The following is a 120,527-nucleotide window of genomic DNA, read 5'->3' on the forward strand; positions in this document are numbered from 1 at the left end:
GAGGCAATTTTTTTTTTAATTAAAAATAATTAAAAATATATATTTTTTTTGATTTTTTTTTTTTTTTTTACAGAGAGGAAGGGAGAGGGATAGAGAGCTAGAAACATGGATGAGAGAGAATCATTGATCGGCTGCCTCCTGCACACCCCCCACTGGGGATGTGCCCCCAACCAAGGTCCATGCGATCGAACCCGGGACCCTTCAGTCCGCAGGCCGACGCTCTATCCACTGAGCCACACCGGTTTTGGCCAGAGGCAGTTTTTTTTTTTTTTAATTTTTTTTATTGGCATTATTGGGGTGACAGTGGTTAATAAAACTAGACAGGTTTCAGGGGAGCCCTCCTGGAACACATCGTCTGTGTGTTGGGTGGTGTGCTCGCCGCCCCACGCCAGATGCATGCTATTTTTGTGTGAATCCTCACCTGAGGATATTTCTCTACTGATTTCTAGAGGGAGTAGAAAGGAGGGGGAGAGAGAGAGAGAGAGAGAGAGAGAGAGAGGGAGAGAAAGAGAGAGAGGAGAGCCTCATTGCTGAGTGCATTACATGGAGTGGCCAGATGATGATGATCTCTGAACACATAATAATCTGGGGACTCAGTGTGTGTGTGTGTGTGTGTGTGTGTGTGTGTGTGTGTGTATATATATATATATATATATATATATGTATATATATATATATTAGAGGCCCGGTGCATGAATTCGTGCATGGGTGGGGTCCGGCCAGCCTGGCCAGGGGGAGGGGCAGAGGCAGTCGGCCAGCCTGCCTGCTGGTCGAACTCCTGGTCGAGGGGACCATTTGCACGTTAGCCTTTTATTCTATAGGACGGACACAGAGTGGCCAGATGAGTGTGCGTCCAGGGATCGTCCTCCTCTGGCCGCTCGGTGTGTGTTATCTCAGACTGGCGCCTCTCTGACCCCACCAGGCCGTGTCCTGTGCTCTCCGGGGCTTGCGTGGGGCCGGCCCCACGCCTGACCCATCTATTTCCTGGATCTCCCGGGGCGCCGCGTCCCCTGCCCAATCCGGTCCTGGGATACGATATCCACAGCCACATGCGTGTCAGCCCTCCCCCCTCCTCAGAGCTGCCTGTGGATCTATCCCGCCGTCTGACAGCCCGAGTTGCCAGTCAGGGCCCACACACACTTTTATAGCCATTCCCCCCAAAACGCGCTGGCTTCACTGAGACCGGCCCCTGGGTGGGTGGGGGAGAGGGCGGTCTTGAGCCCAGTGCCCGGGCCAGGGCCCAGCAGGCCAGCGCCAGTGAGCTCAGGCGCCAAGCGGAGCTGTTCCCAGTTCTTATCAGGAGCTGCTGGTACCTCTCTCCCCAGTAAACAGCCCCGGGGAGGGGAGGGGAGGGGAGGGAGGAAGAGCCTGCGTGTTTGCTTCCCTGGCCAGGCCGCCTACCCTGTAGCTGAGCCCCCCCCAGTCCAGCGCAGGGCGAACACACACCCCCAGATGCTCGCTGGGGGCCCAGATGTGTCCGCAGGGCGCCCATGGGAGGGAGGGGGCGGGGGCGGGGGTCGTCCTGCTGTGGGGCCTCTTCTGTCTCCTCCTGTCCTCCCCCTTTTCCTTGGTGAGACACTCGACCCCGGACAGTTTGGGGTTAGAGCCGGAGTACCTGTCCCAGAGGGAGGGGAGGCTCTCAGCTCAGAGCGGGGGTCCCTTTTCTTTATTTCTTTAAATAATTTTTTTTTAAAAAACTTGATTTCACAGAGGAAGGGAGAGGAAGAAAGAGAGAGAAGCATCTGCGCTGAGAGAGAGAATCATGGACCGGCGGCCTCCTGCATGCCCCCCACTGGGGATGGAGCCTGCAACCCGGGCCTGTGCCCTGACCGGGACTCGAACCCTGACCTCCTGGCTCCCAGGTGGACGTGTAACCACTTCAGGGCCACAGGGAGGCCACGGGGTGTGTGTGTGTGGGGGGGCAGGACTCCAGCAGGCGCAGGGAGAGCAGAAAGGCAGGGCTCCGTCCAAGCAAGCGCCTGGCACCGCGGGCCCAGCGGGGCCAGATCAGACCTCCCTGCACTCCACCCGCCCGGCTGGCTCCCTGACGACGGATTTATTGATCCAAAACCAGGGCGAGAGCTCGGCCAGCGGACCGCCCTCCTTATCAATCCATCCAGCCGGCCGCCGGGGGCGCGGGGCCGGTCCAGATGGGCCCCCCGAGGCATTGGGGGCCGTTCTTCTTATTTATTACGGATCCACCATCTCTCAGCTCCCAGAAAGCCCGGGGGAGCACCCCGGACTCCAGCGCCCGGGAGGAGTGCGGGTGGACGGACGCCCAGCAGGAAGGACTCGGAGCCCGCCCCGGCGGTGCCCGGCCCGGGCACACGGCGTGCAGAATCCATCAGATTAGAGGGTTCGGGCCAGGCCACACCTGTTTCTCCCACGTCAACAAGTCCTCTCTGCACGGCGTTTTTTCTCTTCTAGATTCTTCTTCCAAGGAAGAAAAGGGAGGAGCAACAGCATCACCTGGGGCCCATAAGATGTGAGATGGGGCCGACGCCGGTGTGGCTCAGTGGATAGAGCGTCGGCCTGTGGACTGAAAAGGTCCCGGGTTCGATTCCGGTCAAGGGCATGCACCTGGGTTGTGGGCCCATCCCCGGTAGGGGGTGTGCAGGAGGCAGTTGGTCAATGTTCCTTTCTCATCGATGTTTCTAGCTCTCTGTCCCTCTCCCTTCTGTCTCCTTGCTGCAAAGGGGGCAGCATCCCAGGGACCCTCAGGACACACAGACAGACAGACAGACAAAGAATCGCGCAAACCCTGAGCCTACACACACCCCGAGGACGAGCAGGTGGCAGGTGAGGGCCAGCGGGGCAGGGCCCTATTCACACCGCCCTCTATGGATAGCGGCTCCCCATGTGGGGCGTGCAGGAGGTGGCTGGTCCATGATTCATTCCCTCTCTCTCTCTCTCTCTCTCTCTCTCTCTCTCTCTCTCTCTCTTTTAAACCCGGGGCTCTCTCTCTCTTTTTAAAAAAATATATTTTATTGAATTTTTTACCGAGAGGAAGAGAGAGGGATAGAGAGTTAGGAACATCGATGAGAGAGAATCATCGATCAGCTGCCTCCTGCACACCCCCTGGCTGAGCTGAGTCTCTGGCCCTGCCTCCCTCCTCCGTCCTTTTTGGGTGACTCACCCACCTCGCTGAGCCTCCTTGCCGCTCTGCCAGTAACGCAGCAGAGAGCAGGGGTCAGGGGTCAGGGCTGCGGCCAGCCTCCTCCTCCCCAGCCTCCTCCCCCAGCCCCAGGCGCAGCTGGGAGCTTTCCAGTCAGACCAGAAAAGGGGGTCAGACTCTCTGCGCCCTGTGGGGACAGCCAGCGGGTCCCCCGTCCCTGTTGGCCCTCAGCCCTTGTCCTGAGGGCAGGCCGTGCCGGCCCCAGGCCTGCAGCACAGCCCCGCATGGGGGCCGAGAGCAGTGGACGGGGCGGGAGGGGGGGGTGATGGAGGGAGGGGGCGAGGGGCTGGCCAGTAGGGACTTGCCCGGGAAGGTTGAGTGAGGACCTAACTAACCCTCTTATTCAGGGAAGAAGATCTGGGGTGGGGAGAACAGACCAGAGGTATGTTCATTTTTATATATAGAAAAATATGGTTTAAAAAAATACATATTTTATTGATTTTTTTTTTTTTTTTTTACAGAGAGGAAGGGAGAGGGAGAGAGAGTTAGAAACACCGATGAGAATCATCGACCAGCTGCCTCTTGCACATCCCCTACCGGGGATGTGCCTGCAACCAAGGTACATGCCCTTGACCGGAATCGAACCTGGGACCCTTCAGTCCGCAGGCTGACGTTCTATCCATCGAGCCACACTGATTTTGGCTAAAAAAATATATTCTTATTGATGTCAGAGAGGAAGGGAGAGGGAGAGAGAGAGAGAGAGAGAGAGAGAAACATCTATGATGGGAGGGAATCAAGCATCGGCTGCCTCCTGCAGGCCCCACCCTGGGGATGGAGCCCACAACCCGGGCCTGTGCCCTTGACCGGGAATTGAACCCTGACCTCCTGGTTCCTAGGTCGACGCTCACCCCTGAGCCACACCGGCCGGGCATCCTTTAAAGTTTAAACTCTTGAATGAAAGCAGCCGGGTTTCTCCCTGCTCCGGGCTGTAGAACACGGAGCCCCCCGGACACACGAAACCACACGGACTGCGTGTGACCGCAGAGAGTAACCCGACGCCCCCCCCTCCCCCCGGCCGGATTGGGGGGCGGGAGGGGAGGCCTCAGGAAAGGGTCCCTGGGAACCGCTCACAGGGGCCAGCGGTGTGAGTCACCACCAGCCTCTGAGGTCATCCTGGCTCCGAGTCAAAGCAAACAGAGGCCCGATTCACAGAGCAGGTCCGCAGGGAAGGGGGGAGGGGGGAGGGAAAAACAGCAGAAGCTGAGCCGGCCCGGCCCTGTCCCCCCACCCCCTCAACCCCCGCCTCTGGCCGCCGTCCAGGCCAGCGCCGGTGGCGGGAGGCCCTTAGAGGCCTGGGTGAGATGCAGCCTCAGGCTCAGTGGTTCGCAGAAGGCGCGGGGACATCCTGTGCAGGCCCAGCCCGGGGGCCCCCACGCCCCCCTCCGGAGCGGGACCTGCTTTCCCCGGGGCATCTGTCTCTCTCTCCCAGGTCTGAGGTCCCTCCTCTCTGCTTATCCCTGGAGCTCAGCTCACAGCACACTCAGAGCCCAAAGCAGCCCGGCTGGTATGGCTCAGTAAAAAAATGAAATAAAATAAAAAATCGATAAAATATATATATTTTTAGAAAAGCACTTCAGCTGAAACCGGTGTGGCCCAGTGGGTAGAGCATCGGCCTGCAGACTGAAAGGTTCCGGGTTCGATTCCGGTCAAGGGCATGTGCCTTGGTTGCGGGCACATCCCCAGTGAGGGGTGTGCAGGAGGCAGCTGATGGATGTCTCTCTCTCACTGATGTTTCTAGCTCTGTGTCCCTCTCAATTCCTCTCTGTGTAAAATCAATTAAAAAAAAACACACAACAATTTGTCCCATGTCCCGTGGCATTTTAAAAATCGGGTCTTTTTTAAAAAAAAAAAAAAATGCAGAGGCACACGGGACAAATTATTAAAAATCGTGACTGTCCCGCCAGAAGCGGGACGTCTGGCCACCTCAGTGTAGGATCGTGGGGGCTGGAAGGGAAAAGCACAGAACATAACCAGGCTTAGGAGCGTCCTGTTTAGGGAGAGGAGAAAAAATATATAAATGACCTAAAACGTGTAGAATGTTGGCCTCCTTGCGCAGGGATCTTTGAAGTCCAGCCATAAAGTGAGCATCGTGCACAGAGCCCGCTGCAATGCAGCGACCACGTTTGCTGACGGAAGCCATCCTTTCCCGTCAAGTTCAACAACATCGGCACAGCCAGCACCTGTGTGCCGTGGAGTTCAACACAGACCCGAGTCTGCGGGGACGGTCAGAGATCCTGGAGGCTCCCCCTTCTAGCTCTCCTCCCAGGCAGGAAAGCACAGGAGCCCGGCTGGCGAGCTCAGGGGCCTAGCGTCGACCTGGGCAGCAGGAGGTCAGGGTACAGGCCCGGGTTACAGGCTCCATCCCAGTGTGGGGGACGTGCAGGAGGCAGCGGATCCATGGGTCTCTCTCATCATGGATGTTTCTGACTCTCTCTCTCTCTCCCTCTCCCTTCCTCTCTGACATCAATAAAAATATACTAAGCCCTGGCTGGTGTGGCTCAGTGGATAGAGCGTCGGCCTGCGGACTGAGGGGTCCCAGGTTCGATTCCGGTCAAGGGCATGGGCCTGGGTGGCGGGCACATCCCCAGTGGGGGACGTACAGGAGGCAGCTGGTCGATGTTCCTCTCTCATCGGTGTTTCTAGCTCTCTATCCCTCTCCCTTCCTCTCTGTGAAAAATCAATAATATATATATATTTTTTTAAAAAAAGAAAGAAAACACAACAATAACGGAACAGGCCATCCAGCCCCGGGCTCTGGGGACCTCTGTACTCAGCTCCAGGATGATCCCGGCCCAGCAGCACAGTGTGTGGTCCTCGGTGTTGGGAGGACCGGCTGAGAATGGTTCTCAGGTTCTCCTGCCAGCCGGGGCTGGGGGAGGGGAGGGGAGAGGGGGCGGTGCGGGGAATGTTTTCCTCCCAAGAACAGCCCCATCCCGCGTTCCCAGCGCCCGGAGCCGGGCGGGGCATTTTGCTCCCCCCCTCCCCCCCCAAATCACACATTATTTTTATTGGTAGGGCTGTGGGCTTGGCGATGTCTCCTCCAGCCTCTGCCAAGACTCTGAGCCTCCTCCCTAAAACCGGAGAGGGAGGGAGGGAGGAGGCAGGCGGGAGGGCCCTGGCCTGCCGCTGACCTGGGCCGTGGTTCCTGCGGATTGAGGAGGAGGAGGGGGAGGAGGAGGAGGAGGTCAAAGCCACTCAGAGCTCTCTGGCTGCCACGGAGGAGCCACGGGGGAGCCACGGGGGAGCCACGGGGGAGCCACGGGACAGACCAGGACGGTCCCGGAGTCACACTTTCTCGGGCAGCGTCCGGCCACCGGGGCCCCGAACCCGGAGCCGGCCTGGAGGATGCTGTGTGGATATGGGGGCCAAGCGGGCCACGGGGCAAGCGAGATGAGCGGAGACAGGGAGGGAAAGGATAGAATGGAAAAAAGGCCAGTCCACCAAGAAGACTCGTGATTTAAAAAAATATATATCTATTTTGCCGAAACCGGTGCGGCTCAGCGGATAGAGCCTCAGCCCGCAGACTGAAGGGTCCCAGGTTCGATTCCAGTGAAGGGCATGGATCTTGGTTTTGGGCACATCCCCAGTGGGGGGGTGTGCAGGAGGCGGCTGGTCGGTGTTTCTCTCTCATCGATGTTTCTAACCCTCTCTCTCTCCCTTCCTTTCTGTAAAAAATCAATAAAATATAAATATATATCATATTTTATTGATTTTTTTTTACAGGGGTTCAAGCCCACAACCCAGGCAGGTGCCCTGACCAGGAATTGAACCCAGGACCCTTCCGTCTGCAGGCGGATGCTCTATCCAGTGAGCCCAGCTGGCTCGGGGCTCCACAGAAAGAGATTTTGCACTGTGTGCTTTATTGCAAGTTTATTATATCTGTTCCTGTGCGCTGTTACTGTGTATTTGAGTTTTCTGTGTTGCAGCTTATTTCTGGTTGATGTCTTCTTGAATTCTGAAAAAAGGTGTATTAAAATGCATTCAGTAATGAAAAAAAAACCCCGAAAGAAAGAGATTTATTTTAAGGCAGTCGGCTTGCTCGATTGCGAGGCCTGATACTGAAGCAGCTGAGATGTGAACCGTGGCCGAAAGGATGTGACATCCCCGCAGAGGGTCATAAACATCCCGCTATCAGGCGGGGACTCCGCCTCTAAGTGCCCCCTCCCCCCCAGAGGGGGCTGCGGGGACAGAGGTCACTCCCCTCGCAGGGACGGGCCTGGGCTTTGTGACCCAGGCCTATCTGGGCCTGCGATCAGATGTTTACGGCTCCAGCGGTGAGCGGTGACACTGGCCAGCCGCCGCCTCCTGCCGGAAGCGCTCAGATCAATCGCATGGGGCCTTGCTCAAGTCTTTTGTTTAAAGACCAGAGAGAATGAGGAAGGGATGACCTGCCTCCAGAGGGTTCCCAGAAGCCGGGAGCAAAGGGCCTGCAGAGCCGTCCCGGCCGAGGACGGAGGGAAGGCTCCCCCCCGCCCCCCCCCCCCCCCCGTTAGGTCTGCTCCAGGGTGGACGTTGGGATCTGAACCGCCCATCTCTGCCGTGTCCCTGGGCCAGCACCTTTAAAGGAATGGGAAACCTGAGGTGGGGAACCTCGACAAGCGTAACAGCAATTGCAAAAGGTTTACTAGCTGGTGGCTCAGTGGTTAGGGCACCGGCCCATGGACGGAGGGGTCCCGCCTTTGATTCTGGTCCGGGGCACGTGCCCAGGTTGTGGGCTTGATCACCAATCCGGGCCGCCTACGGGAGGGAGGCAATCAATGGATGTGTCTCTCACATCGATGTTTCTCTCTCTCTCTTCCTCTCTCTCTCTCTCTCTCTCTCTCTCTCTCTCTCTCTCTCTCTCTCTCTCTCTCTCAATGGGACAGCCCTAACTGGCCTGGCTCAGTGGATAGAGCGTCGGTCTGCGGACTGAAAGGTCCCGGGTTCCATTCCAGTCAAGGGCATGTATCTTGGTTGCAGGCACATCCCCAGTAGGGTGTGTGCAGGAGGCAGCTGATGCATGTTTCTCTCTCATCAATGTTTCTAACTCCCTCCCTCTCTTTTTTTTTAAATTTATTGATTTCAGAGAGGAAGGGAGAGAGAGAGAGAGAGAGAGAAACATCAGTGATGAGAGAGAATCGTGGATCAGCTGCCTCCTGCATCCACCTCCTTACTGGGGGTCGAGCCCAAAAACCGGGGGCGTGTGCCCTGACCGGGAATCGAACCGTGACCTCCTGGTTCCTAGGAGGTCGGGCAGGCAGTGCAGCTGCCTCAGAGCTTTGGCTCTGTCCCCAACCTCTGGCCGGAAGCACTTTGAAGGCCTCCCGAGGAAACTCAGTGTCCACAGCTCTTCCCGCCTCAGTCCCTCCCGCCATGCCACCGACAGCTGCCCTACAGCCATCCACGGAACAGACGTGTGGGCCGACCTTGAGGCACCCCCCTCCCCCCCTTAGCGGGGACAGGAATGGGAGGAGACGCAATTCTCTCCTCTCCCCCATCCCCACCCCTGGTCTCCGGGCCAGGACCGAGCGAGCCAGCTCCCCTCTCAGGGACGAGACCTTCAGAGGCGGCCCGAAACTGGGAGCGTTTGTGAGTTCTCATCCGCCGTGACTCACCTGGGCGGCCGGTCAGAAGTCCGAGCGCCCAACGCTCTGGGTCACCCCCGTCCGCAGGGCCACGGGGAGCGGCTCACAGCTCCCCCCGCCGGGCCCCGGGGCCCCGGAGAGCTGGCCTTAGAGCGTGAAGGAGCCCGTCTGACGGCGTCATTGTCCGCAGGAGGCGAGGGACACGTCGGCGACACAAGGGGCCTTTGTCCGCGGCGACTGGGCTTGAAGGTGGCGGGTGTTTGGGCTTCGTTCCCCAGGGGGAGCCACGGCCTCCGATCGTAGCCTAGACCCACCTGGCTGCCGACAGGGCCATTTCCCAATGAAGGCGGCACCGGTGAGCCCACCACCGAGGGCAGGGCCTGGCCGCTCGAGGGGGACACGGGGCACAGGATGGGGGTCTGGCATGGGCCACCCCGTCTTCCCGCCCCAGCCCCCTCTTCCCAGGGCACCCTGAGCGGAACTCCAGACCCCAGCAGTGACCTTGATGGGAAAGCCCCCCACCCCTCCGGGTGCAGCCAGGACACGCGTGTGCGGCCCGGACCGAGCCCCGCGCTCGGCAGCGAGGCCGTCTGCAGACACGGACCTGGCGCGCAGCCCGGCCGCTGATTCATCGAAGGCACAAGTGCGGCCGAGCCCTCCGAGGGCGGTTTCCTGGAGAGTCCAGGGGAGTGAGGGCTGGAGAGGGCTTCACGGACTCCCGACGGGGGAGCGGGAAGACAGAGCTCCCGCCTGTGGCCTCGGACAGACAGACAGACAGCCACGCGGTGCCTGGGGGCGGGGGGGTGGTGGTGGTGAGGGCAGGGGGAGCGGGGGCTCATGTCTCTCAAGAACAGAGGACAGTGTTTGGATTTGGATAAATGCATGTGAGAGTTGCAACTGACAAGTTCCATCTCTCTCTCTCTCTCTCTCTCTCTCTCTCTCTCTCATTTATTTATTTATTTTAAAAAATATTTTTATTGATTTTTTACAGAGAGGAAGGGAGAGGGATAGAGAGCTAGAAACACCAGTGAGAGAGAAACATCCATCAGCTGCCTCCTGCACACCCCCAGCTGGGGATGTGCCCGCCACCAAGGCACATGCCCTTGACTGGAATGGAACCCGGGACCTTTTAGTCCGCAGGCTGATGCGCTATCCACTGAGCCAACCGTTTCAGCAATCTCTCTCTTATTTTTTAAATATGGTTTTATTGATGTCAGAGAGGGAGAGGGAGAAGGAGAGAGAGAGAGAAACATCCATGCCGAGAGAGATCCACGGATCGGCTTCCTCCTGCACGCCCCCTACTGGGGATCGAGCCCGCAAGCCGGGCCTGTGCCCTGACCCGGAATCAAACCGTGACCTCCTGGTTCAGTGGTGGGCAAACTCATCAGCCCGCAGAGCCAAATATCAACAGCACGGCGACGGACACGTCTTTGGAGAGAGCCACATTTTTTAAAAACGTAAACGTCTCCTCACGCCACGTCTTCCACACAGACTCGCCCAGGCCGTGGTGTTTTGTGGAAGAGCCACGCTCCAGGGGCCCGAGAGCCGCGGTTTGCCGACCACGGTCCTGGTTCCTCGGTCAATGCTCCACCGCTGAGCGCTGAGCCAGCAGGCCGGGCTTCCCACAGCCCCCCAATGAGCATCTCCTCGCTGGGTGATTCAGAAAATACCCAAAGGAGCCGTCGCTAACGGTCGTGTCCACGCCCGGCTTCTTGCCCGGTGACTCACCCTCTTCCCGCCCCGATCCAGGGCAGCCACACGCTCGGCGGTAACTTTCCAACGTCTGACGTGTTCCCTGGGCAGCATCTGGGCCCCACGTGGGCCTCCGGGGACCAAGGTCCCGGTTGGTTCCTAAGCGCCCAGGGAGTCCGGGCGGGCGTCGCTGTCAGTTGATGATATCAGGGTCCTGTTTGCCCGGTGGCGTGTTTGCGGCCGGAGGCTGTGGTTAATTGTTACGAAGTTAATTGTTATTGCCCGCAATCCCAGATAACACTGTCTCCCATGGACAGACAAATGGGCCTGGGAGGTTTGGGGGGGGGGGGGAGAACAGAACACGTCTGAGAGGGAACACGCTTATCGCTATGGGACTTTCTGTGAGCAAGTTCTTGAAGGGCAGGGACTCCGTGCGTTGCCGAAACCGGTGTGGCTCAGTGGATAGAGCGTCGGCCTATGGACTGAAGGGTCCCAGGTTCGATTCCGGTCAAGGGCATGGACCTTGGTGGCGGGCACATCCCCAGTGGGGGGTGTGCAAGAGGCAGCTGGTCGATGATTCTCTCTCATCGATGTTTCTAACTCTCTATCCCTCTCTCTTCCTCTCTCTGGAAAATCAATAAAATATTAAAAAAGGACTCCATGCGTTGAGTTTCCTACAGAGGTTGCATAATACAACCAATTATGTCTCATGGGGAGCCGCCCTCACTCTGCTCAGCTTCACTACTTTCTCTATTTTGTACTATTTGAATCTCCCCCCTTTCTTTTCTTTTTTAAAAAATATACCTTACTGATTTTTTACAGAGAGGAAGGGAGAGGGATAGAGGGATAGAGAGCTAGAAACATCGATGAGAGAGAAACATCCATCAGCTGTCTCCTGCACACCCCCCATCTGGTGATGTGCCCGCAACCAAGGTACATGCCCTTGACCGGAATAAAACCTGGGACCCTTTAGTCCACAGGCTGACGCTCTATCCACTGAGTCAAACATCTGTTTTGGTTCTCCCTCCTCCTCCTCCTCCTTCTCCTCCTCCTCCTCCTCCTTCTTCTTCTCTCTTCTTCTATTTTTTTTGTTAATTCTCACTTGAGAATTAACAAAATTTGTTAATTTTCCCACTGATTTTTTGGCGAAGTGGAAGGGAGAGGAAGAGGCAGAGAGAAACCTGGATGTGAGAGAGACACATCGATGGGTTGCCTCCCGCATGCACCCTGAGCAGAGCCCGGGAACCTACAACCGAGGCACATGCCCTTGACTGGAACCGAACCCGGGGACCCCTCAGGCCGAGGGCCGGCACTCTGTCCACTGGGCCACACTGGCCAGGGCTCCGAAATGGGTTTTGATGACTGAAAACGCCACCCACCGAACCGCTCTGGCGGGAGAAAGTGGGAGACTGTCTGTCTCCCTGGAGACACTCACACGGACCCAGGACGCGCCTGCCACGTGGGCGCTCCATGTGTCTCCTTGTGTGTCTGTCCCACGGGGCCCAGGGAAGCCTGGGCTGGGCGTGGGTGAGCATTATTCAGGTTTATGACCTGGCTGTTGACTTTGCTTAAAGGGACAACACTTCAGGCCCTGAGATCAAAGCTGGGCAGAGGTGGGGTGAATCTGAAACTGGGACTCCGAAGAACTGTTGGCCCAGACAGATTCACTTGCCTCTGGGCAAAACCATTATGATGGCTGGTCTCATTTTCCGTTCTTATAAGGGCATTTCTAGTATCACGTGATCTCATGCATGGAGGGGAAATGACGAACAACGTAAACCGATGAATAAAAACAGACCCAGAGACAGGGAAGCATCGATCAGACCGTCAGACCTCAGAGGGAAGGCAGGGGAGGGTGGGGGGGAGGGGAAGAGATCAACCAAAGGACTTGTGTGCACGCCTATGGGCCTAACCAGTGGTCACGGGCACCAGGGGGGTGGGGGCACACGTGGGGAGGGGTTTGGGATGGGAATTGGGGGGCGGGAATGAGGACACATATGTGATACCTTCATCAATAAAGAAATTTAAAAAAAGAAAGAAAAAAGAAGTGGGGTGATCTTGAGATGACAGAGACAAGGCGCCATGGAGGTGGAAGGAATGAGAAGGCCGAAGCGAAGAGACTTGTCCTCTCCACAGGGAGCGGCCAGTGGCAAAGGCGGGATAGGAGCCCGGGAGCCTGGAGTTCATTCCTCCCCACACGGCCCCGCCCAGGGCCGTACCCAGAGCCATGGTGCTCACCCGAGTCACACACATGGGCATGTTCCCAGGTGCATGTGCGAGAGAGAGGCAAGTCTCCGTGGTGACAGCAGGGCAGAATGATAGGCCCGAGGTCAAGATCAAAGTCTCCTCTGGGGGCATCGCCACCCACGAAGGCGCCTGTAGGGCGGGAGTCCTGTTCCGGAAGCCAGTTCTATGGTATTGGGGAATGGGTCCAGCCCTAACCGGTGTGGCTCAGTGGATAGAGCGTCGGCCTGCGGACTGAAGGGTCCCAGGTTCGATTCCGGTCAGGGGCATGTACCTTGGTTGTGGGCACATCCCCAGTAGGGGCTGTGCAGAAGGCAGCTGATGGATGTTTCTCTCTCCTCGATGTTTCTAGCTCTCTGTCCCTCTCCCTTCCTCTCTGTAAAAATTCAATAAAAACATATATATATTTAAAAAAGAAATGGTTCTGGCTGAAACCGGTTTGGCTCAGTGGATAGAGCGTCGGTCTGCGGACTGAAAGGTCCCAGGTTCCATTCCGGTCAAGGGCATGGGCCTTGGTTGCGGGCACATCCCCGGTAGGGGGTGTGTAAGAGGCAGCTGATCGATGTTTCTCTCTCATTGACGTTTCTAGCTCTCTATCTCTCTCCCTTCCTTTCTGTAAAAAAATCAATAAAATATAAAACAAACAAACAAACAAAAAAACCCTTCTCTCTGCCGACTTCTCCCACGCCACTGGCTTTGGTGACCCTGCTCCGGCCCCACAGGCCCGACTTCCCGCCCCAGGCCGGCGTCTGAAAGCATCTCAGAAGCCTGGGCGCCGTCCAGCAAGACGACCCTCCTCCCGATGGGTGAAGCCCCGAGAGCTGCCGCCTGGGAGAACGTGTGGTTGGCCCCGCCTGGAAGCGAGGGCCAGCTGAGCCCGGGGCTGTGGCCCCCGCACCCACCCTGCTCCTGGGGGTCGCCCCCACCCCCCCCCCAAGCAGCACAGCCCTTGGCTGGCAATTCCCTGCAAGACTGCGGATGGAAGAGGTGGGTTGCACAGATTTTAAAACAGGTTTGGGAGGAAAGAGGTTCATGCTTTGGTTTCAGGTGTCCCAGGAATGTGTTCGATCCTAGGGTACACGCCAAAGGAAATCTGGTTACCCCAAAGCGTGTTAACAGGAAGAGGCAGCTACACTTTCCTCGGATCCCCTTTGGTGCCCACGCTTTCTCCCATTCCCCGTTTCCAAGTCTGAATCAGTAGCAAATACAGCCATGCATACAAACATACACACTCACATGCATACATACGTGCGTGTGTGTGTGTGTGTGCCATGTACATTTTGGCTGACTCAAGGAATAAGAGGACATCTCGTGTCCCACAAACACGTGTTCACCCCCCCTGCAGATGGGACAGCGTATGGAAGTCTAAGAACAATCCACACAGCCTGGGCTGTGTTGAGCATCATCAGCCCACGGACTAAGAGGTCCCGGGTTCGATTCCCGGTCAGGGCACAGGCTCAGGGTGTGGGCTCCATCATCCTGTCAGGCGTGCAGGAGGCAGCCGACCCGTGATTCTCTCTCATCGTGGATTTTCTCTCTCTCTCTCTCTCTCTCTCTCCCCCTTCCTCTCTGAAATCAATAAAACATATATAGTTTTAAAAAGGCATTCTTTGCTGAGGGCTATGCAGAAGCAGGCCCGGTCTATAGTTCAGCTACAACTACATTTCAGATGGATAATAATGGAAAACCCACTGACCCACATGCCCTGGCTGGTATGCACGGTGCTGTCGTTAGTGGGACGGCTACACTGGGTGTTTCAGGCATCGGACTCTCATTCCCGCCCCACCCCCCTGATTTTTGCTCCTTAAAAAAAAAAGCATAAAAGTTGCCAAAACCGGTTTGGCTCAGTGGATAGAGCGTCGGTCTGCGGACTGAAAGGTCCCGGGTTCGATTCCGGTCAAGGGCATGTACCTTGCTTGCGGGCACATCCCCAGTAGGGGGTGTGCAAGAGGCAGCTGATGAATATTCCTCTCTCATTGACGTTTCTAGCTCTCTATCCCTCTCCCTTCCTCTCTGTAAAAAAATCAATAAAATATATTTAAAAAAAAAATAAAGCATAAAAGCGACGGAGTCATCCTCGCCAGAGCCAGCCTGTGCCTACCACACACACGGTGCCCGGAGTAGCCCTCGATCGGGGTGGGGTGGGGGGTGGGGGGGATCGCCGAACCCCCACACCCCCAAACACTTCCCTCTGCACACTACAAGGCAGCAACGGCTCACTCTCGACCCCCCAGGTCCAAGGTGTCCTTTTAATGTCAGAGAGAAACCATCTACATTTCCAAAGGCATCCGCGGCTGCTTCAGTGACTCCCCCAAGGCCAGGCAGATGGGAGTCTCCCCCTTAAGCTCAGACGCGGGAGAGGAATGAACGGAATGGACGTCAGAGGCGGGAGGGGGACACAGAGGGAGGCGGGCCCCTTTGGGGGCGTGCACCGCGGCTCCCCCTGCGGGCGGGGCGCAGGCCCTGGAGTCCCTGCTCCTCGCATCGCCTCCCTCCGAGGTCCTCCCACCCAAGGCGCCCGCCGGGCGGGCCGGCGTCATACGAAGCAGCAGTACTTCTTCCACCAGGACTTGGACAGGGTCCGCATTTTGTCCGGAGTCCTGCTTTTGGGCTTCTTGGGGGGCGGCTGCGGCGGCTGCTGCTGCTGCTGCTGCTGCTGGGCGTCCGAGTGCTGGATGGCGGCCACGATGGCCGCGTCGAAGACCTCCTTGAGGTTCTTCTGGGTGAGGGCCGAGCACTCGATGTAGGCGGCCGCCTTGACCTGCTCGGCGCACAGCCGGGCCGCCTCCTCGGGCACCGGCTTCTCCTTGGCCTTGTCCAGCTCGATGAGCACCTTGACGTCCTCCCGCAGGTCCGACTGCGTGCCCACCAGCAGGACGGGCGCCCGGGGGCAGTGGCGCCGGACCTCAGGCACCCACTTCTCCGTCACGTTCTGGAAGGAGGTCGGGCTGACCACGCTGAAGCACAGCAGGAAGGCGTCCGCGTGGGTGTAGCACAGGGGCCGCAGCCGGTCAAACTCGTCCTGCAACGAAGCCAGCGGTTATTTTTTTGTTTTTAAAATATATTTTATTGATTTTTTTTTACAGAGAGGAAGGGAGAGGGAGAGAGAGAGAGCTAGAAACATCGATGAGAGAGAATCGTCGATCAGCTGCTTCCTGCACACCCCCTACGGGGGATGTGCCCGCAACCAAGGCCCCATGCCCTTGACGGGAATCGAACCCGGGACCTTTAAGTCCGCAGACCGATGTTTCTAACTCTCCGTCTCTCTCCCTTCCTCTACTGGACAAAAATCAATAAAATATATTTCAAAAAATAATAATAAAAAAAATAAAACAAAAAAATGAAGTCAGCCGGCGAACGTGACCGGGAGGGACGGGGGCATCTCAGAGCGCCCCGGCCCCCGGCCAGTCCCCTGCGAGCCAGAGCCAGAAAGCACGACTCGGTTTCTCCGTGCCAGCCCCGAGCTGAAAGCATCGACGCGGACACCCGACCGGGCGTGGACCCGTGCCCGGCTCTGAGGTTCCAGGGATGAAACGGTCCCTCTGTTCTCGGGCGCCCGAAGGAGACGGTGAGACCGAGAGCCGGCGCGAGGTCAGCCCCCCGGGGCGCCCGCTCCGGCTTCTCGGAAGGTCCTCGCCCCGCGCCGTGCCCTGGCGTCGGGGGTTGCGTTACCGGTGAAAGGAGAGGCGAGCTCGGGGCCCGGGGCCTGCGACAGGGGGCGTCGGGGGGGGGTCTGGCTCCCGGACTTCTGGAGTTTCCCAGGCTGCGGGAAGCCGAGCAGAAACGAAACCCTTCCGCCCATCGCCGGGCCTGAAACCCTAGATACTTGCCGAGATGGCAACGCACGTGTGTGTGTGTGTGTGTGTGTGTGTGTGTGTTTGTGTGTGTGTGTGTGTGTGTTTGGGGGCAGGAGGAAGGCCAAGGGGGGTGCACCCTCGAGGCCCGGGGGTCCCTCTGCCTTGGGCTCTGTGCGGGGGTGGTGGGGGGGGTGGTGATGGGAGGATCTGGTTCAGGGGCCGGGCCGGGCAGCAGCTGGGCAGTAGGTCTGTCCGGCTGCCATCGGATCATTTATTTAATTTTTTGGTAAAAAGGTTTCTCCACGCGCCTCCTGTGTCCGAAGGCGGGAGGCTTTTAGTTCCTCCTGGCAGAGCTACAATGGACCAGTCTTCTTGCAGCCCCCCCCCAACGGCCCCCCCACCCCGATTTCTCAGATGCCAAAGGCACGTCCCCCCAAATCCTCGGTGTCGGATCCGTTTTCACTGGAAGAAGAACACGAATCCGCCATTGGAACCTCCTTCTGACATCTTTTTTTTTTTTTTTTAAATAGAATTCCTGCCATTTTTAAAAATATATATTTTATTGATTCTTTACAGAGAGGAAGTGAGAGGGAGAGGGAGGCAGAAACATCGATGAGAGAGAGACATCGATCAGCTGCCTCCTGCACACCCCCCACTGGGGATGTGCCCGCAAGCAAGGTACATGCCCTTGACCGGAATCGAACCCGGGGCCCTTCAGTCTGCAGGCCGACGCTCTATCCACTGAGCCACACGGGTTAGGCTCTGAGCTCCGGTAGGAAACCTGCTGTGGGGCCCCAGGGTCTGGCTGCCTGTGCTCACACAGGAGCCGGCTGAGTCACTCACTGCACATCCACCAGGCAATCCTGGGAGCTGCCTGGAGGAGGGGCGTTCCATTGGCTGAGTCAACACCGAGTGATTATGACAGGAGTCAAAACAAGTCCTCTAAGAGGCAGTCAGACCATCAGCTCCGCAGCAGGTGGGGCAAAAAGGGCGATCACTTTGGGCAGCTTTGCCAACCGTCAAAACCGGTACTCACTGCCCTGACTGGGTGGCTCAATGGATAGAGCGTCAGCCTGCAGACTGGAGGGTCCCGGGTTAGATTCCGGTCAAGGGCATGTACCTTGGTTGCGGGCACATCCCCAGTAGGGGGTGTGCAGGAGGCAGCTGATCTGATGTTTCTAACTCTCTATCCCTCTCCCTTCCTCTCTGTAAAAAAATCAATAAAATATATTAAAAAAAAAAAAACACCCCAAAACCAATACTAACTGATACTCAGGAAACAGGAAACAATGGACTCCATCTTCCCAGCTGTGGGTATTTCCCAGTTTTTGCAAACCATCCGATAAGCAGCCTCATTCAGGACATAACCAGGGACACTCCGCTAACTAGCACATCCGGTAAGAAATATAATAATCTCAACGAAAACACTGCTGGGTGACCAGACGAATCCATCCCCAATCCCCCCAACTCTTCGCAACGTAGCACCCAACCCCTTTATTCCATAAACGTAAATGTCTTGCGTGAAAATATTTCTCAAGTGATCCACGTGTTTCTCCGACTTTTATTTTTCTTTTAAAATATGTATTTTTTTTTTTTAAATAATGATGTCAGAGAGGACGTGAGAGGGAGAGAGAAACAGAAACATTAACGGTGAGAGAGAGCCGTGGACCGGCTGCCTCCCGCACGCCCCACCCTGGGGATCGAACCCGCCACCCGGGCCTGTGCCCTGACCGGGAATCGAACCACCGTGACCTCCTGGTTCCTAGGTCGACCACTGGGCCATGCTGGCCTGGCACAACTTCTTAAAGAGAACAGAGCCCGCCGGCATGGCTCAGTGGTTGAGCATTGACCTAGGAACCAGGAGGTCATGGTGGTTTGATTCCCGGTCAGGGCACAGGCCCGGGTTGCGGGCTCCACCCTCAGTGTGGGGCGCGCGGGAGGCAGCCGATCCATGACTCTCTCTCATCACGGACGCTTCTCTCTCTTTCTCAATCCTCCCTGCCTCTCTGACGTCAATAAACATACATTTAAAAGGAAATAAAGAGAACAGAAACTTGGGTGGCCCGAGAGCCGTGCCATGTGGGTGCTGAGTGATGATGAGCCTCTGAGCTCTGGGCCACGTCCTCTCCCCCGTGTCCTCCCTCTCCCTCCTCCTCCGGCCGCCTCCCCCGAGGGCCTGGCCCTCACGGCGGGAATAAATGTTCACGATTCGGAAGACGGTGTTCCGGGCCAGCTCCCACCTCCCACCTCCCACCTCCCACCTCCGCGTCTCTGCCTCCAAGGACAGCAGTGGGCCTGAGGAGTCGATCCCCAGCTTAGAAAGGGACACAGCGACATGGACGGACATACACCCCACCTTCTCATCATGCTCTCAACATCTCTAACTCATTGATGATAAGATACCACCAGCTCACTTGGAGGAATGATCACAAAGGATCCCCCCCCCCCCCCGCCATAAAAAACCAGAAAGTAAACAAGATCAGAAATGCCTGCGACGTAAGAAGTGTCCTGACCCGCTGTCCCCCGTCCTGCCCACCCACAGCTGGCCACACCCCGTTTTATGGGGGCAGAGTTTCCCGGAGAGGAGTGTGCGGGTGCGGAGTTACCCAATGCTGCGGGGAGGGGGCTGGGAGGCGGGGAGGGAGCTGTTTCCGGCCCCGGCACGGAGCCAGGATGTGATACTCACCTGTCCCGCTGTGTCGCAGAGCTGGAGTCTCACAGGCTGCCCGTCCACGGACACCACGGCTGGAAGACAAGACCAGAGCGATGAGCAGGGGCCGGAGAATCGCCGTGTTGGCCTGCCCCACCATCCTCCCTCGGACCCCAAGGCTCCTGTCCTGGCCTCCCCCCACCCCCCCAAATCCATGAAAGACTCGCCTAAAACAAGCAGGCCCCCGAAAGGCATCTTCTATATATATAAAAGGCTAATGTGCCACGCGTCCCCACGGGAGTTCGACCGGGAGAATGGCAGATCGATCGGTCGCTATGATGAGCGCTGACCACCAGAGGGCAGCAAGGAATGTGGTGGGGTACCAGTGCATGGGTGGTGAGAGGAGGAGGAGGCGGGGAGGCGGGGAGGAGGTGAGGCAGGGAACCTGATGGACCCTGATTGCCAGCCACTCCTAGGGACCGTACCCATGCACAAATTTTGTGCACCGGACCTCTAGTTAAAAAAAAAAAAATAAAAGAAATAAAAAATATATATATTGTATATATATATAGATAGATAGATAGATAGATATAGATATAGATATAGATTTCAGAGAGAAAGAGAGAGATGGAAACATCCACGCTGAGAGAGAGTCATTGACTGACTGCCTCCTGCACGCCCCCCTCCTGGGGATGGAAGGAGCCCTCAATCCCGGTATGCACCCTGACCGGGAATCGAACCCTGACCTCCTCCTGGTTCATAGCTTGAGGCTCAACCGCTGAGCCACGCCTGCCGGGCCACACGGCATTTCTGTAAACCACCCTCCAGGGGTGACAGTTCCACCGACGGTCTCCGGTGAGGCAGCCCTGGGCCCCTCCTTCCCCCCAGCCAGCTGGCACCCCAGAAAGGCCTGCCTGTACTTTCCTGCTGCCCCCCAAGGTCTGTTTTCCGGCCGCACTGGTCTCCAAAGATCTAGAAGCACCGTGGGAGGGTGAGGGGACACCGGCCCCGCAGCCTCACAAAGAACTACTTTCCCCTGGGAACTGGCCCGGAACGCCCGGGTTTATCACGAAACTGTCGCTTGTTCTGGGAACGAGAGGGGACGCTGGCTGCCCGCGCCGTCCTGCTTATCAGAGAGGGCACTGCCGGCCTGGCCTCTCCCGGCCGGCTCCAGGGGAGGGCTCCAAAGAGAAAAGGGAGAGCCGGGGCCGGGATGGATCAGTGGATAGAGCATCGGCCTGCAGACTGAGGGGTCCCAGGTTCGATTCCGGTCAAGGGCATGTGCCTTGGTTGCGGGCACATCCCCGGAGGCAGCTGATCCATATTCCTCTCTCACGGATGTTTCTAACTCTACCCATCTCCCTTCCTCTCTGTAAAAACTCAATAAAATATACTTTTTCAAAAAGAGAGATGGAGAAGCATTTAAAAACAAACCACACTGGTTCCTGAGGATTTTCACTTTCCCCTAAATTGCAGAAAGACCTGAAAAACCAAAGTAAAGGGCCCTTTATCTTCCCTCTGCCAAACCAAGCAACCCCAGGAGCTCCCGCAGCTCCCCGAGAAGGGAAGGCGCCGACCCTAAGACACACAGCCCGTGGGGGGCGGCCGGGGCGGGGAGAGAGGGAGGGGGGCCTCAAAGAGAAAGAAATCCCGTTTATCCTCCGGCTTAACCCAACCTAAGCCTCTGCCAGGCCCGCAGGGGCTCCAGCCACCAAATCCACGCCCTCCCCGTCCCCTCGGCGGCCCTTTGAAGCGGAGAAGCCCCGGAGGTCAGGGCGGGTGGCGCCGAGGCCACAGGTAACGGCACCTGCGCGCCCCCTTCCCGGGACCTGCCGCCACGCAGACCGACCGACCGACCGATCGGGCAACCTGCGCTCGACCTGCTGGCTCCCCGGCGGGCTCCCCGTGTCTCTGTCACCCCCAGGCTCGCGCCCCCGGCCCCCCATTCCCACCCCCGCCGCGGGCTCGCTTTTGGGCCTCCCCTCCTCTCCCCCCAGCTCGCGGGTCCCCAAAAGGCTTGGGGGACTGTGCCCCGCACCCCGAACTGGGTCCGAGCCCTGGATCGCCCTCCCCCGGGGCGTCCCCGCGATCCCCGCCCCGACCTCCCTCCTCCGGGCGCAGCAGGGCCGGCCAGCACCGCGCCCCTCGCCCCGCGCCCCCCACTCCCACCCCCGCCGCGGGCTCCCAAAAGGGCTTCCCCATCCTCTCTCCCCGCCAGCTCGCGAGTCCCCAAAAGGCTCGGGGACGATGTGCCCCGCACCCCGCGCTGGGTCCGAGCCTTGGATACCCCCCCCCCGGGGTCCCCGCGATCCCCGCCCCCCGCGTCCGCCCCGCGCCCCCCGCGCCCCGATCTCCCTCCCCGCGTCCCGCGCCCCCCGCACCCTCCCCGCGCCCCGCGGCCCCCGCCCCGATCTCCCTCCCCGCGCCCCCCGCGCCCCGCGATCCCCGCCCCGATCTCCCTCCCCGCGCCCCGCGCCCCGCGCCCCCCGCGCCCCGCCCCGCCCCCCGCCCCGCTCACCGGAGAAGTTGTCGAAGGCGGTGGGCACGTACTCGGTGGGGTAGCCGTTGGTGGTGTAGCTCACCACCAGGCTGGTCTTGCCCACCGCGCCGTCGCCCACCAGCACGCACTTGATGGCGCGGCCCCGCGCGCCCCCCGCGCCCCGCGCCCCGCGCGCCCCGCGCTCCCGGCGGGGCGGCACCGGCGGCGCCTCGCAGCGGCCGGGGAGCGCGGGGCCGCCCTGCTGCGGGGGCATCGGGCCGGCGGGCGGCGGGGGCCTGGTCCCCGGCCCGGAGCCTCTGGGGGGACCGGCCCCGTTCCCGGAGCCGCTCGGACAAAGGAGCCCGGGCCGCTCTGCGCTCCGCCGGCGCCTCCGCTCTGCCCGCGCGGACGGGACTGCGGCCGCCGCGGAGCGCGGCCCGTCTCCGCCCGGCGCCGGCGACGCCACGCGCGGGGGGCGGGAGGGGGCGGGCTGGAGGGAGGAGGAGGAGGAGGAGGAGGGAGGGGGCGGGTCCCGCGGCCGCAGGTCCCGGCGCCGGGCCCACAGCGCCCCCTGCCGGCGCCCCGGGGCGCCGCACCCGCTCCGGAGGCGGTGCCAGCCCGGCGGGCAAGCTCCAGCTCCCGCGCCCCCTGCACCCCACCTCCCAGCTCATGGGACCCGGGGCTGGGCCCCCCGGGGCGGGGGCGAGGAAATGAAGGGTGTGTGGGAGCACGTGGTCCAAAGGAGACGGAATTAACAGGCAACTTAAAAAAAATATATATATATATGTATTTATTGATTTCACAGAGGAAGGGAGGGGGACAAAGAAACACCAGTGATGAGAGAGCATCATGGATGGGCTGCCTCTGCACGCCCCACGCGGGATCGAACCCGCAACCCGTGCCTGTGCCCTGACCCCTGGGTCATAGGTCGCTACTCCTGGGTCACACGGCTGGGTGGCAACTTTAAACAAAAAATTGTATGGCTGAAACCGGTGTGGCTCAGTGGATAGAGCGTCGGCCTGCGGGCTGAAGGGTCCGGGGTTCGATTCCCGTCAAGGGCATGTACCTTGGTGGCGGGCACATCCCCAGTGTGGGGTGTGCAAGAGGCGGCTGATCGATGATTCTCTCTCATCGATATTTCTGACTATCCCTCTCCCTTCCTCTCTGTAAAAAAATCAATAAAACATTTTTAAAAATTGTATGGTTATTTTCTTCTAAAATAATTTACTTTTTTTTTTTTTCATTTCGGAGCAAAAGGATGAAGGTCATTGTTTAATGCTCGTTTGACTTTCTCTTTCGCACCCGGTGACACGGCACCTTTCTTTATGGCCCCAATTCCTTCCACTCCCTTCACTGGAATTTGGGGACAATATTATCTGGAAGAAAAAAAATCCATTCTTTTCTTTGATAACTTCTTGTCTACCTCCTCTTAACAGGCAGCCAGCGGTCTGTTCAGAAAGCAGGAGGGCAGGGGCCATCTGTCACCACAAAGATAAATCAAAACAGAAAACAGGGAAGCGTCTCTCTCCCTCTCCCTTCCTTTCTGAAATCAATAAAGAAATATATTAAAAAAAAAAAAAAAAGCGCAGGGCCTTAACCATTTTGGCTCAGTGGATAGAGCGTCGGCCTGCGAACTGAAGGCTCCTGGGTTCGATTCTGGCCCAGGGCACATGCCCAGGTTGTGGGCTCGATTCCCAGTAGGGGGCGGGCAGGGGGCAGCCGATCCATGATGCTCTCTCATCATGGATGTTTCAATCTCTCTCTCTCTCCCTCTCCCTTCCTCTCTGAAATCAATAAAGAAATATATATATATATATATATATATATATATATATATATATATATATGTTTTGTTTGTTTTTTAATAAAAAGCGCAGGAAGTGGAGTTGACATGCGTTCCTGCGCTGGTGACACGAGCCCACAGCCATCACACAAGCTAGTTCACTGCCATGGGAAATTCATTCCTATTCTTCTCCTGGAAAACATTACAAAATCACAAAACTGAAGAAGCCGTCAGCCAGGGCTAACATAATTTTTCTTGATTTCAGAGAGAGGAAGGGAGAGGGAGAAAGAGAGAGAGAGAGGAATATCCATGAGGAGAGAGAATCATGGATCAGTGGCTTCCTGCACGCCCCCCATTGGGGATGGAGCCCGCAACCCGGGCATGGGCACTGACCGGGAATCGAACCGTGACCTCCTGGTTCACAGGTTGATGCTCAACCACTGAGCCACACCGGCCGGGCAGGCGGTTTTCTGTCCTCTCCCAAACATTCTAACCTGAACTTTGAGCCTCTGTGTCACTGCCTGTCTGCCCCTCCCTGCTCTCCCCAAGCTCCCTGAGGCCTGGACCCAGGTTGCCTGAGACTTGTCCCAACTCTGGCCTTCGCCCTGTTGTTAGGGCAGGTCCTTTCTTTAATGCACTCGTGGAGGCTGGCACCGGCATCCCCTTTGCTGGAAAGCTGGCCCCCGGGACCCCACCTCCTGGGAGTCACACCCCGTGTGAGCCCCTCCCACCCTGAGTCATAGCACCCATGAGCTATTGGTGCAGAACCAATGGCACCTGACTCCCAGCTCTCCCTCCCTTATGAGGCCGGTTTCCATGGGAACAATGACACACACCTGGGGAGAGACCCACGTGGCAGAGACCGGAGGCCAGGTCTTCGGGAGACGGCAGCCGGACATCATGTGACCACGGTCTCCTACTTGCACCTCCCCACTCACCTGCTTCCTCCGTCCTGCCCGTGTCACCTGGGAGGTCACAGGTGTTGTGTGAAGCCACGATGTCCTGGGTTGATTTGTCTAGAAGCACTGTATCGTCATTTACTTTCACAGAGATGCAGGCCTGGAGGGAGACACATGGCTTAGGCCAGAGGTCGGCAAACTCAGGAATCCACAGAGCCCACTGTCCACAGCACAGCGACGGCCATGTCTCTGGAGAGCCACGTTGTTTAAACTTCAACTTCTTCCGACGCCACGTCTTCCACACAGACTCACCCAGGCCGTGGTGTGTTGTGGAAGAGCCACCCTCCAGGGGCCAAAGAGCCGCGTGTGGCTCTGGAGCCACAGTTTGCCCACCACTGGCTTAGGCTTCCCAGCTATGAGACCTTATCCGTGTCACCTAACTCTTCTGAGGCTCAGCTTGCTTGTTTGCAAAAGCAGGATTATAGCAAAGTACCCACCTCTCCAGGTTTTCGTGGAGATTAAACAAATGAGTACGTCGTTCATGAAATCTTGGCAAATTGGATGCATTTGCCCTCTGAACCGCGTTCCAGCAGGTGGTTTTGCTCTTTGGGGCAATGCTGCCCTCTGCTGGACAATGATGCATTTTAAAAAAATTGACGATGGATGTGGCTCCCCAAGCTCTCATCTTATCAAGCAAAAAGCTAATCACTGCCAGCAAGTTCGTCTCCTCTGACTGCATTTCTCCGGCTGCTGCAGCCAGAAGTGGTCCAGGTCTCTCCACCTGCGAACGCCTTTTCTCGCCTGGCAAACACATGAGCTGCGTGGCCACTTACTTTGGTCGCAGCCCTATTTCCAAGTTTTCTTTTCAGGAAGCAGAGGGGCTGTGTGGAGTTTTTCCTGTTCACCTGCTCGACTTTCCCCGAGCGCGGCTTTTGGGGGAGCTGAGAGGTGTGCAATGAACGCCTCGTCTGGCCATGCACCCGTTATAACGGGATTTGCTAATAAAGCTTTATTCATAAACCTTGGGGTTTGAATTTCATGTGATTTTCACATGTTACCAAATAGTATTCTTTAATATATATATAATATTGATTTTTTTACAGAGAGGAAGGGAGAGGGATAGAGTTAGAAACATCGATGAGAGAGAAACATCGATCAGCTGCCTCCTGCACGCCCCCTACTGGGGATCGAGCCCACAACCCAGGCATGTGCCTTGACTGGAATCGAGCCTGGGAGCCTTCAGTCCATAGACCGATGCTCTATCCACTGAGCCAAACCAGCCAGGGCTGCCCCGTCCTGCACTTCTGATTTTGGTCATTTGCGTGTCCTCCAGCTTGGCCACAAGGGGGAGCCCACCGCATTCCAAACACATTTCTTGAATCAGACTTAAAAAATAGATATATACGTACTTTTTGAAAATTGATTTCAGCCCTGGCTGGTTTGGCTCAGGGGATAGAGCATCGGCCTGCGGACTGAAGGATCCCAGGTTCGATGCCAGTCAAGGGCACATGCCCGGGTTGTGGGCTCCATCCCCAGTGACAGGAGGCAGCCAATCAATGATTCCCTCTCATCATTGAGGTTTCTATCTCTCTCTCTTCTTCCTTCCTCTCTGAAATCAATAAAAACACATTTTAAAAATTGATTTCAGGAAGGAAGGGAGAGGGAGAGAGATAGAAACATCCATGATAAGAGAGACTCATGGTTCAGCTGCCTCCTGCATGCCCTCCCCCCAACCCCCGCATTTGGGGATCCGGTCTGCAGCTGGGGCCTGTGTCCTGACCGGGAATGGAACCGTGACCTCCTGGTTCCTAGGTCGACGCTCCCCACTGAGCCACGCCGGCCGGGCCCGAGGGGGGCTACTGAGACAGAAACGCCTCCCCCGGTGGCCGCCAGAGCGCCATACGCATTGCTTCGGAGCGAGAGGCCAAGGGCACTTGTTCTGGGGCCTCTGAGCGCCTGCTGGGCGGCTCCCTCTGCTGGCGCCGGTGCTGGCTCCTGGCCGGGAAGGCTGGGCACCTCCGGCCCTGGAAACACTAGGCCCCGAGAGACTGGTCTCCCACCCCCTCCAGGGGGCACCGGAAGGCTGCGTAGCGCTGTTTGATGGATGTTTGATGTCCACGTCAGACACATCAGGGAGCCCAGCCGGCGTGGCTCCGTGGTTGATCGTCCACCTAGGAACCAGGAGGTCACGATTCTATTCCTGGTCAAGGGCACAGGCCCAGATTGTGGGCTCCATCCCCAGTGTGGGGTGTGCAGGAGGCAGCTGGTCCATGATTCTCCCTCATCATGGATGCTTTTCTCTCTCCTCTCTCTCTCTCCTCTCTCTCTCTCTCTCTCTCTCTCTCTCTCTCTCTCTCTCTCTCTCTTCCTCTCTGACATCAATAAAAAATATATATATATTTTTTATTTTTTTTATTTTCCCCCCACTTTTGAACAAGCTTTATTGGAGGGGCACTAACTTGGGAGAAGGCTGCTTTGTTATGTTAAAAGCGAAGGCAACTCAGGATTGCTTTTATGAAAATGTGAAACTTCGGTGTTTTCCACATCAGAAAGCTGGTGGTGTTTCTGAAACCTTTAAAAACCAAAAGCTAGGTAACAGCCTTTCCATAAAAATATATTTTAAAAAAGAGAAAGAAACGCCAGTCAAGAAGAATCCTGAGAAAACGTACATGCACACAGGCTCACGAACACATCCCTGTCTGTGTCTCTCTGGACTGCGTTGTCCTCCTGAGGTTCCTGCGGTCCTTCTTCTCCAGGATGCCTCCTGGGAGGAGCCAGGAGAGGCCGGCCACAGCTCCATCCCGGTGCCCTGTGCTCACACTTGGGAGCTTTGAAAAGTCCCGATTCCCTGGCCTCGCTGCCCAGCAAGCACCGGCCAGCCCAGAATCACGGACCGGCTGCCTCCTGCACGCCCCACCTTGGGGATGGAGCCCGCCACCCGGGCCTGTGCCCTGACCGGGAATCGAACCGTGACCTCCTGGTTCATAGGTTAACACTCAACTCCGGAGTCACCCCAGCAGGGCACTCCATTCTTGTCTGCGCCCTTTTCCGGGCAGCCCGCCCCCCCGCTCCCTTCGCGGAGACCAGACTCAGTTGGCATCTGGGTGCATTTCTGACCCTCAGGCCTCCTACTCGCGGCTGGCGCTCCGCTCTGCCCGGCCCATCTCCTGAGTGCCCGCTTTGTTCCCCGCACCCACTCCGAGCTCCAGCCCTCGTGTTTTCCTGCCGTCCTGCTCGGAGCTGCCTCCCACGGACATTCACCACCTCCCGGCCACGCCTGAGGCCGTGGCCCAGAAGGACCTGCCACGGGGGCCTCGTGGGACCCTCTCGGTGGCGCCTGACCCACGGGTAGCCACTCGCTCTTCCTCTGGGGAAGAGTTCGCTGGGAGCCTTCGTTTTGGTCCTGATGCTTCAAGACAATCATCCGAGAAACGGCAGCATTGCATATGACATGAACAGGCGCCACATTGTTTTTTTTTAAATACGTATTTTATTGATTTTTTTACAGAGAGGAAGGGAGAGGGATAGAGAGTTAGAAACAACGAAGGGAGAGAAACTGGGGATGTGCCCGCAACCAAGGCACATGCCCTTGACCGGAATCAAACCTGGGACCCTTGAGGGCCTAGGCCAACGCTCTATCCACTGAGCAACACCGGTTAGGGATCACATTGATTTTTTAAAATATGTTTTTATTGATTTTTTTTAGAGAGAGAGAGAGAGGAAGGGGGAGGGAGATAGAGAAACACCGACGAGAGAGTGAGAGAGAGAGAGAAAGAGAGAGAGAGAGAGAGACATTGATCAGCTGCCACCTGCATGTCCCCTATTTGGGGGTTGCGGGTTCCATCCCCCAAGTAGAGGGAGTGCCCTGACTGGGAGTCGAACTATTGACCCCGTGGGTCAGGGACAATGCTCAATGCAATGAGCCACACGGGCCCGGGCGTAACATCGATGAGAATTCAACGGGAAGCATATTGACAACATACACCCAGGGTCGCCGGGAGCTGGGTGATGCGGATCCGTATTAAGAGCATCGTCTGCAAGATGCAGGGACAAGCTCACGCTGGTCAGGAGGGACACGTCTGCATGCCGTTGGCGGTGTCTCTGCTGACTGCCACGGAGCTGTGTGAACTCTGACCTGGGATGCGGGTGCCAAACGGTCACCTATTGTCTCGCCTTCAAAGGGGCGTGAAAAAAATCAGCAAGCTTCTTTCTCTGCTGCCCCCTTGCCCTCCCTCCCTCCCTCCCCCTCTCCCTCCCTCCTTCCTTGCCTGCCTTTCTCCTTCTCTGCTTTTGTCTCTGGAACTTGCAGACGATCTCCCAGGAGAAAAATACAAGGAGACAAACAGCTCGCCCTCACAGACGTCCTGTTAGGATTCCTAGCGTCCCTAACTCAGAGCAGCCCGGATTGGAGAGGATTGGAGAGGAGGAGAGAGGGCAGGCTTGAAAAGAGGGGCCACACAAAGGCGTCTCCGGGGCTCCTGGGATTGCTCCGAGGCTGGGCGTCCCCCAGCCATGTCGTAAAAGTGGAGTTCTCTATAAAAGCTCTCCCCAATGGGCCGCCAGAGGCCCGAGGGCCACCCACCCTTCTGCGCTGTATTTGGAAGGAAACAGTGAGAGAAAGGCTCAAGGCTAGTCGTTAACTATTGCTACTTCTGCTTCAACATCAAAGACTTACAGGACCGTTACTGGATAATGTGACTTTGATGCCATGTTAATTTACTGAGTTTAAAAATACCAGCTATGGATGCTTACAAATGCTTTTTACACACAGGTAACGAACTGTCCCGAGCCATTAAAACACGGGCGCGATTTGCAACGAGGGAAAACTGGGCGTGAATATGGAAGCCGGGATGCTCACAAACTCGGTCACAGCGAAGGGCTGCAAACTTTAAACAGGAGAGCAGGGATGGCTGTGTGTCTGGGGGCGGGGGCTGCCTGGGAAAGGGGGGGACTTAGCACCCCACGTCTGATGTCACGTGTCCCTGCCAAGCCTCTCCCTTCCCCCTTTTCACAGGCGCCAACAATAGGGGCGCGTTTAATATGGATGAGCCTGACCTCCTGGGACTCAGAGTCTGGGACCCTTTAAGACACAGACCCCGTCTTATTGAAATGGTAAGCACACCGCGTTTGGGAGCTTAGCATATTCATCAGCCCGCATCGCTGGGTATTTTCTGCTTCCCCTCAGCTTGCCATCATGTCCAAAATAAGAAAGAAAAAAAAAAAAAAAAGGAAAAGAAAGTTAAAATGAACGTTTGAAATGATGGCTAACTGTCCTCCCATGGAGATGCAAGGTCTGCAGGAATATGCCCGTGACCCCTCCTCACCATCAAGTCTTGAAGAAGCTCAATCATGACACAACAGAGCAACCCAGGAACTAAGAGGTCGCCGGTTCGATTCCCGGTCAGGGCACAGGTCCAGGTTGCGGGCTCCATCTCCAGCGCCCGGCGTGCAGGAGGCAGCCCATCGGTGATGATGCTGTCCCATCGGCTCTCTCTCTCTCATTCTCTCTCTCTCATTCTCTCTCCCCCAACCAAACAAATCTTAGCAGAAGAGAGCCATCCATTCCTGCCACAAACACTGCACGGATGCAAGAGCCCTCTCCCCGGGGCAGGCGGTGGGGACGGGTCCAAGGGATGCGCCTTAGCATCTCCACCCTGAACCTCAGCGTCCGCTTCTCCGGGTGCAAACTCCCCCCCCCCCCCTTCTCCCCAGGGCGGGCCCCGGGGTCCGAGATCCCGGAGATCTGTGCGCCTCTGCCCGCCGCCCAGCTCCTCCGGGCGGGGATGGAGATGCCCGCGGCCGCCCGGGGGCGGGGATGGAGGGACCGGCGGGGGATGGAGGCACCGGCGGGGGATGGAGGCACCGGCGGGCGGGGGGCCGGAGGGGCGGGGACCGGGCCGGGCGCACCCGCGATTGGCTGGCCGGCGCCGCACGGGGCACGTCCGCGCTCGCGGCTCCGGGCTGCGGGCGCCGCGCATTGTGCGGAGCGGCGGGCGGCGGGGGGCGGCGGCGGCCTCTCCTCTCTGATCGGCGCTCCCTGCGGCCCGGGAGCCTCCCGTCCCGCCTCCCCGGTCCTCCCTCCCCCTCCCCCGCCGGGCCGGTCCCCCCCGATCCCCCCGCCGGGCCGGCGCCCGGGCGGCCGCGATGGCCTGAGCGCCCGGGGCGCGCCATGGGGAACCAGGACGCGAAGCTGCGGCGCGGCGCGGGGGACGAGGATGGCGGCGCGGAGCCGGCGGCGGCGGCGGGGCCCCGGGGCGCGGACGCCGCCCGGAAGGGGGGCGGCGGCGGCGGCGGCGGCGGGAGCAAGAAGGCCTCGAACCGGCACCGGGGCGGCGGCGAGCCGGGCAGGAGGAAGGGCAAGGCGGACTCGCGGGGCTCCGTGTTCTCCAACCTCCGGATCCGCAGGACCGCGGCCAAGGCCAAGGGCGCGGGCGGCCCCCGCGAGGACGAGGCGGGCGCGCAGGCCCCGCCGCCGGGCGCCGGGCTGGACAGCGCCCCGGGCCGCGCGGCGCGGACGCCGGAGCGCAGCCTCTCGGCCGAGGACACCGGGCTGTCGGACGCCGAGGGCGCGGACCCGTTCTTGGTGACCCGGGCCCGGGGCGCCGGAGCCGGGCGCCGGGAGGATGGGGCCGCGGCGGCCGCGGAGGATGGGGACGCGGCGGCGGCCGCCGGGGCGCAGGACGGACAAAGGACCAGCTCGGGCTCGGACACGGACCTCTACAGCTTCCACTCGGCCGCGGCGGAGCAGGAGGACCTGCTCTCCGACATCCAGCAGGCCCTCCGCCTGCAGCAGCCGCAGCTCCAGCTCCCGGGCGCGCCGGGCTCCGAGGGCCTCCCTCCCGCCGCCGCCGCCTCCATCTCCCCGGAGGAGCCCGGCGCCTTCCTGGGCCTGGACCGCTTCCTGCGGGGCCCGGGCGGGGGCGCTGGCGGGGGCCCCGGCGGCCCGGAGGCGCCCCTGGACCTGTCCCCGGCGCCCCTGGGGCCCCCGGGACCCCTCCAGCCTCCACCGGGGGCTCCGGCCTCGGCCTCTCCGGCGCCCCCCACCGCCTTCCCGGTCCCCGAGGCCGCGAGGGACACGGATGAGGACGCCGAGGAAGAGGAGGAGGAGGAGGAGGTGGAGGAGGTGGAGGAGGAGGAGGAGGATGCTTTCGAGGATGCTTCCAGGGGCTCCCCGGGCGAGGAGGGGGGCCCGGCGGCGGCGGGAGAGGCCCCGCGGGGACCCGGCAGCGCGCAGCTCCGGGAGGAGGAGGCGGCGGAGGAGGAGGGGGTCCCAGGACCCGGCCCCCCATCCCGCAGCTCCCCGCCCGGCAGCCCCGCGCCCCGCAAGCCCTTCCCGCCCGTCGCGCCGTCCCCCTACGTCCGCACCACCACGCGGCAGCTCAGCTCGCCCGGCCCCTCGCCGTCCGGGTCCCCCGCCCAGAGCCCCCGCATTCAGAGGCGGCGGGAGGCCCCCCGGAGCCGCGGGGCCCGGGCCGCCCCGGCCAGGACGCACGGAGACTGGACGGAGGAGCCGGACGGCCCCGCGCACCCGCCGGAGCGCGCGGAGGCGGCGGATGGAGAGGCGCCTCCCCCGCGGGCGGCCCCGGGGAACGGGGTGTCTGGGGCGCAGGCGGCCGCCGACGGCTTCCAGGACGTGTTCACGGGTGAGCTGGCCCCGGGGCGCCCTCAGCCAGGGCCCCTGCCTGCCCATCAGGCCCCCGACGCCTGTCCTGGCTGGCTCTCCAGAGCCAGGACCTGGGGGCGCATCCCCTTGGCGCCCAACGCAGCCGCTCAGGGGGACCCCTCTCAGCCGCTCAGGGGGACCCTCTTTGCTTACCGCGTTTTAAAATGAGGTGACCAGATCGCCCAGGTGTTGGCGGGACAGTCCTGGTTTCTAACAGTTTTATCCGCTTCCCTCGTGGCGTTTTAAAAAAGTTCCGATTTTTGGAAAGAATCTTTCCAATGTTTCCAATCTTTCCAACAATTGGGACTTTTTTTTTTTTTTTTTTTTAAACGCTGCGGGGACGCGGGGAAAAAATGGTTAAAATCAGGACTGCCCCGCCAACACCCGGACGATCTGGTCACTTTATTTTAAAGGGAACAACAGCTCTGTCGCGCAGGTCCTGAGTCAGCTCAAGAAAGGGCTGCTCTGTTCCTCCCCCCCCCCCAAAAAAAAAAAAAATCTCCCGTTTTCTGCGTCCAGGGTTAGCCAGGCAGATAAACTCTCCCCCTCTCCCCCACACTTTTTTATCTCATCGTCAGCTGAGCCATCCTCTCTCCTGCCTCACCCCCATCCACAGCAACGGCTAGAACAGAACTAAGTGCTCATGGTCCTCTGCGAAGTGTCAGCGTGGAGGACCAAACCGTTATCGCTGGAGGGACCTAGCCAAAGGGGTGCTCTCTGAGACTCACACAGCTATGTGTGTCTGTATGCAATAGTAACTTCTTTAAAATATACATATATTCATACACACACACACACACACACACACACACACACACACACTGAGTGGCCAGATGATGATGATCTCTGATCTCTTTGGTATCTCAAATAGGTACCGAAAGGATTCTAGACTTTTGCTGGGGATCAACCACCTATTTGCCCGGAGCTTTGTATCAAAGGGGAAAACTGATCAGGTGCACGATTGATAGTATCTGGTATCAAATAAACGAGGTGCTCAGGAGAAATACGCTGAGTAGCCAGATGATTATGCATTCAGAGATCGCTACTCAGTGTGTGTGTATACATATTGATTTCAGAGAGGAAGGGGAGAGAGAGAGAGAGAGAGAGAGAGAGAGAGAGAGAGAGAGAGAGAGAGAGAGAGAGAGAGATCAATGATGAAAGAATCATTGATTGGCTGCTTCCACTGAGCCGAACCGGCTAGGGCAGTACCTTCTACCTTGGGGCAAGCTGGGGAGGCGACTTAAGTGATGCTCGGTGGTCACTTCCTTCCTTGCCTGCCAGTTGCCCACTGGAGTTTACCTTTGTTCTGTGCAGCCCCCTGGTGGTCAGCGTGCATCATAGTGAGGGATTGAACTCCCAGTAGATCAAATTTCTGAGGGGACATTTTGCATATTAGGCTTTTATATATATAGATTATGGATTCCTATACTTAAGAGCAGTCTCTCTCCCCCTTCATACCCCCCCCCCCCGCTTCTTTTATTCCCTTCCCTTTATTGTATAGGTTAAGTTAAAGTGAATGTTTATAGTCTAATCCCCATTAGATCAATTATAAATTAACAAACATCTTCCCTGCCCTCCCCCAAGACTATTTTGAAGGAAGAATATTGTAAAGTCCTTGAGTTGATTTTTGTGAATTTAATGTTGATGAGAGATCATGTATTTCCCCTCTCCTGTCTGTGTCCATTGGTTATGCTCATATGCATGCGTTCAAGTCCTTTGGTTGGTCTCTTATCCTCTCCCCTCCCCTCCTATACCTTCCCTCTGAGGTTGGAGAATCTACTCAATGATTCCGGCTTTATTTTCATTCATCAGTGTATGTAGTTCATTAGGTTCCACAAATGAGTGAGATCATGTGATATGTATCTTTCTCCGACTGGCTTATTGCTTAGCATGATCCTCTCCAGGTCCATCCATGCTGTTGCAAATGGTAGGAGTTCCTTCTTTTTAAAATTTTTTTATAGCAGCATAGTATTCCATTGTTTTCTAATCCACTCATCTGCTGATGGGCACTTAGGCTGTTTCCAAATCTCAGCTATGGTGAATTGTGCTGGCATGAACATAGGGGTGCATATGTCTTTTTTTGGTTGGTGTTTCTGAGTTCTTGGGATATAGTCCTAGAAGTGGGATCACTGGGTCAAATGGTAGTTCCATTTTTAATTTTTAAAGGAAACTCCGTACTGTTTTCTACAGTGATTTACCAGTATGCATTGAATGAGGGTTCCTTTTTCTCCGCATCCTCGCCAGCACCTGTTGTTTGTTGATTTATTGATGATAGCCATTCTGACAGGTGTGAGATGGTACCGCATTGATGTTTTGATTTGCATCTCTCAGATGATCAGTGACTTTGAGCATGTTTTCATATGTCTCTAGGCCTTCTGTATGTACTCTTTCGAAAAGTGTCTATTTAGGTCCTTCGCCCGTTTTTTGATTGGATAGTTATTTTTTAAAAAATATATTTTTTATTGATTTCAGAGAGGAAGAGAAAGGGAAGGATAGAAACATCAATCATGGGAGAGAATCATGGATCGGCTGCCTCCTGCACAACCCCCACTGGTGATGGAGCCCACAACCCGGGCCTGTGCCCCGACCGGGAATCGAACCCTGACCTCCTGGCTCCTAGGTGGACGCTCCACCCTGAGCCTTGCTGGTCGGGCCAGAGTCAGTTATTTTAATATGAACATCCACTCCTTTGTATGTGATGAATGGAGGAGATACTTGGTCAGTGACCAGTAGAGCAGCCCCCATGTATTTATTCATTTATTGTCTCTCCAAAAAAAGAAATAACAAAAAAATAAGGAAAGAATGGTAGGTTTATCCTCATGCTGTCACTGGTGGGTCCTGGGGGAAAGCGGGAGGTCACTTCCTCAAGGTCATGGTGTGATTCACTCGCCAGCAGAGCCAGAAATAGAAGCGGCCTCGACTGATTCATGTCTGAGTGCCCCCGCGTCTAGCTCAGGCTCCGGTATTTGACGCCGTGAGACAGCAGAGAGAATCAAACATTAAAAAAATACGGGGGAGCAGCAGGCCGGCACATTGGAGGTTTTTCTAGTTTCTGTTTTTCAAAAAATATATATTTTATTGATTTTTTTTTTTTTTTTTTTTTTTTTTTACAGAGAGGAAGGGAGAAGGACAGAGAGTTAGAAACATCGATGAGAAAGAAACATCGATCAGCTGCCTCCTGCACACCCCCACCTGGGGACGTGCCTGCAACCAAGGTCCATGCCCTTGACCTGAATTGAACCTGGGACCCTACAGTCCACAGGCCGACGCTCTACCCAGTGAGCCACACCGGTTAGGGCTAGTTTCTGTCTTTAATTAGGTGGATTTTTGAACTTGCTGGCCTTTCTCGGGCTGGATAAACGTGATGGTTGGTCAGAGGGAGACATAATTCCTCCAGGTTCTCATGGACATGGCTCTGGTTGCGTGGCGTGAACCCGGGTTGACCCAGGCTCCCGACATTCATTTCCTTGTCAGCTGGCTCGTCACCATCCTTCAGGATTGTAGGGGTGCCTTGGAAGTTCCCAGAGGCCTGGGGGAGCACCAGCCGTGTCCCCCGGGAAATGGTTGGTTGGCCTTGATTTTGTGATTTTGTCTGTCTTTCAACCAAATTAATTGCCAGCTGCCTGGGAAGCAGGTGATCCTTCTATCTATACGTTTCCATAAACGTGTGTTATTTTTAAACCGGAGATTGGGAGTTGCCAGCTCTGCAGGAAAGAACAGATGTGGTGGTTTTCTTGTTTTGCTTTTCACTGACTTGCAAATGTGGGGAGAAAATCCCAGGGACAGAGATTGCAGTGGCGCACTGGTGTTTGCTCAGGAGATGTAAAAGCATTTAGCCAGGGTGGAGACCGACCTCCTTGAGGAACGGAGGATGTCTTCGGCCTTTGTGTTGAAATATTTCAGTGCTCAGGAGGAGAGGTGCTGTTGAGCTCTGAGAGGTTCCTTTGCACATTAAGTCTAATAGAAAGCTGGTAATAGGATTTATTAAAAAATATTTTATTGATTTTTTTTACAGGAAGGGAGAGGGATAGAGAATTGGAAACATCGATGGGAGGGAAACATCCATCAGCTGCCTCCTGCACGCCCCCTACTCGGGATGTGCCTGCAACTGAGGTACATGCCCTTGACCGGAATTGAACCTGGGACCCTTTAGTCCCCAGGCTGATGCTCTATCCACTGAGCCAAACTGGTTAGGGCTAATAATAGAATTTTGCAGTCAATTAAAGTTTAGACTTGGAAGATGTTAAATTTGTAATGCTGAATCACTTTTACAATATATATTTTTATTAATTTTAGAGAGGAAGGGAGAGGGAGGGTGAGAGAGAAACATCCATGATGAGAGAGAATCATGGATTGGCTGCCTCCTGCAAGCCCCACAATGGGGATTGAGCCCGCAACCTGGGCCTGTGCCCTGACTGGGAATTGAACCCTGACCTCCTGGTTTCTAGGTCCATGCTCAACCATGGAGCCACGCCGGCCAGGCTAAAAGGTTTTAATGTCAGACGATCCTTTGGGGTTGCTTCCGGTCTCTGCGTTTTCAAGGACACCATGCTGGCTCTCCCTGGGCTGGTCAGGCTAGCCTGTGGCCCCTTTGGGCCCACAAGCTGTTGATTCTCATTATCTTCCGAGGAGCAAAGGGAGGCTCAGGCAAGTGAGGCAGCTTGCCTTGGGGCTTGAAGCTAGTCAATGGCCCGCATGAAGAAATGGACTTCGGAAACCAAATCCATTGCTAATGGGTATAAATAAAACCGGCACAGAAGGCCACAAGAGGTCTTATTTCTAGCAGTAAATGTAACTGTCTTAACTATCCTATATAATAAAAGGCTAATATGCAAATCAATCCAACGGGGGAACGACCTATGACATGCACTGACCACCAGGTGGAAGAGGCTCAATGCAGGAGCTGCCCCCTGGTGGTCAATGTGCTCCCATAGGGGGAGCACTGCTCCGAGGCCGCACTAAGGATGTTTGTGGGGAGCGGGCCTAAGCCGGCAGTTGGACATCCCCTGAGGGCTCTGGGACTGCGAGAGGGCACAGGCAGGGCTGAGGGACTCCCCGCTCCTTGAGTGCATGGATTTTGTGCACCGGGCCTCTAAAAGGAAATATAAAAGGAATGCTGTCCTTTGCCCTAGATCTTGCTTCCTGGTTTCCGTATATCCGCATAGAATTTAATAACAGAAGCCAGGGCTGTCCTGAAACCATTTCAGTTTGGTCTGAAACCTCCCTTTTCAGGTTTTTTTTTTTTTTTTTTTTAAGACTGCGGTTTGGATTGGTGTCAAGCACCTCAGCAGCTTCCCTGATGGGCTTTATTTACTGCTTTTTGAGCCGAGGACTGGCCTAGTTTGAAGTGTGTGTGTGCGTTTGGATCTAAGCCACGCTTATCTGACATTGAACAGAGCTGCGGGAGCTGTGTTTCCTTGTGACTTTATTAAAAAAGGTGCTGAGCACATACAGATGGGTGAGGACATGTGCCCTGACCGGGAATCGAACCCCAAATCCTTTGGTGCACAGGATGCTGCTGCGGTAACCAACTGAGCCACCTGGCCAGCGCATCATCCATTCTTCTATCGGCCAAATCCACTAATATCTCTTCCATGCGGGCCAGTCCTTCCAATAGGCACTGAACCTACTGTGCTCTCACTGGGAGCAGCCAGTACTCTACACCTCTTGTGCAAGAGCGTCCCATCCTCATTGCCCTCATGACTATGCTATTCCTTATTAAAGTCAGGGAGCCTGTTTTCTCCATGCTTGTGTCCTCTGGTGGGCCCAGGACATTCTCTGGCCAACGGTAGACTCCTAAGGGCTTTGCTACGTCTTGTCTTGGCTGCTTCTTCCTCTCCCCTCCCCCAATCCCACTGAGGATGTTTCATGAAGACAGAGGGTTCTAAACGGGCTGCATTTTAAGACCGTTCCTTCCCTAGCCTTGGTCGTTGTCGCTGGATGGCTCGCTGCCCCAGAGCGCGGGCCACGTGGTCTGTGTCTTTTATATCTTCACACAGAATGCTGGTCAGCGGCGGCTCCCAGACGGACTGGCCACTCGGGAGCGGAGGCCCCCGGAATGACAATGAGGGGAGCGGGGTGTGCGTCCGGTTTGGCAGGTCCCAGGCCCCGCTCAGTCCTCGGGTAGCCTCTGGCATGGTGACGGCGAACCCTTGCTGGGCTTCACAAAGCTGAGAGTGGATGTGGAAACGGCTTTCCTTTTTTTCCTTCTTTTTTTAAAATGTATTTTTATGGATGTCAGAGAAGAAGGGAGAGGGAGCGAGATAGAAACATCCATGATGAGAGAGAATCATGGGTTGGCTGCCTCCTGCATGCCCCACAGTGGGGATAGAGCTGGCAACCTGGGCATGTGCCCTTGACCGGGAATCGACCCGTGACCTCCTGGTTCATAGATCAATGCTCAACCATTGAGCCATGCTTTCCTTTTAGAGTCCTGTCCAAATAAAAGGTTTCAGAGTATGGCTGCTCACCCGCCCAACAGAACCCCAGTGCAGAGACTGATGAGTGTACTTCCTCCTTGTGCAGAGACTGATGCGTTTGTTGTGATGGTAACAGTCCCCTTACCATGCTCTCCCGGCCATTGTTTCCGGGTGTATCCGATCCTGTGGCTTTTGCTAACAACGCAAAGGAGTATTTTAGATAGTGTATGAAGGCAAGGCTGACTCTACAGGACAAAGGTAACATTCTTCATTAACAAGGGTGTGTGTGTGTGTGTGTGTGTGTGTGTGTATGGGGGAGAGGATTGGTGCCCAAGAGAGGTTGACTGAGTTGTCTATGGGCATAGCTATGTGGCTATAAGAATTTCCAAACCTGTAGAGAATTTTATAAAAGTTTTATTTGAGCCAAACATGTTATGCCTGGTAGCAAGATCTCAACAGACTGAGAAAACACTTCTTAGAATAGCACTTCACAGCTTCTTCTTTTTTTTTTTGTATTTAGATTTGAGGGAATGCAAAGATTATGTGAAGGTAGGAAAAACCAAGACAGGGATTGTGGTAGCTACAGGATTGTTTTGGCCCCCTTAAGCTGATACCATTTTTCTACATCTATAATAATAAAAGCAGAATATGCTAATTAGACCGGATGTTTTTCCAGATGACCTTCTGAACGAAGCCGGGGCTGTGAGGGCCAAAGCATCGGACCTCTAGTTGCTCCATATCCCTTTAGAAAAATTCTGGCTTGAAACATATTTTAAAAAAATATATACTTTATTGATTTTTTACAGAGAGGAAGAGAGAGGGATAGAGTTAGAAACATGGATGAGAGAGAAACTGCCTCCTGCACACCCCCTACTGGGGATGTGCCCGCCACCAAGGTACATGCCCTTGACCAGAACCTGGGACCCTTCAGTCCGCAGGCCGACGCTCTGCCCACTGAGCCACACTGGTTTTGGCTGGCTTGAAACATATTTACTCATGTGCTCACACACACACACACACACACACACACACACACACACACACGCGTGCGCGCGCGCACATACATGGAAAGAGCCTGTCGGCCTTATTTTCGGTTACGCACAATGCCTGAGTCATAGAAAAGCACTAATTAGCTCCTGGGATGTGTAAAACGGGTCTGCTGTAATGATAACCGATCACTTGAGAATTAAGGGACGAGGTTTCCTGGGTGCTTGATTCCCATTGGGTCTGGGCAAGCTTAAGTTCTGTGGGGAAAAAAGATCCTTTATGTCCCCTCGGAAAACGCCTCGGGAGACCGAAGAATGCTCTTTAGAGACTTACAGGAATGGAGGAAAGAGCGGCCTCTTGCTCTGCTTGGTCATGCCACAGATCCAGGGGAGATTTTAAATTAGTTCCCCCCCTCACAAACAAAAATAGGAAGAGGCACGAAAATTGCATTACCAGTGTCTCGACAGAACTGACTATTTATTATACACTGCGTGGCCAGATGACGATGATCTCTGAACGCATAATCACCTGGCCACTCCGTGGACTTCTCTGGAGCACCTCATTTATTTGACGTCAAAGATACTATCAATCGTGCACCTGATCAGTGTTCCCCTTTGCCCTGGCTGACAGAAAGCTCAGGGCAATAGGTGGTTGATCTCCAGCAAAAGTCTAGAATCCTTTTGGTGCCCATTGGAGACACAGATACACTGAGTGGCCAGATGATGATGTGTTCAGAGATCATCATCATTTGGCCACTTGGTGTATAACTAAAATTTAGTTGTTCTAACTAAAATATAGACCTGAGCCTGGTTTTGTGTAGCCCTAAGCTAAGGATGCCTTTAAAAAAATATTTTTATTGATTTCAGAGAGGAAGGGAGAGAGAGATAGAAACACAAACAATGAGAGAGAATCATTGGTCAGATGCCTCCTGCACGCCCCCTCCACTGGGACCAAGCCCACAGGCCCGGGTTGTGGGCTCGATCCCCAGTGTGGGGCATGCAGGAGGCAGCCGATCCATGATTCTCTCTCATCATGGATGTTTCTATCGCTCTCTCCCTCTCCCTTTCTCTCTGAAATCAATTTAAAAAAATAGCTTGAGCTATAATCAATACTTATAAAAGCCTTGGGCGTGATCAGGCCAGCAGAGGAGGGCAGTTGGGGGGTGATCAGGCCGGCAGGGGAGCAGTTAGGCATCAATCAGGCTGGGAGGGGAGCAGTTTGGGGATGATCAGGCTGGCAGGCAGAAGCAGTTAGGGGCAATCAGGCAGGCAGGCAGGCGAGCTGTTAGGAGCCAGCGGTCTCAGATTGTGAGAGGGCTATCAGACATCCCCTGAAGGGTCCAAGATTGGAGAGGGTGCAGGCTGGGCTGAGGGACACCCCCTCCTCCCTGCACAAATTTCGTGCACTGGGCCACTAGTTCATAATAATAAAGTTTACCCTAAAAAAAAAAAAAAAATGGCTGGCCTTTCTGAGATGGAGAAAATGCAGGCCCACCACGTGGCCCATCCTCTTTGGGGGGCAGGAGGCATTTGGGGGGTGGGGGTGGGAGGGAAAACCAGAGCTGCTCTTCCCCAGGCCTCAGACTGAGCTCTGCGAGTCCGGGAGGCTGCTGCTCTCTGCCACCTCCGTAGCCTTGGCAACCGTGCTGCTCCCTGGCTGTGTTTACAGTCCCCGGTCCCCTGGGAGGGCCCTGAGGCAGGGGACCAGCCCATGCTCCCTCTCACCGCCCGTGTCCTCGCAGGGCGGACGCTGCTGGAGAAGCTGTTCAGCCAGCAGGACAACGGGCCCCCCGAGGAGGCAGAGAAGTTCTGCTCCCGGATCATCGCCATGGGCCTCCTCCTGCCCTTCAGCGACTGCTTCCGGGAGCCGTGCCAGCAGAGCGCCCCGTCCAGTTCAGCTCCGTTTGATGTAAGTAGCCGTCCCTCCCTCCCTGCTTTTCTCCCTCCCTCCCTCCCTCCCTCCCTCCCTCCCTCCCTCCCTTCTTTCCTCCCTCCTGTCCAGGAGGCAGATTGCTGTCCAGGAAGCAGCTGTGATGTGGGTCTGCCCGTCACCGTGTAAGGATGACCTCCGTGTGGTACCCGCCTTCCTCCCCCAGCCTCTCACCAGCTCCGTGTGTCTCTCTCCATCCGTTCCTTTCTCACAGGGCTGTGGTCGGCAAACTCATCCGTCCACAGAGCCAAATAGCAACAGCACCACGATGGACATGTCTCTGGAGAGCCACATTTTTTAAACGTAAACGTCTTCTAACGCCACTTCTTCAACATAGACTCACACAGGCCGTGGTGTTTTGTGGAAGAGCCACACTCAAGGGGCCAAAGAGCCGCATGTGGCTCAAGAGCCACAGTTTGCCGACCACTGGGCACATGCTGGGACTGCTGGGTTGATCCCCAGTGGGGGATGTGCAGGAGGCAGCTGATCCATGGTTCTCTCGCATCATTGATGTTTCTGTCTATCCCTCTCCCTTCCTCTTTGAAATCACGGCTGTTTGGTCTAATTAGCATATTAGCTCTTTATTCTATAGGATATTTTAAAAACTCTTATTTCTTTGGGCTCCATCACATCTTTATTTCTACAATATGGAGTCATCTGTCCCAGGTTTCCACTCAGGGAATGGCTGTGTGATTGGGTCACGAAGGAATTGGTTGCCAAGTTTTCACACACAGGGGTGTGAGCATGGAGATCATTTTATTTTCCAACTGGACACAGGACCTAGTAAATTTCTCAAAGGTGCTGCTTTTTTGCATATCTTATTTTAGAAGACCAAGCAGGCAATTTCCTACCCATTGTTCTGAATTTAAGAGTGTTGTTGTGAAAGTAGTAGGGTTCTTTTTTTTTTTTTTAAAATATATATTTTATTGATTATTTACAGAGAGGCAGGGAGAGGGATAGAGAGTTAGAAACATCAATGAGAGAGAAACATCGATCAGCTGCCTCCTACACACCTCCTACTGGGGATGTGCCTGCAACCAAGGCACATGCCCTTGGCCGGAATCGAACCTGGGACCTTTCAGTCTGCAGGCCGATGCTCTGTCCACTGAGCCACACCGGTCAGGGCGGTAGTGGGGTTCTGACTGTTATTCTCCCACCACAAAGTGTTCTGTGCTTAGAAGGAACGCTACTGGCACTTTTGTGGATTTTAGAATCATTCCCAGCCATAAAGTGGATTGACGTCTAGAAAAATTGGTTTTTCAAAGACACATTTTTTAAGGCAGTCACACTTTTTAGGGCCACGGCATCATATCCTTTTTGGGATGTATTTTGGCTTTCAGAACGGGTATTTGGCCTCACCCACTGGGCACAGAGTGTTGGGATGACTCAGAATTCACTTTCAATCCCTACGATGGGCTTTTATGAAAATGAGGGCCTCAGCCCAACTTTCCTCGCCACGATTTTTCTTCCCCGTCTCCCGAATATGCCCTGCATATTAACTAGTTCTGTTGATGTGACTCGAATGTCCTGCGGCCTTCCTGGTCTCTTCCCAAGAGCCAGCAGAAGTGTAGGATTGTGAATCCCTGGCAAAGGGAAGGTACCTTGGACCAAGAAAACATCATCCAACCAGGATCTCAGGGGGTTATATCTTTCTCCCAATTTTTACAGCACTTTGAAAACCTGAATGATTTATTCTCTTTAAAAATTTTACTTATTTTTAAAAAATTTATATATATTTTATTGATTTTTAACGGAGAGGAATTGAGAGGGATAGAGAGTTAGAAACATCGATGAGAGAAAAACCTCGATCAGCTGCCTCCTGCACACCTCCTACTGGTGATGTGCCCGCAACCAAGGTATGTACCCTTGACTGGAATCGAACCTGGGACCTCTCATTCCGCAGGCTGACGCTCTATCCATTCAGCCAAACCAGTTCTGCCCCCTTTTTTTTTTTTTTTAATATGTTTTTATTGATTTCAGAGAGGAAGGGAGAAGGAGACAGAGAGAAATATCAATGACGAGAGAGGATCATGGATTGGCTGCCTCCTGCACGCCCCACACTGGGGATGGAGCCCACAACCTGGGCATATGCCCTGACTGGGAACCGAACCGTGACCTCCTGGCTCCTAGGTCTATGCTCAACCCATGAGCCACACCATCTGGGCTGCCCCTGGAGGATGTAAGTGGGGGAGTACAGTATGATCAGATCCATGACTCAGAGAGAGCATTTGGGGATGCATGGAGCACAGACTGGGGGGGTTCTGGGAGATGGCGTGGAGGCTGGAAGATGCTAAAGAAAAGTTCAATGACGCAGGAAGGGGAGTGGATGTGGAGGGTGAAAAAGTGGGATTCTACGGATACCTGGGCGAGTGATTGGCAAACCCCAGTCAACATGGGGCCCACCTGGAGCACTCGGGAACGCCCCCATCCCTGGGCTCCGCCCCCGCGTTTCCATTCGGGTCTCAGGTGAAGGTGATGCGCTGGACCAGGACCTCACTCGGAGGAGCACTGCTCTGGGAGATGTGGGAGTTGATGGATGCTATGCAGGTGAGGGCGAGGGCGAGGCAGACGCCGGGACAGGCCCAGGCTTCCTTCCGGCCGGCTGGATGGGGTAGGGGGAGGCTACTCATGTGCATAAGACAGGAGGGGCTGGTGGAGGGGACGGTTCCATGTAGGTCTTCCTGGATCTGAGCATCTCTGAAAGACGTGGGAAGGGACTGGCCATCTGCAGCCAGGGGTTGTATGTGGGGGGGTGGAGATGGAGGGCCTCAGCGTGTGGATGACCCCTGAGGCCATTGGGTGCCTGTAGAGTGAGGAGTAAGAAGCACTCACCATGCAAAGGGACATGGAGGGGAAAGTGATCGGTGTGTGTGTGTGTGTGGCTTCGAGGAGACAAACCAAGAGTGGTTACAGAGGTAGAACAGAAGAGAAGATGAAAAGAGTGACATGCCAAGGGTTGTCAAGAGGTCACATAAGATGAGGTCACGAGACTGGTGAGGCTCAGTGAACAGAGCGTCGGCCTGCGGACTGAGGAGTCCCCGGTTCGATTCCGGTCAAAGGGCGTGTGCCTTGGTTGTGGGCACATCCCCAGTTAGGGGTGTGCAGGAGGCAGCTGATCGATGTTTCTCTCTCATTGATGTTTCTAACTCTCTATCCCTCTCTCTTCCTCTCTGTAAAAAATCAATAAAATATGTTTAAAAAAAAAAAAAGACCCAACAGTCATTGGATTGACCCAAAGTCATTGTGAATGGAGGGGCGGGGTGTGGGGGAGGGGCTTAGGGTTCCGTCCTAAGTGCTTTCCAAATATTAACTCATCTTGTCACATGACATCAGCGCAGGGGTGATTGGCTCCAGAGCTTTTGTGTCGGAAGCAAGGACCAGAGGGCAGTGGGTTGTTGGGTGGGGTGAAAGCTCGTTTCTGCTTCTGTTGTCCTTGCCTCTGTCTCCCTTTGGCTAAAACACGTGGGGGTGCGGATGGGAGGGACTCGGTGGAGAAGGAGATGCTGAAAGTTGGGGCGAGAAAGGCGAACCCAGACTGTCCTGCCCTGTGGGGATGGAAAGGGGTGGGGTGCTGGCCCAGGTGTGGGGGGGGGATTGGCCTGGGACAGGAATGGGGACACCTGGGTGAGCCCGACGGGGGAGGGAGGGTTCCAGAGAGATGGGGGCGGGCTCCTTCAGGTGCATGCTGGGAAGGCGAGGTGAATCAGGGGGTGTCGCCTGCTGCACGGGGTGAGTTAGGGGTACATGGGGCCGGGTGTTTAAAAAGTGGGCGTCGCTTCATCTGGGCCCCACAAGAATGGGACTGAGAGCAGGATGGAATGACAGAGGGATGCTGAGGAGGCTGGCGATGTGGAAGGTCATCGCTCTGTCCCAGCACTAGGGATGGCGAAGGCAGAACTTGGCACTGACCTTCGGTCGGCATTTCTGCCCAGGTGAATACATCTTTTGTTTTTCAAAACATATTTTTATTGATTTTAGAAAGGAAGGGACAGGGAGAGAGAGGGAGAGGGAGAGGGAGAGAGAGAGAGAGAGAGAGGAGAGGAGAGGAGAGGAGAGGAGAGGAGAGGAGAGGAGAGGAGAGAGAGAAAATCATCAATGTTGAGAATCATGGATTGGCTGCCTCTTGCACACCCCACACTGGGGATGGAGCCCGCCACCCGGGCCTGTGCCCTTGACCGGGAATCGAACCGTGACCTCCTGGTTCCTAGGCTGATGCTCAACTCCAGAGCCAGGCCAGCTGGCCAGGTGGTTGCATCGTGATGGCTAGTGAGGGTTAGAGTTGAGGATGTCGGGGTGGGAGGGGAGGAGAGTGTGGGCTACACGTTAGAAGACACAATGATGAGAGGAGGGGAGGCAGGGCTTGCAAGTCTGGAGGAGGAGGAGGAGGCGGCGGAGGAGGAGGAGGAGGGAGGGTACCGAGGTGTGTTGTCTGGCAGGGGAAGTGGGTTTTGGTGATGACGCGGTGGAGAGTGGAGCCAGGTGAGGGTGCTGCTGCCTGAGGGAAGGTGAAGGTCGGACCGCTTCCTGATGTGGAAAGGGAGCTTGGGAGAGGTTATGGCTGTGAGACCAGGCAGAAATCCCCAGCGGTTTATCTTCCTTTTTGCTTCTTCCTTAAGCATGTTCTTTTGAAATGTATGTTTGGAGGACAGGGGGCTGCGGGGCACTGATCTTTCGGAATACTAAGACAGAATAAAGCCAACGTTTACAATAACCCTACAGAGACATTACACAGGTTTTTCCATAACCTTGTCTGTAGGGTCTGCATTATGGCCGAAGGCGTTCTTAGGAATGCAAGTATGGACGGACATAAAGTCATTTCTGTAGGTTCATTTTTTTTTTTTTTTTTAAATATATATTTTTTATTGATTTTTTACAGAGAGGAAGGGAGGGGGATAGAGAGTTAGAAACATCGATGAGAGAGAAACATCGACTAGCTGCCTCCTGCACACCATCCACCGGGGATGTGCCCGCAACCAAGGCACACGCCCCTAACCGGAATCGAACCCGGGACCCTTCAGTCCGCAGGCTGACGCTCTATCCATTGAGCCAAACCAGTCAGGGCTGTAGGTTCATTTTTACAGATGCTTTCACGTCCTATTTCTGAATTTATAAGCCATTGACTTCCTGAAGCATACACCAGGTGTTATGCCTACACTCATAAGGTCACACGTTGTTCCATTTCTTTATTCTGCTGATCCTAAGCATTTCTTCTTACAGTCATTCCTTCTGCCGCAGGTTGAGTTTCATTCCCACATTTTTGCCCAGGAGCGTGTGAGGTTGACATTTCCTCTTTGCACGCCTCTCTGCTCAGCATCGATGCAAATGTAGCAGCGGAGGTGCTGAATGCCAGTCAAAAAATAGAACCCAGATTCCTTTTTTTTTTTTTTTTTTAAATTTCTCCTCATTCATGTCCAGGGATCCCAGGATGAGATGTTTCACTCTGCCCTCTGCTGGTGACTTCCAAGTATGGCAAGGGAATTCACAAAACACAGGTAGTGCTCCATTCCAAGTTTACAGAATGGCCGCAAGCTGGTATTTAAAATGTCAGCAACGCCAAGTTCACTGCAATAGTTTTTATTTCTTCATTAATCACTAATTATTAATGATCAATTCTTAATTATTTCATTGGATCTATCGGGTGATATCGGTCGACACAATCGCGTCCCGGGTGTATAATTCCACAATACACCATCTGCACACGGCCCTGTGTCCACCACCCCAAATCACCTTTGCCCCTGTTCCCATTTACCCTCCCTTTCCCGTCTTCCACCCCCACCCCCTTCCCCCCGGGCAATCACCACCCTGGTGTCTGTCTATGAGTTTTTTTCTTCTTCTTAATCCCTTTACCTATTTCACTCAGCACCGCCCCCCCCAGCACCCCCTCCCTTCTGAGAGCCGTCAGTCTGTTCTCTGTATCGACGAGTCTGTTTCTGTTCTGTCCGTGGAGCCTGCCCGTTAGACGCCACAGATAGGTGAATAAATAGATAACCCAAGAATAAACTCGGCTTTATCTATGTCTAACCTGATCACCAGTGCAACCCGACTAATGCCCGCCCCTGCACACAGGCATCCCGCGTGCATAGTTAGGTTAGGAAGGACGCTGTAACGGGTCCGAGGCCTGGATGTCATTTTTTTTCGGCGATAGAACTACTGGCCTTAACGCGTTCGCTTTCGTGTTTAAATCCAGCAAGACCAGCTGTACACCTGGGCCGCCGTTAGCCAGCCCACACACTCCCTGGACTACACGGAAGGGCGGTTTCCCCGGAGAGCCCCGTCTGCGTGGTCGCCCCCCGCCGATGCCCCCGCCCCCGAGGAGGAGCCCAGGCCCCGGGACGCCGAGCCAGGTAGGCCCTGGACGCTCTGAGGCGTGGGGTGCAGACTTCGGCCACTAGCGAGTGAGTCATTCACTAAAAAGTGAACGGCTTCGCGGGTATTTCCTGGCCCCAAATAGAAACCAGCACTTGAGAAAAAAGTCACTGTGATTGAGGGGACAAGAGGGTGTAGGCCTATCCCAGTTTTTATTTTATTTCATTTTAAAAAATATGTATTTTATTGATTTTTTTTTACAGAGAGGAAGAGAGAGTTAGAAACATCAACGAGAGAGAATCTTCGACCAGCTGCCTCTTGCACACCCCCTCCTGGGGATGTGCCCGCAACCCAGGTCCATGCCCTTGACCGGAATCGAACCTGGGACCTTTCAGTCCGCAGGCCGACGCTCTATCCACTGAGCCACACCGGTTTCGGCTATCCCAGTTTTTAAAGGAACCAATGGCATGAGTGTCGGTCATTATAAATGTGTCTCATACACCGAGTGTCCATATTACTAAGATCTCTGAACGCATAATAATCTGGCCACTCAGGGTGTGTGTGTGTGTGTGTGTGTGTGTGTGTGTGTGTGTGTGTATTATATATATATATAATATTAGAGGCCCGGTGCATGAATTTTTTTGTTCATGGGTGGGGTCTGGCCAGCCTGTCCAGGGGGAGGGGACATGGGCGGTCGGCCGGCCTGCCTGCTGGTCGAACTCCTGGTCGAGGGGACCATTTGCATATGAGCCTTTTATTCTATAGGACAGACACTGAGTGGCCAGATGATGATGCGTCCAGAGATCACCATCATCTGGCCACGCAGTGTATACTGAAAAGCAGTCGTGCACTCAGCATACAAAAGCACAATCAGAATACACACCTGGAGTTTTGGGTACCGAGGGCTAAAGATAGATTGTATTTAGTTTTGTTTTCTGATCGGAGAAAGGGGGGAAATCTGATCTTTAATATGTGGGTTGTCTTCCGTTCCAACCCAGAATCTCAGCCTGCTGCTTTGGAAACTCTGAAGAATTGCTCAGATGCTGTTCAGGTAAGATCTTTTTTTTTTTTTTTTTTTTTTAATAATATATTTTTTATTTATTTCAGAGAGGAAGGGAGAGGGAGAGAGAGAAACATCCACGATGAGAGAGAATCATGGATCGGCTGCCTCCTGCACGCCCCGCACGGGGGATATGCCCGCAACCAAGGTGCATGCCCTTGACCGGAATCGAACCCGGGACCCTTCAGTCCGCAGGCCGACGCTCTATCCACTGAGCCACACCGGTGAGGGCAGGTATTTCCAAATTCTTATTCCCAAGGCATATCTTACCGCGTTCCTTGTTGGATAGGATAGCACTGAAGAAAACTTGGACCAAAAAAAGTCATCTGTCTTACTGATTGCGATAAAATACATGCAACAGGGCTCACTGTGTTACGGTTCCAGCTGGGGCAGTGTAATCTCCATCTCCATGTGTGTGACATTGGAGTCCTTTTCCGCTTTCCTCTCGCTGTCGACCACGGTAAAATATATTGTCACAGCCCTAGCCGGTGTGGCTCAGTGGATAGAGCGTTGGCCTGTGGACTGAAGGGTCCCAGGTTCGATTCCGGTCAAGGGCATGGATCTTGGTTGCAGGCACATCCCCAGGTGGGGGTGTGTGCAGGAGGCGGTTGATGGATGTTTCTCTCTCATCCATGTTTCTAACTCTCTATCCCTCTCCCTTCCTCTCTGTAAAAAAAAAAAAAAAAATCAATAAAGTGTATATATATATATAAAAAAAAAAACCTTAAAAAAAAAAAATGACCCTTTTCTTTTTTTCTGAAATTCCCCTTGCCCTTCCCAGCTTGGTCACTAGATGGCAGGCCTGCATCTCTGTAACTGACCCTGGTGGGAGGAGAGAGGAGGGGAGGGGAGGGTTGAGGAGGGGAGGAGTGGGAAGGGAAGGGAAGGGAGAGAAGGGAAGAGGAGGGGAGGGAAGGAGAAGGGAAGAGGAGGGGAGGGGAGGGGTAGGAGCGAAGGGCTGTGGGGAGGATGGAGCTTTCTGGTCCCTCCCAGGTGCCTGCCTGCTCTGCGCCGTGATGCTGGGCTCCAGGACCTGCTGGGTCTGAGCATCTCTGCTCTGCGGTCCAGCTGCGCGCAGGCACCTGCTCTCGCCATCCCATAGGAGCTCCTGGGATTCATGGGATGAGCTTTGACGTGTGCTCTCCCCCTGGAGCTGAGAATTCAGGGCGCTCTGTGTCTCTGGAAAAAGCCATGACTCAGGAAGCCTTTTCTTAGCTAAGGGGGTGGAGGTGGGGGTGGGGACAGCTGGGGGGGGGGTCTGATGCTTAAAGCAACTGCAGCTGCTAGACCTGCCTCCGCCCCCCCCCCCCCCCACTTCCCGGCCTTGGCTGTGGCCCCTGGAGTGAGGAAGCTGGGATGCGAAGCAGTTTTCTATTCTTTATCCTGAGGTTTAGGCCTGATCCCCAGGACGGAGCATGCAGGAGGCAGCCGATCCATGATTCTCCCTCCTCATTGACGTTTCTGTCTCCCCCCCACCCCCCCCTTTTAGTCTCTGAAATCAATAAAAAATACTTTAAAAAATATGTGCTATGATGGCCAGTAATGTGTCCTGGAATGTCAGTCACATAGCCTTAGCATTTACCAGAACTTAAACAAAAATCTGAATATCATTTTCACATAACGCACGAGGAACATGCACTCCGTAGCTCACGAGCATTTACAAAGCAAAGGGTCCACCGTGTTCCCTTCCCGGCAAGCGGACCTGAGATTCTCGTCTCCGGACGCGTCTTGCTGACATAACTTACAATAAAGCTTCAAAGACGCACGCGAGAGGTTTTCGGCAAACGCTCTTTCTGAGTGCGTCTCGGCTGCTCCCTGTTCGGACCGCGTCAGCCCGAACGCGAGGCTGATGTTTTCTCTCTTTTCTAGGAATCAGATAATCTTGTCTTTAGAAACAGAGCTGGGGTGAACGTTTCACTGTATTTATTTATTTATTTTTTCATGGCAACTTGCATTTTGTGAAATCCCGGCGTGTAAACAGTTTAGGAGCAGGGACCCTCGGCACCCACGTCCGAGATTATTCAGGAATGGAGGACTGTTGGCAGGCCGATCGCACACACTGTCCGCCAAGCGCGGACGGTGGCCTCTGCCGATCGTAACGATGGAGACGTTTGAAACAATACGTTTGCGTACAAATCCTATTGGAACTGGCAACCCGCAGAGTATGTTACATTCTCTGCTGACGCTCCATCATAGACAGATGTGCCCATTGCATCAGTCCTGTCCAAGATGACAAAGACACTTTTTTCCCCCTTCATTTTAGAAATGCATTCATTAAAAAAAAATTTTTTTTGTTACTATATAATTTTATTGATTTCAAAGGGGAAGGGAGAGGGAGAGAGGGAGAGAGAAACATCCGTGATGAGAGAGAATCATGGGTCGGCTGCCTCCTGCACCCCTCCCCCCCCCCCCCCTGGAGGGGACCGAGCCTGCAACCAAGGTACGTGCCCTTGACCGGGAGTCGAACCTGGGACCCTTCGGTCCGCAGGCCGACGCTCTACCCACTGAGCCACACCGGCCAGGGCCGTTTTAACGTTTAATAGTGAGAGGCATTAGCCTTGGGGAGGCGCACAGGGTTCCTGGAAGGGCCGTGAGAGTCTTTTTGGAAGAAGGAGGAGACGTTGTTTATTTCTCTCCTGTGGAGGGCTTTGAGGCTCTGAGGGGCCTCTTGTCGAGTTGTACCCTGAAGGGATGGGAGGGTAAGGACCAGGCCCAGGACAGCAGGGGTTGGAGGTCTTTCCCTGGACAGCGGAGCACCTGGCCGAGGCTGGGAGATGAAATCTGGGCTTGTCTGTGGGTGGGCCTGGGAGGAGGGAGGGTGCTGGCTGAAATGGCCAGAGAACAGACAGCGTTTTTCTTCCATCATATTGACCATGTGAGGTTTTTTTTTTTTTTTTTTAATAAGCCTCTGGGAAGAATTCTATCCAGCCCACGTAGAAAGCAGCTCTTCCCGCTGACAAGCGAGGCAGCCTTTCTAGAGAGTTCTGCCGACAGTGGTGGCTGGGTGCTGATAGCTCCGGATAAGGAAGGCCAGATAAGGCTCTTTGAAGACGCTTAGCTGCCTTCAGACGCAGAAACTCGGCCTCCATCTGGCTGTTCTGAAAGAACAGACGGCCAGCCTGAGCTGACAGGCTAGGCCAGGGGTCGGCAAACTCATCCGTCCACAGAGCCAAATATCCACAGGACGACGACCGACATGTCTTTGGAGAGCCACATTTTTTTAAAACGTAGACTTCTTCTAACGCCACTTCTTCACCATAGACTGGCCCAGGCCGTGGTGTTTTGTGGGAGAGCCACACGCAAGGGGCCAAAGAGCCGCATGTGGCTCGAGAGCCGCAGTTTGCCGACGACGGGGCTGGGTAGTTTGGATTGAGGGCTGGGATTTTGCAGGTAAAGACAGAGTTGTGGAGAGGAATAAAGATTTTAGCAAGTCGAGTTTTGTTCTCTCTACGGTCAGAACTATGTGACAATCAGATAGTCTCACCCGCAATTTCCCCTCTACCCCCCATGTTTTCTGTCTATGATAATTATCTCTAGAAAAGCAATTCTCCCTCTGAAACTTTCAGAATGGCCAAGAGCCACTGGGGAAATTGAGGACGTTCTCAAATACTACCAAGTTTTACCATCTTTTTATAAAAGATGCCATATATCACGGCATTGTACACTTTTTTTTTGTGTGTGGAAAATCTGCACCAGTGGAAATGAACAGGAGTCCTTTATTTTTTAACCCTCACCCGAGGATATGTTTATTGATTTTAGAAAGAGGGAAGGAGACAGATAGACAGACAGACATTGATGTGAAAGAGAAACATCAATCATTGATCAGTTGCCTCCCCTATGTTCCCTGACTGGGAATCGAACCCACAACCTTTCGGTGTACTCCTAATGACACTCCAACCTACTGAGCCACGGGGCCAGCACTAACATGAGTTTAAAAAATATATATATATTTAAAAAATTAAATAGTTTATTGATTTTTAGAGAGACAGGAAAGGAGAGGGAGAGAGAGCAGGAAATATGCATCCGTTGCCTTCTACACACCCCTCTCCCGGGAGATCAAACCTGCAACCCAGGCAGGTGCCCCGAAGGGAAATTGAACCGGAAGCAATTTGGTGCACTGGCCGACACCCAACCGACGGAGCCTTGATGTCGGGGGCGAGTCATCTGAATTCTAAAAATTGGTTCTTGCTTATCATTATCATGAAAGACTCTCTAGTAAATAATAAAGGAATGAAAAAAAACACACTTCTAATAGATAGGCACAGTTTCGAGAGGTATTTTTTATCTATGTGTAGACACACCTCTGAATGTAAATAATGTAGGTCCCTATTTTTTCACCAAATGTCTGTGCAAATACATAAAGTATTTCTATCTGTAGCTTGGGAAAGCATGCCATAGAGTCTCTACATTGTCGCTGGTAAAAGAAATAACCACAACAAACAATTATTTAAAGAGTCAATTAGGTTTCTTTTTAATTTCTTTCAACAACAGGGGTTCCTTGGCATTTTTTTTTTTTTTTTTTTTTTAATGACAGGGAAATAAAGTAGCCTGCCTTAGGGAACCATTTAGACATCAAGGTGACCCATACATTGTCTTAGACAGAACGTTACAGTCAGAGTCAACGTGATCTACACGGCCTGAAACCTGTGCATAAGGCATATGCTCGTGCCCGTGGCGGATATCTACCGTATTTAAATCTAAATATTTTTTTGCTTAATTCCATCCACTTTTTTGGGGGGGAGTATTCCTTACTTTCTCTTCTCCATATTTTAATGATTTTTTTACTTTCTCTTCTCTTATGCCCTTGTTGCCCCCAGGAAGTGACAGACCTTGGGTCTGAGGGACAGGCCACTGTGATCCAGCAGCTGGAGCAGACCATTGAGGACCTGAGGACCAAGATCGCGGAGCTGGAGAAGCAGTGCCCGGCCGTGGATGGGGAGGGGGCCGGCGGCCGCCTCGGGGTTCGGAACGGAGAGGCGCCCTCGGACGGCGCCTGCCCGGCAGTTCTCAGGCCAGAAGGAGAGCACGGCCTGCGCCAGAGGATCGTACAGGCCAAGTCCATCCAGACGTCCCCGGTTGAGGAGGGCGGGCCGCCCCCCCTGCCTCCTGCCACGGCACTGCCAGACGGCCCCTCCTGGCCGCCAGGGCCTGCAGGGGGAGGCCCCGCGGGGCCGTCCTCACCTCCTGGACCTCAGACAAAGTTCTGCTCCGAGATTTCTCTGATGGTGTCTCCGAGGCAGATAGTGCAGCTGGAGGGTCAGGGCCCGGCCAGGCCGCAGTCTTCCCAGCCTTCTCTGCAGCCTGCGTTGGACACCAGCCAGGAACAGTCTGTTTGGTCGCCCCCTGGACACGGCCCCGGCCCCACGTCTGGGGTGGGCACAGCGGCACCCTCCCCTCCACCACCCGGTGCACCTCCTTCTATGCCCAGTACGCTGATGCTGCCGCCCCCGCCCCCGCCCCCGCCTTTGCCTGGTGAACAAATACCTCCTCCCCCTCCTCTCCCTGGGGTGGGAATACCCCCTCCCCCTCCTCTCCCTGGGGTGGGAATACCCCCTCCCCCTCCTCTCCCCGGGGTGGGAATACCCCCTCCCCCGCCTCTCCCTGGGGTGGGAATACCCCCTCCCCCGCCTCTCCCCAGGTTGGGAATACCCCCTCCCCCTCCTCTCCCCGGGGTGGGAATACCCCCTCCCCCGCCTCTCCCCGGGGTGGGAATACCCCCTCCCCCGCCTCTCCCTGGGGTGGGAATACCCCCTCCCCCTCCTCTCCCTGGGGTGGGAATACCCCCTCCCCCTCCTCTCCCTGGAGTGGGAATACCCCCTCCCCCGCCTCTCCCTGGGGTGGGAATACCCCCTCCCCCTCCTCTCCCTGGGGTGGGGATACCCCCTCCCCCTCCTCTCCCTGGGGTGGGGATACCCCCTCCCCCGCCTCTGCCTGGGGTGGGAATACCCCCTCCCCCGCCTCTGCCTGGGGTAGGAATACCCCCTCCCCCGCCTCTGCCCGGACCTGGGGTTCCCCCACCTCCTCCTCTGCCAGGCGTGGGTATCCCACCTGCTCCAGCTCCCCCTCCCAGCCCTGGAACTGGCATCCCCGCAGCCCCACCACCGCCACCTGCTCTGCCCCCTGGCCCTGGCCCTCCGCCCCCCCCACAGGCCGGGGGAAGCACTTTGCCAATGCCCCACGCGTGCGGGTTCCTCCCCCCGCCGCTGCCAGCCGGCTGGTTTGGGCTGGGGCTGGGCCAGGACAAAGGGAGCAGGAAGCAGCCCATAGAGCCCTGCCGGCCCATGAAGCCTCTGTACTGGACGAGGATTCAGCTGCACACGAAAAGGTACCGCGCTCAGGGCTCAGCCCAGGCAGGGCCGCCCTCCCTGCCTCTCTCCTCAATTCCCTCCTTTTCTACTCAGAGTATTCCTTACCCTCTATCTGACTCAGTCTCCGTGGCCCTCAGGGAGTTCAGGGATAACTCAGGAAAATGACAATGTAGTGAGCACTGCTCTAAAGTGTGTCTGTATATTTTTAAGTCAACGTTTAGGGAAACAACCTGTTATGTATGAAGATTCGTGCGAGAATGGGCCCTCCTTTCCCTGGCTGGTGGCACCGCCTTTGCTATGGCCACAGCCACCTTTCCACCTTCCCATGCTGCCCAGAGGGGCCTGAAGTGTCTGTGTATGCAAATTAACCCACCATCTTTTTTGGGATAATTTGCATACTCGCTCTTCATTGGCTGGTGGGCGTTGCGAAGGTACGGTCAATTTTGCATCTTACTCTTTTATTAACATAGATGTTTGTATACACCGACTTGATTACTGAGACTTCCTGGATGTTATGATTTCTTTATTTAAAAAAAAATATATTTTATTGATTTTTTTTTACAGAGAGGAAGGGAGAGGGATAGAGAGTTAGAAACATTGATGAGAGAGAATCATTGATCAGCTGCTTCTTGCACACCTCCTACTGGGGATGTGCCTGCAACCCAGGTCCATGCCCTTGACCGGAATCGAACCTGGGACCTTTCAGTCCATAGGCCAAGGCTCTATCCACTGAGCCACACCGGTTTCGGTGGATGTTATGATTTCTCAGCAAAGGTTTCATTCTGGGTCGCTGGTATTTCAACTTTCTTATCAGGGGGTCTTAAATAGAAAGACTGTTCTCTCCCCTTTCCCCTTCCTTCCCCGTTTGCCTCTTCTGTTCCTCCCCCCGATGCTGCCTTCCTTCCCGCCTTCCTCTCCTCCTTTTGCTTCCATTCTCTGGCCCTTCTTTTCCTGCCTTCTCCCTCCATGGGGCCTCTCACCAGCGTGCATCACAGCTCGGGTGGCCTGGGGACAACGCGTCTGTGTCAAACGCCAGCGCATGGCTCCTTCAGGTAGTGTCTTGCTTAACTTTAGAGACTCCGGTGCCACACTCATCTGGGAAAAAATCGAAGAGCCGTCCATCGACTGCCACGAGTTCGAGGAGCTGTTCTCCAAAACTGCCGTCAAGGAGCGGAAGAAGCCGATTTCTGACACCATCACGAAGACCAAGGCCAAGCAAGTGAGTACGGGGCCGTGTTTTCCATGCGTGGCTGGTGTTTCGGGCCTCCTGGGGTCCTCCCACGAGGAGAGCCGTTTGGAAAGTTCATTTAAGATCCGTTACCGTATTCTGATCGTCGAGGAACGTCTAAAACTCACTCGTGCAGGAAAAGGAAGGGGGGATTTTTTGCTCATTGATGGAATCTCCATTCTGTTTGGAGCAGAGGAGGGGGATGTGCGTTCTCAACTTGCCTTCCTGCCGAGGTCCCATGTTCTGATGTCTCTGATCCACGCCGTCCGTCCGTTTGTTTTGTTCCTTAGATTCCACATGTGAGTGAGATCACCAGGTGCTTGTCTTCCTCGGACTTAGCATGATCTGAAGCTCCTTACTCTTTTTTTTTTAAATATCTTTTTTATTTTTTACAGAGAGGAAGGGAGAGAGATAGAGAGCTAGAAACATCAATGAGAGAGAAACAACCATCAGCCGCCTCCTGCACACCCCCTACTGGGGATGTGCCCGCCACCAAGGTCCATGCCCTTGACCAGAATCGAACCTGGGACCTTTCAGTCCGCAGGTCGACGCTCTATCCACTGAGCCAAACCGGTTTCGGCTGAAGCTCCTTACTCTTACTCGTGCTGAACAGTTGGCTTTGTGCAGCCATCTGCACAGCCTTCTGGGTCCCACGCTGACATACAACCAGCACGTCAGCATCGCAGCCAGCGTGCCGCGTGATAGCATGGGTGTGCAACACATGCCTCCGACGAAATGGGAATTTCTGCCTGGCTCTCCCTTTTTTCTTCGTCCAACTCACTCAGTCATGCTTTCGCAGATCTCCCCGTCCGTGTTAATAACCGTGCTGAGCCTCGCTCCTAACGGTCTCCCGTAGGCTTCTCTCTCTCCCCGGGGCCACCCAGGACTGCATGGAGCATGTTGCTGTCAGGGCTGTGTGGTCTCGCTGCTCCGCGCCTGTATTTATTTTATCTCTCCCGTGTTTACTTCCACCAACACTGTGTTTCTAAACGGCGACCGTTGTTGATTTCTGGCGGTTCGGGTCAGGGGTCAGCAAACTGCGGCTCACGAGCCACATGTGGCTCTTTGGCCCCTGGAGTGTTTAGCAGAGGCCAGCTGAGGAGTCCCCTGGTTCATAACAATGTACCTACCTATAAAGGCTAAGTTTAAAAAATGTGGCTCTTCAAAGAAATGTCAATGGTTGTACTGTTGATATTTGGCTCTGCTGACCAAGGAGTTTGCCGACCACTGGTTTAGGTATTGCCCTTGCTTCTTTCCTTCACCCAACTCTCCTGGACACTTAAGACACTCAAGTTATTAGAAAATGATTGCATAGGGGCCCATCATTTAAAAAATATATATTTTATTAATTTTTTATAGAGAGGGAGGGAGAGGGATAGAGTTAGAAACATCGACGAGAGGGAAACATTGATCAGCTGCCTCCTGCACACCTCCTACTGGGGATGTGGACGCAAACAAGATACATGCCCTTGACCAGAATCGAACTCGGGACCTTTCAGCCCACAGGCTGATGCTCTATCCACTGAGCCAAACCGGCTTCGCCATCTTATTTATTTTTTTTTACAGAGAGGAGTGAGTTAGAAACATCGATGAGAGAGAATAATTCATCAGCTGCCTCTTGCACACCCCCCACTGGGGATGTGCCCGCAACCAATGTACAAGCCCTTGACCAGAATCGAACCTGGGAAGCATTTGTTTTAAACAATAACCACTTTATTTTTAAATTTTATTTTCCTATTTTAAACAATAAATTTTTTCCACTTTGGAAAAACTATTATTGAAAAACCAAGCGCTCACTTGATACTTTGGGCCCACGGGGTGGGAGATATTTTCAGGGAGATGAGTAATGACTGACTTGACTGTTGTTGGATGAGAATGTGCCAGAACGTACCCATTTGGCACCGGGTCTGTCCCTTTACATGGGATTGCTGAAGAAAGGGAAACGCGAGGCGGATGATCCTTGAAAAACATGGTGCCGCCGCAGAGAACGCCATTTGTCTTTCAAGACTTAAAAAAAAAAGATCACATATTGAAGCTTTTATTCTCCAAAAAAAAACGAGCACCATAAATTAGGTCCCTGACAAGTCCATGTTTATTCCTCTTTCATGTCCAAACTCTAGGAGGTCTTCGGGGAACGCACCCGTGGCTGAGTCAGTATGTCATTTCCAGAAATAGATCGGAGACTTGGCAAGGACGCTGGAACTGTGTTCCTCTGATGGGTGGGATCAATGCAGTTTTCACCCTTGTATCATCTCTTCGCAGTGCCGAAAGCACCGTGCTGCTCAGTGGCTAGAGCCAGGGGTTGAGCCTGTGTCTTTGGAAGAGCCAGAAAAGTCACACCAAGCTAATGGCTAATGGGCAGGAGGGAAAGCAGATGCCTGAATAGGTCACAAACGGGATGACCATTCACTGAATAACTCAACGTTTATGATGCCGTTTCCATCTCATCAGCAGAGGCGAGGTGGTCCTTCATTTCCTGAATAGTCCATTTTTCGCTTATAACACTGGCTTTAAAAAATATATATATATTTTATTGATTTTTTTGCAGAGAGGCAGGTTAAAATGGATAGAGAGTTAGAAACATCGATGAGAGAGAAACATTGATAAACCGCCTCCTGCACACCCCCTTCTGGGGATGTGCCCGCAACCAAGGTATGCCTCAGTAAGAGTCTTATTCATTTGGGGTTGTCAGTAACCCTATCATTTTATATGTATCGTATCTTTTACTTGTGACAGTTAGCATCACTCATCAAAATATGCTAATGTCCATATTCTGTAGACACTTTTGATATCTAAATGATTTTTTGCAATATCATGAAATGTAGGTGTTATATTCACAACTTAGTGGGTTTTCAATACTTTACTTCTAATCTTACCCTGTGAGTTCCCAGCTAGGAATGTACTGTTAACAGTGGAGATAGTGCAGATAATCTAAAACCAGATTTTTAGCAGGAATTCCGAAGAGAAAAATGCAACCAAATGAACTTGCATACTATTGGGCAGGGAACACATTTTTTTTTTTTTTGATTGGGAAGATGTTTGATATGATGGAGGGCCAAATTATATCTTGCATGTATGTCTCCAAATGCTGTGTCCAACGAGCATCAAAGAGAAGGTTGTGTATTGTTTTTAAATTCCAGGAGTTTCAACATCTCGGTGTGTTTTCTCTGTGCTCACGGAGTGGAAAGAGATGGGTAGCTGTGATAGTTCGTTTTAATTAGAAAAACATTTTATCTTAGGAGCGTGGTGGTATTTATGTTCGACTTTTTAATTCCATGTTGCTGTAATATTTAAGAAAGTAAAATATGAAGCTTGGAAGTGCAACCTGTTAGAATACATTTTTTTATGAAAATATAACCCAATGTCATTCCCCCCCTCCTCAGTTTATTTATGATCACGCTATACTGTTTATCGGTTTTGTTTTGTTAGTCAGGATCTTCCTCACTGCTTCAGTGTAAGCTAAGAAAGAAGTTGATATCAGTCAGGAATTGCATTTCTAATTCTTGAATACTTATTCCTTTAAATGAAAACTAGAGGCCTGGTGCATAGACTTGTGCACTGTGGGGTCCCTCAGCCTGGCCTGTGCCCTCTTGAAATGCAGGACCCCTCGGGGGATGCCAGAGTGCCAGTTTCAGCCTGATCCCTGCTGAGGGACCCCACTGGTGCACAAATCCGTGTACTGGGCCTCTAGTATGCATATAAGATGTTTGGTTAATCTCTTCCTGCCCTCCCCACTACCCTCCCCCTGAGATTCATCAGTCTGTCCCATGCTTCCATACCTGGGCGTTGAGCACCTGCCCCCTGGTGGTCAGTGCGTGTCATAGCTACTGGTCGAATGGTTGAACAGTTGCTTAGGCCCAATATTATTGCATGTTTCTCTGTCAGTGGATTCTTCTGGTGCATTGGGTGCTCTGTTATGTCAAGGATCCTGCACCACGTGTATGTGTGTGTAGTGTGGCCAACGGGGCCTGAAGCAGGGGAACAGGTAAGCTTTGGAGTCGGGCAGAGGTGAGTGGGCATCCCAGCCCACCCCATGTTGTCATGGCTTTCAGCCATTTCCCCTTCGTACCCTGGCTTTCTTCTCTGTTGGTGAATACAAACTAGTTAATATCTTGGCACATGTGATTTGAGGATGTAACATACACCTAGCTAAGAGGCCGTTTTGTTACTCTATTTGACTTGAATTTATTTAGAACAAGCCAGTGGCTTTGCTCTTCTATTTATTTTATTTTATTTTAATATATATTTTATTGATTTTCTACAGAGAGGAAGGAAGAAGGCTAGAGAGCTAGAAACGTCGATGAGAGAGAAACATCGACCAGCTGCCTCCTGCACACCTCTTACTGGGGATGTGCCCGCAACCAATGTACATGCCCTTGACCGGAATCGAACCTGGGACCTTTCAGTCCGCAGATCGACGCTCTATCCACTGAGCCAATCTGGTTTCGGCTTGCTCTTCTTATTAAATATATTTTCACTGATTCAGAGAGGAAGAGAGAGGGAGATAGACCATCAATGATGAGAGAGGATCATTGATTGGCTGCCTCCTGCACCCAGCCCCATCCCCACTGAGGAATATTCCACAGATAGGGGAATCCAGAGCCATTCAAGAGCTTTGTCTGAAGTTACATAGCTGCTCACGTAGGCGAAGATGTGGGCTGAAGTACAGAGTTCTTAGCGCCACCCAGGTCAAATCATGACGGACGTGTAGCTTCTTAATCGGGGGGTGGGATTGACAGCTATCTCCCCAATCAGCCAACTCCCTGTTTTGTGTCCCAGGTTGTGCGGAGGCTGCCCACGTAGACGGGCTTGTCTGGTGCCGACCAGATAGTCTGGAGATATCCCTCCCGGGCATGGTCAGTGTCAATGTCTTCCCTGGTCTGTGCAGGGCCGTGGAATGTGGTTGGGAGCCTGTGAGGCCAGCCACCCTTTCCTGAGGCTGGCTGCTGATCACAAGAGGAGAGGGTGGTGGTGTAAATAAGCATGACTTCGAAACCCACCCACACCCTGATAACCTCTGGCTCTGCAAAATCTCATACAAAAGCATTCTTTGCTCTGGAGTGGAGACGCGTTGGGATTGAAGATGTTTGCTGTGTGCATGACCTGGTGTCAGGCAGTGCCAAGAAAGCTCTTGGTTCCCGATCCCATGGGATCAAAAAAAAAAAAAAAAATCTAGAGAGAACCGTGTCTTTCCAGAGGAACAACGATGTGAGTCCACATCAGAGTTGTGGGTTGACCCACAGGATATGTGTCTGAAGAAATCTTAGAGGACCAGCGCTTTGTACGTTTGCTACACGATGGGGATTCATCGTTGTGTGGGTGGTTCTCTCTTCATTCTAGGTTTTGCCAGATTTTATTTGGTTTACTCCTTACCGCTTTCTGTCATTGCTTGTCTTCCTCTTGTTGGAATAAGCTCAGGTGCTTGGATAGCCTTATCTATAATAATCTATAATAATAAAAGCATAATATGCTAATTAGACCGGACAGCTGAACGACCTTCTGGACGAAGCCAGGGCTGCGAGGGCTGAGCGCCTGGCACGAATTTCGTGTGTCCTGCCTCTAGTAAAATATGACCACTAGTCATTGGATCACTAACACCAACACCTTGCATTTGCAAGATGCTTTTATTTTAATTTAAATTTTAAAATATATTTTATTGATTTTTTACAGAGAAGAAAAGAGAGGAATAGAGGGTTAGAAATATTGATGAGAGAGAAACATCCATCAGCTGCCTCCTGCACACCCCCTACTGGGAATGTGCCCGCAACCCAGGTACATGCCCTTGACAGGAATCAAACCTGGGACCCTTCAGTCCGCAGGCCGACGCTCTATCCACTGAGCCACACCGGTTTCAGCTCATCTTGTTTTTTGAAATTTATTCTTTATTGTTGAAAATATTACTTCGGTCCTCCTTTCCCCCCATTAATCTCTTCCAGCCGCTCCTGTCCTCCCCCCACCTAGGCCCTAATTGTCTGTGTCCCTGGCTGATACATATGTGCACACAAGTTCATTATCTGATCTCTTTCCACCCACTCTCCCCTGCCTTCCCTCTGAGGTTCCACAGTCTGTCCATGCTTCTATGACTCTGCGGCTAGTAAGGACCACGTCTTAAAGCTCAGGCTGCAAATGATCAAACGTGAAGTTGTTATTTTACAGAGACCCAACTGACTTCCTAAACTATTATCAATTCTACCGTGTTTCCCTGAAAATAAGACATCCTCCAAAAATAAGACCTACTTACAGGTGAAATATAAGGCATCCCCTGAAAATAAGGCCCCCCCTAGGCTCTGTCTCAGAATGCTATTGCTAAACATGAGAGATTTGGTCCACTGATTCTGAAAGAAATGGAGTCACAAGAAATTCACCAGGAAATTCAGAAATTGGATTGTTATAATTATGTTCCAGAAGATGATGACATGATTGTCACTGAATAAATGAGTACATTCTTGATACTGTAGGATTCACAGTTTGTCTGGTTTGTGTTGAATTGCCGTCGATACTGAGGGTCGTGTGTTTCCCTCATGCTTGTTGCCGGCATGTTACCTACCGTACCGTATACAGGTAATAAATTTCCTTTATTTTCATTTCACAATAAATGTGTACCGTATTCTTCTTCATGGAAAAATAAGACATCCCCTGAAAATAAGACCTAGCGCATCTTTGGGAGCAAAAATTAATATAAGACACTGGCTTATTTTCGGGGAAACAGGGTACTTGTTAACATATCAGGCTCTTAAAAGACTGGTCAAGAGCCTGCTGTTCAGGGCAATGGGAACACTCGGTGGTGTGTGTGTGTGTGTGTGTGTGTGTGTGTGTAAATGGTGGATTTTGAAGGTTTATAATAGAAAACTCTTTTCAAGCCATTTTTGAATACTTCATATGCTGACTTGACTTGTTCTTCCTTTAAGATTAAGTAACACATTATTAAGCATGTCGTTGGCGTTCCAATGGACATTTCCCCCTTTTTTCTTGAGCAGGTTGTCAAGCTATTAAGCAACAAAAGGTCGCAAGCGGTTGGGATATTAATGTCTAGCCTTCACTTGGATATGAAAGACATACAACATGGTAAGTGTGCAAGTTAAAATCCAGCTTTTGAATACCACTGCGTGGGCTGAAGGGCGTGGTGGTTGGAGGCAAAATCATTTCAGACTTAGAATTGCCGTCGATACTGAGGGTCGTGTGTTTCCCTCATGCTTGTTGCCGGCATGTTACCTATTCATGTGGCGTTTCTGTTGTTTCTGTCTCATGATTCTCATGAGACATGTTTAGTCTGCATTAATAAAAATGCATTTATTTATTTATTTATTTATTTATTTTAAATATATTTTATTGATTTTATACAGAGAGGAAGGGAGAGAGATAGAGAGTTAGAAACATCGATGAGAGAGAGTCACCGATCAGCTGCCTCTTGCACACCCCCTACTGGGGATGTGCCCGCAACCAAGGTACATGCCCTTGACCGGAATCGAACCCAGGACCCTTCAGTCCCCAAGCCGACGCTCTATCCATTGAGCCAAACCGGTCCCTGTTTATTTATTTTTAACATTTTTTTTTTTTATTGATTTCAGAGAGGAAGGGAGAGGGAGAGAGAGATAGAAACATCAGTGATGAGAGAGAATCAGATTGGCTGCCTCCTGCATGCCCTCTACTGGGGATCGAGCCTGAAACCCAGACATGTGCCCTTGACTGGAATCGAACCCGGGACCTTTCAGTCCGCAGGCCGACGCTCTATCCACTGAGCCAAACCAGCGAGGGCGGGAGTGAATTATCTTTCCTAATAATCATCAAAGATCGTTTCCAAGGATTCTTGCCTGCTTCTGTTATTGTTCGTGGTCAAGACACATGGAAACAGTAATAGCAGGACCGCCTGCTATTTCTTTTATGTTGTTGTTTTCATGTATGTTTTTATACGGGCTTCTACAACATTATTTACATTTGGAATCGGGGTGATTTTTTCCCACATTTTCGGAGCGACGTTAGCGGCAATATTTTCATAACTGAATTCTACCCTCCCATGCACAGGTATTCCCGTGCCTTCTCCTCTGATCACATCTGTGCTTGAGAGATACAGCCCAAAGGTGAACAGAGGAGTTGAGTTTATGTTCAGAATGTCCCTCACGCTGCCCAGAGCCCGAGGCTAGATTCAAAGCAGATTGAACTGTTCCGTGGAATGCCAGCTTACCTATTAAAGCAACGTGGCCTCCAGTGCAACACAAACCTTATAAATCATGGAAACGTTGACCTGGCTTTTCCTTGCCTACCCTTGTAGGAACGTGGATGCTGTTTGTTTGGCTGAAGCCACGGGGTGGAATAATTCATAAATAGCGATGGATGAGTAACCCTTCATCACGATTCCGGTTTTATGAAACTGTTTTGATGGCGAGGAGACTTCCTCGGCCGAAGCGCTGGGGGTGGTAGTCAGAGAGCAGGACGCCAAGTCTGGCGCCAAGAAGTGCTCGGCGTTTCCAGAGCTGGCAGGGGCAGGCCGGTTAAGTCATGGGAGGAAATCTGAAAATAATGACACGGTCCTTTCCCCCAGTCAAATATTCAGCCGGGCTGGGCTACTAACGAGAACCGTATGACCCGAGGAGCCCGCCTCACATCTGGGTCTGTGGGCAAGCCAGCGAGAGTTCATTGAAAAATTTGCTAGCTGAACATGCGACGCTAACAATAACGCAGCGTGGATGTCGGTGGTGTGAGGGTCACGCCGAATGATGCAGAAACGTTATCCCATTAGGATATAAAGCGGTGGCTGGAGTCGCTTTGAAATCCTGCACACGGGTTTCTAAAAAAAAATAATAAATAAATGAAATGGCTGCCTTAAAAGCTTGAAGAAGCAGCCCTAACCGGTGTGGCTCAGTGGATAGAGCGTCGGCCTGCGGACTCAAGGGTCCCAGGTTCGATTCCGGTCAAGGGCATGTGCCTTGGTGGCGGGCACATCCCCAGTGGGGGGTGCGTGCCAGGGGCAGCGGATCGATGTTTCTAACTCTCTATCCCTTTCCCTCTCTCTTCCTCTCTCTCTAAAAAAAACCACACACAATAAAATATATTAAAACAGAAAAGCCGGATTATTATCTGGATGCAAGTCACGTGGGGCATCAGACAGTTGCAGGTTCTGTACGGACGCAGCCACAGACAGACTCCTGTGAGCCGTCACCCTGAACACGATTGCCCTTTCTAGAATACGTGCTGGAAAGCAGTGGCAGATGGGGACCCCCGGGCGAGGGCCCTCGTCCCAGGGAAGACTCCCCGAGCTCTGTTTTACAAGAGCGTAAATGTTTACCGAAGAGGAAGGTGAGGTCCCCGATGCCCAAGTAAGGACATTCTGCAGGGCCGGCTTATGGACACACGGAGCCAACAGCGGGCGCTTTACACTCCTCCCCCGTCCATACCCCCCGCGTAACATAAACACCCGCTGGGCCCGTGCCAGCCTCTCCCTCTGCCCGCTTTGTTCCACGCCCCCGGCTCTGTCACCTGCCAAAGCCGAGTCCCCCTTATCTAAACAGTTGAGATAAGCCCTCCGCGTTTGTACCAGTTTGGTCAAATCCACAAAGCGCGCCGAGACCAGGAATGAAATACAATATCGCTAGGTTAAACAGTCTGCCCGGGCCCGGCGTGTTTGCATTGAAAGGTTTTATTCCGAAAGGATCACGGTCTTCGTCTCCGTGTCTCCCTCCTCCCCACCCTCCCCCCTCGCCTCCTCCCACTGCCCAGACAAGGAGGTGACGGCCTGACTCCACCGAAATGCATTTGTTCTCTCTCGATGCCACCCGTCCAGCTATTCTAAACAAGGTCCATAGGCGTGTGGGCCTTCGGATTCATCCGTAACGGATGTGGCTACCCTTGTCTAAGCAAGCGTGCCTGAGATGGACCAGGGGCGGACTGGGGATGAGATGGATTCTGTTTCCCACGTGAAAGCTTTTCTTTCTTTCTTTCTTTTAAAAAAAATATATTTTATTGATTTTTTACAGAGAGGAAGAGAGAGGGATAGAGAGTTAGAAACATCGATGAGAGAGAATCATCGACCAGCTGCCTCTTGCACACCCCCTACTGGGGATGTGCCTGCAACCAAGGTCTGTGCCCTTGACCGGAATCGAACCTGGGATCCCTCAGTCCCCAGGCCCATGCTCTATCCATTGAGCCACACCGGCCAGGGCTGATTCCCGCCCCCCCCTGTGGCTTCTGAATCGCACGTTGGGTCAGGGTGGTTTCTCGCAGCCTTGGCACACTTGCCCACCCCGCCAACGAGGAGAGGGCATGAACTGGGACGACGGGCTGGTCTGCACTCACTGGGTGTTTAAGCCTCTGCTGACGCGGCTCCCTGCCCACGCACCCCAACCAAAATTGGTGCTGATGAGAGTTCCCTGCGGGCGCTTGTTTGGTTTCCCACGCTGCAATCGGCACCACGGGAACGCTCCGTGTTCCTCTCGCCAAGGATGCTTTCAACATGGGGTGTCTGACATCCCTCACTCAGGGTACTGATTTAGGGAGATCCTAGTAAGGTTTTCAAAATGTATGTTATTGATGGCAGAGAGGAAGGGAGAGGGAGCAAGAGATAGAAACATCAACGATGAGAGAGAATCATGGACGGGCTGCCTCCTGCATGCCCCACGCTGGGCATGGAGCCAGTAGGTTTGGGAATCTCTACCTTACGAGAGCAGATCACACTGGAGGGGAGAGGGATGCACGGGGCCTCTGGTATTTATAGAAATCCCTTCCCACGGCCATAGGTAGAAATCGGATGAACAGAAACAGAAGAAACTCGTTTGGACTTCGGGATAGATCATAAGGCTTATGAGAGACAGACGAGTTGGTTGGTGTTCTACAAAACCTTGAAGAGGGAAGTGATATGAACCAACCGCATGCCAGATTGTTGGTGAAGGCGGTCGCCACTCATAACCGGTTGGCAGCCCTGCCAGGCACCTGCTGGAGCTCCGGATCCAGATGGTTGTTGCTCCAGAGACTGTTAACTAGCCTAACGAGCTGGGATGGCACTGAGTTTTGAGAACCGCTGTGACATTGGTCGGGGACACGCGTGAACGCGTTCTCTGGGTGCCTTGATTTTAGAATGTCGTCAGTGGAAACCGTACCACCTACCTCATCATAGATTTTAAGAGAGGGGCATCCTGGGAGATTTCACGAAACATTTAGGAACGTGAGTTTCAGTCCGTATCCTGATTTCCAAAGTGGTGGAATGTGCTTTTGATATTGAGGAAGGAGAGCCCGTCAATATCCCCATTCCCTTCTCAAATTGCATGTTTTAGCCTTCCTTCCTGTCTGGATCTCTCTCATGGTACCCCTTCCTCTGCCAATATTTAATCTTCCTGAACTTCAGCTACTTGAGCACGATTCTATGGTTTTTGTCAAAACAGCTGATTCCCATTGAATTGTGTTAGCATCTCTCAAGTGGAAAGCCAGTAGCGGGAAAATTTTATGGAGCTGCTTTCTATTGAGATTTTCTGTGAATGATTACAAAAATGAGGTTTTCCTGGCTGGCGTGGCTCAGTGGTTGAGCGTCGACCTATGAACCAGGAAGTTATGGTTCGATTCCCAGTTAGGGGATAGGCCCAAGTTGCAGGCTCGATCTCCAGTGTGGGTGGGGCATGCAGGAGGCAGCCAATCCGTGGTTCTCTCTCATCATTGATCTCTCTCTCTCTCTCTCTCTCTCTCTCTCTCTCTCTCCCTTCTTCTCCGAAGTCAATAAAAATATATATTTTTAAAAACGAGGATTCATGGGTTAGAAACTTGTGGACTTGCTTAGGGCCCTATACCTATGGTTAGGCCTATAAGTCAATGGTTAGGACCATATAGCCTTTATTATGATATTCTTCAATACTGATACTGCATGAGTTTCAAAGACGAGAAACTCAGTATAATCACAAGTAAGACTTTGTGTGGGGGAAGACCTGTAGGAATAATAATATGTTTTAGACTGATGGAGGAAGCCAGAAGACAATTGTATCTCTGATGAGTTTTGACTTGTGTATGAATTAATTCCATTGCGTTTCTTTTCCTTGTTCCGAAGATGAAATGGTGCACGAAGTTGACTAGCATTTCTTTCATAGCCTTTTGCTAAGTCACCCAAGGAATGTAGAAATACTTGATTATGAGCTAATGAATGTTGAAGTCCGACCCTTTGGATTCACCATGATGTTTTTCTTAAGGGATAAGACTCTGGACACATCCTAAGGGAGTCATTTCATACGTGAACTTGCTATCTTTATTTGGGTTTTCTGCATGTTGTTATATTACTTACAGCCACGTTGCTTCTAGTGAAAATCATTTGCTAATCCCTTTTATTTAATTTTTGAAATGTAGTCAAAGGCAGTTGGGCAAGTGTTTGTACTGCTTTGAAACACAGTTTGTCCTAGGAAGTTGCCCTATGTAGTCTAAGGAGTGAAAACATTTGTCTGAGAGTCTTAATCAAATTCTTACTTGATACTTGAGACCTGATATTTTTGGAAATGGAGATAGAGGAATATTATTAGGATGGAAGTATCATGTTCTAGTTGCTGTGATATTTGTTGGGGGATCATGGGGTCTGTTCTCAGCTTTGAGCAGAAAAGCGAAATTATCTTGGTTAGTTAACATTCCCATCCATCATACACGTCAGTTTCCCACTTTCCTTTCTTAATTCCTTCTTGGGATGTTGCCAGAGTCAACAAGAATTGTCTCGTGTGCTTGAAGCTTTGAGAGGAAAGACATTGTCAAATGCCTCCGTTATCAAAACAAATACAACCAGAGTGTGATTATCCACTTTGTGATTTTCCTTCCAGAAATATTTAATTCCACAATAGCTATGCTGGCTGCTCGGCACAAATCAAGGATCAGGGCACATTCACCTCATTTCTAACTACTCTGTATGTAGGTAGTACAGAACGCTTTTAACAAACCTGTGTCCAAACTGCATTATACAATAAAACACACGGATTCCAAAAACACAATACGACTCTCAGGCCACAAAATGCACTTAAGGACCTACTCCCAATTTTTTGACGATTCATTCCACTTCTCTCTTGAGTAATAAACCCGGGTAGTTGGTATAGTCAGAGTGGATTTTTAAGGATGCATCTGTGCTAATCTCAATACCATAATCAAAGAATTGTTCTTTTATTAGAACAAGTAAAATAAGTACCCCAGGAAACGCATCTGTCATGTCTACATGAAGCCCATCAGTTGAATGATTGGAATTGACTGTGTCCTATGTAGGCAGGTAGAGCATTAATTGATGTAAAATAGGGATGTGACGGTAAGAAGAGTGACTGATCTGATTTTCTGCTATTGAAGCAAGTTTTCCAAATTCAGGCAGCTAGTCCTGGAAAGACACTCACAGTTGGTCTTTGACTTTGGACTGGGCCATGTTCGTGAGGTTTTGTATTTTTGGAGCAGGTGAAAGCTCGCATTGAAGTGAGCGCCCTGCCCCCACTGACCGCTGGGTTAGGAACTCCGCTCCAGAGCTGGTCCCCGCTGCTCCAGATGGCCAGACCTCACAGCCCTGGCCTATGTGGCTCAGCGGATAGAGCACTGGCCTGTGGACTGAAGGGTTGTGGGTTCTACTCTGGTCAAGGGCACATACTTCGGTTGTAGGCTCGATCCCCAGCCCCGTTTGAGACTCATGCCAGAGGCAGCCAATCCATGTGTGTCTGTCTCTCACATGGATGTTTCTCTCTCTGTGTCTTCTTCTCCTCCCTTCCACTCTCTTTCAAAATCAATGGAAAAGTATCCTCAGGTGGAGATTAACAACAATAGCAACAAAAAAACAACAACACAAATAAGTAAACAATTAATAAAAGAAGAGGAAAAAATGGCCAGGCATCTTTTTACAGCTGGTGTATGGCTAAGTCATTTATGTTCTTTCTTTTGTCCTTTTGTTTGTTTCAACAGCTGTTGTGAACTTGGACAACTCTGTGGTTGACCTGGAGACCCTTCAAGCCCTTTATGAGAATGTGAGTAATAGAAGGAACTGGAAGTGTGAGTATATCGTACGTCCACACTACTTGACCCTGTACGCAGCTAGGCTTGTTGCTTTAAGAAGGGAATCGGCCCTAGGCAGGTTGGCTCAGTGGGTAGAGCGTTGGCCTGCGGACTGAAGGGTCCCGGGTTTGATTCCCAGTCAGGGCTTATGCCCAGGTTGCGCGTGTCCTTGAACCCTTATCAAACCCAGGACCCTTCAGTCTGCAGGCCGATGCTCTACCCACCAAGTCACACCGGCTAGGGCCTTGTCACTCTTTTTGGTGTGAGTCTTGCTCACGTGATGGTATCTGCAGAAGAGAAACGTGGCACTTTGCGCCCTTGGACTTGGCTGGGGTCCTCCTCCTTGAAAATGTTTCAACATTTACCGAGTTGTCATAACTGTAATCATTATGCTCAAGTCTGAAAACAGTGTTTGAAAGGTATCCGAGTGGTGATCTTAACTCAGCCTTCATTGTTTACTCATGGCGTCCGAGGGAACATTTACATTTTGTCTAGAAAAATTTTATCTAGAAAAAAATAAATAAATCGGAGTGTCATGCGTAAGCTCACGTTGTTGTTATTAAAGTATGTGAGGAATAATCTAATTTAGCGTTCCACCACGTATCCTCGAGGGCAAAATAACATAACTAACCTGAAACCATAAATACACGCATCCCCTTTGGTGCCAGATGCTTGCATGCAGGCCTTTTGGACTGTTTGAAAGCTGTCGTATTTGATCTCTGAAACAGATGGAAGTATTTGCTATACAAACCTTATTTAGAATATCAACTTTTTCCCCCCCCCTCCCCTAATTGCATGTTTGGCAGTGGGGGCTTTTGCTTCTAGATGTGAATGAATGTGGGGCGGCCTCCAACTCCTAAACACACCCTCATTTCAAAACGTGCAATCTCGAACGCCCAATTCCTGTTTAACTGAGGAGTTAAAACCCGGTGAAACTATGCACTCACTAAACACACTATGTCCTTCTGAGCATTCTGGACCAGGAATCTTTCTGGTTCCCTCAAGGTCATTGACGACTAGAGGCCCAGTGCACGAAATTCGTATAAGGGGCTCTGCCCTCACAGCTGTGGCTTCATCCGGAAGGTCATTGGGAAGGACGTTTGGAAAGTCGTCCGGCTGTCCGGTCTAATTAGCATATTATGCTTTTATTCTTAATATATTTTATTGATGAGGAAGGTAGAGATAGAGAATTAGAAACATTGATGAGAGAGAATCATTAATCAGCTGCCTCCTACACCCCCCCCACCGGGGTTGTGCCCGCAACTAAGGTACATGCCCTTGACTGGAATCGAACCTGGGACCTTTCAGGCCACAGGCTGACGCTCTATCCACTGAACCACACCGGTTTCGGCAGGAGTCCCTTCTTAACAGGCACATTCCTTCTCAGGGTCCACACATGGAAAGATGCCTGTGCCAAATCTCACACTTCCCCTAGAAATTGGGGTCCGACTACTGATCTAGGGGAGACCACGGGCCTGTCTTTCCTATGGATTGACCTGGAACTGAGAGGGATCCAAGATTTCTACTTCTTGGAAAGAGCGTAGGGGAGCAGCCAGCAGATCCATGGCCGTGTTCAAATTCTTTATAACGTCGATGGAGACTGCATTCTTCACCTATACCGACGATTCGGGAAATGGCTTTTATGTTCAGCGCTAGCTCTGATCCCTGCTGCTCTTTTTGTTCTTGGGTTTGAGCTCTCAGTGTCAACCTCGTTGGGTAAGGAAAACACTTGTTTGCTAACTCCTCCTAACGATGCTGCTTCTGGTCCCGAAGGCGGTCCCTCCTCAGAAGGACACGAATCGCGCACGCTGGCGTGTGGTGTTGGGTGATTGCCACCCCGCCCGTGTCTTTACCAGCCATTGTGTTTCTGTTAACCGCGTTCTTCTGTGATCGGCCTCTGGCTCCTCGGAGCCCATTAACACCCTTTTTTAGCTCGGGAGAGTACAGAGAGTATTTCTTGGCCATTTGCTTTTTTTTAACAGCACATTCGGCTCTCTCTTGGGGAAGGACAGTCTCTCGTGACACTTGTGTACTAAACATTACCCAGTGATTTTCCATGATGGCAGGCAAGCAGCAGAGAAACAGAGCAGTTGGCTAGGGACCACAGTAAATCATTCCCTCCCCACGCCATAAATGTTCATGGTCCCCCTTCAAGTCCCTTGGTTCTGCGGAACCTACAGGAATGTACTTCCGGCGAGGAGTGTTCTACTTCATGGAGAATACTTGCAGGTTTGGCTTGGGTAGGGCCATATTAGGTAGAGATTTTTCAATGGTAGTAAGTGTTGATTGTTTTATACGTACAAGCCAAGAGCCTTGTTTTTTTTTTTTTAAATTTTTTATGAAAGCGTGGGTCATGGCTTGAAATTATACACGGGCAGCAATAACGTTGGATGCTTTTGACATATGAGCCTGAGAGGATAATTACCTTTCCTCCTCGAGGCCCAGGATTGTGACAACTAAAATTTAATGTGCAATAAAGCTATTAAAGAATTAAATAGCCAAGTCTTTTTTTTTTTTTTTTTTTTTTTAAAGGATATAAAACTCCTATCAACCTTATTTGGGAGGTTGAATGATTCCAGATGGCATCTTGTGCGTGTTTGGTTCTGAATTTCTTTTTGTTTACTTGCCTGCTTGCCGATATATGGTTAAGTAGTCAAGATTTTAGGACCCTGAAGAGCTGTTCAGCCCTTAGACATATGACTTTAGATTGCTGCGTGTCTGTGGCTGCCATTTTGTGAATTCCCCTCAGTCCTTGGCATTTAAAGATATTCCAATTATTAGTTGTTCCTGGAAAGATCTATGCATTTGTAGAATGTGAATCTATGGATCATACAAAGTGTATATCTCTTGAAAAGCTAGTTTTCAATATTAGAGGAAATATGAGTCAACAAATAGTACCATATAGACCAGCCATCAACTCTTCAATGTGTAATGTTCAAAAGGATAATTTAACCTGTCCTTTAAATAATGCAGGAGCATTTCCCCTTAACATTGCTCAAAAATTCCCAGTCCAACACAATCAAAGCTATTTCATTCATAACATACCTGACCTACAGATTTCCTCCCCGCCCCCAAATCAAATGGTGGATGTCAAGGATGAACTGAATACCATAACTGCAGACTAAGTTCATTGGTGCTGGGGTAGAATTCTGTGGAAAGAGCAGGAGAGTTGCTGTAGGATCAGATTGAGTTTCATCGATCCCTTAATAAGACATACCACGTTAGCCCTGACCAGTGTGGCTCAGTGGATAGAGCATCGGCCTGCGAACTGAAGGGTCCCAGGTTTGATTCTGGTCAAGGGCATGTACCTTGGTTGCGGGCACATCCCCAGTAGGATCAATGTTTCTCTCTCATCGATGTTTCTAACTCTCTATCCCTCTCCTTTCCTCTCTGTAAAAAGTCAATATAAAATATATTTTTTTAAAAAGATGCCAAAGCCGGTTTGGCTCAGTGGTAGAGCATCAGTCTGCAGACTGAAAGGTCCCAGGTTTGATTCCTGTCAAGGGCATGTACCTTGGTTGCGGGCACATCCCCGGTAGGGGGTGTGCAAAAGGCAACTGGTCAATGTTTCTCTCTCATCGACGTATCTAGCTCTCTATCTCTCTCCCTTTCTCTCTGTTAAAAATCAATAAAATATATTTTAAAAAATAAAAAAAGAAATACCACTTTAACATGAAAGTCTTGCCTTCTGGAGGGGATTATAAACAGCTCGAGAGCAAGAGAAGAAGACCGTGCTGTTTTAAAACATGCTTGAATAAATAAGTGTTTTGCAGATCACTGATTGTCAATACCATCACTTGGAAGATTTGGAGATGATCTGGTTTCCATTAAACATATTTACACTTTCGCATGCCTCATGAATGATGTCAAGCTTTACTACAGAGGGATGTTAAGAAATATGACAATATAGAGTCTTGCTGTACTAAGATCATCATCATCTAAGGGATTCAGTTGACCAGATTTTGGCTTTTGATTTCCAGAGAGCACAGTCAGATGAGCTGGAAAAGATTGAAAAGCATGGCCGGTCCTCCAAAGACAAGGAAAGTGCCAAGTCCCTGGACAAGCCTGAACAGTAAGCATCTCTTAGGGCCGGGCTGTGGGCATCCAGCCCATTCGGAAGATGCAGTATCTTCTGTTCACCGCCGTGATGCGTGATACGAGCTTGCACATCTGTTTCTGTGGGTTACATCTTCCCCCTCTTTGATTGGCTCCTCAGGTTCCTGTATGAACTATCCCTCATCCCCAACTTCTCCGAGCGAGTCTTCTGCATCCTCTTCCAGTCCACGTTTTCGGAAAGCATTGGCTCGATCCGCCGCAAGCTGGAGTTGCTGCAGAAGTTGTGTGAGGTGGGTGGTGGTGGGCGGGGAGCTGATGCTTGGATGCTGGTGGTTAGTTGTGTTCAGGCACGTTCACATCTCAGAAAAGTTTGATTTATTCTAAGAACTCAAAACATCTGAAGGCTAGCAGGCCCACGGAAGAGAACGTGACATGATGGAGCCTTGAATGTGGTCATTGATGATCTTTCATTGGTTTCAGAGAGAAAGGGAGAGAGAGATAGAAACATCCATGATGAGAGAGACACATGGATTGGCTGCCTCCTGCATGCCCCACACTGAGATCAAGCCCGAAACCAAGGCATGTGCCCTTGACTGGAATCAAACCTGGGACCCTTGAGTCTGTAGGCCACCGCTCTATCCACTGAGCCAAACAGGGTAGGGCCAGAATCCTTACTTTTCATGGCCCTCAATTACATCAAACTCCCTGTTAAATGCTATTGGAGGGTATTTCATGTACTTCCTGTCATATTTGGAAGGGTCCCTCAAAAACAAGCAAATGATTCCAACCAAAGGATTTAGGATGAGCTGTACGATTCATCAGGAGCTCAGCAGCCTTCTGAGCTAAACACAGAATCCATTTTTTTTTTTTGGCAGAAAGGAGCAATATTAACATTAAAACAGTTGGTCCCAAATCAATAGCCCCATGGTTGTGGTTGGGAAGCAATAATAAGGTGCTAAAGGCACATCTTCAGAGGACGTGGCTTACAACACTAGGTTCTATGATGTGATTCGGAAGACGTGCGTATGGATTTTTTCAGGGCTAAAGCTAAATTTGGTCATTCCTCTTTGGAAGTGGGCCTCAGTTTCCTGCCCCTAGGCCATACGTTTGTGATGCTGCTGAGGTAGTCCCCGTTAGGCTGGTCGCAAGGACATGATTTTGGGGTAGCTGTCACCGTGTGGCCTTATCTGTTTCACAGAAACGGTCCCGATGTCTTCCTCTCTGAGACACTCCTCTTTAAATATAAGAACGACCGGTCATAGTTTGGTATCACCCCAAAGGAACCGTGTCTCATCCATATCTGCCACCCACGTATGATGATTCAAACGGAACTTTGCGTCAGAGAGCCATGGTTCTTCCTTCTGCTTACAGACGCTGAAAAACGGGCCCGGCGTCATGCAGGTGCTGGGCCTGGTCCTGGCCTTTGGCAACTACATGAACGGCGGCAACAAGACCCGGGGGCAGGCCGATGGGTTTGGGCTTGACATTCTCCCGAAGCTGAAGGACGTCAAGAGCAGCGTAAGTGTTCTGTGTGAATGAATGTAGGCAAACTGAGGATTGGACTGTGTGTGTGTGTGTGTGTGTGTGTGTGTTACAATATATTTTTATTGATTTCAGAGAGGAAGGGAGAGAGAGAGAGAGAGAGAGAGAGAGAGAGAGAGAGAGAGAGAGAGATCCATGATGACAGAGAATCATGGATCAGCAGCCTCTTGCATGTCCTCCACTGGGAATCGAGCCCACAACCCGGGCATGTGCCCTTGACTGGAATTGAACCTGGGACCTTACAGTTCTCAAGCCCACGCTCTACCCACTGAGCCAAACTGGCTAGGGCAAATGCTTCATTTTTTTAATGTTCCTAATCTACTTAGTACTAGCTAGACCATCAAACTTACCTCTGGTCCGAGTGTATAGAAAAGCGAGTAATATTCATCATCTCAGCGAAGGCAGTAGTTATACCCCTTAATAAAATCCATAAAAATTAATGAACTAATTTTCTGATGGGGGAAAGCAAAAATAGGAAAGTATTTATAGTGGAGACTCCACCCTTAAACAGCTGTGCTTAACATTTGGAGCGTAGCTGTGAGCACTGGGGAAAATAAGGTCTTCTATGCCATTCAACTCCTTGCTTATAGTTCACCAACATAACTTGAAATATGGAATTTCACATTTCATTCTAAACACTCTCCCTTATGTATGCTGATTTCCTGGGATCTCTTTTATTTAACAGTTTAACTTAACTATTTAAATATAACTATGGCTGAAACTGGTTTGGCTCAGTGGATAGAGCGTCGGCCTGTGGACTGAAAGGTCCCAGGTTCGATTCCAGTCAAGGGCAAGTAAGTACCTTGGTTGTGGGCATATCCCCAGTAAAGGGTGTGCAAGAGGCAGCTGATGCATGTTTCTCTCTCATCAATGTTTCTCTTTCTCTCTCCCTCCCTTCCTCTTTGTGAAAAAAAAAAAAGAAAAAAAAAAGAAAAAGAAAAAGAAAAGAATATATAAATGTTTTACTGACTTTAGTTTTTCTGCCTAGGACAATAGCAGGAGCCTTCTGTCTTATATTGTGTCCTATTATCTTCGGAATTTTGATGAGGTAAGACAGTTTTTTTGCATATAGGTAGTTATTTTTTTTTATTTTTTTTTTTGGGGGGGGCTAGACTTTGTTGTAAATGGTTGGGCATTGCTGGTTTTTGTGGTTGTGCCATCCCTGCCGTTGTGTGATTCTTATGGATCCCAGTGCCGATGGGTTTAAGACAATGTGTTTCTTGCTAATGGAACAGGACGCCGGGAAGGAGCAGTGCGTTTTCCCGTTACCCGAACCTCAGGACCTGTTCCAGGCCTCGCAGATGAAGTTTGAGGATTTCCAGAAAGATCTCAGGAAACTAAAGAAAGACCTGAAAGGTAACGGAGCTGCTGAGAGAAACTCGTGTTTGTTAGTCATGCTTTTTTTTTTTTTTTTTTTTTTTTTTTTTTTTTTTTTTTGTAATAGTTGACATCTTTTTAAAAATATATTTTATTGATTAAAAAAAATTTTTTTTATTGATTTTGTACAGAGAGGAAGGGAGAGAGATAGAGAGTTAGAAACATCGATGAGAGAGAGTCATCGATCAGCTGCTTCTTGCACACCCCCTACTGGGGATATGCCCACAACCAAGGTACATGCCTCTTGCACACCCCCTACTGGGGATATGCTCACAACCAAGGTCCATGCCCTTGACTGGAATTGAACCCGGGACCTTTCAGTCCCTAAGCTGATGCTCTATCCATTGAGCCAAACCGGCTTCGGCATATTTTATTGATTTTTTACAGAGAGGAAGGGAGAGGGATAGAGAGCTAGAAACATCCATGAGAGAGAAACATCGACCAGCTGCCTCTTACACAACCCGTACTGGGGATGTGTCCGCAACCAAGGTCCATGCCCTCGACCGGAATCGAACCTGGGACCCTTCAGTCCACAGGCCGACGCTCTATCCACTGAGCCAAACCGGTTTCGGTGCTTTTTTTTTTTTTTTTTTTTTTTAATAAGACAAGCTAGACGTTTTGAAGTTCTTGAACCAAAAGTCTTTGAGAGCCTCGTAGAACTGAAAATTGCTTAGTATGGCTAAAGAAAAAAAATTGTTATTTATTATTATTAATATTATTTTTACCAATAACCTTATTGTTTTGTTGTTTAAAAAGCTGTGGTTGAAACTTCCTTATCGAATCGCATCTTGGGTATTGGAATAGTAATCTCTAACATGAGGAGCTAATTTGCCTGGTTTTGACGGCCAAGAACATTCGTGCGTTTTATCTTGTCACTTGAGAAATGACAGGCCCTCCCAGCCCTCCGTCCATGCACTGGCCCAAGACTTTTCAGCTTGTGAACTTTTCTGGGGACAGAACATCCTCTTTCACATATGTGGTCATAAAGCACACGTGTGTATGCCTTGTTGTTAGTTGCGAAGCCTTCTATCATTTTTATTCTTTATGGATTAAGGTATGACATATGTGTCCTTATCGCCCCATTCCCCCCTCAACCCCCCAGCTTGTGCCCTCACCCCCTGGTGTCTGTGTCCATTGGTTAGGCCCATAGGCATGCACACAAGGCCTTTGGTTGATCTCTCCCCCTGACCCTCCCCTCCCCTGCCTTCCCTCTGAGGTTTCACGGTCTGATCGATGCTTCTCTGGATCTGTTTTTGTTCACCAGTTTGTGTTGTTCATTAATATCATTTTGAAGAGTCTGAAATTCGTCCGCGTTCTACCTTAAGAGTAATATTTACGCGAAAGTGAGCAGTGTGCCCCTTTGAGAATTATTTGGTGGTGAAAAATCCCTCTTAGTCCCTGGTCCTGAGGTTTCTTATTGTTAACGCTAGCTGAGCCTCTGTCTAACCCTATCAAACACAGGGAGCGAGAGAATGGATGTGAATTTCCATCTGATGTGTAAAGGCAAAGAAGAGGCATGGTTGAACCAAGAACCAGCCGGATGCTGTAACTTTTTAAAGAGATTCTACCCAGTTTGGAAATCCATATCCATACTGATCTATAATGAAATGTATGGGGTTAAATATATTCCTGTCACAGATGCTTTTGTATGGATAAAAACCAACACGATAACATTATGTAGCTGGCTTGCGGTTCCTAAACACTCAGCATCCATTATTATGAGCCTGACGTAGGTTGGGCAATTGTGGGTGCATTGGGTACCCTCAAATGTGGGAGTTCATTTATTGAACCCAAGAAGGACAAGTTTGTTTAAGAAATAAATAAAATTACATTATGTTTGTATAACACTAGGCTATAGTGTATTGAAGTATGACTTTTAAAAACAATAAAAGGCAAACCATATAGAGTATTTATCTTCCTTCAACGTTAGACCAGGTATATTGGTTTACTGGTTTGCTTATTAATATCCCCCTCTCTCAGTGCTAGGGGCATTTCTAGGGGATCAGAAAAAAAATACTTGGTACTTTCATGAACAGTTCAGCCTTGCAAAGTAGGACTTCATTGCTTACAGGGGATTGGATGAAGGAGAGGAATGGCGGTCTTACTCCTAGGGAACTTCCGTTTGCTTAGGATGGGAATGATTCCTTCTTTATTTTTCATGTCGGCATGCTTCCTTCCCACGGTTATTAACTATACAGGTAGCCATGAAGATGGCAAGTTCTCATGAGATGTAGAGTGAGACAGGGAGAACTGACGGATGCCAGACTGTGGGTTTGAAGAGGACCAGTAGCCACTGCCCATTGTCCTACTTCCTCTTGCACATCTGTCTTCTCCAGCGGTGGGGTGGCTCTAGATGGAACACTCAAGGAGCATCTTAGCAAGCTGTGAGCACCCCAGAGGGTGACTTTATATATCACTAGAGGCCCAGTGCACAAAATTCATGCAAGGGGCTCGGCCTCACGGCCCCCGGCTGCCATCTTGGCCCTCACAGCCCTGGCCCCCGCCCCCCACTGGTCATCTGGAAGGTCAAACTGTACCAACCAGGTCACAAAAGCCAACATAGCCATGCGGGGCGGGAAGACTCTACATGGATGAGAGGGGCGTGTGTATTCGGAATGGGGTGGGTGGTGGAAGGCACAGGAGGAGAAGGGAGGAGAATGAAGGGGGGCACAAGCATTTCAGGAAGAAGAAAAGTCTATTACTCCTGCATCCTTGGCATATCCCTCGTACGAGAGGAGAGAATGCACATCTGCTGCACACGTTTATAAGGACAGCACACCTTATTCTAAACTAGAGGCCCGGTGCACAGAATTTGTGCAAGGGGCTCGGCCCTCGCAGCCCTGGCTTCGTCTGGAAGGCCATCCCTAAGGTTGTCCGGTCTAATTAGCATGCTATGCTTTTTTATAAATTTTATTATTATTATAGATGCACTCTCCAGCCACTGAAGGATGATACTTAGGGACCCAGAGGGATAATGATTTATTATGTCTTGCGGATATTGCTCTGGCAAGCGTCGAATTTGGGAGACGTAGGAAGGAACTTCCATAAAAGATAATAGGGATTTTGACCCAGGAGGGAGGGGGACAAAGGAGGTGGAAAGCAGGAAACATGTGTTTCTGATTTTTAGGGGCAGTGAGGGTGGCATAGAGTCATTATTTAAATTTTTCTGTGTCCTGGGTAACATAGAAGTCCTTCTTAAAGAATTGTCTCTCGCCAGAGTTCCAGGGGAGTCCGCTCTGGGTAGGTTACTGTGATGTGTTTTCTGCCTGAGATGCTTATATTTCTTTACATCCGCTTTGGGAAAAGCATTCTCATGTGGGATATTTCCCCCAGAGCTGATAAGTGTCACGCATCTTTCTTCCTTCTCATCTTTCCTCCCCTCCCTCCATAATAATATACACCCACGTACTGGGCTCTCTCGAACATTTCTCAGGATTCTTAGGCTTTCCGTGCTGTGAATCTCTTGAATCTTCATGAAACTCAGTGGTAATTTCGCCCTATGGAAGGGAGAGTTAATGAGAAGAAAACCAAGTTGTCAATCACTTCATGTTGAGAGTTGACGCTGTTTATTCATTTTAGGAAAAAATAGTGCAGTTGTATTTCCTCTTTTTCACGAATCGATTACTTTTCATACCCTACTACCTTGAAAAATCCCAAAACCAATGAATTAAAGGTGATTAGTTCTCTAACATTTGAGTTACGATGCCTTTTATTTCTTCTTCTTGTCTGATCGCTGTGGCTAGGACTTCAAGTCCTGTGTTGATTAAGAGTGGTGAAAGCTGACATTCTTGTCTTGTTCCTGTTCTTAAGGGGACCGCTTTTAGTTTTTGCCCAGTGAGTCTCATGTTGGCTGTAGGTTTGTCATGTATAGCCTTTATTATTGATAAGGTATGATCCCTCTATTCCCACTTTGCTGAGAGTCTTTTTCCAAAAAGGGTGCTGGTTTTTGTCTAATGCTTTTCCTGCATCTATTGATATGATCACGTGGTTTTTTTAAAAAAAAATATTTTAATTTGTGTATGTGATGCATCACGTGTATTGATTTGTGGCTGTTGTGCCAGCCTCGCATCCCTGGAATAAACTAGAGAGGAACCCTAAGATTTTCCAATAAATCAAAAATCCATAGGAGAAAAAAAAAAGCGTAGTGTTTTATATCAGAGTGTAATTTGCTATTGCACCAGGTAGGCAAGGAATCTTTAGAAAAAACAAAAAGAGCCCTGGCCTGTTTGGCTCAGTGAATAGAGCGTCCATCTGTGGACTGAAGGGTCCCAGGTTCTATTCCGGTCAAGGGCACATGCCCAGGTTGTGGGCTCCATCCCCAGTGGGGAGCGTGCAGGAGGCAGCTGACCCATGATTCTCTCTCATCATGGATGTTTCTATCTCTCTCTCCCTCTTCCTTTCTATCTGAAATTAATAAAAATATACTTAAAGAAAAAAACAAAAAGAGGAAATAAAACCAGTGGTGAGTCTATGTCACCCACCGTTCAGCACAGATCCTGATGGTGGTGTAGAGACCACCCCCAACCCCCGGGGCCAGGGCTGCAGGTTGGTTTTGGGCGTCTCCCCTGCAGACCAAGCGTGGAGGCAGCCCAGTCCCTCTTCTTCCAACGGCTCTGAGGGCGTCTCATCCACTGCCTTCCTCTCCTCTCAGTAGCCACATGGCTTCTGCTTCTTGAAATCCACCCTACAGTCCCACCCAAAGCTCGTTGACACTGGACACCGCTGGATTTGGGAAGGAAGGACTCCTGATCTGATCAACCTCCTTTGTTCTTCACGTCTCTGAGGTGGCTTCCTTCAAACTTGACGAGGCAGGTTTATGGGTGCCCGTAAAACTTTCTGGAAGCTCACAGAAATGCAGCGACCCGAAACCGGCAACGCTGATTGATGGAGTGCGGAGATGTAGAAGTTACAGTGGGAATATTCCAGTTTCTTAACCTGTTAGCCAGGGAATTCCCTTTGTAATGACGCAACCTGTAACGGGCACGTACTCTTTCACTAGGACGTGTCAGTACGTCACGCCCGGAGGACGTAGTTTCATATTATTATTTTTATTTATTTATATTCAATTAAAATAAATGATATATATATATTTTCATTTATTTATATATAAAGCACAAAGGAAAATACAGAATTACAAAAAAATAGAAAAGAATACCAACAAAAAAATGGAAACATCGAATTAAAAAATTATGAATTTTACAAATAATTATAAAGATTACAAAAAATATATACCGTCTCTCTCAGGGCGCAACATATATTTCCAGGATGTATTCATACGTCCTACCCGTTCCCGATAATTGTTTAAGTTTGACGTATTTATAGGTCCCGCTCAGTTAACAGGTTAAACACACACACACACACACACACACACACACACACACACCAGAACCTCCTGGTCGTGGTTCGTTTCTGAGCGTGGTGGGTGGCGCTCTTATTTCAATCTGATGGTGGTGAGATGATGTTTGCTGGGCCCCCAACACTCCAACCTGTGGGCTGGAACCCCCTTTTCCAGTGGACACATCAGAGCCTTTTGTTCCTCCTTTCCTCTGGCTGGCTTTGTCTCTGTCGTTGAGAGTCTCCGCTCACGCTTTCCACGGCGAGCCCTTTCACAGAACATAAACCCTTTTTGGATCAGAAAGGCCTTTAAGTTAAACAAAAGCCTTCATGGTTGGAATGACTCCGTTGTGCCAACTGCCTTTAACAGATTTTAAGAAAAATATTTGGATTTGACCGTAATGCGATTTTCCAGGAACTCTATCGCATGTTATGCTTTTAATAATGTGACTGAATGACCCTTTACGTTCGCGAGACCTTTTAAGTGGTTAGAATTTTTTAAAAAAATTCACACAGTCACCCCTTTTGAAGAGGATGATAGCCAGGATGATGTTATGCAACGAAATGCACTATAGTTTGGTGAAGAATGGGGACCGATCTTATAAATTTCCTTATGCAACAAGGGTCCCAGGTTCCATTCCGGTCAAGGGCATGTGCCTTGGTTGCGGGTGCATACCCAGTGGTGGGTGTGCAGGAGGCAGTTGATCCATGTTTCTCTCTTATCGATGTTCCTAACTCTTTATCCCTCTTCCTTCCTAGCTACTAGTAGAACCAGAGCTGAATGCAGCTCTATTTTATTTGCATCTCTCCTTTTATCTTCTATCTTTCACACATGCTCTATGGAAGAGGGACATACAAAGTTTGGGGGGGTAGAATTGGTGATAGGTAAACCTTGCTGAGATAGTTGTGAATGGGTGGACAAATCAAAGTTCAACAACGGATCATAAAGTGTAAGAGTGTGTGAAGGGGGACAGCTAGCATGTACAAGGCATGGCGACATTCCCGTAGAGACGCCATTCCCAAATGACCGAGAAATCCACATGGACAGGAGCATCCAATTCCCCTTCCCATTCATTCCACAGATCAGAACTGTTGCATGCCTGCTGCCTGCCAGCGGATGCTTTAGGCCCTGGCCAACAAAGCAGAGGAGTGGGTAAATAAGAGGGAGAGGAGAGGAGGGACCACATCTGTCCTCTTGAGAGACTGGAAGTCTGAGACTCCCTGCAGATCTGAGCTATCTGCGGTGATTCTATCAGAGCCGTTTTAAAAGCAGACTCCAGACACGCCATTCCACCGGGAGACGGTGCAGAGAGCAGTGGGATTCCTGCTCAGTGTAGAGCTGAGGATGCTAATCAGGACAGCAGCTCAGTGAGGGGAAAGATGCCTGGCAGAGATCGGAATGGCCATCACTCAACATACCAAGCTCCCTGACAAGCATCTTCTCCTGGACGAGGACAGGGGGTGAGATGAGGTTGCCCAGAAAGAACCTGAGAGTTCTTCTGGGTCCAAAATTCCTCTTGGTTCCCCTTGTACACGGGGAAGTCTACCCTAAGAAGAGGGGGAAAGATGGAAGCGATAGAAAAAGATGGCTTTTGCTTGTGTTTATATGAAGAATACAGTTTATAGGAGTGGGCCAAGGACATTTCTAAAAGGAGCCAGAATGCAATTTGAAATATAATCTCCCCTCGTTTAAAAATAGGTTGTTTTCTCTTATCTGCCGTATCTTCCATTGTTTAAATGTTGCTGAGTAAACACGCAGACCTGCAGACTGGCCCATTGGAGAAGACTTGGTCATGGTTAGTCTGTGATCCATCTCTGCTTCCCTAACCAGTGGCCTCCCCCTTTAAGGCACCGGGCCCATTAGGTGGCCTTCCACCGGCTGCTGATGCAGTTCTGACGGCTGCATCAGTGGGTAATAATGACTATGATGATGACAGGAAACAGCACATGCCAGGCACAGTACTGGGACATGTTCCATCTCTTCACTGATTCGATCCTCATAACAACGCTGAGAGCCAGGCCCCGGGCTCTCCCTTCTCCTGATAAGACGGAGGCTCAGAGATTGTGTACCTTGACCAGGTGACACTCTGTGGAAGTGACCGAACTGGAGTCACAGACTCTTAAAAAAAAAAAAAAAAAAAAAAAAAAAAATATATATATATATATATATATATATATATATATATATATATATTTACTGATCTCAGAGAGGAAAGGAGAGGGAGAGAGAGAAACATCAGCGATGAGAGAGAGTCATGGATTGGCTGCCTCCTGAACGCCCCCCACTGGGGCTTGAGCCTGCCACCTGGGCATGTGCCCTGAGTGGGAATCAAACCCTGACCTCCTGGTTCCTAGGTTGATGCTCAACCACTGAGCCACGCCGGCCAGGCTGGAGTCATCAGCTTTTACGAATGTCTTGTGTATAAACTTGTCATGTCAGCATCTGGTGGTTCCAACACACACGTGTGGGACATATGCCCGTCATGGTGGCTGATGGGCCGCTCTAGCTTTGGCTCCTGAGCTTTTGAGGTGGTTTTGATGCTCCATCGACAGCGCCCTAAACAGCGTGTCTCTGATTGCAGCCTGTGAGGTGGAGGCGGGGAAGGTGTACCAGGTGTCCTCCGAGGAGCACATCCAGCCCTTCAAGGAGAACATGGAGCAGTTCATCGTCCAAGGTACGGGGCGGGGGTGGGGGGTGGGGGGGGAAGAGGCGGAAGTGGGCTTGAGGGTTCTCCCTCGTCAGCAGAGGACAAGGAGGCGTGAACAAAACACGCGCTGGTTTCAAAGAGATCGACACCCCAGAGAAACACACTGTGTTCGACCGTTTGTCATCCTGTGGGGAGGGGCACATGTGCTCAGCATGCTGATGAATGATGCTTATGGATGAATGATGAGTGATGTTCATTGTTATCATTGTTCTTTCATGATGAGGAATACAATAAATATTGGTGAAATAGCTCACGTTTTTGAAGACTTTAAAATTGTCACTTTTTTTTTGAATTGGTTTCAGAGAGAAAGGAAGGGAGAGACTGAGATAGAAACATCCATCCTGAGAGAGAATCATGGATCGGTTGCCTCCTGCACGCCCCCTACAGGGGATGGAGCCCACAACCCGGGCCTGTGCCCTGACCGAGAATGGAACTGAGACCTCCTGGTCAACGCTCAGCCACTGGGCCACGCTGGCCGGGCTTATACTTTTTTTTGATAGAAAATCAGATATCCTTCTGTGTTTTTGCTAGGATTGTGACCTCAGTCCATCCTGGTGTTAATTTGGTTTGTCAAAATATTGCATCCAAAAGCAAAGTATATGGATGCTTTTCGGATCTTCAAAACATGACATGCAATTTTTAAAATAAAGGATGTCCACATTTCTCTGGACACTTAACACCTTTGTGTTTTTCAAGGAGCTTAAAAAACCCCCAATATTATCACACTGGCTTTTCCTAAATTCCTTTGAGTGAAGCAGGGATGACACATTTCAGAAGACGTGAAAGAAACAATTAGTTTAAAGAGGAAAAAAATGTGTTAAAAGTCTCCCTGTTGGAAGTCACAAGTATTTCCATGCCTTCGCTACTCAAAACCTTTCATGCTTGGCACATGCCATCTCTTCTGGAGATCGGATTTGGGACATGTCATGCTTGGGGCAGTTCTTGCTGTTGCAGGAATTCTCGTAGAGGCTGACATGGCTTGAGGCCGGGGCCTCACACTGCTGTATCCTCTATTAAGCTATGGTTTTTATTCATTGTTTAAGTGTCATTATCGATGACTGACAGTGAATGAGGCATGCTGGAATTTGATTAAACATGAAGAACAGCTTTTTTTCTTTTCTTTTTAAGATAGGAAAAGACTATTCAATCATTTAATAAAATCATGATGCCCAAAAGAAAACATGAAACATGAAATGGGATATGAAAGAGATTCATAAATCAGAGTGGTCTGTCATCTCCAGATTTTCGGGTCCTCATGACTTGGGGTGGAAAACCTATTCCTTGATTCCCAAATAGTCCTCTGGCTGAAATCATAGTGGAGGACCCTGTACGCTTGCTTGCTCCATTCTTGATGGTGAATAAAAATGAGCCTTGCTTTTTCCGTTCAATGCGGTTTTTAGGATCAAGAACGTGTAATTTTAGAAAACTATGTAGGGAAAAAGTATGGAATGTTGTTGTTGTTGTTTGCGGGAAGAAAGGAGCCCTAATGCTATGATTCATTAAAAAAAAAAAAAATCGTCAAACAATTTGCTGGATTTCACATCTAACATGTTGGCAAGTGTCACCCATAGAGTTGTTCACATTATTTATGGTTTGTTATCTAACTAGAGGCCCAGTGCATGAATTCCTACATGGGTGAGGTCTCAACCAGTGATTGATGCCTATCAGGGGGCCAGCCAGCTTGGGGGAGAAATCCCAAGAGGTTGGCCGGTTGCCCCCCTTCCCCATTGGGGCTGATCAGGGGCCAGCCAGCTGCGGGGGGCGGGGAGGGGGGAGAGAAGGGAGTGGGGCCATGGGGGGTTGGCCAGCAGGGAAAGGATGTGGGGGGGAACCATGAGAAGTTGGCTGTGAGAGCGCACTGACCACCAGAAGGCAGCTCCTGCATTGTTATAAAATTCAGGTATAAAATGGGGATGTAAGTCTTTCTTAGTATTACTTTCCTCTATTGGAACCACGTTTATATTTCATTTCTATCCCTCTAGAAATAATCTATGCATATGAGCCTATAATATGTCCATGTAAATTTATATCTACACTAAGAAAAGAGTAACATGCTAATTGACTGTACCTTCGCAATGCCCACCAGCCAGTCAGGAGTGAGTATGCAAATTAACCCGACAAAGATGGCGGGTTATTTTGCATACACAAGTGTCGCGTGGCTGGGGGCGGGGTGGGACGTAAGCGTAATGCACCACTCGGCCGCTCTGGGCCTCTAGGCAGTGTGGGAAGGTGGAAAGATGGCTCCAGCCAGCAGCCAGGGGAAGGAAAGTCCATTCTTGCATGAGTCTTCATTCATCAGGCCTCTAGTTTATATATATTTTGCTAGTGAATACAGTCTCTATATGTTGATTTTCCCCCTTTTTCATTTTTATTAGGAAATAGTTTATATTTATGTACATTTTATATTTTTATATGTATCATCTTTATAAAATGTAAAAATATATATGAAATTACTGTATCTGTATACAACCTACAATTTTGTATGTTATATATTCATTTTATGTATAACACAAAAATAAATATATTTTATTATTCTTGTACTCTCATGGTTTGCTGCAACTATATATATTCGATAACGTTGCCACACACATTGAATTAGCGAATACTGAGCCATTGCTCCCAGTTACAAATACAGGGTTAGGTTTCTACAAGCCTCTGGCCACGTTTTGGTTTGATCAGCACGCTACCCTATGCGTGCTCATGTTTGAAGACACCGCGTTTAGTGTATATTGTTGATTCATTAACGTGGAACTCACCGCTGGCAGTGCTGTCCCTCACACCCGCCTGGGGCGCATCTGACACGTGGATTTTTCCCCGTGAGGCCCATCCGGGCCTTCTTGCTCTCTGTACCCCGGACAGCTCTGTGGCCACTCAAGCAACGGAAAGGACAAAAACAGCACAAAGTGTCACAATAGACTGTGAAGATGATTTACAGCCTGGGCGCCGAAATAAGAAGCGAGAGCCTCGCCTTGATGAGCAGCAGCTGGCGAAGTGTGGGCCGGGCAACTCAGCTTTTCCACTGCACATGCCCGTGGTGACCACAAAAGCTCTAGAAGGATGGATTTTGGAATTACCATGCACCTCAGTGATTCTACAATCAAACGTGTAGGATCCATGGGAACGGAGGATCCAATGCACCCTTGAAAGGCATACGCGTTATAGATAATGTAAAGAAGGTCCAAGATGTAGGTACCTATTTAACCTAAATGGGATCTAAAGAATTGATAATGGCGTGAATAGCCACGTACTCTCCACTCAAGGAGCAGACCTGGATCAGCATGTCCAACTCTTCCATGGATCCTTCCCAATGTTGTGCCTGCGTTCTCTCAGACATGACCGCTAATGGGAATGTCGAGTGTATCATTTGCGTACGTCTTATTTTTTTTTAATGATTTCACCCATTCATCCATTCCCCTCCCCACTCCTTTGTCAACCATCAGCTTGGCCTCTAGATCTGAGGGTCTGCTTCTGTTTTGTTTTGTTTTTGATTCTACATATAAGGGAAGACATATGGTATTTGTCTTCATCTGAGAGAGAGGAAAGAAGAGATTTGTGAGAGAGAAATATTGATCGATTGCCTCCTATATATACCTTCTTGGGAATCAAACCTGAAACCTTTTGGTATATGGGATGATGCTTCCAACCACTGAACCACACCGGCTAGGACTCTGTCCATTTGGTGTTAAATTGTATGAGTACCTTAGATATTTTGGATATTACCCCCTTGTCAGATATGTTATTTGTGAATATCTTTTTCATTCAGTGGTTTGTCTTTTTGTTTTGTTGATGGTTTCTTTTCTTGTCTTTGTCTGATTTTGGTATGAGGGTGATATTGGCTTCATAGAATTAGTTCAGAAACAATTCTTCCTCTTTTTTTTAAAATAATTTAAGAACTATAGATATTGATTCTTTATTATTTATTGGTAGAATTCACTTGTCAAGGTGTCTGGTTTTAGTGGTTGGGAGTTTTTTGATGACGGTTTCAATTTCTTTGTTAGTATTTTCGCTTTCTTTCTGGTTCAGCGTTGGGATGCTGTTGAGTTTGTCGGCATATCGTTGTTCATAGTATTCTTTAACGGTTCTCTGTATTTCTGTGGTGTCCGTTGTCACATCTCTTCTTTCATTCATGATTGTATTTATTTGGGCTCTCGTTTCTTCTTGATGAGCTTGGCTAAAGGTTTGTCGATTTTGTTTATCTTTTCAAAGGACCAGCTCTTGTTTTCATTGATCTTTTGAACATCTCTATTTTATTTCCTTCCTCTCTGATCTTTATGCTTTCTCTTTATAGGTTTGCCAGAAATATAAATTGTAAACATTTTATTAGTTTTGTTAAGTTTATGAACTTTGGGTAAGTGGAATGGTAACTGTACTCTCCTGTGACTAGCTTTTATCTCCGTTGCATATTATTCTTGAGATTCTTTCATGTTAGTGCATATGCCTGTATTTGGTTAATATTGATTTCATTGGAGGTATATGCTACACCACAATTTATTTCTCCCGTTTTTTCCTTTTGTTAGCTAAAAGGAAAAATGCTTTAGGCCTGGGGTCCACGCATATTCTCTTTTTTAGTACTAACCTAGGAGAACAAAAATTTGCTGGGTTATAAGGCTTATCCACTGAACTTAATTTATGTTTATTATAACCAGTACCATCTTCTTTGCTCACCATTCCTTCATGTTATGCCTTCCTTCTGAGATGGTTTTGCTTCTTTTGAAAGAACACTCTTTAAAAGTTCCCTGGTCTGAAACTCTGGCTTGAAAACCCTATTTTTTAAAAATTTTTTGGTTTGTGTGGAAATCTCCATCGCACCTGTTTTGGGAGATAGGTTTGCTGCTGATAAAACTCTGGGTTGCAAGTTAATTCCTTCCCGCATTCTGGATGCCGTGATGTCTTACCTCCCTTCACTGCCTGGGCAGCTCTGCCCCCATTCCATTTTTAGTTTCTAAACTAAATTTATTCGCAGACTCTGTTTTTTCTCCCCCTCCCCTCCTATTTCTGTTTCTATTATTTGTTTGGGCTCAACATCAGAGGGCCCTGCCACCGAGAACTGTTTTAACGTGAGTTGGGGTCTCCCTCACTGTGGATGGAGGCTCAGGGCGGTGTGATCGCCCACGTGGGGTGCTGGATCCTAAAGGGGAGAGGGTCTCGTCTCCCACCCAGGGCCATGGCGGAGAAGGACACCGTCCTTAGCGTCGCTTCTTGTGGGTGCGTGGGGGTGCCCTTTGGGTTTCCAAGGACAGCCTTGGGTGGTAGGGCCGAGGGTGTCCCCGAGGCAGTGCTCACACCTTTTGAAGTCTTGCTCCTGATTGTTTGGACTGTTTCAGAGAATGTTCTCTATTTCCTAGCCAACTCAGTCATGCATTGCATTTTATTTTAATCCAGTACCTCAAAGCCCTTGGTTTTAAAACTATTTGATGTCGCGTTCTTGGTATGGTTGGAAATAGAGGCCTCTCTTGGGTATTACTCTCTTTTTTTTTCAATTAAAATAGCTTCAAGGTAATTTTGTATCAGCGCATGGTTCTTAACGGTTTTGTAGTATTCCATTGGAAAAAGGTAGCAACATTAACTTGTTCATTGCTTTGCTTGTTATTTTTTCTTTTGAAAACCCTTATTTAAGCTCATCTTGGGATTAATAAGGTGTGCTAGCTGTTGCTTAGAAAAGGAAAAGGGAATGAGTTGCCCTGAATGTGTCTTTATTTTTATGCTGCATAAAATAAAATGTTTCCATGAGACATTTGCTTAGCCTACAGGTGGGGTCATATATAGGATGTTGGTATGATTTGATGTAAAAAATTAGGTAAACACTTGCCCCCAATAGCCTTTTTACAAGGGATTGTCTATAGTAGGGGTGTCGAACTCAATCAGAGAAGGGGCCAAAATCTAAAATCCAGCCTAAATCGCGGGCCGAATGGTTTACTGAACAGTCATAAGCTGTCATTGTGATGGAAACGCAGCGGAGTGCAGTGATGACAGTGCGGTGCGGGCCACATTGCAAGGCCTGGCGGGACGGATTTGGCCCGAGGGCCTTGTGTTTGACACATGTGGTCTACAGAACGTAAAACCCATGCGTATATGTGTTTTCCCATGTTTCTCACTTTGAGTATAAAATGAAGATTTAGTCCAGCCAGCATGGGTCAGTTGGTTGAGCATCAGCCTATGAGCCAGGAGGTCACGGTTCGATTCCTGGTCAAGGGCACATGCCCAGGTTGTGGGCTCGATCCCCTATGGGGTATGTGCAGGAGGCAGCCGATCCATGATTCCCTCTCATCATTGAACCTTTTAGGAATCAACCTTTATTTGTTTGATTACTTTTTGTTTCCATCTGTTGATTTATTTTTAAGGCGAGGGCCTAAGATTTCCTTTCTGGCCCAATTCTACAGGCGACCTTTGGCAAGGACAGTCTGATGCCCCTGACTATGCAGCTGGTTTAAACTAGCATTCTCATGATTCTGTTTCAGCACGTTGGCATTTTTTAATATATGTTTTTACTTTAAAAAAATATATTTTATTGATATTTTACAGAGAGGAAGAGAGAGAGATAGAGAGTTAGAAACATCAACGAGAGAGAATCATCGATCAGCTGTCTCCTGCACATCCCCCACTGGGGATGTGCCCGCAACCAAGGTACATGCCCTTGACCGGAATCGAAACTGAACCTTTCAGTCCGCAGGCCGACGCTCTCTATTCACTGAGCCACACCGGTTTAGGCAGCACATAGGCATTTTAGTATGTCTTCCCCAACAGCAGTATTAGGTTTCCTCCCCCAAACCTCTATCCCTGCAAATATTTTCTGCTGGTTGCTGCCCTACTAAGTGACTATTTTGACCCAGCCATTAGTGCCTGCAGCCACTGGGCTGGCTCCGGCCTCTTTGGCAAGATTAAATATTCCTGCTGAACGTGTTCCAAGGTTACATATTCCTGCTGAACTTGGACTGTGAGTGAGCAGAGGCCCCAAGGATGCCCTTGCATGAGCGAGCGCCCCATAGTCCCAGGTAATTGGAGACAGAGTTGGTTTTGACTCATATCAGATGGAAGGCTGCTCAGAACCCTTTCATCTGCTTGTCGGAGCCCTCCATCTCTCCGCTGTTGTTCTTTTTTAATGTAAAGCGCTAACTAGTTTTTGTTTATAATTATCTATGAATGTGCACTTCGGCTGCTTTCAAGTGCGGCCAGGATGGCTTATTTTTTAGACCCAGGCAACGCCTTCCTTCTGAGTCACTGGAAGTTGTCATTGGATTGCAGATCTATTGCTTCGGGTTCAGAGGGTTTGGTCACTCAGCCTCTTTGGACCATGAACTAGAAACCAAGTGAATGTTTAAGTCCTTTATACGTATCCAGGCAGGGAATGAATATCCGAATTTCTTTTGCTATCTTTTTTCCTCCCTTCCTTTCTTTCCTTTTCTAAGTCTATTTTTATTGATTTCAGAGAGGAAGGGAGAAGGAGAGAGAGAGAGAAACATCAATGAGGAGAGAGAATCATCTATCAGCTGCCTCCTGCACACCTCCTACTATGGATGTGCCTGCAGCCAAGGTACATGCTCTTGACCGGAATTGAACCTGGGACCTTTTAGTCCGCAGGCCGATGCTCTATCTACTGAGCCAAACCAGTCATGGCTGATTTCTTTTCTTTTCTTCTTCTTCTTTTTTTTTAAAATATGTTTTTATTGATTTTAAAGAGGAAGGGAGAGGGAGAGAAAAAAACATCCTTGATGATAGAGAATTATGCATCGGCTGCCTCCTACACGCCCCCTACTAGGGATCAAGCCCACAACCCGGGCATGTGCCCTGACCGGGAATCAAACCATGACCTCCTGGTTTATAGGTCAATGCTCAACCCCTGAGCCACGCTGGGCTTGTGGTTTTTCCTTGAACCAACCGTATGCGCCTGGAGAATTAATCCTGGAAGCAAAGCATTTGAATGCAAGGCAGCCCACGGCAGAGTCTATAAGATAGTATGTTCGAGTCTGAGACTCTTTTCCAAGTCAATTGATGGAACATTTATCGTGTTGTTCAGAATGGCTAATGACGGCCCCACACGTGTACGTAAACAGTCTCAAGTACAGAAAGGGAAAAGGGGGGAGGGAAGGCAGAGAACCCCTCAGCTGCCAGCTCAACTGGTCCCTTTTAAATTCTTAGAATCCAGTGTCCTGGATAGCGGCTCTGCAGACACTCAGCAGCCTTCGAGCAAACACTGTCTAGAGGTTGTAAAACATTAACCAGCCCAAGCTGGACGGCTGCGTGGAGAGCAGCGATGGAGACACGTTGACAATTCCTGGATCTCGCGCGCAGTCCCAGTTCTTGGTAATGAACTTGCTCTGTGCCACGCTGGCTTCTAGCTTCGCCGAGTGGCCAGGAACGTGACCCAAAGGGTGGACGCGCAAACCACTTGTATGCGTGTGTGCCTAACCCAGGGACACAGACGGGGGTGGTGACACAGGCAGGGGCGGGGGGGGGGCGGGATGGGATAGAGGAGGTCCAGGGGGAAAAAAAGGGGGCCATATGTCATACTTTCAACAATAAAGATTAAAAAAAAAAAAAAAAAGACCATGTCTTCTTTCACTGATCCAGGCTTTTATTATTATCTTTAAACTTTTTGTTCTAGCCCTGACGGGTGTGGTTCAGTAGATAGAGCATCGGCCTGCAGACTGAAGGGTCCCAGGTTTGATTCCGGTCAAGGGCATATACCTTGGTTGCGGGCACATCCCCAGTAGGAGGTGTGTAGGAGGCAGCTGATGGATGTTTCTCTCTCATCGATGTTTCTAGCTCTCTCTATCCCTGTCCCTTCCTCTCTGTAAATAAATCAATAAAATATATATTTTAAACTTTTTGTTCTATAGCTCTACCGGTTTTCAGAATGCGTCAAAAACCGTTAGTGAAGCGTGAAATCAATTTAGGGGCTCACCATCAACTTTTTAAAATTGAACAGAACAGACTAAAAATGTCACAGGAAATAGTATTTTTCACACCTTCGTGTCAAAAATCTCTGTGTGCGTGTGTGTGTGTGTGTGTGTGTGTGTGTAGAAGCACCAGATAAATTCCTAGAATATTACTAGATCAGAAAGTCACTGCCATTCTTACTTGATGCGATGGAATTAAGTGTTATTTTAAATAATTTGAAAGTAGTGGTGTAATTTCCTTTCCAAATTTGACACTTGGGCGTATGTCTGTCTGTCATTCTTTCTTTTTAGATAACAATAGTCGCCAATAAATGGGTCCATGATCACCTCCCTATTTCAATGAAAGGGGGATGTTTGTGTCTGATCTTGCTCCGTTGTAGAAATAATCTCTGTGTCTGTCCATCTGTGAGGAGAACACTTAGGGAGAAGGTCACCTTCCCTTTCTCTTTAGTTTTTCGACTTGGTTTTTGTCCCTTTGCTTGAAATAATTAATTTCAGCTAATTGTTGGTGTTTAATATTCGACAAACACAATAGACATGCGTATGAAGCTTGCTGGTGTTTTGCATTCTCAGATTCACGTGAGAGATTTAAAGAAATGACTTAGCATCTAAACATTTTAATTGGTTATCTATTTTATCTGTACCAATATGATAGTTTTAGTTTAAGGAAAATGAAATATAATCTATTCAGTTATATCTGTTTGTAGATTTAGAATAAACTTCTGACTGGAGCATATGGGCATTCATCATAATGAGCTATAATATATTTTATATTCTTTGAATCCTATTTGCTTGAGTGAGTATAACTATTTGTCACTTATCTTTATATTTTTTCTTTTTTTGTTTTGTTGATATTTTCAGCTAAAATTGACCAAGAGGCAGAAGAGAATTCACTCACAGAGACTCATAAATGGTGAGAAATTAAGTACTTTTTCTGTACTATTTCCTTCCAGAATATGCTCATAAAATCCTTAGTATGTTTTATCTCAAGGAACCAGTCCGTAGCTCCATTTTTATTTCCAGTCTTCTTAATTTTACTTTAATTTTTGTACCAATCTTAACTTTAATGTTTGAGGAGCATTCATTGGTTCTCTGTTTCGTTTTAATGCCAGCAGTGTCAAACCATTTCAAACAACCAGTGGTAAAGGGCGAGACATAGTGGTGGAAGAAAAGCACATTGATTTGTGAAAAGAATTTTGAATCACAGATTTTAAAAAATAAATAAAATAAATGCTGTTTCTGCGTGTCATATTGCCGGAGTGGCATTTGGCCTGAGCCGGGGTTGCGTAACCAGCGAGTTGAAATGGAAACTTTCTCTCTCGTGCAACATAGAGACACGACGAAGGAGAGGAGACTACGGCATGTCCTCCCGGCGGCTCCATGGGGCATGTCGCTGCTCATTTGTCACGGGAGGGAGAGTCTTCCATCCAAAAGGGGGACGCACACGTAGTTTATCATGTGCAGCCGCTTTCAGGGCGCCCGTCTGTACGTCTGGGGCGTGTTTATCCAAGGAATGGCCTCCTGGAACCCGGATGAGATGGAAAGTGAAGTGTTTAGTCCAGAACAGGCATATTTTCCAGGGCCGTGGCGAGGCACTGTCCGGGGACGAGCAGCGAGACTGCAGGTCTGTGTTTATCGGGCCGGTGCTGGCGGGCCGGGCCGGCTCCAGCCCGGTATTCACACCGGGGGGAAGTGCCACGTCTTCGCAGAAACCCCCAGACAATGACATCACCCCCCTCGCGGCGTGGATCGAGTCAGACGGAGCCGGAGCTGCTTGTTCTCCCAGTTCGAGTCCTCTCTCTCTCTTCCTTTTCCTTCCTGTCTGAAATCAATAAAAGTACATAGAAGAAGGCTGTCAAAGATACCTGATGGCTTAGATTGCCTCTCGGTGATCTATAGCTCCTTGAAGGCATTTTTGTATGTTCAGAAAACACAGGAGATGGTCTGTATAGATATGGACCAAAATGGACTATTTCTTTCCTTAAAAAAATAATAATATTTTTATTGATTTCAGAGAAGAAAGGAGAGGGAGAGAAACATCAATGATAAGGAATCATGGATCGGCTGCCTCCTGCACGCCCCCTACAGGGGATCGAGCCCGCAACCCAGGCATGTGCCCTTGGCCAGAATCGAACCCGGGACCCTTCAGTCTGCAGGCCGACGCTCTAGCCACTGAGCCACACCAGCCAGGGCCGGACTTACTTCTTCATGTTTCAAACTGCATCCGAGTCCTCAAAAATGTCAGGATGCCAGAGAGTCTAATCAGCTCGCAAATCCCTGCGCAGAGGCCCTGCGTTGCCGGGAGCTCTGTGTCCCTCTTGGGAGAAAGGTATTTCACTCGGGACGGCGTGCGGACATGCCAGGAATATCTTGCAAACAGCGCTGGGCCAGGGGAGCCGACGTGCGTCCAAGCACCGAGAGTACATTTTTCAGATGCCAGATCCTGTCTCTCTCTCCAGCCCCGGATCGAGGCGTGGGCCTCACTCAGGGTGCAGGGCAGGTCTCCATGGCCGTGGATGTGGCTCGGATGAGTCACGTTGCCCTCCTGCTGGAGAGAGAGCTCTGGGATATTTCTAAGGACGATGGCCACACAAAAATGAGGAGTTGCTCTTCTGTGCTTCTTGTACCTTTAATCTAAGACAGTCGTTGGCAAACTCATCCGTCCACAGAGCCAAATAGCAACAGCACCAGGATGGACATTCCTTTGGAGAGCCACATTCAAAAAAAAAAAAAAAATATATATATATATATATTATTGATTTTATACAGAGAAGAAGGGAGAGGGATAGAGAGCTAGAAACATCGATGAGAGTTGGAGGGTTCTCTTGATGAAGCAGGGTGGCTCTTCCACAAAAGATCACGGCCTGGGTGAGTCTGTGTAGAAGATGTGGTGTTAGAAGTTCAAGTTAAAAAAATGTGGTTCTCTTGCCGAAACCAGTTTGGCTCAATGGATAGAGCGTCGGCTTGGGGACTGAAGGGTCCCAGGTTCTATTCCGGTCAAGGGCATGTACCTTGGTTGTGGGCACATCCCTGGTGGGGGGTGTAAGAGGCAGCTGATCGACGTTTCTAGCTCTCTATCCCTCTCTCCTCCTCTCTGTAAAAAAATCAATAAAATATATTTAAAAAAATATTTCATTTGCAGAGAACATGCTTCTCCATACGGATCATCACTTGCGGCAAGACAATGCTATTTTAGGATCATTATTGGCTGTAATAAAAACCAAGTTTTGAGTCATCCTTTATGGGTACAGGCCCCAGACAAAGGCCACCCTTCAGAACAGATGAGACGCGTAAGAGAATAGGATTCTCATTTTGTGGTGTGTCTACTTTTCAAATAAGGAACTAAAAAAATCAAAACTATTTTAATTAACTGTGGGACATGACTGGTAGTCAACAACAATATTCAGTAGAGTCCTTTCGAGCAATATTCTAGTCTTTTAAAGAATGCCATTTTAAAAGATGCTTAGAGCCATTACTCTTTTTTTGTACTAAACTTGTGTGTGTGTGTGTGTGTGTGTGTGCGTTTGTAATTTAACCAATTCTTTATTATGAGAAATTTAAAATGTGGGCAAAGGTAAACAGAATGTGCAAAGATCTACCGTGTACACATCATCCAACTTCAACAATTACCAATTGGTTTCATCTATACTTCTACCCATTGCCCCTTTCCATATGTCAAGTAACCCTTTTGCAACTCCTCTAAGCTTCATGTAGTCTCTGAGTGGCCCCTTCTGAATACAGTTAGTCTGTGGTCCCTCACGGATGGGTTCCATTCACTGATGGGAGAGTTTGCCAGCATCTCCTGGGACTCATGCTTTTCTTCCCTCCCCCAGAAATCCAGGAAGCCAAATAGCATAGAACCAAGTAGTATATAATCCATATATTAGTTTGGGGACAAAATGAGGGATCCTTCATTTGTGTAGAGGCAGGGGTGGGGAATGTCTGGCCCACAGGCCAGAGAAGGCCTGCAAAGTCACTTGGTCTGGCCCTGCCAAACATTTGATTTACTAACTAGATGCCTGACCAAATATAGCAGGTTGATAATGTTGTATGGCCCTCGAATGATGTTATAAACCTCCAGTGGCCCTTGATAGAAAAGAGATTACCCCCCCCCCCCAGGATGTCCCAACTAGACCTCAGGCTCACTTCTGAAATATGTTGGACACCTAGTGATTAATTTGGAAAATAGAACTGGACCAGGGAGAGTCCTCAGGCTGGTCAGTTGCTCCGGTCTGGGTCCATCGGGGTCTGAAGAGTGTGTGTCCTCTTGGTCACAACAACTTGCACGTGAATGAGATCAGCCTTTGCACGGGGAAAGGACAGCCCGAATTGGGAAGCAATCGCAACTCTTATGCTCCGTGTGTGTGTCTGCCCTGACAGGTTCTTAGAGACCACGGCCTATTTCTTCATGAAACCGAAGCTTGGAGAGAAGGAGGTGTCCCCGAATGTTTTCTTCAGCATCTGGCATGAGTTCAGCTCGGACTTTAAAGACTTTTGGAAGAAGGAGAACAAACTGATTCTACAAGAGAGGTAGGTGGTGTGTGTGTGTGTGTGTGTGTGTGTGTGTGTGTGTGTTTTCATGGGCACGCTGGCATTTTCAAGCTGGTGTTTTATTTTATTATATATATAATATATATATATATATATATATATATATATATATATATATATATAATTGATTTTAGAGAGAAAGGGAGAGGGAGAGATAGAGATAGATGAGACAGAATCATTGATTGGCTGCCTCCTGCACGCCTCCTACTGGGGACCGAGCCCACAACCCAAGCATGGGCCCTTGGCTAGTATTGAACCGGGACCCATCAGTCTGCAGGATGATGCTCTATCCATTGAGCCAAAACCAGCTAGGGCAAGCTGGTGTTTTATTAGGTGTGACACCGCTAGGATTGCCAACATTCATAGCCTGAATGAAAAATGGATGGCCCTCCACCTGGGGCATGAGTCTAAGAGGGTGCGGACGGAGATTTGGCAAAGTGTAGAGTCTGAGTCAGAGAGTCAGCATCGGGGCTGGGGTGCTCCAGAGAATGGTTGGGGCGGTGGTTTGCCAGGACACCTGTCTGGTGAAAACAACGTTCATGGCGAGGAAGTAACCCGAAGCAGACCGTATGGGAGTGGAGCAACCCTGCTAAGATGAACAACTCACTGACCTCAAGAGGCCAAAGCAAAGAGGGGAGGACAGAGGCCAGGCATGAATTCTGCCCAGAGGACTCCTGACAGGGAGCTTGGGGTTGGGAGAGGATTTCCCGGGCTGTCAGGAGAGAGAGACAGGTGTTCTGGACAAGGGGATCTGCCTCTGTCAGCAGACGCTCCAGCCCCGTGGTGGGTAGTGTGGTCTACCGCGATTTCATTTTCCGTTGGCTGAAGTCATCTCAATTCGATAGATCAATGGTGACATCGCCACGGGCTGTGTTTAAAGGGATGTCTAACTTAATTTCCTGGTTTATTCGACGCCGAGTCAGGTAGCCTTTGATGAGCCAGGAGAAAGCAGAGCTGATCCTCCCGTTAATTGCACAAGCATGTGGCAATCAAGCCCGGTTTCAGCCCGACTGGAATCGGTAATGAGGGGGAAAGGGTCTGGGGGCGGGGCCTCAGGAGGTCAGGCATCGAACTGGAGAGCATCTCTTGTCAGGTTAACATTTCCGTTTCCAACATTGGCCGTCAGGGGGGCTGTCGGTGTAGATCGAAGTCTGTTGCTGTTGGGGAAAGGGACTGCTTTCAAAGCCATCAGAGACCCATGTGGAGGACGGGGACGAAGGAGGAAGGTTGCGATCATGGGATGACGTATTTGTTGGTCACCTGAGAGAAGCGTTGCCAGGGGCTCTGCTCTGCTTGGAGATTTCCATTCCCAGACGGCATCGCTGTTCCCACGGGTGAGAGGGATGGTTTAGAGCACACGTGTCAAACACAAAGCCCGCGGGCCAAATCCGTCCCGCCAGGCCTTGCAATGTGGCCCGCACCGCGCTGTCATCACTGCACTCTGCTGCGTTTCCATCACAATGACAGCTTATGACTGTTCAGTAAACCATTCGGCCCTCGATTTAGGCTGGATTTTAGATTTTGGCCCCTTCTCTGATTGAGTTCGACACCCCTACTTTAGAGACACGGAAGATGCTTTTTCTACATTGAAAATCTGGGCCCTGGCCAGTGTGGCTTGGTGGGTAGCATCATTTAAGTGTTATGTGCATACTATTGCTCATATGTCTAGTATAAAATCACTTCCAATTCTAATGCTCTTAGAGTTTTATGAGCTATGGTTTTGCATTTTAAAAAAATATATATTTTATTGAGATTTTACAGGGAGGAAGGGGGTGGGAGAGGGAGCTAGAAACATCGATGAGAGAGAAACATCCATCAGCTGCCTCCTGCACATCCCCTACTGGGGATGTGCCCCCAACCAACGTACATGCCCTTGACCGGAATTGAACCCGGGACCCTTCAGTCCGCAGGCTGATGCTCTATCTCCACTGAGCCAAACTGGTTAGAGCTTTGTAATTTTATTTTTTATTTTTATAAGTAAAAAGGCATTGCGGAGCCAAAAAAAAAAAATCCCATTATGCCTAATATAATTCCCTAAAATGATGTCAGACATGGTTGTGCCATTAGGGCTTTCTAGTTATAGCTCTAATATTGTTAATATGTAGATACACCAGTGGCCTGTCTGCTTACCCTTTCTGAATGTTATCTTCCGTGAAGCCTCTGAGCATTTTTTATGTTATTTAATTTCATCCCATTTTGATTCATTTTGCTTTGGCTTCCTGAGTCAGAGACTCAGGGTCCCTGATACCCTGAGTGCCTTTCTGAGTTTGAAAACTTTATTTCATCAACTTCATCCGTCGTCTCCTCTTGTGGAGTGATGGTGCACAGTCTCTGAATAATCCATCAGCCTTGTCTCCGTCTTGTCCTGCCCGGGCCTGGCTGTCTTCCACTTCCCATTGATTGCCCCGTGTGCCCCTTCCTGTAGGAATCAAAGTCGGCGGGCACCTGCGTGTCACGCTCTATATCCAGGTCAGAGGTATATGGGCCTGGCCACCACGTCTCCACTGCTCATCGATCGCGCTCTGGAGAAAGGCTGGGATGTCTCCTTACGGAGCCCTTCCTTGAACAATTGAAAACTTGATGCTGAGCTATAGAAAGCCCTGTCTGGCCCTCACCGGTTTGGCTCGGTGGATATAGCGTCAGCCTGCCAACTGAAGGGTCCCAGGTTTGATTCCTGTCAAGGGGCATGGACCTGGGTTGTGGGCTCCATTGTCTGGCATCAAAGCGTATGAAGATCCATCTCTCAAATTTGTTGGGTGAGGAAAGGAAAGGAGGTAAAAATACGAACTCTCATCTTTAAGATATTCTAATTATCATTATAAATGCACATAAGCCATGTTTTACAAATAAATAAATAAAATAAAGCCCATCAGAAATAAAAGCATACTTACAGTAGATCTTAATTTTATGAGATGGAATTATTTTTAAAAATTAACCTCTTTGGTTCAAATTCCTACGGCCTGGGGGTGAACATTTTTGGAAAGTTTGACGAAATTCCATTTGGCCACTTTAAAGCGCTCCGAGTCTGAGGGGGAGGTAAATGAGACGAGAACTAGTTAGAAAAAAATATGCATCCACTAAGAGAAGCTAAGATGCCCTCAGATAACGCGGAAGCTTTCGTTGTAAAAGTCCATCTAGATGTGGATGTGAATGTGGTCCAAGGGTCATGTGTTGTGTTGAGAACAGGAGTGCTCTTAATTCGGCAGAGCTTGAACATGGCTTTGCTTCCTTCAGCTCTGATTTTCCTAATGTTTTTTATTTTATAAATGCAAAATAAACGGACTAGAGCACAGAGAACAATAGCAAGAACTAGAGGCTAGCTGAAACTAGTTTGGCTCAGTGGATAGAGCATCGGCCTGCAGACTGAAGGGTCCCAGGTTCCATTCTGGTCGGGGGTATGTGCCTTGGTTGCGGGCACATCCCCAGTGGGGAGTGTGCAGGAGGCAGATAATCGATGATTCTCTCTCATCGATGTTTCTAGATCTCTATCTTTCTCTCTCTTCCTCTCTGTAAAAAATCAATAAAATATATATTTTAAAAAAAAAGAACTAGAGGTTAGAGAGTATTGATGACACATTAGAGAAAAAGGTGAAAAAGCATTTTTTAAAATATCATGGATGGATGGACGGATGGTGGGTGGATGGATGGATGGATGGATGGATGGACGGATGGATGGACTGATGATGGGTGAATGGAAAGATATTCCCAATCACATATGATCATTCAGGATAGCATACATATACCAGTAAGTGCAAGTGATGGGATTATGAAGAAAGCTTATTATTAATAAGGGAAAAGAAAGGGGATCACAGCCACTTTACCACTGACTGGGATCTACCACTGTGGCCCAAACACTTGGAGATGTTGGGGCCAGACTGGGTAGCCTGGTGGACCAGGTGGAGAGAGAACTTCAAGCAGGAGGGACGAGAGAGAACCTGGTGAAATGTTCCCTTTGGGAAAGATGAGGACTGAGCGTTGACCTTGGCGTTTGGGAATGGGGAGGAACTGGTGACATCCGCAGGCGTAGTCTCTCTCACGTGGTGAGAGACGAACGCTGGATTGGATTGGTTGGGAGAACAGCAAGTGGGGATGGTGATGCTAGGCAACTTTTTTTTTTTTTTTTTTTTTGTAATATTTTTATTGAGTTCAGAAAGGAAGGGAGAGGGAGAGAGGGATAGAAACATCAATGATGAGAGAGAACCATGATCGGCTGCCTCCTCCATACCCCCTACTGGGGATTGAGCCTGCAGCCCGGGCACGTGTCCTTGACCAGAAATGAACCCGGGACCCTTCAGTCTACAGGCCGATGCTCTATCCACTGAGCCAACCAGCCAGGGTTATAGGCAACTTTTTTGAGGAGTTCATACTTAGGACAGGGTCATAGAGAAAAGGTCTGGCCAAGGGGGAAGTGGATGCAGGAATTTTATTTATTTATTTTTTTGATGGTGGGATAAGCAGCATGTCTTTGGCCAGTTAGGAATAATCCAGTAGAGGGAAAATTGTGACCCTTGGTCTCCCTTAATGCGTGTTTGTCTCCTTGATCCCATTTCTGCCTCGTGTATCTCCCACATCTAACTCCTTAATTAAGCCGTTCTTCCTCTTGCATAATTCTGCACCATTACGGTACAAGTGGCTTTGTTTGACTCTTTTATGAGTCTTACAAGGAGGAAATGTGATAAACTCTCTCTAAACCAGAGGTCCTCACCAAAGAAAGTCTTTTATAAAAAACAACATCTCAGCTATTCGTACATATTGTCTTTGCCGGAGAAGTATCCAAACATACACCATGTGTGTGTACCAGGGAATCTTAACTTGATCTCTCCCTTGATCAAACACTTTTCTGGGCCATTTGCAAAAATAAAAATCCCTGAGATGCAGGAAATATCTTAAGGTGGAGAGAGGAAAGGTACAGTTTAGGAAAGGTAAACAGAAAAGGATGTTTGCATGAAAAATGTCCGATGGAGTCACAAGCACCGTTTTCTTGTAATAAAAGATGAAGTTTGCTGTCAAATATAATTTTGTCATAGCTTTGGCCATCATGTATGACGTTTTGTGTGACAGAGGAGTGTCATTTCACTGTTTTACTGGGAAATCTAAAAATCCTCAGTATATACAGGAAGAACGTGCCCATTCTTACAGGACTTAAAAAAAAAAAAAAGACAATTCAGTTGAGCTACTCTTGTGAATTCTATGTTAATCTACATCTCATATATAGAATGCAAATTGTCCCAACTACATGATCCGGTAGAAAAGCAAAACTTTATTATTTATTTTTTTCTAAATCAGAGATTTCAAACGAGCGATGAAAAATGTGGTCAGAAGCTTAAAATTTCTAATGAGTGGAGGAACATACATATCTTATTAAAATGACTATTAAATGATGACCACCTAAGCATTTTAAAAAGTCCTAACTGGAATGTTCCGGATTTGTCCACATTTTCGGATGCCGCGTTAAGCTCCTGTGGGAGATCGTGGACGAAGGGGACTCCTGGTATGACAGGATATACTTCAGCCTCCTTATTTACACAGTGGAATGTGAACTCTGCTGTTCACTCATCCGATCCCAGAAGGGAATTTATTTCCCTCCTTCACCAGTACAGAAGCGTTGGTATTTCCAGTTCTTGTCCTAGATGAACCCCTTGCTGACTGCTGTTCAGTTGAGACCATTGCAGTCCAAAATAATTAAAGTGTAATATGGTAATTAGACTGGACAGCCGAATGACCTTCCAGACGTCCTTCTGGATAAAGCTGGGGATGCCAGGGCCGAGCCCCTCGCACGAATTTTGTGCACCGGGCCTCTAGTTTGAGATAATGAAGGAGATATGCCAACTGTCCTAGAGTTTTTGGAAATGTCCTCAGAAATATGTCTTCCCTAGGTTCAAGTTTGAAAATTAATATTAGTTTATATGGAGGATTTTTTTGTTTTGTTTTGTTTTTAAAGGCCCCTGGAGAAATTTCTCCATCTTCTGGATTTTTAGATTTGTACCAACCGTTGCTCACATTTTCTTATTTTGAGAGCTGCGTCAAGAATTCCTCCTGGAAGTTAGGATCAAGAGAATGTGTTTTTTCTGGACAGTGTTACGTGCTTTCCTCTTTCAGAGATGAACACTAAAGCCCATTGTGTTTCCATTACTACTTTTCCTTGAATAGAGTTCAAAATGTGTCCCGTTATAGTGCTTGTTCCCCGGCATTCGATAAATCATGCGGCCAGTTTTTCTAAATAGTTTCCTTTCAGAAATTATTTTAAACTGCCATGATTTACATGTTCAGAGTTTCAAAAGATTTAGTCTTTTAGCCCAGCCAGAGTGACTCAGTAAGTTGAGTGTCAACCTAGGAACCAGGAGGTCACGGCTGGATTCCTGGTCAGGGTACATGCACGGATGGCAGGCTCGATCTCCTGTAGGGGGGGCGTGCAGGAGGCAGCTGATCCATGTGTCTCTCTCACATCAATGTTTCTCTCTCTGTGTCTCTCCCCTTCCTTCCCACGCTCTTTAAAAAATTGGTGGGAAAAAAATATCCACGGGTGAAGATGGACAAAAACAACAACAATAAAAATCAATGGAATGAGAGATCTTAAAATCATTAAAGAATAATGAATAACAGAATTTGTTGACTATTTGCATATGCACGGAGAGGGTGGTGGAGAGGGAGAGGAATTGCTCAGAGGGTGACCTGTTATGTGCTTGGCCAAGGCCCCGGTGAGAGAGAGGAGACTGCTGTCCACCAGGATTGGGAGCATGGGGCTGGGAAGGCCAGAGCTGGACGTGCCGGTCTGGAGTTTTCAGCGCAGAAAGGGGAGTTGGAATTGTGAAGTGGAGATTTCCGATGAAATCACAGTCAAGATCAGAGTCGAGATTAGGGCCCTGGGAGGAAAAATAACATTAGAGGGGAAGTTCAATAATTAAGAAAAGAGATTAAGAAAGCATCTCCAGAAAGATAGTTGGGAAACTCAGTTCTCTAAAAATAAAAGAATTAAAAGACTGGTTAGCTCAGCCGGCGTGGCTCAGTGATCGAGCATTGACCTATGAACCAGGAGGTCACAGTTTGATTCCTGGTCAGGGCCCAGGCCCAGGTTGTGGGCTCCATCCCCAGTGTGGGGTGTGCAGGAGGCAGCTGACCCGTGATTCTCTTTCATCATTGATGCTTCTCTCTCTCTCTCTCTCTCCCTCTCCTCCCATCTTCTCTGAAATCAATAGGCGAGAAGAACTTTATGGTTCTGCATTTGCAGCCGGTGGACTTGAGGTTGGGGAAGGCTGGGTCTTTTATCACACAGACTGTAGAGAGCACTTGCCCGGGTTGCAGGCTTGATCCCTAGTAGGGGGCGTGCAGGAGGCAGCTGATCCATGGTTCTCTCTGGTGATCTAAATGTGTGTGACGTCCATTTTTATAAACGTCCCCAAATATTTTAAAGCGCTCCAAACCCGTTTAAGAGGGAATTTACTGGATTTTGGCTATGAAAAAAGGTTTCCTTAATTCCCTGTCCAAAGAGACTTCATTGTGAATTGACTGATCGTGGCTTCAGAGGAAGATGGGGACTCGGCAGTCCTTGGTTGGCTATCAAGGATGTATTTTTGTCTTCAAATGTTTGGAGGAAGGATTAAAGGCGATTTATGGCCTGGGTGGAAAGTCAGAAAAGTGTTAGCAACGGGAGTGTCATCATCTTCTGGAATTGCTAACAATAGCAACCCCACAGGCATCTTATGTTCTCAGGGAGTTACTTTCATTGGTCGCACTTGAAGGTAAACTCTCCCGTCAGCCTTGTGGCTCCTGTATTGAATTATTTGTTGCATTTGGTTGTTTAAGAGCAGAGATTCACTGAGCTCTCTTGGAAATGAATTCTCTCATTAGCCCCTTTGTCACAGGACTCAAGGAGGATATTTACAATCCATTTCTTTGGCGAAACAATCTTCCAGATGTACACTCAGAGTCTTTTATGAAAATGTCATGGCCTTTTTACTTCCTTCAGAAATACTTCAATTTTTTTCATCCCCAGAGTAAACCATAATAACACAATATCATTAATCTGGCAGGTTATTTTTCTTCCTATGATACCCCATTATATTATTAATGGGATTCCAGTTTATAGATGTCCTATGGAACCTTGGAAATAAACCTGCATCGCTGTTTATAGTATTTTAAGTTTTTGGAAAGAAATTTTAAATAAAAATTTAAAAAATCTTTGCTACCACTCTGTGTAGTAATAATAGTAATACTGTGATATTACATGTATATCCCTTTTGCCGTTTGAGGGAAGTCAAGGTCAGTGGCATCAGGATATTAAGAAATTGCCCAACGTCCCTAGCAAAGCCAGCACTTACTCGCCAAATAACATCCTCTTTTAACGCTACCTGTGGCAAATGCATTATTACTGTTTTCCTTGGCGTGCGTGTTTGAAAAGACAGTCCTGTGGTATGAGAATGTCATTATCGTTCCCTCCCTGCTTTCTGTTTTCAATGAAATGATGAGTTCCCATGCTTGATGAAATTCCATTTTTAAAAAACTACCCAAGTATTCAGTGCAATGGATTTTCATGCATGGGTCTAAATGTGCCATGGAAAATGGATCTGAACTTGTTTTAAGTAAGCTGTTGAGTTTTTAGGTGATGCTGCTAATTTAATTATTTTAGTGCTGCTGGGTTTATGATATGGTGCCTGCCCTATTCATGTAATGGTGCCAATCTGAGTATGAAAAATGAGTTTTTCTTTGCTGTCTTGTATATATTATAGATCATCTTTATATACTTTCTTGTATAAAAGACTTTTTAAATATAGGATGAAATATGTACATAAAAATCTTTATCTTTTTGTATATTATTCCATTCTGCATCCTTGGATTCCAAGTTAAGAGCCCCTGGATGAATTGGCCTCTAGCTCTGACAGTCTATGTTTTTATTTTTTTAAATATATTTTTAACGTCTTTATTGTTGAAAGTATTACATAAAAAGGTATTTTTTTTTATTTTTAACATCTTTATGTTGAAAATATCAACTTTATTGTTGAAAGTGTCCCCTCCCCCACATAAAACTCTTCCAGCCTGCTCCCATTCTCCCCATCCCCCAGGCCCTCCCACCCCAATGTCTGCGTCCACAGGTTATGCGTATAGGCACACAAGTTCATTGGCTGATCTCTTCCCACCCACCCTCCCCTGCCTTCCCTCTGAGGTTCAACAGTCTGTTCATGCCGTCCTACATTTTTAAATCAAATGTCAGGTGACATGTCTGTGTATTTTCTCCTCCAATAATTCGAACCCTTAATGCGTTGATGCTTGGTCACCAATTATAAGGTGAATTGCTATATAATCCGTGTAGGACTTTGTTCACATTAACAAATGCCCATGTCTTCTTCCCCGCCCCCAGAGTAAAAGAAGCGGAAGAGGTGTGTAGGCAGAAGAAGGGAAAGTCGCTTTATAAAATAAAGCCGAGACACGACTCCGGGATTGTAAGTACCTCGCTTTTCTGTTCTTCAACCTGTGATTTTTTCCCCTTTGGCTTTTGAACACTGTGTGGACATACAAATATCAATACAGACAAACACGGAGTATTTTAATGATGTTCCTCTTAAGCTTGAATACATAATGAGTTTCTAAATTAAAGAATTTCTTCTTCTGGAGGGCATTCATTAGGCCCAAGAGACTAAGAAGAATCTCAGTATTCAGCATTCCAAGCTTAAGAAATAAGATAAACCTACGGACTGCTTCTATGTGGTTATGGGTGTACCAGCGGGAATGGGGTAAGGGGGTGATCTTTCACGCTCTTCATCACAGCTCAGGGCTGCACTTAAGCCCAGGCTGGCTGTGAGAATTGCATTCGTGCCATTGGGACCTGAACCACAGCGGGAGAAGCCAAGTGCCGAGGTGTTCCTTGCTCAGACCAGAGGGCTCACAGCTGGTTTGTCCCCATAAACGTCTCTGCACAGCTGGCTGCTTAACAGCTGTCAGTCAGTAACCGGAGTTGGACAAGCTGTTCTAAGTTTCCTCCTTGCCCACGCCGTCCTTAAAAAGAAAATGCCAGGTTTGGCACCCTGGAGGGGAGGGCATAGTGCCAACGATGAGTATTCCCTCGTGACCTTGTGGCATGGCCCATGTTATGCCAAAAGTTGAGAGGGATTATCGCTCGGTGCCACAGACTAAGGGAATGATGCTCTTTTAGGTGAAAAGTTGGGGTAGGTTTTAAAATGGGAACATGTTCAACTGGATTCGCCTCGCACAGTCTAAGTGGAAAAGATATTAAAGCAACTCGGGTTTTTATATGGCTAAATAGCCCTCTTTAGAAAAAGTTAAGAGTTGTGACTTCAGTCCAGGCTGTGTTCCCTTCCCAAGTCCTGGACCAGATGGCTTCACAGGTGAATTTTCAAAGAAGAATTAACACCTATCCTTCACAAACTATTCAAAAAAAAAATATTCAAGAGAAGGAAAGGCTTCCAAGTTCATTTTACAAGGCCAGCATTATCCTAATTCCAAAACCAGATATGGGCACTGTAGTGAAAGAACGTTATAGGCCAATATCCCTGATGATCATAGATGCAAAAGTCTTCAACAAAATATTAGCAAATCTATTCAAAAGATCCTACACCGTGATTGAGTTGGGATTTATCTCTGGGATGAAAGGTTGGTAAAATATCTACAAATAAATTAATGTGATAGATCCCATAAACAAAATGAAGGGGGGAAAATCATATAAAAAATGCATTTATTAAAAATTATATAAAATCCAGCCTTCATGAATGATAAAAGCTCTCTGCAAAGTTTGTACCTCAACATAATAAAGGCCATATATGACAACCCCACAGCTAACATATTCAATGGGGAAAAGCCATATATGACAAACTAACCCACAGCTAACATACTCAGTGGGGAGAAACTACAGATGTTTTTCTTAAGGTCAAGAACAAGACAGGGTTGTCCACTTTCGCCGCTTTTATTCAATATGGTATTCAATATGGCGGTCCTAGCCACAGCAATCAGAGAGGAAAAAGAAATACAAGGCACCCAATTTGGAAAGAAGAAAAAAGGTCACTATTTGCAGATGACCTGATACTACATATAAATAGTCCTAAAGAATATACGACCCACCCTCTAGCCACTTACACAACATTCAGTAATAAATTCAGTAGTGTAGCAGGGATATAATACTAATATTCATAAACCAGTTGCATTTTTATATACAATATGAACTATCACAAAGGGAAATTAGAAAAACAGTCCCATTTACAACTGCACCAAAAAGAAAAAATACCTAGGAATAAATTCAACCAAGGAGACAAAAGACCTATACTCATAAAATTATAAATCACCAAAGAAAGAAATTGAAAAAGATACACATACATGGAAACATACATAAGAATACATCAAAAATAGGTTAAAGATTTAAATGTAAAACTTGAAATTCTAAAAACCCTAGGAAAAACATAGGCAATCAAATATCTTACGCTTCTCTTGGCAGTATTTTTAAAAAAATATATTTTATTGATTTTATACAGAGAGGAATTGAGAGGGATAGAGAGTTAGAAATGTCGATGAGAGAGAAACATCGATCAGCTGCCTCTTGCACACCCCCCACGGGGGATGTGCCCGCAACCAAGCTATGTGCCCTTGACCAGAATCGAACCGGGGACCTTTCAGTCCGCAGTTCGACACTCTATCCACTGAGCCAAACCGGTTTCGGCAGCAGTATTTTTTTTTTCTTCTATTATGTCTCCTTGGAAAAGAGAAACAAAAGAAAAAAAATAAACAAATGGCACTACATCAAACTATGAAGTTTTGCGCAGCAACGAAACCATCAACAAAATGAAAAGGCAACCTCCCGAATGGAAAAGAATATTCACCACAGACACATCTGACAAGCGGTTAATGTACAAAATTCATAAAGAACTCATGCAACTCAACACCAACAAAACAAACAATCCAAATTAAAAAATAGGCAAAGGACCTGAATAGGCATCATTCCAGAAAGGCCAACAGACATATGAAAAGACACTCAACATTAAGAATCATCGGAGAAATGCAAATTAAAACCACAGTGAGATGTCACCTTATACCTGCCAGGATGGCTATCACCAATAAATCAGTCAGCACAAGTATTGGAGGAAAGACAACCCCTCTTGCATTGCTGACCGGGAGTGCAAATGGGTACAGCCACTTGGGGAAAACAGGATGGAGATTCCTCAAAAATGAGCAGTTTAGGTTTTTACAAGGGTATTTCTTGGATCACATGATCTCACACATCTAGAGGAAATAATGAACAACACAAACAGACCCAGCGAAAGAGAACCAGCGATCAGACTCTCAAACCTCAGAGGGAAAGTAAGGGAGGATGGGGGTAAGGGGAAGAGATCAACCAAAGGACTTGTGTGCATACATATGGGCCTAGCCAGTGGCCATGGACAACGGCGGCAGGGGGGGGGGGGGGGGGGGGGGGGGGGGGGGGGGGGGAGGATATCTAGGGAGGGGTTTGGGATGGGAATGGGAGAATAAGGACAATTATGTGACAACATAATCAATTAAAAAAATAAAAAAGAAATGTTTTCTAAAATAAAGAAATAAATAAAAATAGAACTGCCTCATGACTCAGCAATTCCAGCTCTGGGTATCGATCCAACGAAATCCAATACACTAAAAGATATATACACCCCTAGGTATTACAGCATTACTTACAGTAGCCAAGATATGGAAACATCCCAATTGCACATCAATACATGAGTGGATTACAAAACCATCTGCAGTACACATATACAATGCAATATTCCTTGACCATAAAAAAAAAAATCTTATTATTTGTGACAACATGGATGGGCCTTGGGGATATTATACTATAATATCAGGGGTATCACTTTGGAAATTGTATGATTGTCTAAACATTAGGCTGTACAGCTACAACGAATATAAAATAATACTGTCAACTATCACTGAAAAACAAAATTTAAAAACGACAGGACAGCAAGACAATGAGCCTTGAACTATCAGCTAAGCATAATAATGTATTAGCTAGATACCTAAATAAATAACCAAATGCAAAAAAAATTAGAGAAATAAAAGCTGTTTTCCATTCAGCTTCTCTGTATCAGAATGACAAGTAATACATGATGGCTTACTTTCTTTTCTGTCATTTTGATTAAAGTACAGATTTTAAGTGTATTGAACGAGGAAGAGTAATTATTTAGTAGTTAACCCCAATCATGCTGGGGTTAACTATACTAAATAGTAATACCAATAGCCCGTTCAATTTTCCTATTAGTGTAGTGTACATGAAACTAAGAATGAGAAAAGGGTTGGCACTCTTTCTCATCAATTAGAAATGAAATTTTAAAATCTTGGATTCCACTAAAAAATATGGAGTGGTTTGTCTTGGGTGAAAATTCCAAAAGATGAAACGTATTCTACTTATATATTTTCCCCTTCTATGGGCTGGTTGACCTTTAACCTTTCCCAGAGAATCTGGTCCAGACGAACAGGTCTCGTTTGGGCTCCTCTAAAAACTCCAAACATTTTAAAACTTCGTGTTTTCTAACTCTCACTCTTCTCTGGCGCCTTTCTTTTTCAGAAAGCAAAGATCAGCATGAAAACCTGAACGAAGAAAAACAGGATGAACATGAGTCACCCTCCAGCCACTTACAGAACATTCCGCCGACCTGGAGGCCAGAAGGGAACACGCCATCTCCGTCATTTTCTTCTTGACCCCTCGCATCACCTCTGTGTTTCCTAGACCGCTGACCGGCGGCTGGCCTTCACTGGACGTCCCTAGGAGAGTGGAAAAGCAGGAGACCAGTGTACACTCTGACACCTTTTCTTTTTGTAAAAGTTGATGGTGTGACCACCAACCGGCAGAGACGGCATGTTCGAGGAGGCAGAATCTGCATTAATTCTGAACGTGCTACACCCTTAACCTAAATTTTACTTTTCTGAGAATATTCCTTCTACAGCGAGAGTCCTTCCTACGGAAAACCAGTGCTCCCCATGACCGCGTGCGGGTGTATGGTTGAAATGTCATTTCTAGTTTCCCACCTACGTCTGTGTTTTCTATCCTAAGATTTCAGTACCATTGATCTATCATCAGGAAGGCTCTCCCCACTCCTCGAGTTGCTCTCCATGAATATATATTTGTGAAAAGAGATGATCCTATTTTTGCTGGGAAGAAAATGAAAAAAAAAATATATATAGCAGAAGGGAAACCCCTTTCTCATCAATCATTTCATGTAGGCAGAAATCGGTGTTTTGGTTATTTAGGGCTTTTGATCAGAGTGTCATTGGAAACCCAACATGAAGCGAATCTGTAGCAGAGAGAAGGAAAACTAAACGTGTGCCTCTCCATCACTTTGCCACGGCCTTTTACAAAGAAAATATGACCCAATATTTTGGAGGAATTTAAATAAAATTATCAGACGTGGCTAATGGTTGGATCGGCACCGGCCTAGAACTTGTTAGTGAAACACACCTGCTGGAGTACTTGGACATCCTTGGGACCCTCCCTGTAGGTGATGGCGGGTGATTCAAAGCTGTAAAGTGAATATGCTATTCTTCATGATTTGAAGGAGCCCAGGAAAGGATTGTATTTTATGTCGGAGGGAACAGAATAAATCGAGAACTCCTCGGGAAGTACCTCCAGTCTGCGTATGATGCGTTGTGATGGTTTTGTCTCGCCGGAGCAGGTGTGGTTTGTGAAAATGATTTTAATGGTGTCGGTTGGGGGTTATGGTTGTAGAGAAAAGAGGAGAGTTTATGGCTCTTGCAAGCCCATTGTGGAAAGTGACTTCACAAACAGAGCGTTCTGACGCGCAACTAAGATGGTATTTATGTAAAGTATGGTCTCCTACCTGAGTTTGTTAAGTGTAGAGAAAGCATAGTGGGGTGTTTTTTTTTTTTTTGGTTGTCATTTTGTAGTCTTCCTGTCTCCTTCCCTCTTTCCAATGTGTATATTAATATTCTTCCAGGAAAATATAGGGCATTTAACAAAGATCGCTATGTGCAATACTGTATCTAGTGTTTCTATTTCAATTTTTTTAGGATGTTAATTTATATGAAAATAAAATGAGTAATGAAAGGCTCCATGTTCATTGTGTGCATGCTGCCTAAGGATATGGCAACGTGAAGCCCATCGCTTTTAAAACTGGGAGGGAGAGAAGTGAGGCCATCTCTGTGTGAAGATTCCTAAAAGCTCTTATTTACAATGGCTAATGGTTAAGCATTTGATGAATGCTTGCTTTCCGAGATAAAGTAATTACTGTGCTCCATCAAAGCATATTTTGAAAAAGGTTGAAGTTTTCCTACTGTAATTGGAAGAAAAAAGTAGTATCCACGTATGAACAACAACATATTAATGTCTGAGAAATCGTTTAGAAATCAGATGCAGAAATTTATTTGGTACAGAATATGCGGTAAAGGCCTATCTACACTAATGAAAGAATAAGATGCAAATTGACCGTACCTTCGTGACATCCACTAGCCAATCAGGAGTGATTATACAAATTAACCCAACAAAGATGGTAGCCTTTTATTATATAGGATATTTAAAAAAAAAAAAGAAATTTAAAATGTAGCTTCTGTGCCGAAACTGGTTTGGCTCAGTGGATAAGAGTGTCGTCCTGTAGACTGAAAGGTCCCAGGTTCGATTCCGGTCAAGGGTATGTACCTTGGTTGCAGGCACATCCCCAGTCCGGGGTGTGCAGGAGGCAGCTGATCGATGATTCTCTCTCATAGATGTTTCTAACTTTCTATCCCTCTCTCTTCCTCTCTGTAAAAATTCAATAAAATATATTAAAAATAATAAAATAAAATAAAATGTAGCTTCCCAAACTCCAGAAGGCATCCAGAAACAGATCCCACCAAAAGAGCACCTTCTAGCACATGGGAACACACACATGTGGTGCCTATGGTAACACGAGTTGTATACTGTATACTGGGTACTCATCTAAAACAAAAATTTAAAAATATACACACATACCACACCACACACACACACACAAAAGTGGAATGCAAAGCAACACAAAACGACAGATGTAAATATTTGGACAACTCTCCAACCTTGTTTGCTGAACTTTCAAACATCAAGTGTCAAGTCTCCAGCCTTGATGAGACACCCAATGTATAATGTGGTACCCAGCACCCCCGCCCCACACAGGATCCAGCTCATCCTTGTTCACAGCCCCGGTCTTGCTTTGAGCAGCAGAACCGGAAGGGTGGGGGTGGTGGTTAGGAAGATGTGCCATGTGCCTAGTTTATCAAACACTCTCCTTCCCTTCAAGGAGTTGGAGTCGGGATGGGGCCCGGGCCCTTGGCACTTTGTCAGGGTGACCTGGCACAGCTCACAGCGCAGAGAGATTTACGGGAGAAGGGATGGGTTAGAAGTTCCCAGTAGGACAAGAGGAGGAAGTCAACCAAAGGAAGAATTGTAAGGCCCCATTTTATTTCCCAAAATATATGCTTATTGGTTTCAGAGGGGAAGAGAGAGGTAAAGAGAGAGAGAGAGAGAGAGAGAGAGAGAGAGAGAGAGAGAGAGAGAGGAACATCAATGATGAGAATCAATGATGGGCTGCCTCCTGCAGACCCCACACTAGGAATTGAGCCCTGACCAGGAATCAAACCGTGATCTGCTGGTTCATAGGACCTCTACCCAGAACCCCAGATATCCCTCCTGAGGCCCAGACACCCATTTTGGGGCCCAGACCTCCATCTTAGGATCAGACCTTAATTCAGGGACAACCTAAGGCCAGGACCCCTAATCCTATGGCGGTACCAGGACCTCCATTCAGGGTCTTCACCTACATCCGGGTACCTGACGTCACTCCTGGGGCTGGGAGCACTGCCCCGGGCCCAGACCTCCATCCTGGGGCCCAGATCCCAAAAGATGGAGAGAATGAAGGCACTGATGACAAACGAACTTTAGACCCTGCTCCTTAAACAATAGGAAGTATTTCCTTCTATTCTGAGTAAAAAGACTTATCAGAAAGAATAGGAAATGAGGACATTTCTAAAGCGGTGGTTTGCCCACTGCCCTCTACAGAAAACGGGGCCTTAAAGCCCAGCCGGTGTGGCTCAGTGGTTGAGCATCGACCTTCAAGTCAGAAATCCAATTTCAAGGGCGGCACTCGAACCTCCCCCAGCTGCATTGATGTACGTCCTGGGTCCGTAACTCAATTATGGGGCCCAGACTCCTATACTGATACTCGGACCTCCCTCCTGGGGCCCAGACGCCCATGATGGAGCTGACACACACCCCCTCCCCCCCATTCTGGGGCCCTGACATCCATCCCAGCATCAGACCTTAATTCAGGGAAAAACAACTTCAGGCCAGGACCCCAATTCCTATGGTGGTACCAGAAGCTCCATCCATCCGGGGCCTTTACCTACATCCGGGTATCTGACTTCAGTCCTGGGGCCAGGATCACTGCCCCGGGGCCCAGACATCCATCCCAGGATCACACCTTAATTTGGGGCCCAGACCCTCCCGGCAGGACCCTGTGTCCATAGCGGGACTCGGACCTCCTGCCAGGGCCCTGACTTCCATCCCGGGAAGAGACCTCTCTCCGGGGCCCAGAGCACCATCCCCAGACCCCCATCCCAGTTCCTCAATAATTTGAGGCCCGGACCTTGAAGTCAGAACCCCAATTTCTATGGTGCCACTCGAACCTCCGTCAGCAGCATCGTCCTACATCCTGGGCTTGTGAATTCAATGGGATTAGATGTATGGGATTATATATAGGATCGGATGGATGGCATTAGGTGTATGGGATTATATATAGGATTAGATGGGTGGGATTAGATATAAAGGATTAGATGTATGGGATTAGATTGATGGGATTATATATAGGATTAGATGGATGGGATTATATATAGGATTGGATGGATGGGATTAGATGTATGGAACTAGAATATATGGGATTAGATTTATGGATTATATATAGGATATAGATGGATGGGATTAGATTGATGGGATTATATACATATATGTGTGTGTGTGTGTGTATGTGTATATATACGTATATGGTTAGATGGATGGGATTTAATATATGGGATATATAGGGTTTGATATATGGGATTAGATTGATGGGATTAGATAGGTCAGGGTTAGGGAGGGGAAGAGAGAGAGAAACATCGAAGTGAGAAAGACTCATCAACTGGTGCCTCCCACATGCACCCCTAATGGGGCTGGGGATCAAGCCCACAACCCAGGTCCATGCCCTTGACCGGAATCAAACCCAGGACCCTTCAGTCCTCAGGCCACCGCTCTATCCACTGAACCATGCAGGCCAGGCAGGACCTGCGATTTAACAAGATCCCCAGGTGGTTGATTACACGCCCCCGGTTGGCAAAGCAACACAATCCCGTTCCTTTTAGAATAAATTCCGTGACTCCCATTGCAACCCTTTTCCTGAAAGAATGTTATACAGCTGCTACCTCATTTGTAAAAAAAAAAAAATTTTTAAGTGTTTAGGGCAGTGGTCGGCAAACTCATGAGTTCACAGAGCCAAATAGCAACAGCACAACGATGGACATGTCTTTGGAGAGCCACAGTTTTCAAACGTAAACGTCTTCTAACGCCACGTCTTCCACATAGACTCGCCCGGGCCGTGGTGTTTTGTGGAAGAGCCACCCTCCAGGGGCCAAAGAGCCGCATGTGGCTCGTGAGCCGCCGTTTGCCGACCTCGGGCCTGTGCGTTCCCGGGGTGTCTCCTCCTCCAGCCTCGGGCCGCCCTCCTGCGTTTCATCCATCTCCACCTTCACCCCCCCTCCGGGACCCCAACACCCCGGCTTCCGTTCTGCCTTCACCCCTTTCTCCCAAGCCCGTTAGAATGACCCCACTGCCGAGGTGGAGGCCCCGGCCCCCGCCTGGCCACCCGCCCCGAGAGCCCCCACCTACCTCTCGCTGGGCTTCTGTTTTGACCTTGACCGTGTGGCTCGGGAGGGCTGGGGCCACCTCAATTCAGGCCTTAATTCAGGGACAGCACCTTAAGGCCAGGACCCCTGTTCCTATGGCGGTACCAGGACCTCCATCCGGGGCCTTCACCTACATCCGGGTAGCTGACGTCATGCCTGGGGCCGGGATCTCTACCCCAGGGCCCAGACGTGCATCCTGGGGCCCAAACCTCCATCCTGGGGGGCCCAGACTCCCATCTCAGAGAGTCCCAGACCCCCATCCCAAGATTAGACCTTCATTCAGGGCCCAGACCTTCATATAAAAATCCCAATTTCTATGGCCGCCCTAGAACCTCCCTCAGCTGCACTGACTTACATCCTGAGTTCTGAAATCAATGACGGGGCCCGGACTTCTATCCTGATACTCAGATCTCGCCGCTGGAGCCCAGACCCCTATGATGGAGCCCAGACCCCCATTCTGGAGCTCTGATATCCATCCCCGCATCACACCTTAATTCAGGGACCTCCTTCAAGGATCCCTTTGCTGCTGCCTCAGTTTCTCCGGGCCTGTGTCAAACGGTTTCTCCCTCTGCACGACAGATGCAGAATTTGGCGAGTGAAGAGGTGTGTGTGTTAGGGGCAGAGGTGGAGAGTCCGGGACCCCCAGGCTGGCATTTCTGGGTTGTGACTGTAAGGAGGATGCCACTGAGTACTGACTTCCAAGTGGCATGGATTTGTTCAACAGATTTAAAAAAAAAAAAAAGCCCTCACTGGTGTGGCTCAGTGGCTAGAGCACATGTGTCAAACACAAGGCCCGCGGGCCAAATCCGTCCCGCCAGGCCTTGCAATGTGGCCCGCACCGCGCTGTCATCACTACACTCCGCTGCGTTTCCATCACAATGACAGTTTATGACTGTTCAGTAAACCATTCGGCCCGCGATTTAGCCTGGATTTTAGATTTTGGCCCCTTCTCTGATTGAGTTCGACACCCCTAGGCTAGAGCATTGGCCTGCAGACTGAAAGGTCCCAAGTTCGATTCCCGTCAAGGGCATGTACCTTGGTTGTGGGCACATCCCCTGTAGGGGGTGTGCAGGAGGCAGCCGATCAATAATTCTCTCTCTTCATTGATGTTTCTATCTCTCTCTCCCTCTCCCTTCCTCTCTGAAATCAATAAAAATAGTTTTGTGTGTTTTTAAAAAAATCAATCATCCAACTTCAGAAACAAGTGAATTGGAATGCCTTAGTCTCATGTAGGTGGCGTGTTGGGCCCCAATTAATGAACTAAATTGAATGACTTATCAGGAAGTTCAATGAAATCCCTTTTAAATCCAAACAGCAAGCCAACCATATGCAGTTTCATCGCTTTTATTGGTGGTTCAGTCTCTTGAATGGCAGGTAAGCCGATCCATAGAGGAAGTGAGACGCTGTGAAACGAAAGGACTTAAATTAAGAAAGGCTGAGCCTCATCACAAGTGGGTGTGGAAATGTCCAAAGCTCAGGACGCGTCTGGCTCCTGGGAGATGCGGTGGGGGGCCCGGGCTGCTGAGGGGACGGCGAGGTGGACGGCGGACTTCCATCTGTGGCGGTGTCTCCAGGTTTCCCGGCTCCGTCTTCCTGATGCGGAGAACACAGGGGGGACAGCTGGAGAATTCTCTCTTCGCACCCGGCGTGGCTCAGTGGATAGAACGTCGGCCTGCGGACTCAAGGGTCCCAGGTTTGATTCCAGTCAAGGGCACGTGGCTAGGTTGTGGGCTCGATCCCCAGTAGGCGGCATGCAGGAGGATGCCAATCAATGATTCTCTCATCGATGTCTCTCTCTCTCTCTCTCTCTCTCTCTCTCTCTCTCTCTCTCTCTCTCTCATATCAATAAAAATATATTTGAACAGAAAGGAAGAAAGAAAGAAAGAAAGAAAGGAAGGTAGGAAGGAAGGAAAGAAAGGAAAAAGAAAGAAAAAAAGAAGAAAGAATGGAAGGAGGGAAGAAGAAAAAAAGAAAGAGAAAGAAAGGAAGGAAGGAAGAAAGAAAGTGGAAGGAAAGAAAAGAAAAGGAAAGGAAAGAAAAAAAAGAAGGAATTCTCTCTCCAGCTGCTGGGATCTGTAAGAATCTTGGCAAACCCCCCAAGACCAGGGTTGAGAGCCACCCGCAGCCCTCCCGCTCTTGGACACCTGCTTCTGAATCTCTTTGACGCTGGCCGGCCCCAAAGGCGGGCGACCCTGTGATGCGGGCCAGGGGTTCGACTCCCCGCCGCCGGACAGAAGCCCTCCTAACGCACAGCGCTACAGGGCCGTCCCCGGAGCCAAGCTCACCCTTCCTCCCTCACGGCACGCCACATCGAGACCTCACAGAATCCTAGAGCCTCTTTATTTGTTCTATAATTTAATAGTACACCTATAAAATAATTACATTATACGTATAGCTTTCCTTCATTTATAACAAACAAAAAAAAACACAACACACCCAACACACACACAATTAAATACGATTGGAGCCGTCAGAAGGTAAACTTTGTACAGACAAGAACCCACATTGCAGTATTTCGTATTGCTTCCACTGCTCTACCCACAGTCGGGCCCGGCGAGTGGGCTGGTGTCTGCCCTCTGAATGCACCCTCATCCTTCCCCTATGGGCCTGGGCTCTGTGCTCCTACAATCACAGGGGGTGGCGTGGCAGTTTGACCAGAGGATGCCCTGCCCTCACTCTCCCTCCCCGCCCCTCCCCTCCTCCTCTTCCTCTCCATCAGCCTCCATCCCGATCACATGAACCACTTTCCCTCCCGGCTTCTCTGCTGCTTGTTCTGCCTGAGGTTTCCCACTACAGGCGAATGTCCTGCCTTTGGGCCCATTTCGGATCCCCGACGGCTCAGTCATAAATCGCACACCCTGCTCAGATCTCGGGGCGTTTCAGAAACAACGGAAATGAAACTGATAAGGCAGGGGTGGCCACGGATGCCCGGACACGCCACGCCCACCGAATCCGTGCTCTCCAGGGGGATGTGTCTAGATCACATGTGTCAAACACAAGGCCCGCGGGCCAAATCCGTCCCGCCAGGCCTTGCAATG

The 120,527-nt window shown here is 49.7% G+C and overlaps 2 protein-coding genes and 1 long non-coding RNA gene across 4 annotated transcripts in view; 2 read left to right on the forward strand and 1 right to left on the reverse strand.

The window, feature by feature from the left end:
* Positions 1 to 6,491, forward strand: part of LOC123651716 — a 19,780-nt gene extending 13,289 nt beyond the window's left edge. Inside the window, exon 3 of the long non-coding RNA XR_006740582.1 lies at positions 6,479 to 6,491. This is a non-coding gene — a long non-coding RNA (uncharacterized LOC123651716). The remainder of the gene's footprint in view (positions 1 to 6,478) is intronic.
* Positions 6,492 to 14,891: 8,400 nt separating this feature from the next.
* On the reverse strand, positions 14,892 to 21,891 carry RHOU (ras homolog family member U). Of its 2 annotated transcripts, XM_036422761.2 has the most exons (4): positions 21,641 to 21,891; positions 19,159 to 19,217; positions 15,326 to 15,697; positions 14,892 to 15,295 (listed from the first exon to the last, which is right to left on the reverse strand). In XM_036422761.2, exons 1-4 carry the CDS (start codon positions 21,873 to 21,875, stop codon positions 15,212 to 15,214), a joined length of 750 nt encoding a protein of 249 aa, XP_036278654.1. In that variant the 5' UTR covers positions 21,876 to 21,891; the 3' UTR covers positions 14,892 to 15,211. The 2 variants fall into 2 exon arrangements, with proteins under 2 accessions (XP_036278654.1, XP_036278653.1); XM_036422760.2 differs by having other exon boundaries at positions 14,892 to 15,697.
* Positions 21,892 to 30,398: 8,507 nt separating this feature from the next.
* FMN2 (formin 2) lies at positions 30,399 to 113,652 on the forward strand. The gene is made up of 19 exons (XM_045576024.1): positions 30,399 to 31,926; positions 41,094 to 41,260; positions 47,469 to 47,625; positions 48,586 to 48,638; positions 53,465 to 53,789; positions 53,823 to 54,972; positions 56,030 to 56,174; positions 63,161 to 63,248; positions 70,068 to 70,129; positions 74,138 to 74,229; positions 74,374 to 74,503; positions 75,585 to 75,731; positions 76,744 to 76,803; positions 76,991 to 77,111; positions 85,049 to 85,141; positions 94,933 to 94,984; positions 98,452 to 98,601; positions 107,978 to 108,059; positions 112,160 to 113,652. Exons 1-19 carry the CDS (start codon positions 30,453 to 30,455, stop codon positions 112,184 to 112,186), a joined length of 4,575 nt encoding a protein of 1,524 aa, XP_045431980.1. The 5' UTR covers positions 30,399 to 30,452; the 3' UTR covers positions 112,187 to 113,652.
* The last annotated feature ends 6,875 nt before the right edge of the window (positions 113,653 to 120,527 follow it).

Source organism: Pipistrellus kuhlii, unplaced genomic scaffold, assembly GCF_014108245.1.
Source record: "Pipistrellus kuhlii isolate mPipKuh1 unplaced genomic scaffold, mPipKuh1.p scaffold_m20_p_72, whole genome shotgun sequence".
In the NCBI taxonomy this organism is placed as follows: Eukaryota; Metazoa; Chordata; class Mammalia; order Chiroptera; family Vespertilionidae; genus Pipistrellus; species Pipistrellus kuhlii.

Coding starts and splice junctions, on each gene's coding strand:
- RHOU (XM_036422760.2), bottom strand. CDS start 21,875: ATGCCCCCGCAGCAGGGCGGCCCCGCGCTCCCCGGCCGCTGCGAGGCG. Junction 19,218..21,640: donor CGCCTTCGACAACTTCTCCG/GTGAGCGGGGCG, acceptor CTTGTCTTCCAG/CCGTGGTGTCCGTGGACGGG. Junction 15,698..19,158: donor TCTGCGACACAGCGGGACAG/GTGAGTATCACA, acceptor GCTTCGTTGCAG/GACGAGTTTGACCGGCTGCG.
- FMN2 (XM_045576024.1), top strand. CDS start 30,453: ATGGGGAACCAGGACGCGAAGCTGCGGCGCGGCGCGGGGGACGAGGAT. Junction 47,626..48,585: donor GCCCCGGGACGCCGAGCCAG/GTAGGCCCTGGA, acceptor GTTCCAACCCAG/AATCTCAGCCTGCTGCTTTG. Junction 63,249..70,067: donor TATGAAAGACATACAACATG/GTAAGTGTGCAA, acceptor TTGTTTCAACAG/CTGTTGTGAACTTGGACAAC.